A 133765-nucleotide genomic window follows, 5' to 3' on the forward strand; every position below is an offset into this window, starting at 1 on the left:
TACTGACTGGAAATTGTCAACCCCATAGTCTAAAAGTAAAAGGAACTCTACAACAAGCCTGAATTGCAGTGTTAAAATTGTTGCTCAGGGGTACCAGCTGACAATGCTGGAATGGCTTTACCTGGTATTAGAGTTAACAAATACATAAAAAAGAGTTGGTCAGACAAATAAGAGGGAAGGCTGAAACAAAATGGGTTATATCAGAGACTTCAGTATCAAGTTATATTTAGTGTGTGCTCTCTGGTTTTCTTGCTTTTGAAAATTATCATGTGACCATACTTTTTCAACCAAATGACTAACTGAAGGCAGAAATATGAACTCCTTTACAGTGCTGTACTAGCATAGCTCTGGAAAAATGCTAATCACTGTGCTGTACACCTGAAGTTAATAAAGTATGATATTGTAAATCAACTCTACTTAAGTTAAGAAAAAAACATGAGACAACAAAAAAGAGCCAAAATGTATACCTTTATTAAAAAAAAAAAATCCATGTCTCATGTTTTTCTTCATTTTAGAATTTCTCTAGCTTTTTAAGCTAGAGAAATGAAAAATGTTAAATTATATTCTGATAGCATAGTTATTTTTAACTTTTTAATTAAAAACTGGCCATAGTCCATTTGACTCCTTTAAAAAATTTCTCACCCCTGTAAGTGCACACACAAGACCCTTTCATGTGCTCCTATTGATGAGTTTTAGCCCTGTCTTATAAAAACACTTGCAGAGAATATGGTAAAGAAAATATGAACATAAGAATATATCAAGGATAATTAATAAAATTTATGACAAATGAGATCTAAAAAAATTCATAGTCTCCTTTGGCCATCCTCATTCAGATATTACTTATCTGGACATATTATTTTCTTTTTTCTAAGAGACAGGTTTTGGGAAGAAAGGTTATCTCAGTAATTTTAATGCAGTGTGAGCAGTAAAATATGATTTAATGCATGGAGATGCTCTGACAGAAAAGATGTAGGTTATTGTCAACTCTATATCTTTAAGAGATGAAACTTAGAGGTAATTTTGCCTTCTCAGTAGCTTTCTTGAAAGCACTCTTGACTTTATTTCTTAGGCTGTAGACCACAGGATTCAGCACGGGGATGACTTCTGAACACGGACGCCATTTTTCTGCGTGGATGGAACGACTGGAGCTGGGCTGGGAGTATATGAAGATGACGGTCCTGTGAAGATGGAGGCTGTGGTGAGGTGAGACGGGCAGGTGGATAAAGCCTTCAGGTATCCCTAAGCCGAGTGCATCTTCAGGATGGTGACACATATGAACAGGTAGGAAATCAAGATAACTAGGAGGGCAAAAAAGGATATTGAAACTTGCCACAACAATAAGAAGCAGTTCACTAATGTGTCTATCAGAACAGGAGAGAGTCATGACTGCTGGAGCATCACAGAAAAAGTGATGGATTAGTTTGGACGTACAGAAAGAGAGACTGAATGTGTCCCTGACACGGATGGAGGCATTCGGGAAACCATAAACGCAGGAGCCGACGGCAAGGCGTGCACACCGGCTTGTCGCCATTATGGTGGTGTAATGTAGGGGTCTACACACTGCTGTGAAGCGGTTGTAGGCCATGGAAGCCAAGAGTGCATTTTCCACAGTGGCAAAGGCTGAAAGAAAGAACATCTGAGCAGCACACACGTTGCAGGAGATGACCTTGTCTCCTACAAGGATTCAGCTATGACTTTGTGATTGACAGCTGCAGAGTAGCCGAAGCCCGCCAGAGACAGGTTACTGAGGGAAAAGTACATGGGAGTGTGGAGACGACAACCCAAGAGAATCAACTGGGTCGTTCCCAGGTTTCCAACCACACTGATGAGATAAATGAGAGTGAACGTTATAAAGAGGGGGCCCTGCAGCTCTGGGGCGTTGTTTAGTTCCGGCAGGATGAACTCAGTCACTTCTGTACTGTTTTCCAAGGATGCTATAAACTGAATTGATCTTAATTCACTTTGCAGCTCCACAGCCCTACCATTCACTACCTGGAAATCACTGAGCCTGACCCACAGATTCTTCATCTACAATATGAAAATACTAATGAGACAGAACTCAAGGTATTATTGTAAGAATTAAACAAGATAAAATGTATAAAAAAACTGTGAGTAAAATGCCAGATATTGAGCAGAGTCTGATTATCTTAGGTTTAATATTAGAATTAAAGTGAAATGATTGCCTCCATGTTTGCGTGGGGCTTCCCTGGTGGCTCAGTCAGTAAAAAATCTGCCTGCAATTTGGGAGACCTGGGTTTGATCCCTGGGTTGGGAAGATCCCCTGGAGGAGGGCATGGCAACCCACTCCAGTATTCCTGACTGGAGAATTCCACAGACAGAGAAGCCTGGACGGCTACAGTCCATGGGGTAGCAAACGGTCAGACACAACTGAATGACTAAGCATACAGCACATGTTTGTTTGAGAAACATGGGTGGTGAAAAACAAGACTCAACTATAAATGAGTTCTTTAGTCTCTTCATTCCAATCACAAAGAAAGACAATGCCAAAGAATGCTCAAACTACCACACAATTGCACTCATCTCACATGCTAGCAAGGTAATGCTCAAAATTCTCCAAACCAGGCTTCAACAGTATGTGAACTGATAACCTCCAGATGTTCAAGCTGGATTTAGAAAAGGCAGAGGAACCAGAGATCAAATTGCCAACATCCACTGGATCATTGAAAAAGCAAGAGAGTTCCAGAAAAACATCTATTTCTGTCTTATTGACTAAGACAAAGTCTTTGACTGTGGATCACCACAAACTGTGGAAAATTCTTTAAGAGATGGGAATACCAGACCACCTGACCTGCTTCCTGAGAAATCTGTATGCAAATCAAGAAGCAACAGTTAGAACTGGACATGGAACAACAGACTGGTTCCCAACAGGAAAAGGAGTACGCCATGGCTGGATATTGTCACCCTGCTTATTTAACTTATATGCAGAGTATTCATGTGAAATGCCAGGCTGGAAGAAGCACAAACTGGAATCAAGATTGCCAGGAGAAATATCAATAACCTCAGATATGCAGATGACACCACCCTTATGGCAGAAAGTGAAGAAGAACTAAAGAGCCTCTTGATGAAAGTGAAAGTGGAGAGTGAAAAAGCTGGCTTAAAACTCAGCATTCAAAAAATGAAGATCATGGCATCCAGTCCCATCACTTCATGGGAAATAGATGGGGAAACAGTGGAAACAGAGACTTTGTTTTCTTGGGCTCCAAAATCACTGCAAATGGTGACTGCAGCCATGAAATTAAGACATTTTCTCCTTGGAAGAAAAGCTATGACCAACTAGACAGTACATTAAAAAGGAGAGACATTACTTTTCCAACAGATGTCCATCTAGTCAAAGCTATGGCTTTTCCAGTGGTCATGTATGGATGTGAGAGCTGGACCATAAAGAGAGCTGAGTGCTGAAGAACTGATGCTTTTGAACTGTGGTGTTGGAGAAGACTCTTGAGAGTCCCTTGGACTGCAAGGAGATCCAACCAGTCCATCCTAAAGGAAATCAGTCCTGAATATTCATTGGAAGGACTGATGCTGAACCTGAAGCTCAATATTTTGGCCTCCTGATGCGAAGAACTGACTCCTTGGAAAAGACCCTGATGCTGGGAAAGATTGAAGGTGGGAGGAGAAGGGGACGGCAGAGGATGAGATGATTGGATGACATCACTGACTCAATGGACAGAGTTTGAGTAAACTCCGGGACTTGGTGATGGACAGGGAGGCCTGGTGTGCTGTGGTCCACGGGGTCGCAAAGAGTTGGACACGACTGAGTGACTGAACTGAACTGATCAGAGCATTACCTATCCACTTTTTCCCCACTAATCTCTTTGAGGAGAGCAGCATGATAATGTTTCAGAAGTATATTTTGAAATTTTGTTATGTCACTGATTTGGAAAATATCCAAAAAATCTATTTCTGTTCTTAAATAACTCATAGTAGGTATAGCTGTCCCATTGCTTTTGCATGAATTATCCTTGTTACTCAAAGTGTATATGGAATATAGAAACTTACGTTGTTGTTGGAAAAGAAGGGTCAGCCAATCCTGAACACTGAGTCTGAAATCAGAAATTCAGCTGTGGAATAATGCATACATACTCTTAGACATGTTCTCTATTGGTCAATGGTCAAAAGTTTCCAAGGCTCTAAGGCAAGTAAGCAGGAGGAGAAAACATGACTTGGAGCCAGGAACCTAAATCTGCCAGGCACTCCTTGAGTACCCTTGGAGGAGTCTCTTACCTTCTTATCTGCAAAACAGAATACAATGACCTCTCTCACATCATTCAAGGATTAGTGTCTGTAAATAGCAAACTTGGGAAGCTCTATAAAGCATGTCACTGAGGAGTGATCATTTAAAAGTCTACCAGTATATTTTCATTTTGAAATGTTTTCCTGGCCATGATTGGAGATGCATAGCAAATCTTAAGGTCAGGATTTGGGGGTAGGAGAAAAAGCGCTGTGTATACTAACAACTGCTGCTGCTGCTAAGTCGCTTCAGTCGTGTCCGACTCTGTGCGACCCCATAGATGGCAGCCCACCAGGCTTCCAGGTCCCTGGGATTCTCCAGGCAAGAACACTGGAGTGGGTTGCCATTTCCTTCTCCAATGCATGAAAATGAAAAGTGAAAGTGAAATTGCTCAGTCGTGTCTGACTCTTCTCGATCCCATGGACTGCAGCCCACCAGGCTCCTCCATCCATGGGATTTTCCAGGCAAAAGTACTGGAGTGGGGTGCCATTGCCTTCTCCGATACTAACAACTATTAACACTCAAATGAATGAATGATGACCAGAGAGTCTCAGCACATAGTCTAGTCCCTCTAAAATGATATCACATTGAGTCATGTTGGGGTTTTAGAGGCTAATTCCTAGGAATCGGGAGAAAGTTACAGAGACATGGAGCTGTTTGGGGATTGCCCCCCTCTCCCCCAGTGAGGATCTCTACAGCTCTCATCCGTCTTTCCTAGCCGAAAACCTAGCAGAAACATTGCCTGTGGGGATCTAGCTGGATAGGTTGAAGGTGCACACATGCTTTCGTATTACTTGCTGTTTATTTTCCTCCTACTTTTAGATTAAATTATAATTCACAAACAGCAATGTGCACAGATTCTCAGCTTGGTCAGTTTTATAAGATCATGCACCCACTGACATAACCATGATATAGAAGAGGCCCATCTTCTAAACAAACACTTGGACTGTCTTTGTACTCCACTGTTTCTGCCCAATGTCTGGGGTGACCTCTATTTTCTCTCCATATTGTTTTGCCTCTGCAAGAGTGTCATGTCATTTAAACAGAACCTTAGTGTAGGTTGACTTTGACTGTGGCTTTATTCAGTTAGCATGGTGTATTTGAGACTTATCCATATTGTATCCATATCCATGTGGTTACCTGTATGAATTTCCTCTCTCTTTCTCTTTTAGTTGCTACGTCGTGTCCAACTCTTTGCGACCTCATGGATTGTAGCCCACCAGGCTCTTCTTTCCATGGGATTCTCCAGGCAAGAATACTGGAGTGGGTTGCCATTTCTTTCTCCAGGGGATCTTCCTGACCCAGGAACGGAACCCTGGTCTCCTGCATTGCAGGCAGATGCTTTACCGAGTGAGCTATGAGGGAAGCCCATGAATTCTCTAAAGATGCCATTAAAAAACTACCAGAAACTGGATGGCACAAGTAACAGAAATTGCTTGTGTCACATTTCAGAAATCTGAAACTGAGGTGTCAGCAGAGTTGATTCTGCTGTTCCTTCTGAAGGCTGAAAGGGAAAAGATGCTTTATGTTTTTCTTAGTGACTGGGGAGTATTTGATGACAATCTTTGTTTGGTGTTCCTTGACTTTTGCTGCCTCATCCTGATCTCCATCTTCATTTTCACGTGTGTTCTCTTTCTGTGTGTATGAGTCTATGTGTGTGTGTGTGTCCAAATTTTCTCTTTTGGTAAGCATACCAGTCACATTGATCTAGGAGCACACTCTGCTTTGGTATGACCGTATCTTAACTAATTATATCTCTAATGACCCTATTTTCAACAAGATCAATTCCTGAGGTCCTGGGATTAGGTCTTCAACATATAAATTTTACGCACACAATTCAACCCACAATATATCAATTAAGAAATATTTCTTATTGCTAGATGGTATTCCATTATATGGAAACTGCAGATTGTTATTCCTTTCTCATTTGAAGTGCTTTTGGGTTGGTTCTAATGTCTGGAGATTAAAAAAGGAAAAGCATCTAAACTTGTATGAGCATAGGTGTTACTTTCATTGGGGTAAATATATGTGAGTTAGATTTGTTGGTTAGATAATGTGCTAAGTTGGTCAGTCATGTCTGACTCTTTATGGCCCCATGGACTGTAGCCCACCAGCATCCTCTGCCCATGGGACTTTCCAAGCAAGAATACTGGAGTGGATTGCCATTTCCTACTTCACAGGATCTTCCTGATGCAGGGATCAAACCTTGTGTCTCCTGCATTGGCAGGTGGATTTTTTACCACTAGTGCCCGGGTAGACGATAAGTATACATTTAATTGAGTGGAAACTGTCAAACTGTTTTCTAAGGTTGTACTAACATTTTGCACTTCTTCCCACCAGTGCATTACAATTGCTTAACTTCTTTGCCAGCACTTGATACTAAACTGGTTTTAAAATTTGTATTTTGGTTTTATTTCATGTCCATTTCTAGCTGTTTCTCAAGGGAGACTCAAGAGGACAACCACTGGGACGTCCCTGACAGGCCAGCGATTGCGGTATAACTTTCCAGTGCAAGGGGTGTGATTTCGATCTCTGGTCTGGGAGCTAGGATTCCACCTGCCTCTCAGCCAGAAAATCTAAACATAAAACAGAAGCAATATTGTAACAAATTCAATAAAAACTTTAAAAACTGTCCACATCAAAAAAATCTCAGAAAAGGGTGCAATCTTTTGATCCATAATAGTCACATACTGTATCATTTCATTGATATGATATAGCTGCTACTGCTACTGCTGCTGCTGCTGCTGCTAAGTCACTTCAGTCGTGTCCGACTCTGTGCGACCCCATAGATGGCAGCCCACCAGGCTCCCCCGTAAGTAAATCAGCTGAAAGCCAATTATTGGTTAAAGTCTGAGGGACGCAAAGGAAGGAGGAGTTACTGCCAAGTGGGTACAAAGTCTTCTTTGTGAGTGAAAAATACATTGGAACCAGACAGATGTGATGGTTGTACAACACTGTGAATGTACTAAATGCCACTAATCTGTACACTTCAAAGTAGTTAAATTTAATGTTACATTTCATATCAACTAAGAGATGGAAGCAGATGAAATTAGGCAGTAAGGGGAGATCCAACCAGTCCATTCTAAAGGAGATCAGCCCTGGGTGTTCTTTGGAAGGAATGATGCTAAAGCTGAAACTCCAGTACTTTGGCCACTTCATGCAAAGAGTTGACTCATTGGAAAAGACTCTGATGCTGGGAGGGATTGGGGGCAGGAGGAGAAGGGGACGACAGAGGATGAGGTGGCTGTGTGGCATCACCAACTCGATGGACGTGAGTCTGAGTGAACTCCGGGAGTTGGTGATGGACAGGGAGGCCTGGTGTGCTGCTATTCATGGGGTCGCAAAGAGTCAGACACGACTGAGCGACTGAACTGAACTGAACTGAACTGACGGGGAGAAACCTAATGTGACTACAAAGGCAGGGATGGCATAGATACAGATACATGCCAAGGCATGCTTGCAAGTACCTGGAGATGCAACATAGGAGGACAGGTTGTTCCCTGGAACCTCTGCAGACATACCATAATTCACCCCAATGAAGCCGACCTTTGACATTTGGCCTCCAGAACTGTCAGAAATAAATCCATGGGGTTTTTTGGCCGTGCCACACAACTTGTGGAGTAAAATGAATAAATACTGAGTCAGTGTATGAATACAAGCATTTTATTAAGATACGGTTTTTAGAAGTGGGAGAGATCTTCAGGTACATTGTCAGTGATTGGTTGGCTGCAAGTGAGCAAGCAATTTGAAGAATTTCAAAAGAACAAGGATTATTGAATGTTAGCGGGTGCAAGAAATTGGGGTCTTTGTCAAGTGGATATTGGTGAATTCTCCCCTTAAAGTTTTTGCAGCTTGCTTTTTTTTAGTATAATTTGGAATTTCTGGAGTTGTCATCATGCTCAATAAAATAATTTAAAAATCAAGTTTCAAAGCTTTATTTCCAGTGCAATAACCAGGTTAAGCTACTGCTCAAAGAGATTTTCCATTTAAGTTGAGAAAAAGAGATGAACAGGTGAGTAAATAAATATAAGAGCTACATGTTGATAATGACTATGGAGATGAGAGAGCAGGCTTAGGAAAAACAGTCCATGGGAGGGAAGTGACTATTTTATAAGTAACTCACGGCAAGCCTCTATGATCTCCAGGGTGGGTAAAATTTAACTAGAAATCTTAAATGAGTGGAAGTGTATTCCATGCAGTGGAAGCATCAGTGCAAAGAAGCTGAGACAAGGGCAAGTTTGGAGTGGTCCAGATTTGGTAGAAATCAGTGTGAATGAAGCAGAGTGAATGAGCTGAATATTGCTAAGATATGAGATAGCTGACTAGAACATAAATGACAGAGTGGCATTAACAATTTCAAAACATTTATTGCCCCCAAATGGGTAGCATTATTATTATTTTCAGTGAAATTTTCAAAAAAAAAAAAAAAGTGAAGAGTTAGTGCCCATAAGAGTAAAAATGAGTGAATCCTGTGCATCCTTGTATTCTAATAGGGCTATTTACCTTTGGTAAATTTCACATGAATGTGCTTTTTCTTTCCAAATCACTCGGTAATGACTGAAGCATTGGTTTATTAAGCTGCTAGAATTATTTAGCTCTAGATAAAATACATCAACAAAAGCACATACTTCATTAAAAGCTATTATTACATTTTGTCTGCATTTTAAATGGTTGGAACTATTCCTCAACTAAAGAGAGAAAAAATATGAGACAAAATCTGTATCCTACCATCCCAAATGGCCATTGTCATTTGAGTCATTGCATGGAGCAGATTCAAAGGGGTAAAATAGCTTTTGTAGACTCTACCTACATGAAGAGAAAATCTAGAGAAACTTTCACCTTCTCAGCAGCTTTGTTAAATGCACCCTTGACTTCTCTGTTCCTCAGGCTGTAGACCACGGGGTTCAGCATGGGGATGAGCATTGTATAGAACACGGATGTGATTTTGTCTGTGTCCATGGAGTGGCTGGAGCTGGGCTGTACATACATGACGATGACAGTCCCATAAAATATGGAAACAGTAGTGAGGTGAGAAGTGCAGGTAGACAGAGCCTTCTGGTACCCCTCTTGTGAGTGCACCTTCAAAATTGTCATAAATATGAACAGGTAGGAAATCAAGATTACAAAAAGCGCAAAGAAGACATTGAAGCTTGAGACAAGGACAAGAATCATTTCACTGATGCGTTTCTCAGAGCAAGAGAGAGTCATGACTGCTGGGACATCACAGAAAAAGTGATGGATCACGTTGGACCCACAGAAAGAGAGACTGAACATGTCTCCAGTGTTGACAGAAGCATTCAGAACACCACATGCATAAGAGCCTAAGACAAGACAAGCACACCTATTTTTCGTCATGGAGGTGGTGTAATGTAGGGGCTTGCACACTGCTGCGTAGCGGTCATAAGCCATTGAGGCCAAGAGATAACTTTCCACAGTGGCAAAGACTATAAAAAAGAACATCTGAGCAGCACATGCATGGTAGGAGATGACTTTGTCTGCTTTTAGGAGCCCAGCCATTGCTTTTGGAGTGACAGTGGAGGAGTAACAAAAGTCCACCAGAGACAGGTTACAGAGGAAAAAATACATAGGAGTGTGGAGACGAGAGTCCAGCAGGATCAACGTGGTCATCCCCAGGTTCCCAATCAGAGTGAGGAGGTAAATGAAGGTGAGGATTATAAAGAGAGGAATCTGCAGCTGTGGGTCATCTGTGAGTCCGAGCAGGATGAAATCGGTTACCTCTGTGCTATTCTTCATGGATTTGAGAATCACAAGATGCTCTTGTAATGAAAATTAGGGAGAGAGTGATGCAGAAAGAAGAGTTGCACAGAAATTGAAACGCACAAGCATTATTTATTACAATAGGATTCACAGAGAAGATTCTTCACGGACACCTTTCCAACATGTAAATTTTCTATATGAATAATCTGAGTTACAGGAAGGGATAATGAGCTTGGAAGGTTATATGCCTGGAATGCATTGATCTCTAAATCAGATTTTTGAGTCTCCCAAGAGGTGGAGCTACTGGTAAAGAACCTGCCTGCCAATGCATAAGAGGTAAGAGATGCCGCTTGGATCTCTGGGGGCAGAAGATCCCCTGGAGAAGGGCATGGCAACCCACTCCAGTATTCTTGCCTGGAGAATTCCATGGACATGTAGCCTGACAGGCTACAGTTGATGGGGTTGCAAAGAGTCAGACACGACTGAAGTGAATTAGCAGCCCACGAGCTTATGCTTTTATAGTGCTCACGTGTATTTATTTAATACTCTCATTGCTGCTAAGTCACTTTCATTGCATGAAAGTGAAAAGTGAAAGTGAAGTCGTTCAGTCATGTCCAACTCTTAGCAACTCCATGGACTGCAGCCTACTAGGCTTCTCCATCCATGGGATTTTTCCAGGCAAGAGTACTGGAGTAGGGTGCCATTGCCTTCCCCAATACTCTCATTATTCTTATTAAATTGATAGTTGTTATGACTATTTATATATAAGTAACATGGCAACAGAGAGATTGAGTAATTGATTCAAGTTTACATGGCTATTAAGAGACAGCAATGCTTTAGAGCCATCAGAATGGTTTCCAAAGTAAACAACATTAATGAATTTGAGTTGGTTTTACTGTCATTCAATTTACATTTGATTATGGTATCCATTCCACCAAGTTTTATGCTTGGGATGACACACTAGAGTAAGTCACAAATATGTGCATAGATGCAGTAAGATACATGCAGCATTAGAGACAAATACAACCTGCAAAATAAGGGCTAAAGAGAAGGTAAGATATTGGGTTCTGAGGAGACAGGCACATGTATTCCCATATAAACCCTACCATTGACTACCTGGGAGACCTTTGTCCTAAACTAAGTTTCCTGAAGCTCTTTTTATCTATCAATAAAATGAAAGTGATATTGGAATCTACTTCAGAATTCTTGTGAGAGTTAAATGGAATAATCATGACAAACAATTCATATAATGTGGGTGTTCAGTGCAATCTTGATGAGTGCTATCTATAATCTTATAATTAAGATAGAATGATGGAGCCTATTGATTTAGAAAAGGTTGGTGACAACATGCAGGGCTTTAAGGCATGGATGGGTTTTTAAGTATTGTAGTTTTATTTTTGATTTCTACTTTTTTCATACACTATGTCCACTTGGACCTTTCTTTCTTTCTTTTCTTTTCTTTTCTTTTTTTACACTGTTTCCCAGTCTGTCTTCCTGTCTTATATTATTGGCTTTGTCAACTACTCTATGCAGGAACCCAGGGATCTGCAAGACTTCTTTTAAGTACTTTTTTTAGTTTGATACCCACTTTAGCTTGTGTTGAATGACTCCTTTCTTAGACTCATTCTTAGAGTCATTACTGTCAACTTTTAGCTGGATTGCAGATGCTGAGGGCTGAAAATTCATGTCTGTGGCATTGACTTTAACCTTGCAGATTGGTCAAGAGCAAGACAAATGCTTTAAGTCAATTAATTTGTACACTAAGTCTTTCGAGGGCATGCATTTTCTGGTAACTACTGCTTGTTATTGTTTTCTTCCTGGTCCTTCCACACAATCCTTCATGTGTCTGAATTGATTGTATTTGTGTATAAACACATCACTCAAATCATAGTATAAGCTGTAATTTTTTGTTTAGCATTTGCTATGTTTTATGATGACAGGTCAATTCTTATTGGGCCCAAAAGGACAATCCAGTAAAGTAATGGCTTCTTAAAATTCACAATTTAGTCACATGCACATAATACTTGTCACCACATTAGAGAACATAAACACACTTTCTAGTGTTAGAATATGGGCATATTTGGGAGCCATTATTTAGACTGCTACAATGGGAATGAAAAAGTATGCAATAGATAAATTATCTATAGAATTAGAGATTATTGAATCTGAGGTGTCTTCATAGATCATGTGGCCAAATTCCTAGTTGTGTCTATTAATCAACAGACATGCAAAAAGAAGTATTAACTTGTCCAAAGTCATATATGTAGAATGAATCCATTCCCAAATCACATTTATGGGGATTAGTGACAGCTCTGACATAATGCTTATGTGCTAGTTTATCTATCAGCTAGACAGAAATCAGACAAGTGGGCAGGCAGATAGATAGAAATATAGAGGATAGTGGATGGATGACTGGGTGATGAATGGATGGATGGAGAGATAGGAGATTAGACAGGAGAAGGAGAGTTTGTGCATACATATTCATATCCATGTCCATATAAGCTCCTAAGATCCCCTGGAGGAGGGTATGGCATGGAAAAACAACATGTGTTTATGACCCATTCAATCAGAGCATCATTTAATCTAGGTTTTTGCTCAGTCTCTGAAGGAAAGCAGCTTGACATATCCTAAATATTACTGTACTACCTCCTGATTGAAATATTTTTACATTTAAATACTAGATCCATATGATGATTTCAGAAAAGTATTCAAAGAGCCAGATATGAGCTCAGAAACTCATAAAATGTGTGACTGCTTCTGCATGAATTGCATTTTTCGCTAAAAATGAATATTGAATATAGGAGCTTACCATGTTCTTTGAGAAAAGGAAAAGGCAATCTTGAAATATGAATCTGAAGTCAGAAGTCATCCTCAAAATTATTTGGGGAGATTGTCTCTCACTATCTGCTTCAAAAGTTCCAATGTCCCTGAATCATAAAGAAATGAAGAAAAGATAATTAATATGGAGCTAGGAAGCTTGAGTTCAAGTCTCACATCTAGTGGGTTTTTCTGAGTATTTGTAAGAGTTCTTTATCTTCTGCCAAGATCAGCCTTTTTATTTACGGTATTTAAAAAAGAAATAATAAAATTGTCACTCCCACATACTTTGCAATATTTCACCTATAAAGAGCAAATGAATGCATTGAAACATGTAAATATCATATAAGAAACGGATCACCAGTCCAGGTTCGATGCAGGATACAGGATGCTTGGGGCTGGTGCACTGGGATGACCCAGAGGGATGGTACGGGGAGGGAGGTGGTAGGGGGGTTCAGGATGGGGAGCACGTGTACACCCGTGGCAGATTCATGTTGATGTATGGCAAAACAATACAATATTATAAAGTAATTAGCCTCCAATTCAGAGAAGGCAATGGCACCCCACTCCAGTACTTTTGCCTGGAAAATCCCATGGATGGAGAAGCCTGATAGGGTGCAGTCCATGGGGTCACTAACAGTCAGACATGACTGAGCGACTTCACTTTCACTTTTCACTTTCATGCATTGGAGAAGGAAATGGCAACCCACTCCAGTGTTCTTGCCTGGAGAATCCCAGGGACGGGGGAGCCTGGTGGGGTGCCGTCTATGGGGTCGCATAGAGTTGGACACGACTGAAGCGACTTAGCAGCAGCAGCCTCCAATTAAAATAAATAAATTTAAATTTAAAAAAAAAGAGTAAATGAGAGTTGGTCTATAAAAGACCTTAGACCTCTTCCTTTAAACAAGAATTAATAGAATTTTTACCATAGGGCATTTCCCCTGCTATCTTTAAAGACTCTCTATAAATAGCTTAAGGAAAGGCCAATGTGTTGACTAAAATGTATTAGCATTCACCTAAATAAATAGTGAACAAATGGCCTCTGCTCAGTCTAGCCTTTAAAAACTAATGCCATGTGGAGTCATCATAAGATTTTAGAGACTAATAAATGGGAGCCAGGAGAAAATTATAAAGGTACATTGCTCTTGGGGGAGCAGGTGTCCTATGAGAGCAGTCAATTTTTCTTTCCTCACTTATCTGGGGAAGAAACAATTCAACTGCCCACAGGGACATAGCTTGGTATGTCGAGGAGCACACGGATGCATTTTTCAGAAACTCATGTCATCCCCCCCCATATTTTATTAAGATGTAATTTATGTACATGAACAGCAGATTTAATCCATTTAATTTACTGTGACTGTTGAGACTTGAACTTTCAGTTCAGTTCACTTCAGTCGCTCAGTTGTGTCCAGCTCTTTGTGACCCCATGGACTGCTGCACACCAGGCTTCCCTGTCCATCACCAACTCCGGGAGCTTGCTCAAACTCATGTCTATTGAGTCAGTTATACTATCCAACCATCTCATCCTCTGTCATCTCCTTCTCCTCCTGCCTTTAATCTTTCCTAGAATCAGAGTCTCTACTAAAATTTTATTTTGTTTTTATGGACAAAACATTTTCCTTTTTCACCTTTCCTTCTTTTAAATATTCTAGCCAAAGATCAGGCTACTGCAAGTGTTAGGAGGCTGACAATAAATTGATTTCTTTTATGGGTTTGCAGTGAACACACAGATATGGCACAGGGAGAAGAAAGATGGGAATTAAATCAACTTTAATACTGATAATTTAAAATTTTGGTTTAGATCTCTAGGAAGATAGGCTTCTTTCGATCTGGAGTTACCCTCTTGTATAGGCTAGTGGTACCCTATCTACAAACCCATGGCAATCATTTTGTCTGTGTAGAGTACCAGCTCTTACAATGAGGGCTTATTTTTGCTGCTAGAATATGTTCAGTCTATGTATGAGCCATATAATTTCTCTGGTGGCAGGCATCAGTCGTTGGCAGGTAGAAGCAGAGTGATAAATCCCTCAGATTCTTCATCTTTCAGGTAGTAAAACTCTGAGGCAGGTCTATACTGTCTTCAAGAGACCCGGGTGTAACCGAGCCCTAGTTGTCCACAGGTAACACACTCGACAGGTCTATACTGTCTTCAAGTGACCCGGGTGTAACTGAGCCCTAGTTGTCCACAGGTAACACACTCGCTCATGACGCCTGTGTTGGCCAAGTTTCTGGTCCTGGTTCACTTGCTTGCTACTCACTCAGTGCTTTCTTCTGTTAACTCTAAAATACAACTATTTGAAATGAAATCCCCCCTCTCCTTTTTTTAGCCACATCAGTCAGTTTGTGGTATCTTAGTTTCCCCAACCAGGGATTGAACCTGGGACCCCAGCAGTGAAAGTGCAGAGTCCTAACCACTGGACCCTCAGGGAATTTTCTGAAATACAGTCCTTGACTCTGGGTCTGCTTAGGGAAAATCTAACCTAATATTTATCCTAGGACTAGTGGTCTCTCCTTTGATGGGTGGGCAGTACCTATCCCATTACTTTTTCTACATAAATAAAGCAGGATAGAAGATCAAAGACACCTTTGCTGGAGGTAAGAGTGAAGAAAAAGAAGGAACAAAGTATGCTCTACTCCTCTTCCAAATGCCCCAATCTGATGAATTACTCTCTTACCTCCTGCTGAAGCAATTTCACTGAATTTCTGCACCTGTGGATACTATACTAACTTTTGATTTTTGTATCTCTGATAATGTTTGATTTTGCCATCACATTCAAATAGCAGTCTATCTGGCTATAGAAATCTAGATTGATATTGATATTGATATTTATTTTGTCTATTTTTTTAAGCTATCAAGCTGCTGAATAATCACTTCAATTTTTTTCAAATAAGAAAACTGATTTAGGACAATTACTATTGTTTCTCTGTTATGTTTCCCTCTGCAGCAGATTGAATTTCTTGTGTGTCCTCCTCCCAGTTCATAATTTGAAGTCCTAAGACACAGTGCCATGGCATCTGGAGCTGCGGCATTGGCAGGCACTTAGAGTCAGATTTCATCCTGAAGGTGGGGGGTTCATAAGGGGGGACTAAATGCCCTTACTTAGACAGCATATTAAAAAGCAGAGACGTTACTTTGCCAACAAAGGTCCGTGTAGTCAAGGCTATGCTTTCTCCAGTAGTCATGTATGGATGTGAGAGTTAGACTATAAAGAAAGCTGAGCGCTGAAGAATTGATGCTTTTGAACTGTGGTGTTGGAGAAGACTCTTGAGAGTCCCTTGGACTGCAAGGAGATCCAACCAGTCCATCCTAAAGGAGATCAGTCCTGAATGTTCATTGGAAGGACTGATATTGAAGCTGAAACTCCATTACTCTGGCCACCAGATGCGAAGAGCTGACTCACTGGAAAAGACCCTGATGCTGGGCAAGATTGAAGGTGGGAGGAGAAGGGGACAACAGAGGATGAGATGGTTGGATGGCATCACCGACTCAATGGACATGAGTTTGAGTAAACTCTGGGAGTTGGTAATAGACCGGGAGGCCTGGTGTGTTTCAGTTCATGGGGTCACAAAGAGTCGGACATGACTGAGCGACTGAACTGAACTGAACTGAAATGCCCTTAAAAAGAAAGGAAGAGACATTAAGAGCTCTCTTTCTTCACCATGTGAGGATGTAGCAAGTTGGTCATCTGTAAGACTAAAAGAATGCTCTTTTCAGATATAAATTGACCAGCTACTTGATCTTGGACTTCTCAGCTTTTGGAAGTGCAAGAGATAAATGTTTATTGTATAATCTATAGTATTTTATTATTTCAGTCTTAACTAGATATTTTCTCTAGCATCTAAAAAGTTTGATCTTTGTATTTATTTTTAATTTAATTTGAAAATAAAATTATATAAATGTAAGGTATAAACGCAAAGATTTATTCTACATATAGTGAAATGATTATAGCAATAAAGATTACTAACACATCCCTATCCTATATTTATTGTATGACTACATTTAACTGTCATTTATTATATTTTCAACTCCAAATCTATTGGTTCCATTTATAATATCTTGTTGATATTCTCTATTTGTTGAAAAAGGATTCTCAATGTTCCTTTAAACCTTTATTCTATATTTAATTAAATTCTTTCTTTTTAAATTTTATTTTATTTTTAAGCTTTACAATATTGTATTAGTTTTGCCAAATATCGAAATGAATCAGCCACAGGTATACCCGTGTTCCCCATCCTGAACCCTCCTCCCTCCTCCCTCCCCTACCCTCCCTCTGGGTCGTCCCAGTGCACCAACCCCAAGCATCCAGTACCGTGCATCGAACCTGGACTGGCGACTTGTTTCATACATGATATTATACAGGTTTCAATGCTATTCTCCCAAATTTCCCCACCCTCTCCCTCTCCCACAGAGTCCATAAGACTGATCTATACATCGGTGTCTCTTTTGCTGTCTCGTACACAGGGTTATTGTTACCATCTTTCTAAATTCCATATATATGCGTTAGTATACTGTACTGGTGTTTTTCTTTCTGGCTTACTTCACTCTGTATAATAGGTTCCAGTTTCATCCATCTCATTAGAACTGATTCAAATGTATTCTTTTTAATGGCTGAGTAATACTCCATTGTGTATATGTACCACTTCTTTCTTATCCATTCATCTGCTGATGGGCATCTAGGTTGCTTCCATGTCCTGGCTATTATAAACAGTGCTGCGATGAACATTGGGGTACACGTGTCTTTTTCCCTTCTGGTTTCCTCAGTGTGTATGCCCAGCAGTGGGATTGCTGGATCATAAGGCAGTTCTATTTCCAGTTTTTTAAGGAATCTCCACACTGTTCTCCATAGTGGCTGTACTAGTTTGCATTCCCACCAACAGTGTAAGAGGGTTCCCTTTTCTGCACACCCTCTCTAGCATTTATTGCTTGTAGACTTATGGATTGCAGCTATTCTGATTGGCGTGAAATGGTACCTCATAGTGGTTTTGATTTGCATTTCTCTGATAATGAGTGATGTTGAGCATCTTTTCATGTGTTTGTTAGCCATCTGTATGTAATTAAATTCTTTAAGGATATTTAAGACAATTGATTTAAAATCTTTCACTAGTAAGTTCAATGTCTGTGCTTCTGTTAATTTCTATTTTTATGTAGATGCAACATACTTTCATGTTTTTTAAATGTCTTTTATTTTTTGGTTGAAAACTGGACTTTTAGAATATTATAGTGGGATAACTCTAGAGACCAGAATCTTTCTCCTCCCAAAGTTGTTCTGTTGTTGTTGCTGCTTGCTGTGGGTTGTAATCCTTTCACAGAGAGTTTTCTACACTATTTTTTAAGAGGTTATAGTTTGTTATGTGAAGTTTCAGAAGCCTCTGTTCCTTTGGCCTGAGGTCAGTTATGGGTTTGACATATACAAATTTTATTTTTGGGAGATCCAAAATCACTGCAGATGGTGACTGCGGTCATGAAATTAAAAGATGCTTCCTTCTTGGAAGAAAAGCTATGACCAACCTAGATAGCATATTAAAAACCAGAGACATTACTTTGCCAACAAAGGTCCATCTAGTCAAAGCTATGGTTTTCCCAGTGGTCATATATGGGTGTGAGAGTTAGACTATAAAGAAAGCTGAGCACCAAAGAATTGATGTTTTTGAACTGTGGTGTTGGAGAAGACTCGTGAGAGTCCCTTGGACTGCAAGGAGATCCAACCAGTCCATTCTAAAGGAGATCAGTCCTGGGTGCTCTTTGGAAGGACTGATGCTGAAGCTAAAACTCCATTACTTTGGCCACCTGATATGAAAAGCTGACACATTGGAAAAGACCCTTATGCTGGGCAAGACTGAAGGTGGGAGGAGAAGGGGATGACAGAGGATGGGATGCTTGGAGGGCATCACCAGGTAGATGGACATGCATTTGAGCAAGCTCTGGGAGTTGGTGACGGACAGGGAAGCCTGGCGTGCTGCAGTCCACGGGGTAACAAAGACTTGGAAATGACTGACTGAGTGAACTGACTGAAACTCCATGATTAAGTCATGATTTTTATGATTTCAGTTCAGTTCAGTTCAGCCCCTCAGTCGTGTCCGACTCTTTGCGACCCCATGAATTGCAGCATGCCAGGCCTCCCTGTCCATCACCAATTCCTAGAATTCACTCAAATTCATGTCCATTGAGTCGGTGATGCCATCCAGCCATCTCATCCTCTGTCGTCCCCTTCTCCTCCTGCCCCCAATCCCTCCCAGCATCAGGGTCTTTTCCAATGAGTCAACTCTTCGCATGAGATGGCCAAAGTATTGGAGCTTCAGCTTTAGCATCAGTCCCTCCAATGAACACCCAAGACTGATCTCCTTTAGGATGGACTGGTTGGACCTCCTTGCAGTCCAAGGGACTCTCAAGAGTCTTCTCCAACACCACAGTTCAAAAGCATCAATTCTTTGGTGCTCAGCTTTCTTCACAGTCCAACTCTCACATCCATACATGACCACTGAAAAAACCACAGTGTTTGTTAATTGCTATAAACCTTTGAACACTTTTCAGAGTTATGACAAAAATTTGATTCTGAAGATTTCTGCTTGCTCTTTTGGTGTTTCTGTGGAATTCCTTAATTTGCCATTTTTCCTGCCTTATCTCTTTTAAGAACACTGGCTATTGCATTTAGGACCCACTGAATAATCTGGGTTAATTTCCCATGTAAATACTGTTAACTTAATCACAGCTGCAAAGTGTTTGTCACAGAAGATAACTGCATTAGTCAGCGTGGACTTCCATAACTTCATGCCACAGGCTGGGTGACTTAACAACAGACACTACTTTTCTTACATTACTGGAGGCTGGAATTGCAAGGTCTAAGTGCTGGGCAGTTCAATTCCTGGTGAGGAATCACTTCGTGGCTTGCAGATGCCAGTCTTTTCACTGTGCCCTCACGTGGTAGAGAAAGAGAGCTCTGATACTTTTTCCTCTACTTATAAGGCAGAAGTTCTATTGGATTAAGGCCCAACTGTTGTGACCTTACATAATTTCATTACCTCTTTGTCATCCCTGTCTCTGAAACAGTCACATTAAGGGCTATATCTTCACTATGTTAAATTTGGGGAGGACGGACATGATTCAGTCCATAACAGTAGCCATATAAAGGTCCAAGATATTAGGGGCTCATTTCTTTGGAGACATTATTCAGCCTCTCACAGATTTGCTTCTCAATATGCTACTATGTCCATTACAGTTTGCTTTGTGAAAAAGAGCACTTCTGAATGTGGTCACTAAAAGATGTCGGTTAATGAAGGTGTCATCATCCACAGCAGCAAATTGAGCTACAAAATTGAGCCTCCTCAGTCTGTCAGGAGAAGAGACAACTAGTGTATTAGGTATATGCTTTCACCCACCCTGACATGACGCGTTTTTCCAAAGTCCATCGTCTACAATTAGTAAATATCTCTGCTGAGTTGCAACGGAGCAGTCACATGTGAGGGAAAGCTAATTGAATGTTTGAGCACCAGTATATTTGTGAAACTTCCTATACCAAATGTTGAGAATAAGAAAAGAGTAATATTTAACCTTAAGGGACACCTGATATTCCTGGAAATTGTACTCCCCTTGGTATAGATGTCATCTCATGATCCTCCTAAAAATCTTTTGATGATTATGTGCTATCATCTCCCTCTTTACAGATGAGAAACTAGAGTTTGGAGGAGTTAAATAAATTACTTAAATTTAGGGTGACGCCATCTCCATGCATAGAACAAATGCGTGACCACTAGATTTGCTGCACTAAAAAATGTGTGATGTCTTTTGGTGGAGTGTGAGTGAGTGAAGCTGCTCAGTTGTGTCCAACTCTTTGTGATCCCATGGACTGTAGCCTACCAGGCTCCTCCCTCCATGGGATTCTCCAGGCAAGAGTACTGGAGTGGGTTGTGAGATCAGAGGCAAAAGGTCAGACGAAATCATGGATCTAATTCCTTTGTTGAAAGAAAGTTCCTAGGACAGAGCTGTGGTGGTAAGGCAAATGTGGATTTTAAAGAGGATTTTATGAGATTTCTTTGAGACATCTTTGTGAAAGAGCAAGAAAAGATATGAGACAAGAATTAAATTTTAAAACACAATAAAACACTGAGCCCTGAGAAAGATATAACACAAGTGGAATGCATTGCAGGTGGGAACCAGCTAGTTGAACAAATTCAGAAAACCGTTTGACGTTCTTTTTCAATTAAGTGTGTATTTACTGTATGGCCAAGCTATCTTTCTCACAGATACTTACTTAAATGAAATAAAAACCTATATTTGCAGAAAAACTCTTTAGGGTATATGTTTAGATCAGCTTTATTCATAATCACCAAACACTAAACCAACATAATGCTCCTCAGCTGAGTAACAAACAATCTGTAATGTCCAAAAAATGGAGTACTGCTAAAAAATTATATACAGAAAACAATTAAGTAGTTTCCAGGGGCAGTGGCTAGGAGAAAGAGTGGACCACAAAGAACCGTGGGTTTCATTTACATGGTAGAAGTGTTCTGTAAATGGTTAGATAGCTATACATATTTAAATTATTGGAATAATACACACAAATTTGTGGATTTTGCAGTTTTGCAATTATGCATTTAAAGAAAAAAAAAAAAAAGAATGGCAAGTAATACCAAAATATGCATGCACACTCATATGCAGTCAGGTCTCCACAGGGTGTTACTTCTTCCCTGGGAAGGTGGGGTGAGGAGCTGCAGATGGTCCCATTGGGGCACCCCCGGAGAGCTCCATGTCTCTGTAACTCACTCCTGGTTCCCTTACACCAGCCTCTGAAATACCAACAACACTCCAAGCAACATCAATTTAGAGGGACTTGACTGCATGCCAAGCTCCTTGGTCATCATACACTCACCTGAATGTTAATCATTGTCCTTGCACACAGGTCTCCCTCCTACCTGAGGAATTGCTATGAGCCTACATTATTGCCAAGGAAATCACCTCAAGATAAAAATTATGTTGAATAACTCTAAAATGGTAACCCTCTCTACTGAGTTTTTCAGTAGACCTTCCCTTATTTGCTATTTACAAACACAATTCTGTAAGCTACACGGGAGGAGTAATTTCACATGTTTATTTTACAAACTAGGAGAAGGTGACGCCTCCAAGAGCACAGCAAGGATTAATGGTGGATTTGGGACCTGAACCTGGGCTCTTGGGTCCCTGTTGGTCCTGGTTCCTGGGTCGTTGTTAGTGTTTCCTCCTGATCTTTCACTGTCTTAAGGTCCTTGGAGTCTTTTGACCACTACCCACAGTTCAGCTTCTTTATCATTACTTAGGCATTATTTCATGGCTGAACTTCTGATTTCACACTCACTATTCAGGATTGACTGTCCCTTCTCTTCAAGGAATGAGATAATTATTCCATAAACACTATTAGTGAAAAGTGTAATTCATGCAAAAACAATGGGAAACCTATACATACTATGAGTTTTTTGAGCATAGAAATGATGTTTTGAAACTTTTTTCCAAAATAGTGATTTGAGATTGGAGTCTTAATATCCAAATTTCCATTGGTGAGAAATTTAATGGTACTTATAAACCCTCCTGTTGCTTCCCTAAAGAAGAAGAATAAAAAATAAGACAGATGGTGCTCTGATTGAGCAGGTAGCGATATTTTTTTCTTGTTCATTAACAGTTGGTCTCTCATTAAAGTTAAAGAAAAGATAAGTGTGAAGGGACTATTCTTTAAAGTACACAGAGAACAAAAGGAAATAAATAAATCAGCAAGATCTAGCAGCAATTTAACCTTTTACCAGCCTTATATTTATTGGTACCTTTATATGTGTTGACAGTGAGGTGACTAAAAGCCCCTGGATTTTGATTAGATGAAAATTAGGCTTCAGTCTTGAATTTTTAGACTAGCAATAGAATTGTAGAATATCATATAATCTCTCAAGTCTCTAACTCTTTTAATAGCAAAATAAAAATAATAGTACTACACATTGTACACATAAACACACACAGAAGCACACACACACTCACACACACAGTTACGTGTGAAGCTCTTAATATTAGACCAGGATACTTTTGAAGTAGAAATCGCTAATGCTAATGCACTTAAATTTCATTGCAATGTCTTTTTTGCTTGTCACTTTCCCCCTTTATTCCTCACTACTGCAGTACCTCTCCTAATTCCCAAATAGCACTGGTGGAGACCAAGAGAGAGGTGACACAGGCCATCCTCCTTTGACTAGAGTGCCCCAGGACTGTAGGTCCTCCTGTTTATCATGTTTGCTATCCTTTACCTCACCCATGAGGTTGGAAACCTGGGAATGATCACACTGCTTCTCTTGGACTCTTGTCTGCACAATCCTACGCACGTTTCTTCAGTAACCTGTTTCTGGAGAACTCTGGTTACTCCTCAGCTGTCATCCTGTAGTAATGGCTGGATTACTCACAGGAGATAAGATCATCTCCTACAATGCCCGAGCTGCTCAAATCTTCTTTTTTGTAGCCTTTGCAAGTGTGGAACCTTGCCTTTTGGCCTCAGTGGTTTATGACTGCCACACAGCAGTACACAAGCCCTTGCATAACACCACCACCACGACAACACATGTGTGCGCACCTCTGACCATGGGATCCTATGTCTGTAGTTTTCTGAATGCTTCTTTCCATGTTGGGGACATATTCGGTCCTTCTTTATGCAAGTCCAACATAGCCCATCACTTTGTGAGGTTCCAGCTGTCCTGGCTCTCTCTAGTTCTCATAAGCACATTAGTGAAGTGGTTCTTGTTTTCATCATGAACTTTAATGTCTCTTTTGCTCTTCTGATTATATTGATTTCCCTATCTATTCAGTTCAGTTCAGTTCAGTCACTCAGTCGTGTCCGACTCTTTGCAACCCCATGAATCGCAGCACGCCAGGCCTCCCTGTCCATCACCAACTCCCGGAGTTCACCCAGACTCACGTCCATTGAGTCAGTGATGCCATCTAGCCACCTCATCCTCTGTTGTCCCCTTTTCCTCCTGTCCCCAATCCTTCCCAGCATCAGAATCTTTTCCAATGAGGTGGCCAAAGTACTGGAGTTTCAGCTTTAGCATCATTCCTTCCAAAGAAATCCCAGGGCTGATCTCCTTCAGAATGGACTGGTTGGATCTCCTTGCAGTCCAAGGGACTCTCAAGAGTCTTCTCCAACACCACAGTTCAAAGGCATCAATTAACGTTTGTAACCTTGAAGATGCACTCAGCTCAGGGCACCAAAAGGCTTTGTCCACCTGCGCTTCCCACCTCACTGCCGTCTCCATCTTCTACGGGACCGTCATCTTCATGGACTTACAGCCCAGCTCCAGGCACTCCACAGACCCAGACAAAGTGGCATCTGTGTTCTACTCTGTGCTCATCCCCATGCTGACCTCTGTGGGGTATAGTCTGGGGAACATGGAGGTTAAGGGTGCATTCAAGAAAGTCATTGAGAAGGCAACATTTTCTACAGATTCTGGCATTGCAGTATGCCCAGTGTGTGTGCTCAGTGGCTCAGTTATGTCCACGGATTGCAGCCCACCAGGCTCCTCTGCCCACAGAATTTTCCAGGCAATAATACCGGAGTGGGTTGCCATTTCCTAAGATGGGATCTTCCTGACCCAGAGATTGAACTCACATCTCTGTTTCTTGCATTGGCAGGTGGATTCTTTATCACTAGCGCCACCTGGGAAGCCCAGTAAGTACTGCTGCTGCTGCTGCTGCTGCTGCTAAGTCGCCTCTGTCGTGTCCGACTCTGTGTGACCCCATAGACCGCAGCCCACCAGGCCCCGCTGTCCCTGGGACTCTCCAGGCAAGAACACTGGAGTGGGTTGCCATTTCCTCCTCCAATGCAGGAAAGTGAAAAGTGAAAGTGAAGTCGCTCAGTCGTGTCCAACTCTTAGCGACCCCAGGGCCTGCAGCCTACCAGGCTCCTCCATCCATGGGATTTTCCAGGCAAGAGTACTGGAGTGGGGTGTAAGTACAGGAACCTTTATTAATTCCTCTCAGATTTTCCCCATGCAATAAGTTATTTTTTTAATCCCCACACTGCATTTAAATTCCTGAGATGGCATCCTTATCTTTTCAAAAGTCTGATTTTGGTAAAAAGAAAACATATTCAGAAATTCAATATCTGAATGATGATAGCTAAGGAAAAGCATTAGAAAATTTGGGACCTGTTTGTCAAAACTTACTTCTGATATTTGATTCATCGTGTGGTAATGTACTAATTAGGTACTGACGTATTTGATTTGTCATTATTATGGGCATGTACACACTGGAATGGGAAATTTGTCAGGGGTAAATGGAGCATGGCTAGTTTTTGATAAAAATAATTTAAATTGTTAGTTGAGATATTCAGTATAAAATTGTGTCTAATAGCAATTATTCCTTTTGTGAAATAACTTTTAATATTCTGAATAGAAGGAAAAATTATAGTCTTTTAAATGAAAGTGTCTACTCTTTTGGAGCATTTTGTTGAGAGATACATAAATATCATATTTTAAATGAATCAGTGTTTCTGTCTTGACTGAGTCATTTTTGTTAAATCAACATGTTGCCATCAGAATTTTTAAAAAGATACAATAATCATCCAAACTCTATAGCTTGGCTTTCTCTGTGTGTTCTACACGCTATGGGTTTGGACATGCTGTTTGCTGTTTATTCGCTCAGTCGTGTCCGACTCCTTGCTACCCCATGGACTATAACCCGCCAGTTCTCCTCTGCCCATAGGATTCCCCAGGCGAGAATACTGGAGTGGGCTGCCATTTCTTTCTCTAGTGGATTTGGACATATGCCTGGTCCAAATGAGAGCTTTCCAGGTGGCTCTAGTTCTAAAGAACCTGGCTGCCAATGCAGGAGATATAAGAGACATGGGTTCCATCCCTGGATCAGGAAGATTCTCTGGAGAGGGCATGGCAACCCACTCCACTGTTCTTGCCTGGAGAATCCCATGGATGGAGGAGCCTGGTAGGCTACAGTCCATGGGGTCACCAAGAGTTGGGCATGACTGAGCGACTTCAATTTCACTTTCACTTTCACAATGCCTTAAGGGAGATAATGGAAGCCTGGTGTGTACCTCACCCCAGAGCCTGTCCTCCATGCACAACACTACGCCTTCCTCTCAGAGTTGCCTCTGTTGATGAACAGGCCCCTGTTGATCCAGTTCTTCTACACATGGTCTATGCATGTATCTTTTACTTCAATGTGAACCCTTGATGAGGTGAAGTTGAAAATTTTGTTAAATTAAATATGATCTAAATATACTTAAAGCCAACCCACCCTGAATATTCATTGGAAGGACTGATGCTGAAGCTCCAATACATTGGCCACCTGATGAGGAGAGCTGACTCATTTGAAAAGACCCTGATGCTGGGAAAGATTATGGGCAGGGGGAGAAGGGGACGACAGAGGATGAGATGGTGGGATGGCATCACGGACTCAACGGACATGAGTTTGAGTAAGCTCTGGGAGACGGTGAAGGACAAGGAAGCCTGGTGTGTTGCAGTTGGACATGACCGAGAGGCTGAACAACAATGCAGATCATAGTCTTAGGAACCACTCAGTGTAGATTCAAGGGTTGTCTTGGGTCCAAGGCATGGCTTGGCTACTAATACTCTTTATTTTATTCATTTTATTATTTTGCATTGAAGTACAGTTGATTTGCAATATTATATTAGTTTTGGGTATACAACAGTGATTCAATAGATTTCCAGATTATACTCATTTTAAGCTTATAAAATATTGGCTCTATTCCATGTGCTCTGTATTATATCCTAGTTCATACTTAACCTCCTTCCTCTATCTTGCCCCTTTTCCTTGGCCTTTCCACACTAGTGACCAATAGTTTGGTCTCTGCATTTGTGAGTCTGTTTCAATTTTGTTACATTCATTTATTTGTTTTATTGTTTTATTCCACTTGTAATTGAAAATATGCAGTATTTGTCTTTCTTTCTCTGACTTATTTTACTTAGCATAATACCCTCTGGGTCCATGCATGTTACGGTAAATGGCAAATTTTAATTCTCTTTATGGCTGAATAAACCAAACCAAATAAAAGCAAATACACAAATAGAGACAACAGAATAGTGGTTTTTAGAGGTGAAGAGGACTAGGGGCAGGGTGAAATGGTTAAAGGAAGTAAACTGTATGGTGATGAGTAGAAACTAAACTGTCAGTGATGAATGCACTGTACTGTATACAGAAGTGGAAATATAACATTGTACACACGAGACTTGGATTTCCCTGGTGGTTCCAGTGGTAAAGAATCCATCTGCCAATGCTGGAGATATGGGTGCTATCCCTGGGTCAGGAAGAGCCCCTGGAGAAGGAAGTGGCAACCAACTCTAATGTTCTTGCCTGGGAAATCCAATGGACAGAGGAGCCTGGTGGGCCATATAGTCCACGGGGTTGCAAGAGTTGGACATGACCTAGTGACTAAACAGTAACAATGATATGAAACTTATATAAGACTATAAACCATTTAAAGGGAATTAATAAGCAGCATTGGCTTATTTTAAAGCAACTGCAAACAGAAAAATATACAATGTTATTGCTAGCTCAGTGCATTTTTTAAAAAAGGTGAATGTCGGTAGTCATGGATGAAAAATTTAAAAATTATTATATTATTTTCCCTCCATTTTCCTTGTACTATGGCTATTGTATCCTTTTGAAAACTGTGATGTGAAAATTCAGCTTAATAAAATGACTCAATCAAGACAATTATTAATTCACTTAAGATGGTATGTTTATACATCTGTCAGTAAACTATGCCAACAAAATAAGCACATAGTTTCATCAAAAGTTTATTATTTTTTTCTCAGACGAAGACTTTTAGAACAGATATTCAGCTAAAGAAAGTCATATTAGATATAAATTTATATTTTAATCCACTAATTCACTATTCTCATTATTTTTAATAAAAACAAACCCTCTCCGTCTACCTCTTGCTACTTTTCTTCCCCTATGCGCGTGTGTCTACAGGCCACAGGTGCCCTCCTGTCCACGGGCTTGCTTCTTTTCCTGCTTTGCCTGTGTGCTCTAGCACATGCCGTAGGTAAATTGCATGTTGAACATGTTAATGTCCTTAACAAGCTTTTTGACAAGCAGAACCACAATATTTTATGCTTCTCTTTGGCCACCCTCATTTAGTTGTTAGATTTCTGAACACGTTTCCTTATTCTAGACAATCTACTTTAGAAAAAAATAAGGGTGTTATTCAGCACTTAATTTCTGCATGTGACTCAGTGAATGGGAAAAATGTGAGCAGAGTAAAACTGGATCATTATGTATTCTAAAATGTTAAAATGACAATCTTAGAGACAATCTTGCCTTCGCAATCATCTTCTTGAAAGCACTCTTAACCTCCTTGTTCCTCAGACTATAGACCAAAGGGTTCAGCATGGGGATGATCATGGTATAGAACACAGACGCAATTTTGTCAGTGTCCATGGAATGCCTGGAGCTGGGCTGTAAGTACATCGTGATAACCGTACTATAGAAGATGGAGACTGCTGTGAGGTGGGAGGCACAGGTGGATAAAGCCTTCTGGTATCCTGCAGAGGAGTGCATCTTCAGAATGGTAATAAATATGAATATGTATGATATTAAGATAACCAGGAGAGCAAAGAAGATGTTGAAACTGGCTACATAAACAAGAACCATCTCACCAACATACCTATCTGAGCAAGAGAGAACCATGACTGCTGGAACATCACAGAAAAAGTGGTGGATCACATTGGGCCCACAGAAAGAGAGACTGAAGGTGATTCCAACATGGATGGAGGCATTCAGGAAGCCACAGACACAGGGGCCTGTGGACAGACCAGCACACATGCTTGTCGTCATAGTTGCGGTGTAACGGAGGGGCGTGCACACTGCTGCATAGCGGTCATAGGCCATTGCTGCCAAGAGGAAATTTTCCGTAGTGGCAAAGGCTGCAAAGAAGAACATCTGAGCAGCACACACATTATAGGAGATGACCCCGTGGCCTTTCAGGAATCCAGCCAGGACTGTGGGAATGACAGCTGTGGAGTAACCAAAGTCCACCAGAGACAGGTTACTGAGGAAAAAGTACATGGGCGTGTGGAGATGCGAGTCCAGGAGCACCAGCAGGATGATGCCCATGTTTCCAACCACATTGACCAAGTAAATGAGAATGAATATTATAAAGAGGGGAACTTGCAGATTTTTGGTGCTGGTTAGTCCTAGGAGAATGAACTGTGTCACTTCGGTCGTGTTCTCCATCTGGGTTACTTAAGAATCAGATGTCTAGAGCAAAGAGAAACAAAGGAACAGAGTGTCAAATTTAGCTAAGATTGCAGTAACAGCGAAACTGAAATGTTTATATCTCATGAACATTTTTTCGTTACAGAAATGATACGTGCTTCAAGAGTCTCCACATCTAAAGCATGGACTTATGAGTGAAACTTAGTGTATTATTCATCTAGAATTCCAAACTATTGAATGAGGGATCGTAATGAATCATCTCTCCAGTTTTTAATTCTTTCAGATATGTCAAAACACGATCATTTTGGAGTTAATACCTCTGACAGTTCAGCTTTTCCTCGCCTATTAAATTCACACACTTCTCTGCTCTTTATATGCCAAGGCCCTTGTAGACACAAGAGGAGAGTAATTTGTGTTTCCACAAATACTCACTGGCAAGTCAAATTCTGTTCTCAGATAAAGCGTTTCTCAAGTTTGATGTGTCTACCAAATTTAAATTAAACTGAATTTAGCTCTGTTTAAATTATGTGTTGTCTTCATTGGTCCAAACTCAGTGTTAGAGGCTGCACAGAGAAGTAACTGAGACTTAGATGCATAGTGTATGTAGTGGGGTAACTGGAGGAGTGGGGCGTGTACAGCCAGCAGACACAGTTCTCAAAGGAAGACATGGCATTAGGTGGAGAGTTTGGACTCTGAGAAGAGCCCAAGTTAACGGCCTGAGTCTTTGGTCACCAACTGACATTGCTGAACCAGTTGTTCTCCAACTGAAAAACTAAGATAGTAAGGAGACCTAACTCAAGGTGTTATTTTGAGAATTAAGTTAGATAATACATGAAAAACAATGAGCAAAAAGCTGAGTGTTCAGCACAGTCTGAAGAAGATGCTATTACTATTAAACATGAATAGTGGTTTTCTATGCTGGTTTGAGAAAGGTGGATGATGGTGTGCAGGGCTCCAGGTGAGGATGAGTTTTGAGTCCTTGTAACCTCCTCTTCATTTTGCTTTTTGCTCACACACCACTTAGGTCCTTTCAATTTTTTGGTGCTTTCCAATATATCAACCTCTGTTCATGCTCTGCCTGTATAATTGTCTGCTCTGGTCTGTCCACGTGAGCCATTCTTTTGCTTAATTTTTTTTAAACTTGTATATCAGCTTAAGTTGAAATAGTCTCCTTTTCTTCTTTTTTCTTATTACTGTTTATCCAATAGTTGAATCACAGATGTAGAGGGTTGAAAGCTCACAGTTTGTGGGTTACCTTTAGTTTGTAGATCTATTTTGTTAGCAAGCTTTTTGTTTTAAATATTTTAAATTTAAATGTATATATTGACTATGGATACTTACCTTACTCCTTGACAAAATAGGACAGTTAATCCTGAATAGTAAGTTTGAAGTCAGAAATTTAGACATGAAATAATGCATAAATGCTGTTAGAGAAGTCATCTCTCAGGCAGTGGTAGAAATGTTCCAAGGTCTCGAAGGAAGGGAGGATGAGGGGAAGAACACTAGTATGTGGTCAGGTTCTGAATCTACCATGCATTCTTTCTGTGCCCTTGGAGGAGCCACGTATGTCCTCCCTGTTTGTAAAATAAATACAATTAAATTACTTCTCCCATATAATTCACAAAATTGCCTCTGTAAATGGCAAATAAAGGAAGGTCTATAAAGCACTAAGAGGTTATTATTTTAAGGTTGCTTAGTATAATTTTTCGGAGAAGGCAATGGCACCCCACTCCAGTACTCTTGCCTGGAAAATCCCATGGATGGAGGAGCCTGGTAGGCTGCAGTCCATGGGGTCGCTAAGAGTCGGACACGACTGAACAACTTCACTTTCACTTTTCACTTTCATGCATTGGAGAAGGAAATGGCAACCCACTCCAGTGCTCTTGCCTGGAGAATCCCAGGGACTGGGGAGCCTGGTGGGCTGCCGTCTATGGGGTCACACAGAGTTGGACATGACTGAAGTGACTTAGCAGCAGCAGCAACAGTATAATTTTTACCTTGGGGTATTTTCCCTGATGACTGAAGGCTCACAGCTAATCCTTAGGTCAGTTGAGGACCTGCCAGACTAACAACCCGCATTTATTAACGTGCAGATTAATAAACGGTGGTAACAGGGGCTCAGCGTGCAGTCTGCTCCCCTGAAATGATGTTGACTGGAACCAGGGTGGGATTTCAGAGACTAATGCATGAGAACCAGCAGGGAATTACGGAGACATCCATCTCTCCAGGGATGACCTCCCGGGAGAGCAAGAGGGCGTCTACAGCTCATCATCCAACTTGCCAAAGGAGGAAGCGATGTGACTTTCTGTGGGGCTAAGCTGGATATTTTGAGGGTCAATACATTTGTTGGTATTACTTGTTATATTTCTTGTTATAGCCCCCATTTAAAATTGATGTATAACTTACAAACAGTAATATGCATACTTTTTAGTTTATGGTTTTAAGACTTTGGTCAAATGTAGAGTCACGTAGCCACTACCACAATCGTTGTTGCTAATTTGTTGTTGTTGATTTGCTAAGTTGTGTCCACAATTACTCATTATAAATTTTCCTAAACTTCTCTGTGGGCAACCCTATCTCTGACCTAGTTCCCTCATAGCCTCTTCTTGTAAGTAGCTTCTAGTGTTGTGCCACTGTGGCTGTGAAAGAAACCAGAAAAAAACATTAACACATAGAAGATAAGCAATGAGCTTCTAAATAACCAGTGAACCAACAGGTAAACTAGACAGGACATAAAAAAATACCTTGAGAGAAATGGAAATGGAAACACAATGATCTAAAATCCACAGGCTGCAGCAAAAGCAGTTCTAAGAGGAGAATTTATAACAATACAGGCCTACCTCAGGAAACAAAGAGAAATCTCAGAAAGATAATCTTAGTTTATACCTAAAGAAACTAGAGAAAGAAGAACAAGTAAAGCCCAAATTATAGAAGGGAGGAAATAAGATCAGAGCAAGGTAAATAAAGACTAAAAAAATAACAGAAAATAGCAATGAAAATAAAAGCTGGTTCTTCAGAAAGATAAACAAAATTGATAAACCTTTAGCAGGACTCAGTAAGAAAAATAAAGGGCCCAAATAAATGAAATCAGAAATGAAAGAACGTTGCAACAGACAACACACAAATCCAAAGGATCCACAAAAGATTACTACCAACAATTATATGTCAAAATATTCATCAACCTGGAAGAAGTGAAAAATTCCAAGAAACATACAATATTCTGAGACTGAATCAGGAAGAAATAGAAAATCTGAAAAGACTGATCACTAGTAATGAAATTGAATGAATAATAAAAAAAATTCCCATCAGACAAAAGTCCAGGACCAGACAGCATTACAGATGAATTCTACCAAACATTTAAATAGAGTTAAATACCTATCTTTCTCTAACTACTCCAAAAAATTGAAGAGAAATAAATACTTCCAATCTCCTTAATCTCTGTCTCATTCCAGCATTACCCTGACACCAAAATTAGAAAATTTTGTATACATATTTTGTTCTGGAAAAAACAATGAAAAGAAACTGCCAAGGAACAGGTTAACCGTGCAGCAGTCACTCTGTCTTCCTTAGATCCTGCCAACTTCTTTGACAACTCGGGGCCTTACCATAACTTTTCTCTTTTCTTGGGCAATCTTTGCCATGCTGCTTTACCCTTCAGGCATTGGCTGAGGTGTTGATTCTCCTGAGAAAATATTCTGACCATTCAGTTCACAGTAGAATTTTACTGTTCACTGTCATATGGACACCTTTTCCATTTAAACTATATTCTTATTTGTGTGTTTGCTTCATGTTTGCCTTCTCCACTAAACTCAAGCACAGCTGACTGGTAAGACTAATATTGGAGTTTTGAATGAATATGTCTTCTTAGACTCCAAACTGTGGCTGATACTCACTTGGGATCAAGAAATAGTTGAATGAATGGATAATTCTTAACAGTGGTGTAAAGATTTAAGGAATGAGGGGTTGCAGTAAGTTTGGGATTCATTTTGCTTGTTTAATGTTAGAGCCTGTGTCTTTATACTCCCATGGTTATGTCAAATATGTGCCCTAGATATAATGATGTAACTTGATTTTTACCAATGTGTTGTTAAGTTGCTAAGCGGCGTCTGACTCTTGCAACCCCACGGACTGTAGCCTGCTAGGCTCCTCTATCCATGAAATTTCCCAGGCAAAAATACTGGAGTGGGTTACCATTTCCTTCTTGAGGGGATCTTCCTGACCCAGGGATTGAACCTGCTTCTCCTGCTTTGCAGTTGAATTCTTTACTGCTGAGCCAACAGGGAAGCCCTTTTAGCAATGTACCAATAGCTTAATTTTTTTATAGATGTTTTAAAGAACAGTTTTAGGTTCAGAGCTGTATTTAGCAGGAGGTATAGAGAGTTCCCATTCACCCCCAGCTCACACAGCAGAGTACTAATATTATCATGGGTTCTTAAAACTACTTGCTATAATTTTTGGACATGATGGATACTCTTTAAGGCATAGTGATGGCTTTTCTCCCAATGATAGAGATTCCCAAGTTAGTGAGAACAAATAGTTTCCAATTTCAAGCTAATTGTGAATCCCAAATTCATTGCTTCTGGCAGGATGATATTAGTGCTTTCCTTTTAAGCCATCCATTACAGTGCAGTGATGCAGACCAATAATCTTGATGACAGTTTTGACTTAGGGAATGGGATTAGGGTTTTATTCTGGGAGGATGTTGAAATGCAAAGTGCTGAGGAAGAGGCCTTGCTACCTATGCTGCAGCAACATTGCCTGCTTTTACATTCTGGCAATTTACTTGAAATTTGGAACTGTGATCCCATGCTTTTTTTTTTTTTTTTCCATGGAATGATTTTCCCCACACTGGTTCTTTGTCATTTTTAGGCCTGGCTGACATGTTAATATTCCCTTAGAAAGCATTCTGTCCAGTCAGATTTCTTCTTGTCTCTTTTATTTTTCCATGTACAATTACTTGCTTATCCTGTACATAACGTTACATATATATACATATACACACAATTATATATGCTATATAAATACATGTTTTTCTATATATATTCATAGGCTTAGGTTATTTCCTTGTTTGATGCCTATCTTCTTCACTAAGTTTAAGCATCGTATATGCAAAATGATTTAATTTTGCCTGGGTATATAGTCCCATGTCTCACAGTTATAGTTTATATCCATCTGGGATTAGTAAACAGTTTAATGAGCTGATATTTCTTCTCATTGTACAAACATTTAAGGTGAATTAAGTGAACTGTTAATTCCATGGGTCCACTATGTCTTATTTAATGACAGAGCCTGTGTCTCTGTCCCCCAATATTTATGTCAAATTGCAGCTCTGGAGGTTGAATTAGTGCAATATCAGAAAGAATTGAGGACAGGAGGAGAAGGGGGTGACAGAGGATGAGATGGTTGGATGGCATCACCAACTCAATGGACATGAGTTTGAGCAAACTCCGGAAAGCCATGGGGTCATAAAGTGTCAGACACGGCTTTGCAACTGATAAACAACAGCAAAGAGAATTACTGCAAATAGTGAACATACACTCACTATCTCCCTCAACAGACAGAGCTGGATCCCCTTAGACAGGTCAATCACGTGTTCCCTAGTTAGGTGAGATAACAAGATTTATAGCCCTCATAGGGTATTTGTCCTCTGAGAATTCCATGTCTACATAACTCCCTCCTGGTTCCCACGTGACTCTAATTGTCCTCATATTAGAATGTGCAGCCCAAGAATCTGAGTTACTTTGGCCATTTATTTTTCTTTTGATGTGTTAATAGTTGTCCAGTAGCAACAATGACGTAGCAACAATGACCTTCCCCCAAATTGTGATATTGCTAAGAGCAGTAACAATGTCCAGGGAAGAAAAGTCCTAAATAACACTGATAGTGACTATGATTGTGATGACCAGCCCTTACCAAGTATGAAGTATTGTAGGGATTTTCTTATCATAGCAGTAGTCCTCAGGCAAGATGTTGTTGGGACTGCCTTTTTATTATTTCTATTTTATAGATAAAGATACTGAAGCTCAAAGAGGTTAAGTGACTTATTTAGGAAGAGTGAGGACCAGACCCAGGAGTAGAACTCTTGTTCACTGCTTCCAAGGCTAAAACCACTTTTTTCCCTCCAGTTTCTTTCTGCAGCTAGGGAACTTTAAACCTTTTGGTCAAACACTAAAGAAAAGCATCACAACAGAATGTTTACTTGCTTTCATTAGCTGAGTTTCTGATTTGAGGTCAACTCACGTATGAAGGTACTGGATTTGCATGTTGCATTGTTCAGGCAGTCAGGTAAGCCTACAAATCAACTGGATGAAAGTGCATAAATTTGCATAAATAGACATAGTCAAGAAAATGTATTAAGGAAGCCATTTATCCCTTGATTTATTCAGAGCTGGGGCTTAAGTTCTCTGAATATTTCTTTTATCTGTTTTATACAATTGAAAGTTTTTTGCCTAAACACTATACAGGTCCTATTAGAACTTCTATATATTTATGTTGTATGTTTTATATATTTATATCTATATATTTACAAAGTATATTTATCATGGGACACTGAGAAAAGCACGGGAAGACCTTGAGTCTCTGCTTGGCTAAGTATAAGCTTGCTTGACTTTGAACAAGTTATTTAAACTATTCCAATCTCAGTTTTCCCTTTTAGGGAACGTGATCATAGTAGTCATCTTGACTAACAAGCTTTATCTTTATTTTTCCTCCAGGAGAATTGTACTAAAACCTAAGACTTCTCATGTGCAGGAGAAAGTGGGTGGGGAGTTTTATATTGATTCCTAGAACAAATTTTGTTTCCAGGATTTGAGAAATTTGTATCTACACTATTACTCAAGTGAGCAGTATTTAAGGAATCCACAGGATATCCTAGTCACCCTGCTCTGTATAAATGACTCTCATACCACTAACCTCAGGAGTGACCTTTGCCCAGAAATCTTCATGCTTCGGTCATGACCCTCGCCTGTTTAATTACCTTCCAACCGCTATTTTCACCTTGAGACCAGAGGACTCACTTTATTGTTACATTCATTGCTGTCACTCAGCACGAAGCTCAGGGTTGTCATATCAGCCCTCAACTCCTACGAAATCATGCCCATACATCTCTGTATCTCTCCTTTACTGATCCCAGCTCCACTCCTGCTCAACTTCTGATATCATTCCACTCTGGAATTTACAGTCAACTACCAGCATAACCCAATACACACTTAACTTTCCCTTCAAAGGTTCTCTACCTCCCTTGTGTAACCAAAAATCTCTCTGTGTCCTGGGACAGGTCAGCTATCTCAGGAGGCAGTAACCTCCTCTCCCATATTCCCTTTGCTACTAAATCTCTTTATTTTTTAGACCTTATGAGCAATCTAGTATTAGTCTGTCCAAACGCTTTCTTTGATACTTTTAAGAACTTTTATTTATTTATTTATCTTTGGCTGTGCTGGGTCTTCGTTGCTGTGTGGGCTTTCTCCAGCTGTGGTGAGCAGGGGCTACTCCAGTTGCAGTTCAAGGGCTTCTCATTGAGGTGGTGTCTCTTGCTACAGAGCATGTGCTCTAGGGGGCTCTGGCTTCAGTACTGTGGCATGCGGGCTCAGTATCGTGGCTCCTAGGTTCTAGAGCACAGGCTCAGCAGTTGGGGTACATGGGCTTAGTTGCTCAGCAACATGTGGGCTCTTTCTGGACCAGGGATTAAACTCATGTCTCCTGCATTGACAGGCAGGTTTTTTTTCTTTTTTTTACCACTGACTCACCAGGGAAGCGCCTTTGGTGTTTTAATGTGTTGGATTTAATATTACATATGTATGCTGAGCCATCAGAAATTTCCAAGAGATTTCATGGTGGTGGTTTAGCTGCTAAGTTGTGGCCAACTCTTGTGACACAATGGTTTGTAGCCCACCAGGTTCCTCTGTCCAGGGGATTTTCCAGGCAAGAATACAGGAGTTGGGTTGCCATTTCCTTCTCCAGGGGATTTTCCTAACCCAGAGATCAAACCCAAGTCTTTGGCATTGCAGGAGATCTCCTGTATTGCAGGTGGATTCTTTACCAATTGAGCCACTAGGGAAGCCTGCTGCTGCTAAGTTGCTTCAGTTGTGTCTGAGTCTGTGCGACCCCATAGTTGGCAGCCCACCAGGCTCTGCTGTCCCTGGGATTCTCCAGTCAAGAACACTGAAGTGGGTTGCCATTTCCTTCTCCAATGCATGAAAGTGAAAAGTGAAAGTGAAGTCACTCAGTCGTGTCTGACTCTTTGCGACCCCACAGATTGCAGCCTACCAGGCTCCTCCGTCCATGGGATTTTCCAGGCAAGAGTACTGGAGTGGGGTGCCATTGCCTTCTCCAGGGAAGCCTAAGAAAGTTAAAATTAATCTAATTTGAGACTTTTTCTCTCTAGGAGGAGAAGGGGATGACAGAGGATGAAATGGTTGGATGGCATCATCGACTCAATGGACACGAGCTTGAGCAAACTCTGGGAGTTGGTGGTGGACAGGGAAGCCTGGCATGCTGCAGACCATGGGGTCACAAAGAGTCAGACACAACTGAGTGACTGAACTGAACTAAACTGAGGTATCTGGCCATCTCTTCTGAGCTCCAGACTGCTGTATCAGAGCTGTTGATGCAATACTTTTACTTGGATGGCCAAAAGGAATCTCAGACTTAGTGATGATTTCTTTTTCTCTTTGTCCCAAGTATCTGCTCCTTTCCCACCATTCTTTGTATCACTATTCAAAAACAGGAGTCAGGGCTGACCCCTCTCTCTACCATCAATATGCAGTGTATCAGTAAATCCAGTCAGCTCTATTTTTGAAATATATCCAAAACTGAACAACTTTTTATTATCTCTCTCACTACGAGCTTGGTCTAAACAATCATCTTCTCTTACCTGGAATAATATAATAACCTATAATTTCTTTTGCAACTTTCATCTTTATCTTGCTAAATACAAGTACCTACAGACCTACCAGAGTGATTCTGTTCAAAGAATTCAGATGAGGTCCCTTTGGGTTCAAATCCTATGATGCTTTCCAATCTCTTTCAGAATAAAAGTTAACTTAACTTAAATTAACTTAAAGAAGTGTGTGAAGTCTTTTTTGCTTCACACTGCTGTACTTCTCTCACCTTCCAACTGCAGCCTTATTGGTTTTCTTGCTGTTCCTGGAACAATCTTGGCATGTTTAAATCCCAGTGCCATGCATTTGCTGTTTCCTCTGCCTGGGTTATGGGTTTCTTTTGTGGCTCAGAGGGTAAAGAATCTGCCTGCAATGCAGGAGACCCGGGTTTGATCCCTGGGTTGGGAAGATCCCTTGGAGAACGTCCCCACTCCAGGACTCTTGCCTGGAGAATTCCATGGACAGAGGATCCTGACAGACTGCAGTCCTTGGGGTTGCAAAGAGAGGGACGGAACTGAGTGACTAACATTTTCATTTTCATTGCCTGGGCTGTGCTCTTCCCCCATGTATACTCAAGGCCTGCTCCCCTACTCCGTTCAGGCATTTGCTAAAAACTCTCATTTTTGTGAATGAGTCTATCCCAGACCACCATATTTAAAATCATTTAGTAGAAGGAATTTGCAGGGAAAACGACATGAATGATGCTATCCGTCCCTTGATTTCACCCTTATTGGCAAGTCATATCTTAGGCCATCCACCTCTCCAGTACAGATAGATCAAACCCGCTGTTTGAATTATAATATCTAGCAACTGACAGAGTTTGAGTTTGCGTTACCAATCTCGTTGGCTGCTGGGAAAAATTGATGGGATAACTGACAGCCAAGTGATGTTGCATGCCACCAGAAAAGAAGTTCGTCAGTTCTGTACATGGTGATGCTGGAAGTTGCATCTTTTAATATGGCTATAACATGAATCCAGATCAGGAACATTTGAATGCAGAAGTTAAAAGCTGCATGGATTTAGTAAAAGTTAAAAACTGTTATTTTATAGATGTCTTTATTCCCTGGGCACGAATTTCTACTGTTTTCTACTATGGGGTAAATTATATACCCTATTTATTGTACAGTATAGTGAGAACATTTTAGGCTATATACAACACTGTTCTTGACACAATGGAAAGCCAAAAAAAGTAAGCTGAAGTAAAATTAATCCAATTTCATATGTATTTTACTAAGTTTAGTTTAGTTTAAAGAATAATTTTTGTTTTTGTTTTGGAAACTTTGAATTGGGAGCCAGAGCTGTTCTAGTTAGCAACCAATCTGATGAAATAGCATAAATTCTTTCTTTTCTTGCCTTTAACTTAATTCAGTCTTCTATAAAGTTAAGATGGAGAAGGAAATGGCAACCCACTCCAGTATTCTTGCCTGGAGAATCCCATGGACAGAGGAGCCTGGTCGGCTAATGTTCATGGGGTCACAGAGTTGGACACAGCTGAGTGACAAATGAAGTTAGGAGGTTGGGATGCATTACCTCCAAATCCTTTTAACTGGGATACTCTATGACCTTTAAATAACATAATTTAGCTGTTGTGGTCAGGCTTTAAATCTAAACACTCCTGGAAACAAGTTATTTTAATACTGAAATAAAGCACAGAGTGATCATGATAATTGACTTCAATGGAGCCTTCCTTTCATTTATTATTTTCATTCTATTTTCCCATTGCTACAGAGCAGGCACACAATTCCCAGTTGATCTCCATGGAAAACGCTACAGAGGTGACTGAGTTCCTCCTTGTGGGGTTATCCGATGACCCGCAAGTGCAGATCCTGCTCTTCATCACTTTCTCTCTCATCTACCTCCTCACCCTGGTTGGGAACCTGGGGATGACCGAGCTGATCCTGCTGGACTCTCGTCTCCACACGCCCATGTACTTCTTTCTCAGCCAACTCTCGCTGGTGGACTTTGGTTACTCCTCAGCTGTCACTCCCAAAGTGATGGCTGGATTCCTCACAGGAGACAAAACCATTTCCTACGAGGCTTGTGTCACCCAGTTCTTCTTCTTCGTAGCCTTTATCACCGTAGAAAGTTTCCTCTTGGCCGCAATGGCTTATGACCGCTATGCCGCCGTGTGCCAACCCCTGCACTACACCACGGCCGTGACGACCAAAGCGTGCGCACGTCTGCTCGTAGGCTGCTACTGCTGTGGCTTCCTGAATGCCTCCGTCCACACTGGGAACGTTTTCAGGCTCTCCTTCTGTAGGGCCAACGTGGTCAATCACTTCTTTTGTGACGCTCCTCCTCTGCTGGCTCTCTCATGCTCAGACAACTACGTCAGTGAGATGGTTATTTTCTTTGTGGTGGGTTTCAATGCTCTTTTTTCTGTCCTTGTCATCTTCATCTCCTACCTGTTTATATTTATCACCATTCTGAGGATGCGCTCTTCTGAAGGACGCCAGAAGGCCTTTTCCACCTGTGCTTCCCACCTCACTGCTGTCTCCATCTTCTACGGGACAGGCATCTTCATGTACTTACAGCCCAGCTCCAGCCACTCCATGAGCGCAGACAAAATGGTGTCCGTGTTCTATGCCATGGTCATCCCCATGCTGAATCCACTGGTCTACAGCCTGAGGAACAAGGAGGTCAAGAGTGCCTTTAAGACGGCTGTGGGGAAGGCAAAGTCTTCTATAGGATTCATACTTTAAAAACCTTGAATTTACAGTAAGGCACTGTCCATCCACTTTGGATTCATCTGAGAAAAATATGTAACTGTTTATTTCCAATTTTCTAATTTCTTATAGTAGTTTCTCCAACTGTTGATTAAGTCTACAAACCCAAAATCTTAAAAAAAATCAGACCTAGGAGTAATAGGTTAAGAAAAATCATTCATGAACATGGAGTTCATGTCACAAAAATTCTTCTTAATAAGCATGTTCACCCACACTCTCACAAGAACATACACATTTACATGCATATGTTAGCATATGCACACATGCATGTCATTCATGAGAAACTCATGAAACCCAAACAACTACAGATGGAAAAACTTAGGACAGACATGAGATAGATCTACTGTTATAGTATGTAGAACTATATTTTGGTGTCTGAGAATATAGTGTTAATATAAATATTTTGACTTATGAAAATAGACTATGTTAGTATATATAATGTATATAAATATTATCTATTTACTTTTTTAAAATTATATTTCACCTTGTCCTTTCACATATGAAAATGCAGCAGGTTTTATATTTGTTGTTGTTGTTTTTTTTTCCCCTAAATTCTATTTAATTAATTTATTTATTTTTCTTTCTTTCTTTTTTTTTACTTTACAATATTGTATTGGTTTTGCCATACATTGACATGAATCCGCCACAGGTGTACATGCATTCCCCATCCTGAATCCCCCTCCCACCTCCCTCCCTATACCATCCCTCTGGGTCATCCCAGTGCATCAGCCCTGAGCATCCTGTATCATGCATTGAACCTAGACTGGTGACATTTCACATGGGATAATACACATATTTCAATGCCATTCTCCCAAATCATCCCACCCTCGCCCTCTCCCATAGAGTCCAAAAGACGGTTCTATACATCTGTGTCTCTTTTGCTGTCTCGCATACAGGGTTATCATTACCATCTTTCTAAATTCCATATATATGTCTTAGTACACTGTATTGGTGTTTTTCTTTCTGGCTTACTTCACTCTGTATAATAGGCTCCAGTTTCATCCACCTCATTAGAATTGATTCAAATGTATTCTTTTTAATGGCTGAGTAATACTCCATTGTGTATATGTACCACAGCTTTCTTATCCATTCATCTGCTGATGGACATCTAGGTTGCCTCCATGTCCTGGCTATTATAAACAGTGCTGCGATGAACATTGGGGTACACGTGTCTCTTTCACTTCTGGTTTCCTCAGTGTGTATGCCCAGCAGTGGGATTGCTGGGTTTTATGGCAGTTCTATTTCCAATTTTTTAAGGAATCTCCACACTGTTCTCCATAGTGGCTGTACTGGTTTGCATTCCCACCAACAGTGTAAGAGGGTCGCCTTTTCTCCACACCCTCTCCAGCATTTATTGCTTATAGACTTTTGGATAGCAGCCATTCTGACTGGCATGAAATGGTACCTCATTGTGGTTTTATATTTTAAAAAATTAACCTTTATGAAAATAGTTCCAAAGATCTTAGTATTGCTTTCTTATTGCCTTTTTGTTTGTTCTTGTTTTTAATAAAATTTCTTTTCTTTTTAATTTATATATTTATTGAAGGATAATTGCTTTACAGAATTTTGTTGTTTTCTGTCAAACTCAACATTAATCAGCCATAGGTACACATATATCCCCTCCCTTTTGAACCTCCCTCCCATCTCCCTCCCCATTCCACCCCTCTAGGTTAATACAGAGCCCCTGTTTGAGTTTCCTGAGCCATACAGAAAATTCCCGTTGGCTATCTATTTTACATATGGTAATGTAAGTTTCCATGTTGCTCTTTCCATACATCTCACTCTCTCCTCCCCTCTCCCCATGTCCGTAAGTCTATTCTCTATGTCTGTTTCTCCATTGCTGCCCTGTAAATAAATTCCTCAGAACCATTTTCCTAGATTCCATATATGTGCATTGTAATGTGATGTTTACCTTTCTCTTTCTGACTCAATTCACTCTGTATAATAGGTTCTAGGTTCATCCACCTCATCAGAACTGACTCACATGTGTTCCTTTTTGTGGCTGAGTAATATTCCATTGTGTATATGTACCACAACATCTTTATCAATTCATGTATCGATGGACATCTAGGCTGCTTCCATATTCTAGCTGTTGTTAATAGTGCTGCAATGAACAATGGAATACATGTGTCGTTTTCAATCCTGGTTTCCTCAGGGTATATGCCTAGGAGTAGTATTGCTGGGTCATATGGTGGTGTTATTCCTAGTTTTTAAAGGAATCTCCATATCATCTTCCATAATGGCGGTATCAGTTTACATTCCCACTAACAGTGCAAGAGTGTTCCCTTTTCTCCACACTTTCTCCAGCATTTATTGTTTGTAGACTTTTTGATGATGGCCATTCTGACTGATGTGAGGTGATATCTCTTTGTGGTTTTGATTTGCATTTCTCTAATAATGAGCGATGTTGAGCATTTTTTTCAAGTGTTTGTGAATCATCTGTATGTCTTCTTTGGAGAATGTCTGTTTAGGTCTTCTCCCCACTTTTTGATTGGGTTGTTTGTTTTTCTGGTATTGAGTTATATGAGCTGCTTGTATATTTTGGAAATCAATGCTTTGTTAGTTGTTTCATTAGCTGTCATTTTCTCTCATTCTGAGGGTTGTCTTTTCACCTTGCTTGTAGTTTCCTTTGCTGTGCAAGAGTTTTTAAATTTAATCACGTCCCACTTGTTTACTTTTGTTTTTATTTCCATTACTCTAAGAGGTAGGTCATAGAGGATCTTGCTTTGATTTATGTCATTGAGAGTTCTGCTTATGGTTTCCTCTAAGGATTTTATAGTTTCTGGTCTTTCACTTAAGTCTTTAATCCATTTTGAGTTTATCTTTGTGTATGTTGTTAGGAAGTGTTCTAATTTCATTCTTTTACATGTAGCTGTCCAGTTTTTCCAGCACCATTTATTGAAGAGGCTATCTTTGCCCCATTGTATATTCCTGCCTCCTTTGTGAAAAATAAGGTACCCGTAGGTTGCATGGGTTTATTTCTGGACTTTCTATCTTGTTCCCTTGGTCTGTATTTCTGTTTTTGTGCCAGTACCATGTGGTCTTGATGACTGTAGCTTTGTAGTGTAATCTGAAGTCAGGAAGTTGATTCCTTCAGTTCCATTCTTCTTTCTCAAGACTGCTTTGGCTATTTGGTGTCTTTTATGTTTTCATATAGAATGTGATATTTTTTGTTCTAGTTCTGTGAAAGATGCCATTGGTAATTTGATAGGGATCACATTGAATTGGTAGGTTGCATTTGGTAGTGTAGTCATTTTCACAATATTGATTCTTCCTACCCAGGAACATGGAATATCTCTCCATCTGTTTATGTCATCTTTGATTTCTTTCATCAGTGTCTTATAATTTTCTGTGTACAGTTCTTTTGTCTCCTTAGGTGAGTTTATTCCAAGATATTTAATTCTTTTTGTTACAATGGTGAATGGGATTGATTCCTTAATTTCTTTTTCTGATTTTTCATTGTTAGTATATAGAAATGCAGGTGATTTCTGTGCATTGATTCTGTATCCTGCAAGTTTGCTAAATTCACTGATTAGCTCTAGTAGTTTTCTGATACTATCTTTAGGGATTTCTATGTACAGTATCATGTCATCTACAAACAGTGAAAGCTTTACTTCTTCTTTTCCGATCTGGATTCCTTTTATTTATTTTTCTTCTCTGATTGCTGTAGCTAGAACTTTCAGAACTATGTTGAATAATAGTAGTGAAAGTGGACGCTTTTGTCTTGTTCCTGATCTTAGAGGGAATGCTTTCAGTTTTTCACCATTAAGAATAATATTTGCTGTAGGCTTATCATATATGGCGTTTACTATGTTGAGGTAGGTTCCTTCTATGCCCATTTTTGGAAAAGTGTTAGTCATAAATGGGTGCTGAATTTTGTCAAAGTCTTTTTCTGCATCTATTGAGATGATCACATGGTTTTTGTCTTTCAATTTGTTGATATGGTGTATCACATTGATTGATTGATTTCTGTATATTGAAGAATCCTTGTATTCCTGGAATAAACCCAACTTGATCATGGTGTATGAGATTTTTGATGTGTTGCTGAATTCTGTTTGCTAAAATTTTGTTGAGGATTTTTGCATCTATGTTCATCAGTGATATTGGCCTGTAGTTTTCTTTTTTAGTGTTGTGTTTGTCTGGTTTTGATATCAGGGTGGCCTCGTAGAATGCGTTTGGAAGTGTTCCTTCCTCTGCAATTTTTTGAAAGAGTTTTAGAAGGATAGGCACTAGCTCTTCTATAAATGTTTGATAGAATTCTCCTGTGAAGCCATCTGGTTCTGGGCTTTTGTTTTTTGGGGAGATTTTTGATCACAGCTTCAATTTCAGTGCTTGTAATTGGGTTGTTCATAATTTCTATTTCTTCCTGGTTCAGTCTTGAAAGATTTAACTTTTCTAAAAATCTATCCATTTCTTCCAGGTTATCCATTTTATTGCCATAGAATTGCTCATAATAGTCTCACATAATCCTTTGTATTTCTGCATTGTCTGTTGTAACCACTCCTTTTTCATTTCTAATTTTGTTGATTTGATTCTTCTTTTTCTCTTGATGAGTCTAGCTAAAGGTTTGCCAATTTTGTTTACCTTCTCAAAGAACCAGCTTTTAATTTTATTAATCTTTACTATTATTTCTTTCATTTCTTTTTCACTTACTTCTGCTCTGACCTTTATGGTTTCTTTCCTTATATTAATTTTTTTTTTGTTCTTCTTTTTCCAGTTGTTTTAGGTGTAATATTAGGCTGTCTATTCAATGTTTTTCTTGTTTTTTGAGGTCGGATTGTTGGTATAAACTTCCCTCTTAGGACTGCTTTTGCTGCATCCCATAAATTTTGAGTTGTCATGTTTTCATTGTCATTTGTTTCTAGATATTTTTTTATTTCCCTTTTGATTTCTTCAGTAACCTGTTGGTTATTTAGAAGTGTGTTGCTTAATCTACATGTGTTTGTGTTTCTTACAGTTTTTTTTTTTTCCCTTGTAATTGATATCTAGTCTCATAGCATTGTGGTTGGAGAAGATGCTTGATATGATTTCAATTTTCTTAAATTTACTGAGGCTTGATTTGCAACCCAAAATGTGGTCTATCCTGGAGAATGTTCCATGTGCACTTGAGAAGAAGGTATATTCTTCTGCATTTGGATGGAATGTCCTGAAGATATCAATGAGATCCATCTCATCTAATGTATTATTTAGGACTTGGGTTTCCTTATTAATTTCCTGTTTTGATGATCTGTCCATGGTGTGAATGGGGTGTTAAAGTCTCCTACTATTATTGTGCTACTGTTAATTTCTCCTTTTATGTCTGTTAGTGTTTGTCTTATGTATTGAAGTACTTCTGTGTTGGGTGCATAGATATTTACAATTGTTATGTCTTCCTCTTGGATTGATCCCTTGATCATTATGCAATGTCCTTCCTTATCTCTAGTAGTCTTTATTTTAAGGTCTATTTTGTCTGATATGAGGATTGCTACTCCAGTTTTCTTTTGCTTCCCATTTGCATGGAGTATATTTTTCCATCCTCTCACTTTCAGTGTATATGTATCTTGAGGTCTGAAGTGGGTTTCTTGTAGACAGCATATATATGGGTCTTATTTTGTATCCATCAACCAGTCTGTGACTTTTGGTTGGAGCATTTAATCCATTTACATTTAAAGTAATTATTGATATATATGTTCTTATTGCCATTTTCTTAATTGTTTGGGATTAATTTTGTAGATCTTTTTTCTTCTCTTGTATTTCTTGACTATATAGGTCCTTTTAACATTTGTTGTGAAGCTGGTTTGGTGGTACTGAATTCTCTTAACTTTTGCTTGTCTGAAAATCTTTTTATTTCTCCATCAATTTTGAATGAGATCCTTGCCAGGTACAGTAATCTTGGTTGTAAATTTTTCCTTTTCAGTACTTTAAATATATCCTGCCATTCCCTTCTGGCCTGCAGAGCTTCTGCTGAAAGATCAGCTGTTAAGCATATGGGGCTTCCCTTGTATGTTACTTGTTGCTTCTCCCTTGCTGCTTTTAATATTCTTTCTTTGTGTTTAGTCTTTGTTAGTTTGATTATGTATGTGTCTTGGTGTGTTTCTCCTTGGATTTATCCTGCATGGGACTCTTTGTGCCTCTTGGACTTGATTGACTATTTCCTTTTCCATGTTGGGGAAATTTTCAACTATAATCTCTTCAAAAATTTTCTCATATCCTTTCTTTTTCTCTTCTACTTCTGGGACCCCTATAATTCAAATGTTGGTGTGTTTGATATTGTCCCAGATGTCCCTGAGACCATCCTCAGTTCTTTTCATTCTTTTTACTTTATTCTGCTCTTCAGCAGTTATTTCCACCATTTTGTCTTCCAGCTCACTGACTCACTCTGCTTCAGATATTTTACTGTTGATTCCTTCTAGAGGACTTTTTAATTTCAGTAATTGTGTTGTTTGTCTCTGAATGTTTATTCTTTAATTCTTCTAGGTCTTTGTGAGTTGATTGTTGCATTTTCTCCATTTTGCTTTCAAGGTTTTTGATCATCTTTACTATCATTATTCTGAATTATTTTTCAGGTAGTTTGCCTATTTCCTCTTCATTTATTTGGACTTCTATGTTTCTAGTTTGTTCCTTCATTTGTGTAGCATTTCTCTGCCTTCTCTTATTTTTTTAACTTATTGTATTTGAGGTCTCCTTTTCCCATGCTTCAAGGCTGAATTCTGTGTTCCTTTTGGTTTCTGCCCTCTAAGGTTGGTCCACTGGTTTGTGTAAGCTTCTTATAGGGTGAGATTTGTGCTGAGTCCACGGGGTGGCAAAGAGTCGGACTCGACTGAGTGACTTCACTTTCACTTTGTTTGTTTATTTGTTTGTTTTCCTCTGATGGGCAAGGCTCAGTGAGGTAGTACTCCTGCCTGCTGATGACTGGGTTTGTATTTTTGTTTTGTTTGTTGTTTAGATGAAGTGTCCTGCACAGGCTGTTATTGGTGGTTGGGTGATGCTGGGTCTTGTATTCCAGTGGTTTCCTTTGTGTGAGTTCTCACTATTTGATACACCCTAGGGTTAGTTCTCTGGTAGTCTAGGGTCTTGGAGTCAGCACTCCTACTCCGAAGGCTCAGGGCTTGATCTCGAGTTTTGCATGGGTCTATATATTCTTTTCTGCTGGTCAGTTACTCCTGTCTGCTCTCAGCTGGCGTTCTGCATGCACTTCTGTGTCTGAAGGTGTATTCCTGATGTGTCTGTAGAGAGAGATGTATTCCACATCCACCTACTCCTCTGCCATCTTGTTCCTCTTAGAGCAGTTTTATTTTTGATAGAAATAAAACCTAAGAAATAAACAAATAAAGAAATAAACAAATAAACAAAAGCCTAGTCCATGTCACTGCAGGTCTCCCTATCAGCCCAGGCCTGGCTGCTGCAGTACAGCCAGACTGTGTGTGCCTGCTCCCACAGCGCTGGGTGGGCAGGCCTAAAGTTATATTTCTTTCCATGCTTTACATGTTTCCTCAATTAAAATTATCATGTAAAATATATTACTTTTAGATAATTTATTAAGATGGAAATTTAGTTAGGAAAATAAATGCCTGTGTAAAGCAATGTAATCTTGTAAGAAGAAAAAAAAAGAATGATTAATATGATCAGATCAGATCAGATAGGAAGAGTTGAAGGCATACTTTAATGGACTTAAATATATAATGTTTGATTTAAAACTTTTAAGCACCAAGAATTACAAGGTGATGTGCTATGCGTAGTGGCTCAGTCAAGTCCAACTCTTTGCAACCCCCTGGACTGCAGCCTGCCAGGTCCCTCTGTCCATGGGGATTCTCCAAGCAAGAATACTGGAATGCATTGCCATACCCTCCTCCAGGGAATCTTCCCAACCCAGGGATCAAACCCAGGTCTCTCGAATTGCAGGTGGATTTTTAATCAACTGAGCCACCAGGGAAGCCCAAGAATACTGCAGTGGGTAGCCTATCCCTTCTCCAGGGGATCTTCCCAACCCAGAAAATGAACCGGGGTCTCCTGCATTGTAGGTGGATTCTTGAAGCAATAACAAATTATATGTAATGTTATAAATATGTTAATAATTTTGTCATTAATATTTTAAGTCTCACTTGGCTAAAATATCTGAATCTATATATATATTTCATTCTTTCCTCAGACTTGGGAACATTTTGGGCATCACTTCTTCAAATATTCTGTTTGCAGTTTCTCTCTTCTTTTAAGATCCCCCATTATACATATATTGGTACTCTTGATAGCATCCTGTTTGTCTCGGAGACTGTTTAATTTTCTTCATTACTTTTGAATTTTTGTTCCTCAGACTGGCTATCTTAAAACTCTTTAATTTTTTATTCTGTCAGCTTAAATTTGTTACTAATCAACTTTGGTAAATTTTATATTTCATTTATTTTCAACTTAAAATTTCTATTTGGTTTTTGAAATAATTTGTATATTTATATTGATGTTCTCTGTTTGGTGAGACATTGTTCTCACATTTTCCTTTGAATTTTCAGACTTGGTATCCTTTAGTTCTTTGACCAGATTTGTGTTATCTAATTTAAATTTTTTCTTGTTAGAGTAACATCTGGTTTTCCTCAGGGATAGCTTCTACTGTTAGGTTTTCTATCTCTTTATTGAGATTTCCATTTTGTTCACATGTTGTTTTCTTGACTTTTTGCACATCTTCCTTCAGTTCTTTGAGCATTTTAAAGACAGCTGTTTTAATGTTTTTGTTTAGTAATCTAAAATCAGGTCTTTTTCAGAGACAGTTTCTGTTTATTTTTTTCCCTTTGAATCAGACAGACTTTCTTGTTTGTTTGTTTGCCTAGTGATTTGTTGTTGTTACTGTTTAAAACTAAGCAATTTAATCTACAATTCTGGACATAAGATTCTCTTCTTTCCCTAGGGTTTGATGCTTTCTGTTATTGCTTTTGTTACTTGTTTTTGCTTTTTTATTGTTGTAGGATGCCAACAATCAGCCTGGAATGTAAACTTAAGGTCTTTTCAGATCTTTTCTGAACTTTTCCTGGGTAATTGTGGTCACTTTCCAATGTCTCCATATATGTAGTCATTTTTGAATGTCCTAGATTTTAATTTAGGGCTCGCAAAGAGGGGAAAAAGAGAAAAATAATGTGATCAAATGAAAAGAGCACTGTATTTTTAAATGCAGCTCCTTGGGCTCAGATGGTAAAGAGTCCACCTGCAATGCAGAAGACCCAAGTTCAATCCCTGGAGTGAGAAGATCCCCAAGAGAAGAGAATGGCAACTCACTCCAGTATTCTTGCCTGGAGAATCCCATGGACAGAGGATCCTGGTGGGCTACAGTCCATGGGGTCACATAGAGTCGAACATGACTGAGTGACTAACACACACACATCTTTTTTAAATTCCCTGGAAATCACTTAAGCTGAAGGGGGTTGTCACTCAGTCGTGTCTGACTTTTTGCAACCCCATGGACTACAGCATGCCAGTCTTCTCTGTTCTTCACCATCTTCTGGAGTTTACTCAAACTCATGTCCATCCAGTCAGTGATGTCATTCTACCATCTCATTTTCTGCCTTCCCTCTCCTCCTACTGTCAATCTTTCCCCATTGGCATCTTTTCCAATGAGTCAGTTCTTTGCATCAGGTGGCCAAAGTATTGGAGTTTCAGCTTCAGCATCAGTTCTTCCAATGAATATTCAGGGTTGATTTCCATTAAGATTGACTGGTTTGATCTCCTTGCAGTCCAAGGGACTCTCAAGAGTCTTCTCCAACACCACAGTTCAAAAGCATCAGTTCTTCAGTGCTCAGCCTTCTTTATGGTTCAATTCTCACATCCATACATGACTACTGGAAGAACCATGGCTTTGACTAGATAGCTCTGTGTTAGCAAAGTGATGTCTCCACTTTTTAATATAATTTCTAGGTTGGTCATAACTTTTCTTCCAAGCAAGCGTCTTTTAATTTCATGGCTGCAGTCACCATCTGCAGTGATTTTGGATCCCAAGAAAATAAAGTCTGTCATTGTTTCCATTGTTTCCCCACCTGTTTGCCTTGAAGTGATGGAACCTCATGCCATGATCTTAGTTTTTTGAATGTTGAGTTTTAAGCCAACTTTTTCACTCTTCTGTTTTAACTTCATCAAGAGGCTCTTTAGTTCCTCTTCTCTTTCTGCCATAAAGATGGTGTTATCTGCATATGTGAGGTTACTGATATTTCTCCCAGCGATCTTTATTCCAGCTTGTGCTTAATCCAGCCAAGCATTTCTCGTGATGTACTCTGCACATAAGTTAAATAAGCACGGTAACAATATACAGCCTTGACGTACTCCTTTCCCAATTTGGAACCAGTCCATTGTTCTAATTGTTGCTTCTTGACCTGCATATAGATTTCTCAGAAGGCTGGTATGGTGGTCTGGAATTCCCATCTCTTGAAAAATTTTCGTTAGTTTGTTAGGATTCACAGAGTCAAAAGCTTTAGCATAGTCAATGAAGAAGAAGTAGATCTTTTTCTGGAATCCTCTTGCTTTTTCTGTGATCCAGTGGATGTTGGCAATTTGATCTCTGGTTTGTCTGCTTTTTCTAAATCCATCTTGAACATCTGGGAGTTATCGGATCATGTACTGTTGAAGCCTAGCTTGGAGAATTTTGAGAATTGCTTTGCTAGTGTGTGAAATGAGTGCAATTGTGTGGTAGTTTGAACATTCTTTGGCATTGCCTTTCTTTGGGACTGAAATGAAAACTGACCTTTTCCAGTTCTGTGGCCACTGCTAAGTTTTCCAGATTTGCTGGCATACTGAGTGTAGCACTTTCACAGCATCATCTTTTAGGATTTTTAATAGCCCAGCTGGAATTCCATCACCTCCACTAGCCTTGTTCATAGTGATGCTTCCTAAGGCACACTTGGCTTTGCACTCGAAGATGTCTGGCTCTAGGTTACTGATCACACCATCATGGTTATCTGGGTCATTGAAATCTTTTCTGTATAGTTCTGTGTATTCTGGGCTTCACTGGTAGCTCAACTGGTAAAGAATCCACCTGCAATGCAGGAATCCCTGGTTCAATTCCTAGGTCGGGAAGAGCTGCTGGAGAAGGGATAGGCTACCCACTCCAGTATTCTTGGATTTCCCTTGTGGCTCAGACAGTAAAGAATCTGCCTGCAATGAGGGAGACGTGGGTCCTATCCCTAGGTTGGGAAGATCCCCTGGGGAAGGGAACAGCTACTCACTCCAGTATTCTGACCTGGAGAGTTCCATGGACTGTATAGTCATGGAGTCACAAAGAGTTGGACATGACTGAGGGACTTTCATTTCATTTCAGTTCCGTGTATTCTTGCTACCTCTTAATCTCTTTTGCTTCTGTTAGAGCCATACTATTTCTGTCCTTTATAGTGCCATCTTTGCATGAAATGTTCCCTTGGTATCTCTAATTTTCTTGAGGAGATCTCTATTGCAGCAAAAATGGCTGCCTATCTCTTTGCAACTTTGTGATTAGAAGCAACGATCAGAAAGCAGGGCACAAGTTCCCAATATTGGGAAGATGAGAGTCCTTTTTGCCACTCTGGCTGCTGAAAGCTGCTCTAGGAACACAAACACAGCTGTCTATAACACCAAGAGGGGTGGGGAATGGGTTTCTAAGAGCTGAAATCAAGCAAAATTTATCATCGAAATCTTCCTCTGAAGGTTGCAAGTCTTCTGAGTCCAGAGTTCCCAAATGTTTACATTAGACAGATTCTGCCTGTGCAGTTGTTATTTAGATAAGCACCCATATTCCTGGTCTTTCTGCATTCTCTTCCTGCATTTTCCCAGAATCCTATCCTCTCTAACTCCTTCCTATAATAATACATGGGATTTCCTTAGGGTTTAGGATACAAAGAGATAATTCAGAATAACCTCTCAAATTAAAATTCTTAATAGTCATTCTACATAGTCATTTTTCTTGCCATATAAATTAGTATTCACAGATTCCAGTAATTAAGCCTTGGATCTTTAGGCAGGCTATTTTCAGCCTGCCACAATATTACATAGAAGCATTTGGTTCTATTTTTGATAATTTTATGTAATCTAAAATAGTTCTTAAATTAAAGAACCATTTAAAATAATAATTAGAAATGGTTCCAAGATGAGAAACATGCTGACAGATATGTCATGTTTATATTTATATGAACATTCAGAATAATTTCAGTCAATTATAACTTATATGCAGTGATTTTCTAATTAAAAAAATTTTTTTCCCTCCATTCTTATTGGACTCTGGCTCTTCTATTCTTTTGGAAAATTTAATGTGAACATGTTGATTGTATAAAATGACTCAGTAAACTCATAAAAATTAAGTTAATGTGATATACTTACAAATCTACACGTAAAATGTGCTGGTGAAAAAGCAAATACTTTTATTTAAAATTTATCATCTTATTTTCAATTTTAGGACACATAACATTTATAAGTGCTATAACATTTATGAAATTCAACAAAAAAATAAGTAGCATTAAACTTGAATTGATGTTTTAATACTCCAATTAATTACTTGAATTATTTAAAGAAACCAGACACATTCCATCATATATGGCAAATTTCACACTCCCATATACATGCATCCATGTGAGGCACATACATGGACCTCGGTTCACGGGCTCACCTGTGCCTCTGTTCCACACATATCTTTAGAGTGGCGTGTGGTAGAGGACATGCATATAGAATGAGTTATTCAGTAAAAAATCTCCTTGACAAAGATTTTGACAAGTGGGACACAGATATGTTGTGCTTCATCTTAGCCATTTGCATTCAGGTTTTATTATTCTGGACATAAGTTTTCCTTGAGAAGGATATCCCTTCAGGAATTTAATTCAGTGTGGCCTTTAAATGTGATTGTGTACATGGAGAAGACCTGAGAAAAATAAAACAAAGTTGACATGAATCCTATGACATCAAAAATCACAAACCTAGAGACAGTTTTGCCTCTAAAGAACCTTCTTGAAGGCACTCTTGACTTCCTTGTTCCTCAGGCTAGAGACCACAGAATTGATCTTGGGGATGACCCTACTGTAGAACACAGATGCCATTTGTCAGTGTCCATCGAATGGCTGGAGCTGGGCTCTAAGTACATGAAAATGAATGCCCCATAGAAGATGGAGACTGTAGTGAGGTGGGAGGCACAGGTGGATAAAGCCTTCTGGTACCTTGCAGAGGAGTGCATCTTTAGGACGGTGATAAATATGAATATGTAGGCTATGAAGATAACCAAGAGAACAAAAAAGATGTTGAAGCTGGCTACATAAACAGGATCCCTCTCCCTTACATGCCTGTCAGAACAAGACAGAGCCATGATGGCTGGAATAGCCCAGAAAGTGATGGACCACATTGGGTCTACAGATAGACAGACAGAATGTATTCCCAATATGGATGGAGGCTTTCAGGAAGCCACAAACATAGCCCATGATCAGATGTGCACACACACGTGGTGTCATGGTGGTGGTATAATTTAGGGGCTTACACACTGCTGCATAGTGAACACAGGCTACTGATGTCAAAAAGTAATTCACCAGAGTGGCAAAGGCTGCAAAAAAGAATATCTGAGCAGCACAAGCATTATAGGAGATGACCTTGTAAACTGCAAAGAGGGCTTCCTTGATGGCTCAGACAGTAAAGAATCTGCCTGCAATGCAGGAGACCTGGGTTCAAAACCTGGACTGGAAAGATCCTCTGGAGAAGGGAATGGCGACCCACTCCAGTATTCTTGCCTGGAGACTCCCATGGACAGAGGAGCCTGGTGGGTGACAGTCCCTGGGGTTGCAGAGCTGGACATGAAGACACATTGGGTCACTTCCATCCTGTTGTCCATTGATGTTCTTTGGGAATTATGAGATGTCCTGTAGCAAGTGAAAGTAAGGACAAGAGTGTTAAGTGGAATAAAAATTGCAGTGAAACTGAAATGTTTATATCAATTCAGCTCAGTTCAGTCACTCAGTCATGTACGAACGACTCTTTGCAACCCCATGGACTGCAGCACGCCAGGCCTCCCTGTCCATCACCAACTCCCGGAGTTTACTCAAACTCATGTCCATTGAGTCAGTGATGCCATCCAGCCATCTCATCCTCTGTCATATATACCACATGCTTATTTCATTATAGCCAATACATATTTCATGCAGATGACACCACTCTTATGGCAGAAAGTGAAGAGGAACTAAAAAGCCTCTTGATGAAAGTGAAAGAGGAAAGTGAAAAAGTTGGGTTAAAGCTCAACATTCAGAAAACGAAGATCATGGCATCTGGTCCCATCACTTCATGGCAAATAGATGGGGAAACAGTGGAAATAGTGTCAGACTTTATTTTTGGGGGCTCCAAAATCACTGCAGATGGTGACTGCAGCCATGAAATTAAAAGACGCTTACTCCTTGGAAGGAAAGTTATGACCAACCTAGATAGCATATTCAAAAGCAGAGATATTACTTTGCCAACAAAGGTCTGTCTAGTCAAGGCTATGGTTTTTCCAGTGATCATGTATGGATGTGAGAGTTGGACTGTGAAGAAAGCTGAGCGCCGAAGAATTGATGCTTTTGAACTGTGGTGCTGGTGAAGACTCTTGCAAGTCTCTTGGACTGCAAAGAGATCCAATTAGTCCATCCTAAAGGAGACCAGTCCTGGGTGTTCATTGCAAGGACTGATGCTGAAGCTGAAACTCCAATACTTTGGCCACCTCATGCGAAGAGTTGACTCATTGGAAAAGACTCTGATGCTGGAAGGGATTGGGGGCAGGAGGAGAAGGGGACGGCAGAGGATGAGATGGCTGGATGGCATTATCGACCCGATGAACATGAGTTTGGGTGAACTCTGGGAGTTAGTGATGGACAGGGAGGCCTGGTATCCTGCAATTCATGGGGTTGAAAAGAATTAGACACGACTGAGTGACTGAACTGAACTGAATACATATTTCAAGATTGTTGATATCTAACTACAAAATTTAATACATTAATTATCTAGATTTAAAAATTATTAAATTGTAAACTTTCCCAAACCAACAGAGACCCTATCTCTCTAGTTTTAAAATTTTGTATATTTGCAAACTGAGATTTGGAAAATTTAATGATTTGTCCAAGATGACATATCTGGGATACTCTGTCTCTGCTAATTCAGTTTTTTCTATCCTAGTAAAAGCTTACACTATTACATTACTCAACTGCCATAATAGCTCTAGACACTTTGCATATATATCCATTCATGATTCATCTCAGCAATTTCTAGACGTTGGTTAGTTTTTATTTTCATTTAAATAGTGAGGAACAAGATGGTGAGTAATTTATTCATATTTTGTTGTTGTCATTGTTGTTCAATTTTGCTAAGTTGTGTCCAACTCCTTGTGACCCCATAGACCACAGCATGCCAGGCTCCCCTGTCCTTCACTATCTCCCGGAATTTGTTCAGATTCATGCCCATTGAATCTGTGATATTATCTAACATTCTCATCCTTTCCCACCCCCTTTTCCTTTTGCCTTCAATGTTTCCCAGAGTTAGTCTTTTCCAGTTAGTCAAATCTTCACACGAGGTAGTCAAAGTATTGGAGCTTCAACTTCAGCATCAGTCCTTCCAGTGAATATTCGGGGTTGATTTCCTTTAGGACTGACTGATTTGATTCATATTTATGTAAGTATGGATGGCAAGCCAAGTTTCTGGTCCAAATAGAGTGATTGCTAAGCAAAATGGTCTTAATTGAATTTAAATCAAGTTGTTGTTCAGTCGTGTCTGACTGTTTGCAACCCCATGGACCACAGCTCACCCGGTTTCCCTGCCCTTCATCATCTTTCTGAGTTCACTCAAACTCATGTCCGTCGACTCAGTGATGTCATCCAACCATCTCATCCTCTGTCGTCCCCTTCTCCTCCTGCCTTCTGTCTTTCCCAGCGTCAAGGTCCTTTCCAATGAGTCAGCTCTTCACATCAGGTGGCCAAAGTATTAACTGTAAATAAGTAAATTTAACTGTAATTAAATTGAATTTAAATCAAATTAAATTTAACTTAGTTTAAAATTGCTCATTCGTTCCATTGGTTCAAATCCTGTGTTTGGAGTTCCCCAGTGTAGTTACTGAGACTTATATACATAGTGTAAGTGGTGGGATAACCCGAGCAGTAGGGACTTATACAGCTAGTGATTCTGTAGGGAAAGCATAACATCACATATAGAGCTTGGACTCTGGGATGAGGTGCAGATCAGCCCTACTGTTTGCTGTCCAGAAATCATGAATCCTAACATAAGTCCCCTGAACCTAAAGTTTTCCATTTACAAAATAAAAATAGTAATGAGATCTAACTCAAGATGTTATCGAATAATTAAATGAGATATTGCGTTAAAAACCAATGAGTAAGCCTGTTATCATGGCCTGCTTAGTGTCAGCTATAATATTGTTAGGAGAGAATGATGGTTTCTGCATTGATTTGGCAGGGTGGGTGCAATATGTGGTGCTTTATGTGTGAGCTGTGAAATCTTGAAGCTTCTTCTTCAATTTGCCTTTTGTCGCACCATAAAGTCACTGTAAGTTTCACTCTGTTCCTGCTCCACTCATACAATTGCTTGGTTTGGCACTTTAATGTGGCTAGTTTTCTTAAAAAAAAAATTTCTTGAAATACATATTTTAACTTGTGTTTAAAGAGTCTCCTTTTGCTGCTGCTGCTGCTGCTAAGTCGCTTCAGTTGTGTCCGACTCTGTGCAACCCCAGAGACAGCAGCCCACCAGGCTCCCCTGTCCCTGGGATTCTCCAGGCAAGAACCCTGGAGTGGGTTGCCATTTCCTCCTCCAATGCAGGAAAGTGAAGTCGATTAGTCGTGTCTGACTCTTAGTGACCTTATGGACTGCAGCCTACCAGGCTCCTCCATCCATGGGATTTTCCAGGCAAGAGTACTGGAGTGGGGTGCCATTGCGTTCTCTGCTCCTTTCCTTAAACTCATTCTTTTTTCAGTACAATAATCCCATATTTGCACCACAGGTGGAAGGTGAATAATTATTTGTGGCTTGCCTTTACCCTGCAGGTCTGTTTTAGCGGCAAACCCCAAGTTGTTAAATATTTTATGTGAATCTGTTCTTGTGTAGGAACAATATTTTAATTCATTTGAATCAGAACCCTCTGGACAGACAGCCATCCGATGCTGTCTCCTATTCTCTATCAGTTTCCACCTAAACCTTTGGCAACTGCACTTTACAAGCCTAGCCTGTGAAGGCTTTATGCTTGCCAAACTTAACGTACACATCATGTTATTATGTACTATGTTCTGAAACAAATGCTAAGAGCGTAAGACATAAAAGTGTGTTTGTGTGCAAGGTAGGTAGCATTCTTATTCTTATTTTACTGTTGGAGAATTGAGGATTTCTGAAGGAATGTGGTGCTCTACAAGTACACAGCTGATACGAGGATGATTCAAGATTTAAACCCATTTAAAACCTAATCAAAAGCCTATACTTTTATCCACATCACTGCCAACATGGATAGCTATGCTAGAAATATTAAAAATAAAATTCTGGGAAAATATTAAAACGAAATTTGGATCTTACTAACTTGCTTTGGTCTCTTCTGTAATTTAAAGAAGGGTCATATAACTCTCCTTTTTTTTTTCTTTGCCTCTAATAAGAGGCTCACATATAGTGAACAAGATGAAATTAGTACCTAATCAGAGCATCACCTAGACTACTTTTTTCAATAATGTTTTTAGAGGAACATCATGATAATGTTTCTAAGTATCACCTAACTTCCTACCGATATTTAATATTTGATATTTAATATGCAGCTTCTTAAAAGAAAACTCCTCCGTGTTTAAAAATTTTTTTGAAATATCTGTTAACGTATCTGTGCTTAGTAAATCACTGGGTGTAGCTGCCACACTGCTTTTGCATGAATTACGGTTTTCCCTGAAAGTGTGTAATGCAGTAAAGAATCTGCCTGACAGTGCAGGAGATATGAGTTCAATTCCTGGGTTGGGAAGGTTCCCTGGAGAAGGGAATGGCAGCCCACTCCAGTATTCTTGCCTGGAAAATCCCAGGGACAGAGGAGCCTGGTGGGCTACAGTCTGTGAGGTTGCAAAGAATTGGATGTAACTTAGTTACTAAACAATAGCAATTGAGTATAGAAGCTTATTTGGCTGCTTAAAAACAAGCAGCAGCCAATCCTGAAGAGTTGTTTGGAATAAATAATTCAGCCATGGAATAATGCATAAGTACTGTTCGAGAAGCTCTCTCAAGTGCTGTTCAAAGATTTCAAGGTCTCTAAGTCAGGGAATAATAGTGGAAACTATGTTAATATGGGTTCAAGTTCAGATTTCTCCATGCATTCTTTATGTGCTCTTGGAGAAATCATTTACCTCTTTATTTGTAAAATAAATGTAATAGAATTACTTTTCCCCCCAAATCCACAGAATTGTGTTTATAAACAGCAAATAAAGGAATGTCTATAAAATAACTTGAGAGGAGGGTTTATAGTTTTAATATAATTAAATTGTACAAAATATAAGTAAAGCTTATTATATTTACTCGATGTCATTTTTACCTTGGAGTATTTTCTCGGCTATGGCTGCAGAGTCATAGGAAATCCTAACAGCCAGAAGAGGACCTGCAGGTACAAACAACTATTGACATTTAGATGAACACAGAGTGATCACAGAGCCTAGGACCACAGTCTGGTTCCTCTAAAGGGAGGCCATCAAGAGTCGTGTTGGATTTCAGAAGCTAGTGCCTGGGAACCAGGAGTGACTTACAGAGACATGATGCCCGCAAGGGCTGTCTCCATGAGAACATCCACAGTATTTCTTCCTACTTTTCTAGGAAGAAGTAATTAGACTATCTGTGGGGACCACATTGGATATTTTGAGTGTGTACATGTATTTTTTGTTACTTTATATTATTTTCATTTTTAATTGGCACATAATTTTCAAACAGTAAGATGCATACTTTTTACTGTATAACTCTAAGAATCTGATCAAATGCAGAGTCAGGTAACCACTACCACAGTCACCCACTGTAAATTTCCCTGAGTTTCTTTGCAGTTAACCCAGTCACCAACCCATTGCCCCTCGTAGCCCATAATTTTTCCATATAATTTTGCCTTTGCGAATGTGTCCTTAACTAGAATCATGGAATAGGCAGTCCTTGTGATGTCTTCCGCTTAGAATAATTCAGTTTGAGGTCCACCTGTATTGTTACTTGGTATCTATAGTAGAATATTTAAATTGCAGAGTAGCATTCTGTAACGTACATTTTATGCAGTGGTTTTCTCGTCGTTGCTGTGGTTGTTGTTCCTTTCCTCATGTGAGGACCTTTGTGCTGTTTCTGATGTTTGGTGATTATAAAGAAAGCTGACCTAAAGATTGGCTAAATTTTTGTATGTGTGAACAAAGGCTTTGTTTTGGTGAATTCCCTCACTCATGGCTCACACTGTGGCGGAGCTAGGGGAAAGTTCTGGGTTCCCCAGGAAACCATCTAGACCTGCCACAGGATGAGCCCTGAGCGAGGGCATCTACTGAGTGATGGTGGAGGGAGGGAGACCATTGGTGGAGGGAGGGAGTGCCAGCTACAGACAGGAGGACAGCAGTATTTTCTGATGACATTTTTGACTTAATTTTGCAGGAGATCAAGACTTGCCACTGCCCTGGGAGGGTCTCAACAAGGATGATATTCACCCTCAAGAGGGTAAAAGTCCTTCGGGGGTGAAAACATCAGACATTTTCATTGTTTGTGCCTTTCCAAACCTCAACCCTGTCTGACAAAATCTTATGTCATCGTGTTTGATTTCATGGGAGATTGTGAGAAGTGAGACTAAAGGATCTATAAAGGCTCCTTAAGGACGTGCCTGGGCAACAATGGGTAAAAGAGCGAGAAGCCTTGCTCTAGACTAGATGGGCTTGAGCTTCCCTTCTCAGAGTATGTTCATTGTTTGGCAAAAATTATACCAGAGAGCTAGAGATAATGAGAGGATGTGAATAGATATGAGTAGCACAAGAGATGGATGGTCTTGGACACAAGGCTTATATTGCCTTCGTCTTTCTTGGCATAGTTCCCCTGTGGAACTCTGCCATCTTTTTCCAAGCTCTCTCACTGGCTGACACCCACATGAAGCCTATATGCTCATGCAGAGCTTCCCTCAGCTTCTGGACTCCAATAGCCTTCTCGTGGAATTTGATTCCTGACTTCCTGTGTGGCCACCAGGGGGACAGGTGATGCAACTTGCAAGTTCGAGATTGTCAGGCCCCCATGGGATGGACGTTGGCTGATGGGAAGCAAGAGACGAAAAGGAACAGGGCACATAAGTATCCATTTCCTCTCTCCCTGGACTGATCCCAGCTAGGATTTCTCCTTCCAAGGAGTATGTTGATTGAATATATCTAAGGAGACCACACTCCTGGTGAACAATCACCCTCGCAACAGTGTCTTTCTTTGCACTGTGTTGCATTTAGCCTAGCCTCTGCATCCTCTACTGGCCTCCTCCTTAAACCCCTGGGATTTCATCTGCCCAATAAAATATCAAGACTTAAATTCTTCCTTCAGGCTCTAGAAATGAGAAGACCTGTGATGAGATAGAAGTTATCATAGTCCCTCTGGGCTGCTATAACAAAATAAATTGGGTGGCTTATAAACAACAGAAATTTATTGCTTACAGTCCTGGAGGCTAGAAGTCCAAGACCAAGACTCTAGCAATTCAGTGTCTGGTGAGAGTCTGCCTCCTGGTTTATGGACTGCCATATTCTGATTATATCATCACAAAGTGGAAGGGCAAAGGGAGCTTTTTCAGACCTCATTTATAAGGATGCTAATCCCATTCCTGAGGGCTCTGTACCCATGACCTAATCAACTTCCAAGACTATACCTCCTAATGCCATCAGCTGGGGTCATGTTTCAGCATATTAATTTTCAGATCAGATCAGATCAGTCGCTCAGTCGTGTCTGACTCTTTTCGACCCCATGAATCGCAGCACGCCAGGCCTCCCTGTCTATCACCAACTCCCGGAGTTCACTCAGACTCACGTCCATTGAGTCAGTGATGCCATCCAGCCATCTCATCCTCTGTCGTCCCTTCTCCTCTTGCCCCCAATCCCTCCCAGCATCAGAGTCTTTTCCAATGAGTCAACTCTTCGCATGAGGTGGCCAAAGTACTGGAGTTTCAGCTTTAGCATCAGTCCTTCCAAAGAAATCCCAGGGCTGATCTCCTTTAGAATGGACTGATTGGATCTCCTTGCAGTTCAAGGGACTCTCAAGAGTCTTCTCCAACACCACACTTCAAAAGCATCAATTCTTCGGCACTCAGCCTTCTTCACAGTCCAACTCTCACATCCATACATGACCACAGAAAAAACCATAGCCTTGACTAGATGAACCTTTGTTGGCAAAGTAATGTCTCTGCTTTTGAATATGCTATCTAGGTTGGTCATAACTTTCCTTCCAAGGAGTAAGCGTCTTTTAATTTCATGGCTGCAGTCACCATCTGTAGTGATTTTGGAGCCCCCCAAAATAAAGTCAGACACTGTTTCCACTGTTTCCCCATCTACTTCCCATGAAGTGATGGGACCAGATGCCATGATCTTCGTTTTCTGAATGTTGAGCTTTAAGTCAACTTTTTCACTCTCCACTTTCACCTTCATCTAGAGGCTTTTTAGTTCCTCTTCACTTTCTGCCATAAGGGTGGTGTCATCTGCATATCTGAGGTTATTGATATTTCTCCCGGCAATCTTGATTCCAGCTTGTGTTTCTTCCAGTCCAGCGTTTCTCATGATGTACTCTGCATATAAGTTAAATAAACAGGGTGACAGTATACAGCCTTGACGCACTCATTTTCCTGTTTGGAACCAGTATGTTGTTCCATGTCCAAGGGGACACAAATATTCAGACCATAGCAGTAGTAGGAGAAGGAACTCAAAAATATGCCTCGTGGTCAAGTTATAGAAATAAGGATTCTGGCTCCACACACATTTTTTTCCTAGTCATGACCAGACAGATAGAATAATTTGCCTTTTTTTCTCCATTACTCAGTTATTTTAAATATTAGTCACAAATATCTATACAGTTAGTCCATAGGTTACACTGATTCCTGTTGAGGAGGAGATGACTGTTCTTGGTTTGGGTGAGAAGTAACCAAACTAGATTATGAAGCACGTGCAGTGATTAGAAGTAGGAGTCTATTAATTTTGGTTGTCTTTCTAGCGATATGAGCCCCCCTGGTGGCTCAGACGGTAAAGAATCTGCCTGCAATGCAGGAGACCCAGGTTCAATCCCTAGGTCAGGAAGATGTCCTGGAGAAGGGAATGGTAGTTCCCTACTCCAGTATTCTTGCCTGGAGAATTCCATGGATGGAGTAGCCTGGTGGGCTACAGTCCATGGGGTTGCAAAAAGTCGGACACAACTGAGCAATTTTCACTTTCACTGTATATGCAGCCTTCCGTTTTCCTGTCTATTTCAGGGTCTTATCTTTCCAGCCTTCCCAGTGTATCTGTGAACAACCGAATATCATTGCAATATGTTTCCTTTCAACATTAAAAACCCAGAGTTTATTTCTTTAGTTTGCAACTACGAGCCCCAAGGGCCAAATCACTGGGTCCCTAGATTCCCTTCCAACACTGACATTCATTCAAGTGGGAAGGAGACTGTAGCCTACCCGCTTCCACGAGACATGGCGTCTCTTTGGAGTCATAATCCCTAGTGCAGGAATTACAGTTGGCTCTTGAGGTGTTTACTGTTTTCCCTCTAGTTGGCACTAGTGAGAAAGCAGAGAAGGAACTCTCAAAATTCTTACCATCTATCTCACTAGGAACATAAGACACACAGCAAACAATTCACTTGCTACCAAAGGTAATAAGCGGCTAAGTTACAAACCTGGAATCACAGGTGGGAAGAGGCATCTGAAGACAAACAAACAAAAAAGCTGAGCAGCCCATCTATTCCCTGTATACCTCACTGAGCTGGGGTGTGAAAACAACCATCTGTCCTGAGGAAAGCCTTCAGGGACACTGTCCCCAGGGATTTACAAGTAGCTGACTGTCCCATGTGAGCCTGGCACCGTGACTTTATCAGTTCTGTGCTTGGGGAAAGAGCCTGGTTCTGAGAAGTACATGAGACCTGCTCTCTGTCTCCCTGCTGCAGCCCTGTCATCAGCAAGCTATGCTGCTGGGTCTAGAGCCCAGTGACATCCTGAGGTCCTAGCGTCTTTCAGAGGTGAGCCCATTTAGACTAGCACTGCGGCTCTCAGCTAGTTAGGCAGGGGCCCCAGGGACTCGGGCGAGTTTTGCAGGACTTCTGGTGGCAGGACCGGAAAGGCAGGAAGGTGAGACTGTCACTCAAAATACACACTTGCTCATGCTAGTCGATCCCGAACCAGTCCAGGGCTTAACCCTCACAGGACCCTCGAAGGCTGCTCCGTGTCTGGCCCTGAGGTTAGATGTCTGGTCTGTGTCTGGCCTGCTTGTTTCTTTGTCTCTCTTTATTTTTGCCTTGGCACCTCCACTCTAAGCTTCTCTCTCTGCCTCTCTCTGAGTCTGTAAGCCACGCTTCATGGGGGCTAAGAGACCCCAGACCTCCTACTCCAGTCTTCACTGCCTTCAGTTTTCCAGAATCCTGGGGTTCTTCTGACTCCATCATGGAAAGAAAACCTACATGAAGACTTGGCTCTCTCTCTAATCTTTGAGGGATGAAGATTTTGGAGATAATAGAAGAGAGAGAAAAACTGAGAGGGAGACAATACTATGAGAGCAGAGGGTGAGACCCGAACCTCTTGGCTCTCAAGCCAGTGTTCTTCCCAAGGAAATCCATACTCAGTCCAATACCCCTGCCCCGGGTAACACCTTGGGAGGTTCTCGTCATTTTCTGATCACTTTTACTATTTAAAAATAAGTTTTACCTTAGAACTAAAGGCTCACTTCCAGGTGGCCGAAAGCCTGGCCCAATTAGAAACTTCAGTTTCACATCCTTCGCAGTCTGTGTCCTCCCTTCTGAGCTGAGTCTGCTCTGCAGTGTGGGGGTGTATCGCAGGGAGCCGCAAGGAGAAGGCTGGCAGTGGAAAGGGACATCCTCTGTCTGCTGCCATGGGATACTAGGGGGCGGTGAGTTGCAGGTGGCAGGACTGCTCCACCGTGAGAACACTTGGGATTCTTCAGAGGCCTTTCAGGGACTGGTCCGTGAAGCATTTCCTTGACAAAGGCGATGAGCTTTCTCCCTGATCTCTCTATGACTGCCCGTTTCCTAAGACAGCCCCTCCCTGATCCCTTATTCTATAACTTCCTCTTCCCCAAAAGGCTTCTTCCTGGTTGGAGTCCCAACAAGGAAGCTTGAGCTCAACGACCTCCTGCAGCCACCACTTGGCCTGTGGGCAACTCGCGCTGTGTCCCCTGTGAGGATGCAGGACGGTCCTGCCGTATCAGTAGTGAGCTGATGCGCTGTGCCTCCCATCTTCCGACAGAGAGGAAAACACAAGACTTTAGGCTCTTACGTGTCCCCTAAACTTTCTCCATTCACCTAACATCTAACCATAAATGAAGTAATTGTCTGGTCTCCCTTTCTTGTACACCTTCTCCGAGAACAGTTCTTTTGGGATTGTCCCTTGAATTTGAGTGGGAAGAAGAACCCACATATAGTGTATTCTCACGAGCACACCTAACACTCAGTTGGCTACTCCCAAACTCTTCACTTTAATGACTCTTCAAAAGGATGCAGGTGAGTGGTGGGGAAGGTCTTGGGACCGGTTAGTTCATTTTTAAGTAATTCCTTCAGAGCTATCTCACATCTTTAGAGAATGGAACATACCTCATATATTGTCCTCAGTTCAGGGCTTGTCACTAATTTGGAGCCAACTGTAAAAATCACATTCAGAACCATGTTAGAGCTTAAAACATATTCATCGAGAAGTATCTATCATGTCCCTGTCTTTTCTTTCTAAGGCATTTCCTGAGTCTCTGCACAGCTGAAATAGTTCCCTTATTAAGTAACATTTTTCCACCCTTCATTCCCCTTCAGGCTTCCCTGTGACCCCAGTTGAATAGTACCACATTGGGTTTCCTTGTGGGGGTGAAGACTTTGTGGTCCTTTCTCCAGATCAGCAGAAATATGCATCTAGGAAACCAAACGAGCGTCTCTGAATTCCTCCTCCTGGGACTCTCCACCCAACCTGAGCAGCAGGAGCTCCTCTTTGCGCTTTTCCTGGCTATGTACCTGGCCACTGTGGTGGGGAACGGGCTCATCATTCTGGCCATCGGCTTGGACTCTTACCTTCACACCCCCATGTACCTCTTCCTCGCCAACCTAGCCTTTGCTGATATTTCCTCCATTTCCACCTCAGTCCCCAAAATGCTGATGAATATTCAGACCAAGAGTCCATCCATCTCCTATGAGAGCTGCGTCACACAGATGTATTTTTCTATTGTCTTTGTTGTCATTGACAACTTCCTCTTGGGGGTCATGGCCTGTGACCGCTTTGTGGCTATCTGCCACCCTCTGAACTACACGGCCATCATGGGACCCAGGCTCTGCCTTTGGCTGACCGCCATCCCCTGGGTCCTCAGTAATGCTGTCGCCCTGACACACACCCTTCTGCTCCTTCGACTGGTCTTCTGTGATGGCAATGCTCTCCCGCACTTCTTCTGTGACCTGGCCCCGCTGCTCAGGCTGTCCTGCTCAGACACGACGGCCAATGAGCTCGTGCTCTTTGTCGTGGGCTCGTGGGTTGTCACCCTGCCCTTCGCCCTCACCCTCATCTCCTATGTCTGCGTCGTCAGGGCTGTCCTGAGACTCTCACCCACAGAGGGGCGGTGGAAAGCCTTCTCCACCTGTGGCTCTCACCTGACAGTCGTGTTCCTCTTCTACGGGACCATCGCAGGGGTCTACTTCTTCCCTTCATCCTCTGACCCTGACAACAGAGACAAGATTGGGGCGGTGCTGTTCACTGTGGTGATCCCCATGATGAACCCCTTCATCTACAGCCTGAGGAACAAGGACATGAAAGGGGCCCTGAGGAGACTCCTCCATGGGAGAAGGGCTCTCCCTGTGATGCCCTGAGCATCTGAATTCCTTTGTCCCCATTGCAGAATGGATGATTCTGCTCAGAGTTCATGGCATAGATGCGATGGTTTAACTTTTAGTGGACTTTCAGAAATCTGCTTCCTATTCCAGTCACTGCGGGGCTGGGGCTTTTCCACACAGCACTGGTCTTGGAAACAAAGTGCCTGATGCCCATGGTGACTCACAACAGTAACATACATACTGATTATAATCTATGCAACTAGAGAATTCTGTGAAAATTGTTCATGACTTAGACAGTAAGACGTGCATGTAGTACCTATAGTTTAGCTAGTGCATCTTTGAGGACAGTTGTTACCAATTCCTTCAAACTACATTACTAAAAAGCAGGTGTGAAATCCACCTGCTTTTCTATAGGTTACCAAACATCCTCTTAACATCCTTCCTCGAGTACCTCAATATCCACCTTATCCCATAGCTCCAACAGGAACTGTCACTTGACCTCTGCTTTCTTTATTCCACGTGGATCAACATGAGACCTAGATTTTTCCTCAAGGGGCTTCGGATCTGGCCCAGGTCTGCTGCTAACTCTGTGTGACAAGACATATTACTAACCTGCAATGTGACTGCTGCTGCTGCCAAGTCGCTTCAGTCGTGTCCAACTCTGTGCGACCCCATAGATGGCAGCCCACCAGGCTCCCCCGTCCCTGGGATTCTCCGGGCAAGAACACTGGAGTGGGTTGCCATTTCCTTCTCCAGTGCCTGAAAGTGAAAAGTGAAAGTGAAAGTGAAGTAACTCAGTTGTGTCCGACTCTTAGCCCACCAGGCACCTCCATCCATGGGATTTTCCAGGCAAGAGTACTGGAGTTGCAATGTAACAAGGGATCTAATATCAGCAAATAAGGTTTTATAATGGTGTGCATCATTAAAATCCACTTATGTAAAACAGAATATGCAGAAGGAGATGCTTGGGAGGAGTCAGCAAAATATTAACAGTGGCCATGGCAGGTTATGTTTTCCAAGAATGGACGCAGCAACATTTCCGTCCCACATGCTTTTGAAGGACTTGCCACTTCCTCATCAAGAGGTGGAGTCTGAGGCCCTTCCCCTGAACCTGGAGGACTGTGGGGGTGGCTTTGACCAACAGAGGATCCCAGAGTGGTGCTGCATGATCCCTGAGGCTCTTAGAAAACCCTGTACACTTTCCTGTAGCACTGTCTCAAGAATGCACTCTGGGGCCTGAATTAGCATGGAAGTAGTCCCTCTACTCTGAGGTCGCCCTGCTGGAGAGACCACAGAGAGTCAGAGAGAGACGCACAAGGTATCCCGGGTGTTTCAGCCAACAAGCCTCTGAGTCTCCTGCCAGGCACCCGCCACAGGAGGGAGTGAGACTCTGGCTGATATCCTAGCCTCAACACTGATGGCAAAAATGTCACGTTTCACAGCTCTAAGTGAAAATTGCCTGGTTGTCTTCAGTCAATTCCTAGAACTCTGAGACACAACAATCAAATGCCTACTATTATTTTAAGCCCCTTACATTTGGGGTTTGTTATACAGCAGCATGTAACCAAAATGGTGGTTTTGTTTCATGGGTAAAGTGATTAATACTATATCTATTAATACTATGGTATTAATAATATCATTTTAACATTTTACAGTGACTATCACTCTAGGAAGAAATAGAGCACTTTTTAAATTTAATTTTAAGGAATAAAGGCTGTCTTGTGTACTAAACCATCATGCCAGAATCTTCTAGGTTGCATAAACATCAGTTAGGCAGAGATATAAGTTTCTCTCTTTATTGTGATTCCATTAAGCCCATATTTGATGGAATAAGAACCGTGATGATCAGATCTTGCTCATTTGGTTTGAATTGTGCCTCATCCCTGTGGACCTGTCCTGGACCTCTGTTACTTCTGTCTTATAGATCCTACAGAAGGTGTATTCATTCTAAGATATCGCTCCATCTGCAGTGAGTAATGGGGAAGTTGGCTGGTTAGAAATAGATTTAAGTGCAGGTTGGGAGTTTTTTGAGAAATTAAATTAAGATCAAGTTTAGGACACAAAAGACAACTAATTAAGAAGATAAGGAATCACAAACTTTTATGAAAACCTTGACAATTTTTACAGAAGAAAGACATAAATCTGTACTTAAATTCTTATATTTCCCTGAATCATTCCTCTGTCATTTTCAGGGAACATCTATTATAAACCTTCTATTCACCAGGCTCTAAGTCTGGCCCTGGGACTAAAAGAATGAATAATTCACAGTCTCTGCCTTTAATGCACTCACAAACTAAAGAGAGAAACTGAAAAAAAAATTAAGGATTTTTAAGACTTGAGAAGCAAAGATGGCATTTAATCAATAATTCATCTCATTAGATTTAGAAAGCATAAATATTTTGTGCAAGAGACAGACAACCAAATTTTATAACATTCTTGTTCTTTTGTGTTCACTATCCCTGAGAAAAGCAAATTTAATCTTTCTGAATAAATTAATAGAAAACCTTGCCATCTAAGTGTAAGTAACACAATTGCAAGAGAAATATCTGGGGAAAAAAAATCAATACATTGAGTAGAAATGATTTGTAAAACTTAATGCATAAAGTGTCAGGAAATATTTGTTATTTCTTAACCAAACAAATGTTTTTTGAGTACATAGTGAGTCAAGGGAAACGGCAGCAGCGTTGCTTTCCTGGCTGTTGCTTCGTTGTACATGAGCTAGATGATGGGCTCACAGTGCTGGCTTTCATAGGCGGGGACAGGACGGCCTGTGACAGGAAAAGTGAGGTCAGGCGACAGACAGTGTCGCAGGCTGAAACAGCTATTTTAGGTAAGGAAGTTCAGGGGTTGAGGAAGGCTTGTTTCAGGTATTTGAGCTGAGAAATGAATAAAATTAGGGAGTGGCCATGACAAGATCTGGAAAAACACATTCCAAGAAAAGGGAAGAGCAGATCCTTTAATAAATAAATAAAGATCCTGATATGAGAACATGTCTGATATATTGAAGGGATTGTAAATGCGTAGGACTAGGGGGAAGGGGAGGTAAGTATAGTCCTGGAGGCAGTTGGTGCCCAACCTGGTTGAATTTTGGAGGTCATGACAAAGAGTCTGAATTTTATTCAAATACCTCAAGCACTTAAAGCCATGAGATGAGATGAAACTACCCAAGGAGTGGCCTCAGAGGGAGAGTAGGGCCTATGACTAAGTCCTGGATGCCTCTGATATTCAGAAATAAGGAGCCAGCAAAGGAGGCTGAGGACAGCAGCCCAGGAGGCAGGAGACAGAACAGAGTCGGGAAGATGGAGGAAGGAAGTGAGAGCTCTTCCAAAGAAAGGGGGGATCAACTGTTTCAAATACCACAGGGGCCGCCATCACTCCCAAAACCACACATCCTCATCTGCCCTTTTCAGTCCATGCTGCCCTCATCCTTAGCCATCTCCCCACCACATCTACATCCTCAGGGTTGAATTCAGATTGGGAATGCCCCCTTCAGAACATATTTCTCAGAAGATGGAAACATCTCAGATTTCTCATTTGCCTCTGTCTTCCTTCCATGGCTTATGTCTCTCTCTGTAGTCTCTTTTTAACAGAGGAATTTAGATGACTCAGAACGACAAATCCCATTTAAAACTGGCCTATGGCTTCAGGCAATACCCTTGGTGACCATTTTTAACCAGCCAAGAATACTCAGGAACATCCTCTGCTTTCTTTGACAATAAAAGTATTAGTACACTGCAATAAGTATGGTTTCTCTCAGAGAAAATTAACACTATTTACATTTCAAAAGCAATCCGTTTAATTTACCACAGTAATAAGCAAAAAATTAAACTGTTTGATCATTCTAGTGGATGCAGAAATTGATTTTGGACAAAACCTAGTATTCATCCCTGATTTCAGGGGGAAAAAAACAACAACTCTTAACGAACTAAGAATCAGAAGGAACTCCCTTAACCTGGTAAAAAGTCATCTGTGCATAATGAAAGCCGAGAGACTGAAGATTTCCCTAAGGTCAAGAACAGGAAAGGGATTTTCATTCTCATCACTTCTCTTCGATACTTTATTAGAAGTGAATAAGTCAGCCAGAGAAAGACAAATATTATCTGATCTCACTTATAAGTAGAATCTAAAAAACTCAAACTCATGGAAATAGATATTTGTGGCTTCCAGAGGCAAGGGATAGAGGGTGGGGGCACTGGAGGTGAGGATGAAGGGTGGGGAACTGGGGTGGGGGTGGTCAAAAGGCACAGGCTTCCAGTTGTAAGACAAATAAGTCCTGGGATGTAATGCGCAACATGTTGACTACAGTTAGCGATACTGTTCTGTATATTTGAAAGTTGCTAGTAGACTACATCTTACACATTCTCATCACAAGGAAAAAATTTTGTAACTATGTCAGGTGATGGATGTTAAGTAATTGTAGCAATCATTTCACTATATACACATATATCTAATCATTTTGTACACTTTAAATTTTTGTCATGTGTCAATTATATCTCGATAAAACTATAAACATTAAGTAAATAAATAAAAATATTAACTAAGACATGTAAGACAAAATAATATCCCAGAGGCTCAGAAAGAAGTACCCAAGGAGAACTCATGGTAGCAAACTTGGATTAAGTTCAGTTCAGGCACTGAGTCATTTATGACTCTTTGCGACCCCCATGGACTGCAGCATGTGAGGCTTCCCTGTCCATCACCAACTCCTGGAGCTTGCTCAAACTCATGTCCATCGAGTCTGTGATGCCATCCAATCATCTCATCCTCTGTCATCCCCTTCTCCTCCTTCTTTCATTCTTTCCCAGCATCAGGGTCTTTTCCAAGGAGTCAATTCTTCACATCAGGTGGGCAAATTTGGAATAAAAAACAAATAAACCTGGTATTGATGGTTCAAGCCAGTACAATAAGGCAAGAAAAAGAAAACAAAGGCTGATTTGTGAATCCCAATCTCTTGGCCACCTGTGATTTTTCTCAACATTTTTTCTTAGACACATCCAAGCAACACTTTTCTAAAATTTTTATGTCCTCAAAATGAAAGTTTCTAGAGTTCAAAAGATACTATCCATTTAATCTAGGAGCTTCATTTTCTCACATACAACTACGAGTATGTGAGTTGCATGTGCTGCACACGTTACAAAGTGCCAGCACATCAGGGCTGCAAAATACATGGTGTTGACGGCTTCCTGTCTCTACAGATTGAACTTTTATCTTTTCTTTACTACGTAAAAGGAAAAAGAAAAATGGAATAGCAGTAAATGTCAGATTGAGTGTTTATATAGGTCAGGTAGGAGATCATAGCAAGAGATTGTGTTTATGACAATGAAGCACTCAGGCATGGAGCCCCACTCTAGCATGTCCTTGCCAACCTTGGGACAATCACTCAACTACTGTTTACAGGTAGATGAGGCACTCAAGTCCCAGGTGCCTCATCTGCCTGTAAACAGGGATAATAGTAGAACATGCCTCACAGAGTTCTGGAGAGTGTCAAATGAGATAAGTCCTATAGCAAATACCAAGCATGGGCTTCCGTGGTGGCTCAGTGGTGAAGAATCTGCCTGTGAGTGCAGGAGATGTGGGTTCAATCCCTGGGTCAGGAGGACCCCTTGGAGAAGAAAGCAGCAACCCACTCTAGTATTCTTGCCTGGAAAGCCCCATAGACAGAGGAACCTGGGGGCTAAACAGTCCCTGGGGAGCAAAAGGTCAGACGTGACCTAGCGACCAAACAGCAACAATGAGAAACGGCAAATGTCACAATTCCTGGAAGGCAAAGACTGCCTAACGAATACGCTGTCTATCTAAATCTATCCATCTATCTGCCTGTGTCTCTACCTAATCCTCATCATCATTAATATTATTCTTATTATTCAAAATCCACAGACACATGGCAAAACCAATACAATATTGTAAAGTTAAAAAATAAAATAAAATTAAAAGAAAATCCACAGACACAATAAGAAAAACGATGACAACATAAATAATAAACTTTGGAAAATTCCTTTGGATCAAGACAGTAGTTGTATCTGTAGATAGATGTTTGGTTTTCCAGATATTTTTGCTTCATGTGTCAAATATTTGTTGTGACAGGCAATGCCAATTTATTACAAAATTTGAAGTCATTATCAAGTGGTTGTTAGGGTGCCTTCTCTCTCTTGAAGTTTATAGAGTTTTTATGGCTTACTTCCACCAACACAACTTGAAATTTAATGAGTTGTTAATGCTAAACAAAATGACTTTTAATTTAAGATTCAAAGTTTTATTTCCAGTTACATTACTAGATTAAGCTAGAGCTCACAGGGAGCTTCCGTTCAAGTTGAGGGATATAGATGAACAGGTGAACAAATAAAAAAACTGAGTGTTGATGGCAATTATGAAGAATGAAGCAGGCTGAGGAAGAAGCCTCGGAGTGAAGCGACTATTTTATAAAGTAGTCCAGGGAAGGCCTACATGACTTCCCCAAACAGATACCATCTAACACGCGATCTGAAATGACTTGAGAAGTATTCCAGGCAGAGAAAAGGGCAAATACAAAGCTTCTGAGCCAGGGGCATGCATGGCACTGTCCAGGAAAGCAAGAAATCAGTGTGAGTAAAGAGGGTGAGTGGGTAGGAGGGTGATAAGACAAGGTAACAGCTCAACTTAGGTACTATGGTGAAATCAGCCACTTCAAAGCATTTCTGAAAAAAAGAAAAGATGGAAGAAAATAGCCTTAATAATATCACTGCACTATTTTTAACATAATGTAGAGAGATGGTAGTCTTAAAATTAATGTAAAAAAAAGTCTTAATATTTTTGCACTTTTAGTCTAACGTGACTATTTATGCTTTGGAAATTGTCATGTGAACATGCTTTCTCTTACCAAAACCCTCAGTAACAACTCAAACTTTAACTTCTAAGATGATGTTATTATTTAATCTTATTAAAATGTGTCAAAACCCACATTTACTTCATTAAAATATTTTATTCAAAATGATTATCATATTTCTGCATTCTGAACACTTTGACCTGTTCCAAAACTAAAGAAATAAACAAAATTTGACAAAATTTTATGTTCAAGTCCCTACATGGCTGTGAACATTGAGTTATGACATAGAGTAGGTCTAAGAGAGATGAAATAACTTCTGTGCATTTCACACCATTAAAAGGTTAAACCTAGAGAACACTTTGCCTTCTCAATAACCTTCTTGAAAGCATTCTTGACTTCTCTGTTCCTTAGGCTGTAGACCACAGGGTTCAGCATGGGGATGAGTATTGTATAGAACACAGATGCAATTTTGTCTCTGTCCATGGAGTGGCTGGAGCTGGGCTGTAAGTACATGAAGATGACGGTCCCATAAAATATGGAGACTGCAACAAGGTGGGAAGCAGGGTGGATAAAGCCTTCTGGTATCCTTCCCCTGACTGCAACTTCAAAATGGTGATAAATATGAGCAAGTAGGAAATCAGAATAACAAGAAGTGTGAAAAAGATATTAAAGCTTGAAATAAGAAAAAGAATCAGCTCATTAATGCCTTTATCTGAACAAGTCAGGGACATGACTGCTGGAATATCACAGAAAAAGTGATGGATGACATTGGACGTACAAAAAGAGAGACAGAATGTGTCCCCAGCATCGATAGCAGCAGTCAGAAGACCAAAGATATGAGAGCCTATGGCCAGACGTGCACACACACTTGTGGTCATGGTGGTGGTATAATGCAGGGGTTTGCACACTGCTGCGTAGCGGTCATAAGCCATTGAGGCCAACAGGTAATTTTCCACAGTGGCAAAGGCTACAAAAAAGAACATCTGAGCAGCACATGCACGGTAGGACATGGTCTTGTCTCCTATAAGGAGCCCAGCCATCACCTTTGGGGTGATGGTGGAGGAGTAACAAAAGTCCACCAGAGACAGGTTACTGAGGAAAAAGTACATAGGGATGTGGAGACGAGAGTCGAGCAGGATCAACGTGGTCATCCCCAGGTTCCCAATCAGAGTGAGGAGGTAAATGAAGGTGAAGGCTATGAAGAGAGGGACCTGCAGCTGCGGGTCATCTGTGAGTCCGAGCAGGATGAAATCAGCTCTCTCTGTATTATTTTCCATGAACGTGATTTGAGAGTCACAAGATGCTCTGTGGCAAAGAGAAATAATGGGACACATGGATGAACAAATAGCAGTTGCATGGAAGCTGAAATGCACAGTATTATTTTATTAGAACAATCAGTTTTTCATCAGTATTAACCATTTTTGTAACATGGGCATGACAGCGCAGTGTAGTGATATCTTATTTATACAGTAGCAGACATTTGAAGAGGAAGGGTCTTTATGGATCGCCTTCTCAAGTTCTTGTTTTTGTATGTGAGTAAACTGGGTTGCAGCTAGAACTAAAGTTTTATAATTTCATATGCCGACAGTGAATCCATCTTCTAAATCAGTTATTTTGAGTCTTCTAATAGTCTACACTTCTCTAGTGCTCACTTATTCAATGCTTTATGTGTACCTATTCATTTAATTCTCTTATCAGTTCTATGGTTGATTATTTATTTTTCTCATTGGTGCATGTGACAAGTTGACAACAAAGAGATGGAATAATTTACTCAAGGTTATGCAGATATTATGCTATTAATGAATGAAGCCAAGCTTTAGACCCTGAGTGGTTCTCAACATAAATGCCATTAAAAAACTTGAATTGCCATTTTTGTCTTTGAAATTTTTGTTGCCAAGAAAGGCAAGACTACATTTTTTTCCCTTCCAGATTGAGTTGTTGTAGTGTATTCTTGGTTATCAAAATACACATAGCTTTGGGACTTTGAAATAGTAAATATTCATGATGTGTGAAACAGCATGATACATAACTGTACGGTCTTAATTACATAAAAATGGGTGCTTAGTTGTGAAGATACACAAACGAGGCCTAGAAGGACACATCACAGTAACCTGCTTGTGATTATGAATGACTTCGTTTTTTGCCTCTTGTGCTTTTTGGTTTCCTATTATGCACATGTTAACTTTTAAGAAATAAATGTTATTTTAAAAACCTTAAAAAAAATTTGAATTGATTTTCCCTGCATTCAGTTTACATTTAGTTATTTTTATTGTCCTGAATTTAATGCATAGAGTCGTACGGTTGATTTACACACAAATAAATGCACAGTAGATAAGCCCATTTAGATGTGGGCTAAATGCAGCATTAGAGGTATCTGCAACAAACAAAGCCAGGTCTGAAGAGAAGATACAGCATTGGGCAGGGAAGCTTTACTCTGAGAAAACATGTGTTAGACAGAGCAGACCTACCATTTACTGCCTAGGAGACACTGGTCCTAACTTATCCCTGCATCTCATTTTATCTGTCAGAAAATGAAGGTGGTGTTGAGACATACCTTAATGGATTATTGTAAAAGTGAAAAGAACTCATGCATGAAAACAGCACCATGTGGGTCTGAAACACTTCTGATGAGTGCTAGCTATAATATTATGGATTAGCGTAGATCAGTGGGTCTCTAGGTTGGTTTAGGAAATTCAGGTGACAGACGCAGATGGGTGAGCTTTGAACTCCGAGAACCTTCATCTCAGAGAAGGCAATGGCACCCACTCCAGTACTCTTGCCTGGAAAATCCCATGGACGGAGCCTGGTAGGCTGCAGTCCATGGGGTCACTAAGAGTCGGACAGGACTGAGGGACTTCACTTTCACTTTTCCCTTTCATGCATTGGAGAAGGAAATGGCAACCCACTCCAGTGTTCTTGCCTGGAGACTCCCAGGGACTGGGGAGCCTGGTGGGCAGTCGTCTACGGGGTCACACAAAGTCGGACACGACTGAAGTGACTTAGCAGCAGCAGCAGCAGCAGCAACCTTAATCTTTAATATGCCTTTTCCTACATACTGTCCACTCGGATACTTTGCTTCACCCTGTATTTCTCAGTCTGTCCTCTTGGCTGGGTCAATCATTTTGGGTGAGAACTCAGGCATCTTCAGAGCCTCTTTTTGTTCATGTCTTTCTTGAGATCCACAGTTTGGCTTGTGTTGAAAGTGCCCTCCTAGCTTAGACTCAGTCTTGCTGTCATTCCTAACAACAGTTAGCTGGAAAACAGGTACTGAGGTGTGGAGGGTTGAAAAGTCATAGTGTGGAGGGTGATACTAACCTGCGTATCTATTTGTGAGCAAGCATAAATCTTTGCATTCTAAAAGGAGATTGGAGAAAGGAACACATTCTTGGTAACCACCATTCTCTACCATTTTCCTTTCAGCCCTGAAAAACATTACTTTACTTGTCTGCCCCTTAAATTATTTGTGTTTGTCAAAACCTCACCCACACAGTAAGATAAGATGTATAGATATAGACGTAGATCTCCATATCTACACACATATATAAACCGCTGTGTTCTGTGATGGTGAACAGGTCTCCTGAAGTTAGTGAACAGCTTAAATTTACTACTTACTTGTAGTTTGTCTCATAGATGGAGAGATAGATATACAGATAACAGATGATACTGATAATAGATGATAGATAAATAAATAGAAATTAGCAGAGAGATGCAGACTACATGCACACACACACACACTCACACACACACACAATCTAATTGCAGTTAAAATGTGGCTTCTTGTAACTTTACAAATAGTATGAGGTATCCAAGATACAAACTCAAGTCTAACTGATCCCAATGCCTGTACACTTAATCACTGCATTGACAGATTTTTTTCTACATAAGCAAGTAGTGAAAGGATGAGATTGTGGGGAAATGATACTGAAAATGCAGTAAGAATCTTGGTACTTTCATGACGTACCAAAAACTTTCTGGTTTTTAAAGAAGTGCCATCGCACCCTGTTTGGCTATCTGTCCCTTCAGTGACAAGTTAACATGTGATAAACAAAAAGAATTTGCAACCCACTCAGTCAGCTGATCATCTACTGTAGGTCTTTGCATGAGTGCTTGCTCAGTGGCTTCAGTTGTGTCTGACTCTTTGAGAGCCTATGGACTGTAGCCCGTCAGGCTCCTCTGTCCATGGGATTTTCCAGGCAAGTATACTGGAGTGGGTTGTCATGACCTTCTCCAGGGGATCTTCCCCAGTCAGGGGTGGAAACCACATCTCCTGAGTCTCCTGTATAGCAGGAGGCTTCTTTATGGCACAGCCACTCGTAGGTCTTTCCACTTAAGGAAAGCAGCCTGGAGGAGGGCATGGCAACCTCTGCCAATATTCTTGCCTGGAGAATCCCCACGGACAGAGGTACCTGGTGGGCTACAATCCATGAGGTCGCAAAGAGTCGGATACAACTGAGTGACTAAGCCCAGCACAGCACAAGGAAAGCAGCATGGAATTTAATAAATATTAATATTCTCTGCTGGTTAAAATGCTATGCATTTAACTTCTACACTTTTACCAGTGTTTCAGAAAAGGTGCTCAAACAACGAGATACGAGGTCAAAGACTCAGAACATGTAGGTTTTCCACTGCTTCTGCATCAGTTGCATTTTTCATTAGAAGCATATATTGAATATAGACCCTTACCTTGCTGTTGAAAAGAAGGAAAAGACAATACTGAAATGTAGATCTGAAATCAGAAATTCAACCTTAGAAGAATGTATAAATAATACAGGAGAAAGTCTTTTTTATGTAATGGTAAAAAATTCCAAGTTCCTTGAAGCTGAAGAGATGAAGGAAAGATCATTATCCCTGAGCTAGAAGCCTGGATTTAAGGATTACATCTACTGCGGATTTTTCTGGGTACTCAGAAAAGTATTTACTGTCTGTGGATCTTAATTTTATTTGTGATATAGAGATAATAAAATTCTCTCCCCTATACACTTTGGAACTTTTTTTTCCTGTAACAGATGAAAGTAAATTTTATAAAATATCTTAAGAAGGGTTTAACTTTTTCAATATGAATAAATTTAACTTTTATCTTACAGTGTTTTCCTTGCCTGTGGTTTCAGACTCACTGCAAATATTCAGTTTGGGAAGAAGCTGGTATATACTAAAAGTATAAACATTCATTTCAATCAGTGATGACCAAGTGGGATCTGCCTACAGTCTGGTCCTTTTAAGACAATGTCAAGTGGAGTCAAGATGGGATTTCAGAGACTAATGAATGAGAAAAAGAAGAAAACTGTACAGGCACACGTCTCTCAGGAGAATAGGGCACCTGTGAGGGCCCAGCTGTGTGCAATCCCTTCTCCTCACCCCACTTGATATAAAGAAGAAACAATTAAACTTTGTGCAGGGACATAATTTGATATGTTGAATAGCACATGCATGTATTTGCAATCTTGGTATCTTTTCTTTTCCCACTTAAAAAATTAAGATCAAGAGTACAAAAATTGCATTTAGTTTGATTTTTGATACTTGAAATATATTTCTAAAAATTAATTTCTTTCTTATCTGTCACATTTTTATTATGTTTGTGTCCTTTCCATTCTTTTATGTGCTACAACTAAATGTTAGGCTACTAGAAATGTTAAGAAGTTGATAAATATTATCTGTGTTTTCCCAAGTTTACCAAGGGCAGACAAATAGGATGCGTGTCAGAGAGAGAATATATTGTGCCTTAATTCTGATAAGTCAATGGGAAAGTTAGATCTGTAGTCAGAGGGACTTCTTTTCTCCTCCAAATCACCGTCCTGGAGGTTCTCTGATGGTACTCCTCTTGGCTCCCATTGTCTCTGTACAGACCAGTGCACTGGATTGAAAATGTTTCACAGGAAATTCTAGAAGTTTCCAAACAGCTAAATGAATTTGTCAGATGACAGCAACTATTTACATTGCATTTGCATTGTATTAGGTATTTTAAATAATCTAAATATGATTTAAAGTAAATGAAGGAATGTACACATGCGAATGCTACACTGTTTCACATAAGGGACTTGAGTCTCTGTGTATTTTGGTATCTGAGTGATCCTTAGAACCAATCCCCTGTTGAGATGTAGGGATGATTGTGTTTCATTTTTGGGGTGCTAATATAAAAAATCTTGCACTTTAAATTTAAAATTCCACTTGCTCATTGCCAGTACGTAGAAAAGTGATAACATTTTGCATCTCAACCTTGCATCTTATAGCCTTGCTAATCATTTATTAGTCCCGAGAGCTTTTTGTCTATTCTTTCTGATTTTCTACATAAATGATCACATTATCTGTGAGCAAAGACAGTTTCTATTTCTTCCTTCCCAATCTCTCTCCCTTTTATATCACTTTCTTACCATATCACATTAGCTAGGACTTCCAGTACAGTGTTAAAAGAAATGGTATAAAAGGGCATTCCTGATCCTAGTGAGAAATCTATTTTCTCACCATTAGGTACAATGCTAGCTACAGACATTTTGTAGGTAGTCTTTATCAAGTTGAGTTGGCTAAACTTTTTTATTTTGTTGTTGTTAAGTTGCTCTGTCATGTCCGACTTTATGTGCGTGGACTGCAGTACACCAGGCCTCCCTGTTCTTCACTGTCTCCTGGAGTTTGCTCAAACTCAAGTCTATTAGGTCGATGATGCCATCCAACCATCTCATCCTCTGTCACCCCCTTCTCCTCCTGCCTTTAATCTTTCCCAGCATCAGGGGCTTCTCCAATGAGTCGACTCTTCCTATCAGGTGGCCAAAGTATTCTGTTCTTATTTACTGAGACTTTTTCATCATGAGCGGATATTGGATTTTGTCAAAAGCTTTTTATCTATTGATATGACAATGCACTTTAAGCTTCTTTATTTGATGGATTACATTAATTGATTTTCAAATGATAGACAATCTTGCATGCCTGTGATAAATCCCAGGTGGCTATGATGTAGAACTCTTTTTACCTATTGACTTTGATCTGTTAATATCTTTTGAGGATTTTTACATCTATGTTTATGAAAGATATTGGTCTTTTTTGGTTGTAATACTTTTGTTTGGTTTTGTTATTAGGTTATTGTTGGATTCATAGAATGAGTTAAGAAACATTCCCTCTGCTTCTACCCTCTGAAAAAGATTGCAAAGGATTGGTATAATTTTTTTTTAAATCTTTGGTAGAATTCAATAAACTGGACTGAAAATTTATGTTCTGAAAAATTGTTAATTGCTAGTTCAACTTCTTTAATACATATAGGCCTATTGAGATTGTCTATGTCTTCTTGTGTGATTTTGGCAAACTGTGGCTTTCAAGGAATTAATCAGTTTCATCTAGGTAACTAAATCTGTATGCACAGAGTTCTTCCTACTATTCTTTTATTATCATTCTAATGCCCATAGGATCTGAAGTGATATCCCAGCTTTCATTTCTGATGTGAATAATTTGTGTCCTCTTTCTTTGTGTTTTAGTAAGTCTGGTTTGATGCTTATTGATTTTATCAATCTTTTCTAAGAAATAGCTTTTAGTTTCTCTTATTGACTTCTCTTCTCTTGATTTTCTCTTACTGACTTCCTGTTTTCACTTTCATTGATTTCTGCTCTGAAAGTGTTAGTCACTCGGTCATGTCTGACTCTTTGTGGCCCCACAGACTGTAGCACACCAGGATCCTCTGCCCGTGGGATTCTCCAGGCAAGAATATTGGAGTGTGTTGCCAATTCTTTCTCCAGGGGATCTTCCTGACCCAGGGGTTGAAGCTGGGTCTCCTGCATTGCAGGCAGATTCTTTACCATCTGAGCCACCAGATTTCTGCTCTAATTCTTATTATTTATTTTTGTCTAATTACTTTGGATTTAGTTTGTTCTTCTTTTCTTGTTTCCTAAGGTGGAAGCTTAGATTATGCATTTTAAATCTTTCTTTTATTTCCCAGTATATACACTCAATGCTGTATATCTCCTTCTAAATACTATTTCTTCTGTATCCCACAAATTCTGATAAGTTGTGTTATCAGTTTCATTTAGCCCAAAATATCTTAAAGTCTCTCTTGAGATTTATTCTTTGATCCATTTTTTAAAAGTATTTCTTTAATCTCTGCATATTTTATTAATGTGTATTTTATTTTGAAGATTTCTTGGTTTCCTTTTCATATTGTGTGTTGCTAAATGATAACCACTTATTTTTCTTTCATTTATTTCCAGCTCTCAAATGATGTTAGAATACATGCAGAATTGTCTAAATTGTCTAAAATCCATAATCTTAATTGTCCTTTTAAATATGCAGTTCAAATTAAATAACTTTTCTGAGAGTCACTTTTCTCATCCAAACAATCAGAATAATAACATGTTCCCCACTTAAATTAGATGAGTGGAGTAAATTAAGCCATAGTAGTATAGAAATCTACTATTCCTCATAGTACTGCTGTTATTATTAGTACTATTAATGCTCTTAGAACTAACATAGCAGACAATGGATTGCCGGGAGCCAGCGTGAGGAGCTCCGCCCGTGGTAAAGGTCATGAGGAAGGAGGCTTGGCATACGCAAAGGCGGGATCGAGCCTCAGGAGTCCCCCTGGAAATTCTCGAGCATCTACCCCCAAAACCAGAGTCTGCCTACTTTCTGCTTTGTGCTTTCACCTACACCTCTGACTTTACGGGGGGCTGTCCCCCACCACCTCTCTCTGAAAAAAGAGTTAACTTACAGCTCCAGTTAATAATTCCTGGGTGTGACAGTGTTTCAACCTACAAACTCCTTTGGAAGTCCTCTAGCCTGCCTGAATAGGTTCTTCCAGCCACATGTGATTGCTCAGAGCCTCCAAACTGTGAGAGGCATGAGATGTTCTAAACTGTCTGAATACAGATTCCTTTGATCAGTTAAAAGATTGATTAGAAATTGTATTGGTGAAGGGTTTTTCACTTGTTAGGCCGATGTTTGCTGCTAAGTTTCCGTATCCCTTACCTCCTATGTCCCTGGCAGTGTATTGATTAATATAATTGGTGTAAGTAGTAGCTTTAATGTTTGTAACCTTGGACCCTTGAGTTAATTCTTTTTCTTGTTATAGCCCACCACACCTTTGCCCTATAGGAATGCAACTTTATCTAATGCTTTTGGAGGGTGGCGCCTGACTAATCCTTTAGAGAAAAATAAGTTTTCTGAAGAAAGGGTCTTAAAATGTTAACAGGCCTCTGGGCCAGAAGATGATGCAAATCACCTAAGCTTTTGCATATGATAAGTTTGCAGGAAGAAAGCCTGGCTTACTGCATGACTCTACCCCTTCCCCCATTATCTTCTATGCATAACTTAAGGTATAAAAACTACTTTGGAAAATAAAGTGCGGGCCTTGTTCACCGAAACTTGGTCTCCCCATGTCGTTCTTTCTCTCACCTTCTGGCTGAATTATTCAGCCTCTTTTCTCCACTAAGTTTTCTCACTGAGCTATCCTTATTCTATTACTCTTTATATCTTTAATTAATGTTTAATTAAGCAGTTGTTTCCTGATCTTCGCCGACGCCGTCCCTGCTTTGAATTCCCTGGATCCACCGGGGCTGGACCCTGGCAATGGATTGTATTGACAAAAGTATAAAGTAATAAAAATGCTATAAATATAAAATTTGATAATATTATAGTACTAACAAAGTATAAGTCACAATCAAAAACTCATTTAAAGATTGAATGAGGGAATGAGAGAGAGAAGAGGGAGCGAGACAAAAGAGAGATAAAGTGAGAAAATATGGTAACTTAGAAGAATTAGAAGGAACAATTTGTCTGATTATAAGTGTAGTATAATCATTTAGGAGAAGATACCCAGAGACTATTTACCCAAGGGTACTGCATGGACTTTAGTAATTTTCCTGGATTATACAGATAAGTGTGACCAATTAGCAACTTAGATGGAGTTGGTTTTGGGAATATTATTTGCCAGTCCTTGAATCCTAGTTTCATTCCTGTTAAAAGTCCTGTGCATATAATATCCAGTATACTTATTTACCAAAGCTATAAATATTAAATTTAAGCTTACATAGAAACCTTCTAATACAATGACAGATAACAAGAAAAATTGTCATCATGAGTTTCCTTCCTTTGCCTTTCATTCTCCTCCAGCTATCTCTGCACATATGTCAAAATTTAGAACAATTGTTCACTTTATAGTAAAAATGTATATGTATAGAGCTTCTCCATCTTTGGCTGCACAGAATATAATCTATCTGATTTTGGTATTGACCATCTGGTGATGTCCATGTGTAGAGTCTTCTCTTGTGTTGTTGGAAGAGGTTGTTTGGTATGACCAGTACGTTCTCTTGGCAAAACTCTATTAAGCCTTTGCCATGCTTCATTCTATATTCCAAGGCAAAATTTGCCTGTTACTCCAGGTATTTCTTGACTTCCTACTTTTGCATTCCAGGAACTATTTCAAATTCTAAAAGATAATGCTGTGAAAGTGCTGCACTCAATATGCGAGCAAATTTGGAAAACTCAACAGTGGCCACAGGACTGGAAAAGGTCAGTTTTCATTCCAATTCCAAAAAAAGGTAATGCCAAAGAATGCTCAAACTATGGCACAATTGCACTCATCTCATATGCTAGCAAAGTAATGCTCAAAATTCTCCAAGCCAGGCATTAATAGTATGTGAACTGTGAACTTCCAGATGTCCAAACTGGATTTGGAAAAGGCAGAGGAACCAGAGATCAAATTGCCAAAATCTGCTGGATCATTGAAAAAGCGAGAGAGTTCCAGAAAAACATCTACTTCTGCTTTATTGACTATGCCAAAGTTTTTGACTGTGTGGATCACCACAAACTGTGGAAAATTCTTAAAGAGATGGGAATACCAGACCACCTGACCTGCCTCCTGAGAAATCTGTATGAAGGTCAGGATGCAACAGTTAGAACCGGACATGGAGCAATGGACTCATTCTATGGGTTTGTTAAAACCCATAGAACTATGCTTAGCATAGACTGAAATTTAATCTATACAAATTTAAAAGCATTGGCCAGGAGCACAGGAGAATCACAGGAGTGAACACAGATTGTTAAAAAAATTAATTGTACTACAAGTGACTTAGCCTCATTGAAGAGAAGGGAAAAAATAAGCTAACGTTGGAAAACAGTGTGCTCATAGGGAGTTGTAAGGGAAAAAATGAAAAAAAGATCTATAAAATACTGTTCTTTAATTACTCAAATTGTTCTTCAGGAGAGTATAGATCAGCAATTTTTGAACTGCGTTTCTTTTAAACTGAAGTCACACAAGTAAATTAATGAATGAAAATTGTTGGGAGTCAAATTTCTCACTGTCAGAGATGGAAGTTACAGATAAGAAAGGGGATGAAATAGATTAGAGTCAGAGATATCAGTAAGCACTCATGTTTAATTGATATGGGTATGATGGATAGGTAGAGAAATAAGTATGAGTATGTACTTTGGCCTCTTGATGCAAAGAAATGACTCATTGAAAAAGACCCTGATGCTGGGAAAGATTGAAGGCAGGAGGAGAAGGGGATGTGAGAGGATGAGATGGTTGGGTGGCATCACCAACTCAATAGACATGAGTTTGAGCAAGCCCCAGGAGTTGGCGATGAGCAGGGAAGTGTGGCCTGATGCAGTCCATGGGGTTGCAAGGCATCAGACACAGCTGAGCGACTGAACTGAACTGATGAATACATACAAGCCATGTGTGTGTATACTTCCTACCTCTGCAGAAAGAGGGTCTAGAATTGAAACTCTAATATAAGAAGCATATTCAGCATCAAAATCTTGTGTTTAAGGGACTTCTCTGGTGGTCCAGTGGTTAAGAATCTGCCTTACAATGCAGGGGATGTGGGTTTGATCCATGGTCAAGGAACTAAATCCCAAATGCCACAGGACAACTAAACCCACATGCCACAACTACCGATCCCGTGCACCACAACCAAAGATCCAGAGCGCTGCAACTAAGACCCACAACTAAGCCAAATAAGTAAGTAAATATTTCAAAAAAAATCTCGGGTTTAAAATACTTTTCATTTTCTCCATTTTTCTTACACTCTGGCTACATTATCCTTTGAAGATTGTAAAAATGAGCATGTTGGTTCTATCAAATGACTCAGTCAAGATGGAAATATTAATGTATTTAAGATGCTCTATTTATCTCTTGATAATATGTGCTCCCCCAAATGGTATACTTGTATTTAATAGTACAACATTTTATTTTCAAATTTAACATTTAAATTAAATGGTAAGTTAAGAGTTTAGCATTTAACCAAAGAAATAGAAATCTATTATACATGTATGTATATTCTAATACATGAATTAAATATTTTAGTTAAAAACGCATGCAGGATAAATGAATAAACCAATGTCCTTAATAAGGTTTTAAATTAGTCAGAGACAAGACATCTTAGCCATTCTTATTAGGTATTATATTTCTGGACATAGTGTTTCTTTTTTTTTTTCAGGACAAGAGACCTTTTATTGGTCAGGATATCATTTTACATTGTTGAAATCATAATCCTAGAGACAATTTTGCCTCTACAACAAGCTTCATAAATGCACTCTTGACCTCCCTGTTTCTCAGGCTGTAGACCACAGGGTTCAGCAATGGAATGATCATAGCATAGAACACAGAGGCCGTTTTGTCCGTGTCCATGGAGTGACTGGAGCTGGGCTGTGAGTACATGAAGATAATCGTTCCACAGTAGATGGATACGGCAGTGAAGTGGGAAGCACAGGTGGACAAAGCCTTCTGGTGCCCTGCAGATGACGGCATCTTTAGGATGGTGATAAACATGAATATATAGGATATCAAGGTAACCAGGAGAGCAAAAAAGACATTGATGCTCACTACATAAACTAGAACCGGTTCACTAACATGTCTATCAGAACGAGAGAGAACCATGACGGCTGGAACGTCACAGAAAAAGTGACGGGCCACACTGAACATACAGAAGGAGAGACTGAAGGTGTCTCCAGTGGGTGTCTCCAGAAGGTGTCTCCAGAGCCTCCAGTAGGCTCCAGAGTCTACAGGCTCCAGGAGCCTGTAGCCAGACATAGGAGCCTGTAGCAGAACAGCGCACACACTTCTTGTCGTGATGGTGGTGCAATGTAGGGGTTTGCACACAGCTGCATAGCGATCATAGGCCATTGAGGCCAAAAGGTAACTTTCCACAGTGGCAAAGGCTGCATAAAAGAACATCTGAGCAGCACGCGTGTCATAGGAGATGACCTTGTCTCCTGGAATGAATCCAGCCGGGACTGTGGGAGTGACAGCTGAAGGGTAACAAACGTCCACCAGAGACAGGTTATGAGGAAAAAGTACACGGGCGTGTGGAGACGAGAGTCCAGGAGAATCAACGTGACGGTGCCCAAGTTCCCAATCAGAGTGCTGAGGTAGATGAGGGTGAACGTTACAAAGAGCGGAACTTGTAGCTCTGGGTCCCTGGTTAGTCCCAGGAGAAGAAACTGTCACTCCTGTCGTATTCTTCATCATGAAGAGGACTGCAAAGCGCTCTGTGGCTATGAGAAAACGGAAGCAGTGACAGACAAAGAAACTTCAGTTGAAAAGTGTACATGCAATATTTCATTACAGTATTACTTTATTACAGTGATAGCCTGTATTTCAATATACTCCAGATAAAGATGCTCTTGTCAACAAGACTTAGTCCATTCATTCCATAGAGATTTACATGCTGTTGAATCTGACGGGTCTTCACAGATAATCTCCTCAATTTTTAAAGTGTATGAGTTTGTAAGCTGAGATACAGAAAATTAACTTGCTAGGGGCTTCCCTGGTGGCTCCATGGTAAAGAGTCCACCTGCCAACACAGGAGACATGGCTTCTATTCCTGGTGCAGGCGGATCCCACATGCTGCGGGCAGCTAAGCCCATGCACCACAACTACTCAGCCTGTGCTCTACGGCCCAGGAGCCAAACTACTGGGCCCAGGCGCTGCAGCTATGAGCCTGTGCACGCTATGGCCTGAGCTCACAAGAGAAGCCATCACAGCAAGAAGCTCGTGGACCCCAGCTAGAGGGTAACCCCTGCTCTCCACAACCAGGGAAAGCCCCTGCAGCAACGAAGACCCAGCACAGCCCAAAGTATAAATATCAAATAAAAACTTTAAAAAAGAAAACTAACTTGATCAACAACTAGTCCAGAATAAATACATCTGCCAACTCACTCTTTCCCAAGCCCAGTAAAAGCCTACCTTGCACGTTGTTCCTCTGTCAGGAACTTCTGTAGACACCTTTTTTGTTGTGGTCATGCAGTCACCAAGTTGTGTCTGACTCTAAATATATATTAATTATATCCCTTCAAGAACATCATATCTTGATATGATATTGCCTTCATTTAATTTATAATGCATAAGAGGTTGAGTAATCTTGTCTATTTTTAAATGAGTGTTAATTAACAAGGCATGCTTTGGACCGAAGGCAATCTCTGAACCCACACGGAGTGGTTCCGGAAATAATGGTCTTTATTGTGTTTAAATCAAACTGAGTTTAACTCCGTTCCTGGTTACTCACTGCCTTCATCGGTCTGAACTCAGTGTTTGATGTTTCAGAGAAGTAACCGAGAAGTACTGCACAGTGCGTGTGATGAGATAACCGGAGAAGCAGGGGCTGTACAATCAGCAGGCAGCTCTGAGGGGAAGACAGAGCATTATGCGTGGAGCTGAGGGTCGGAGATGAGGTAGGTGTTAGCCCTGCCTTTTACTACCTGGGAGTAACTCTAACCTAACTCACCTGAAGCTCGTATTTCCATCTGCAAAATTAGGGCCATTATGACCCTACTTTATAGTATTGTTGTGAAAATTACATAAAGTAATACATTTAAAAAATAAAATTCTGGATGGTTAGCACAGTCTAAGAGTAATAGTCATTATACTGTTATGAGGATTGGATGCTCATCGATATGTTGGTTTGTGAAAATTGGGTGGTGACCTCGAGGGCTTCAGGAATGCACAAGTCCTAGCCTTACAGCCTTCCCCCTCAATTTGCCTGTTTTCACACACAAGGGCTGCTGAGATTGTTCTGTTTTCGCCAGTGTTTCTCTGCTATTCTTGCTTTGCATATATGATTGACTGTTTCAGTAATCACATGTGACCCATTCTTTTGCTTAATTTCTTCCTCGAGATACATACCTTATTTGAAACAGTCCCTTTTTAAAACCTCATTCTTTCTCTTATTACTGTCGTCTCAAAGCAGAACCACAGGGATCTAGCATGGAAATCCCTTGTTTGCGGGTCGTCTTCATTCTCTGGAGCTGCTGTTACTGACTCCAAGCTCGCTCTGCTCATCAGACGACAGGGGGATGAATCTGAGAGAAGAGGTGTTGAGGCAAGGAATATGACTTTATTCGGAAAGCCAGCTGACTGAGAAGACAGCAAACAAATGTCTCAAAATAATCATCTTACTGGGGCTTGGATGCCAAGTTCTTTCATAGATCAGAGATGGTGGAGAGGTGAGGAAGCAAACTAAGGAGGCCGTTAATCTAGGCCGTTAATCTTGTAAATACCTCCTAGAATGGCAAGCCCTGGGCAGGGGATGTGTTAATTTCTTCCTTCTTGCCATCCACAGGTGGACAGGGTTCTCAACAAAGGCACCTCAGTCTGAGTCTGGCAGAGGGGCAGGGTTCTCTGAGGCAGGCCTTGATGTGCGATTATACTAACAAAAGCAACACAGACAAGTCGAAGAAACAGTTTCATCAGGGAGTCAGAATCGGTTCTTCCCCTCAACACTATTCTGGTGGCAAGCACCATGTTGTAAAATACTTCATCAGAATCTCTTCTGCTGCAGGGACAGTATTTTAAATACTTTACTTTGAATTGGACGCCTTTGAAAGGACATCTATCTTATGCTAACTATTAACAAAGGTATGACCTAAATCAAATCCCTTATGATTGTACGTGGAAGTGACAAATAGACTCAAGGGATTAGATTTGATAGAGTGCCTGAAGAACTATGGACAGAGGTTTGTGACATTGTACAGGAGACAGGGATCAAGACCATCCCCACAGAAAAGAAATGCAAAAAAGCCAAATGGCTGTCTGAGGAGGCCTTACAAATAGTTGAGAAAAGAGAAGCAAAAGGCAAAAAAGAAAAGGAAAGATATACCCACTTGAATGCAGAGTTTCAAAGAACAACAAGGAGAGATAAGAAAGCTGTCCTCAGTGATCAGTGCAAAGAAATACAATAGAATGGGAAAGGTTAGAGATCTCTTCAAGAAAATTAGAGATACCAAGGGAACATTTCATGCAAAGATGGGCTCAATAAAGGACAGAAATGGTATGGACCTAACAGAAGCAGAAGATAATACGAAAAGGTATTATACAGAATATACAAGAATATACAGAAGAACTATACAAAAAACATCTTCATGACCCAGATAATCATGATGGTGTGATCACTCACCTAGAGCCAGACATCCCAGAATGTGAAGTCAAGTGGGCCTTAGGAATAATCACTATGAACAAAGCAAGTGGAGATAATGGAATTCCAGTCGAGCCACTTCAAATCCTACAAGATGATGCTGTGAAAGTGCTGCACTCAATATACCAGCAAATCTGGAAAACTCAGCAGTGACCACAGGACTGGAAAAGGTCAGTTTTCATTTCAACCCCAAAGAAAGGCAATGCCAAAGAATGTTCAAACTACCACACAATTGCACTCATCTCACATGTTAGTAATGCTCAAAATTCTCAAAACCAGGCTTCAACAGTACATGAACTGTGAATTTCCAGATGTTCAAGCTGGATTTAGAAAAGGCAGAGGAACCAGAGATCAAATTGCCAACATTCGTTGGATCATGGAAAAAGCAAGAGAGTTCCAGAAAAGCATCTATTTCTGCTTTATTGACTATGCCAAAGCCTTTGACTGTGTGGATCACCACTAACTGTGGAAAATTCTGAAAGAGATGGGAATACCAGACCACCTTACCTAACTCCTGAGAAATCTGTATGCAGGTCAAGAAGCAACAGTTAGAACTAGACATGGAACAACAGACTGTTTTCAAATAGGGAAATAAGTACATCAAGGCTGTATATTGTCACCCTGCTTATTTAACATACACGCAGAGTACATCATGAGAAACGCTGGGCTGGATGAAGCACAAACTGGAATCAAGATTGCCGGGAGAAACATCAATAGCCTCAGATATTCAGATGACACCACCCTTACAGCAGAAAGCAAAGGAGAACTAAAAAGCCTCCTGTTGAAAGTAAAAGAGGAGAGTGAAAAAGTTGGCTTAAAGCTCAGCATTCAGAAAACTAAGATCATGGCATCTGGTCCCATCACTTCATGGCAAATAGACGGGGAAACAATGGAAACAGTGAGTGACTTTATTTTTGGGGCCTCCAAAATCACTGCAGATGGTGACTGTAGCCATGAAGTTAAAAGACGTTTGCTCCTTGGAAGTAAAGCTATGACCAACCTAGATAGCATATTAAAAAGCAGACACATTACTTTGCCAACAAGGTCCATCTAGTCAAAGCTATGGGTTTTCCAGTAGTCATGCGAGAGTTGGATGTGAGAGTTGCACTATAAAGAAAGCTGAGCGCCGAAGAATTGATGCTTTTGAACTGTGGTGTTGGAGAAGACTCTTGAGAGTCCCTTGGACAGCAAGGAGATCCAACCAGTCCATCCTAAAGAAATCAATCCTGAATATTCACTGGAAGGACTGATGCTGAAGCTGAAACTCCAATACTTTGGCCACCTGACGCAAAGAACTGACTCATTGGAAAAGACCCTGATGCTGGGCAAGATTGAAGGTGGGAGGAGAAGGGGACAACAGAGGATGAGATGGCTGGATGGCATCACTGACTCAATGGACATGAGTCTGAGTAAGCTCCGGGAGTTGGTGATGGACAAGGACGTGTAGCGTGCTGCAGTCCATGGGGTCATAAGAGTCAGACAGGACTGAGCAACTGAACTGAATTGAACATTTTCGTCCTAAAACTTTTGCAACTTCATTTTACGAGCCTGTACCTTGAAGATATTATGTTTACCAGCCCAAACACACATGACCACTTTTAGCATATACTATGTTCTGCTACCAACCAGTTCTTTATAGATAAACGAGTGGTGTGTGTGTGTGTGTGTGTGTGTGTGTGGTGTGTGTGTGTAAGGTAAGTAGCATTATGATTTCTACTTTACCATTAGGAAATTAAAGACTTAAGAAGTTATGTGTTGCTCTAAAATTGCACAGCTAGTATGAGAGTCAAGATTCAAGAGTTAAATCCACTTTTGGTCAAATTAAAAGTCTATGCTTTTAGCCATTCACTGCTTACATGTGTACACATTCTAGTAATAATAAGCATGAAATTATGAAGAAAAGGTCAAAATGCAGTTTGGATTTTGTTAATTCCTATTAGACACTTTCATGTTGCTATTGTCTCAGTGAACTCCGGGAGTTGGTGATGGACAGGGAGGCCTGGCGTGCTGTGATTCATGGGGTCGCAAAGAGTCGGACACGACTGAGTGACTGATCTGATCTGATTGTTGTTTAGTCGCTAAGATGTGTTCAAGTCTTTATGCCCTCCAGGCTCCTCTGTCCATGGGATTTCAGGCAAGAACACTGAAGTGGGTTGCCATTTCCTTCAGGGATCTTCCTGACCCAGAGATTGAACCCACTTCTCCTGCATTGGCAGGTAGCTTCTTTTTTAAAAAATTAAAATTAAAATTATTTTTTATTGAAGGATAATTGCTTTACAGAATTTTGTTGTTTTCTGTCAAACCTCAACGTGAATCAGCCATAGGTATACATGTATCCCCTCCCTTTTGAACCTCCCTCCCATCTCCCTCCCCACCCCACCCCTCTAGGTTGACACCGAGCCCCTGTTAGAGTTTCCTGAGCCATACAGCAAATTCCCGTTGGCTATCTGTTTTACATATGGTAATGTAAGTTTCCATGTTACTCTCTCCATGCATCTCACCCTCTCCTCCCTCTCCCCACATCCATACATCTGTTCTCTATGTCTCCTTCTCCCATTTCTCCCACTGTTCATTGCAGCACTATTTACAATAGCTAGAGCATGAAAGCAACCTAGATGCTCATTGACAGATGAATGGATAAAGAAGTTGTGGATATATACACAATGGAATATTACTCAGCCATAAGAGGAACACATCTGAGTTAGCTCTAATGAGGTGGATGAGCCTAGGACCTATTATACACGGTGAAGTGAGTCAGAAAGAGAAAGATAAATAACGCGTTCTAACACATATATAAGGAATCTAGAAAAGCGGTACTGAAGAATTCATTTGGCAGGGGGCCTGTTTACAATGACCCACCAGGGAAGCCCAGGTACTGTTACAGTTCAAGTGTAACCAGGAAGGGTTAATTTTGATTTTACACTGGATCTGCTTCTGTGACTTTAACCCCTATTTTGCTGCTTTTGTTGTTATAGACATGCACAATGGCCTGCCCCAGAGAGAAAACCTGATCCGGCCGCCCGTGAAGGATGCCACACTCTTGAGGCCTTCGTGTCCCAAGGTGCGGTGACGGTGCCCCTCACGTGCTGCTAACTGTCTTGGCCCCAGAATTCCCTTTGGGAGGCCAGAATCACAGATAGGTGTGGCATCCTTGTTAGCCGATATGGCAGGAGATGTTCCATTTCACGCCAGCGATGAAATGACTTAAGGAAGTGAAGTGAACACTTCCCCTACCTGAGGCTTGCCAGTCTAGGAGATATTTGCAGGAATTAAACGGTCTTTTTATTTTGTTTCCTCACCTCCCCTTGGCCCCCCAAATCTCTGATCCGTAAAAGAACCTGGCCACCAAGCCCCCGACAAGATGATTACTTTGAGACACTAGCTTGCGGTCTTCTCCACCAGCCAGCTTCCAAATAAGGTCCCTTCCTGGTCCCAGCACCTCATCTCAGATTCACTGACTTTTCTCGCGGCAAGCCAAGCAAGCTTGGACTCAGTAACATGGGGATTTTTTTACCTCTGCTTTTTTTGTTCATTTGTTAGTATTGATTTGTTTCTTACCTCTATTGAGCAGCCAATATTTGATGAACAAGATGAAATTACCATTAAATCAATCAGAGAATCTATCTAGGTTTTTTTTTCTGTTCATGTCTTTTGGAAAGCAGGATGGGGTTTCCTGGGTATCAGTAAACTCTACTGATGGAAGTTTGACATTTGCATCCCAGTCTTACCTCGATATCAGCTGTAGAATGATGCAGAAATACTGTCAGAGGAGCTCTCCTTCCAATAATGGTCTTATGATTCCAAAGTCTCTAAGGCAGGAAAATGGAAGAAAGAATATTAACATAGTTTAATTCCTGAACTTCCTATGCATTCTTTCTGTCTCCTTATCTCCTGGTCCTTTGAACAATAAACTTCGTAAGATTACCTCTGTCATATAATTCACAGAATTGTTTCTGTAAATAACAAATCCCAATAAGAGACTATCCTTTAAGCGCCAGTCAATTTCATTTTTATCTTGGGGTGTTTCCCTGACTATGGGTACAGGTACATATAAAATTCTGGGGTAAAGCTTCTGTGTACTGACAAGTATGAATAGTCAGATGAATAAATGATGGCTGTATGGGTTCAGCATGCAGAGCCGTCCCTCTAAAGTGAGGTCACATTGATACCGGGATTTCAAAGGCTGATGCTGGGGGACATGGAGGGTGTTATAGAGACGCAGAGCTCTCCAGGAATTTCCCTTGTGGGCACATCTACAGTTTCTCACCCTACTTTCCCAGGAAAGGCGCAATTAAACTGTCTGTGGGGACCATTCTGATTATTTCCTTTGTACACACATATTTTTTACTACTCATTTTTTTCTTGTTATTTTGGTCAATTTATTATGAACATATAACTTACATACAGTAATATCCAAAATTTTAGTGTACAGTTCCAAGACTTTTGTCAAATTTACTGTCAAAGAACCACTATCACCTGAATAAATTCCTATAAACTTCTTTGGATAAACACATTTTCCTATCCAGTGCCCCTGACAATCAGAGAATTTTGCCTTTGCAACAATGTCCTTCACTGCAATCCCGGAATACATACTCTGAGTTGGTAATCTTTCACTTAGCATTTGAGAGTCACTGTTGTTATTACATGTGTCATAACGGAAGCTTTATTGCAGAATCATACTCTGCACAATGGACATTACAGGTTCATCCTGCTTCGTAGCTGAGGAACATTTGTGTTGGTTCAAGGGTCTGGTGATTACAAATAAAACTGATATAAACATTTGCCTAAGATATTTGAACACAAGCATTCACATCATTTGGATAAATATCTAGGAGATGGGTTGCTTGATGATAGGGTGACTATGTGTTTATTTAAATGAAACATTGCCAAGATATTTTCTGAAGTGTTCTACTATTTCAATTTCTTACCAGCAATGCATTAAAATTATTTTACATTTTTACCATCATTTGCTATTTGTTTTTAGATTTAAATTTATGTCATGTCATTTTTCCAAGGTATTATAATATCATTTACCATATTCACTCTGCTGTATATCACGTTCTCATGGCTCCTGCGTTTCATCACGGAAGTTTGTGCCTCTCATTCCCTTCACCTCTTTTGCAGCCTTACCCCACCCCACGGGCAGCCATCAGTTATTTCTCTATGAGTTTGTTTTCATTTTGTGCTGTTTGTGTTTTAGATTCTCATAATGGTCAGAATGACCACCTTCAAAAAATCTGGAGAGGATGGGGAGAAAATGGGATCCTCCTGCACTGTCAGTGGGAATGTAAATTCGTACACCACAGAGAGCAGTATGGAGGTTCCTCAGAAAGCTAAACGTAGAACCAGCACATGATCCAGCAATCCCACTCCCGGGCACATTTCAGAGAAAACAATAGTTCAAAAAGATACATGCACTCCAGTGTTCACTGTGATAGTATTTACAGCAGCCAGGACATGGCGACAACCTAAATGTCCATTGACAGATGAATGGATAAAGAAGATGTGGTAGGTATATACAGAGGAATATTTCTCAGTCATTAAAGAAGAGTGAAATGATGTCATCTGCAGAAACATGGCTGGACCTAGAGATTGTCGCACAAAGTGAAGTAAGTCAAACAGAGAAAGATATGTGTGGAATCTTATTCCACTCACGTGTGGAATCTTAAGAAATGATGATACCAGTGAACTTATTTACAACACAGACTCACAAACTCTGAAAACAAAGTTACGTTATCAGAATGTAAAGGTGAAGTGGTGTAACAAATTAGGGGCTTGGGATTAACACCCACACACTACTATGCATGGGACTTCCCAGGCGGTGCTGGAAGTAAGGAACCTGCCCGCCAGTGCAGGAGACGCAGGTTCCATCCCTGGGTGGGGAAGGGCCCCTGGAGGGCATGGCAACCACTCCAGTATTCTCGCCTGGAGAATCACGTGGACAGAGGAACCTGGAGGGTTACAGTCCACGGGGCCGCAGAGAGTCAGACACGACTGAAACAGCTTAGTATGAACGCACTAATATATGCGAAGCAGATAATCAACCAGGACCTACTGTGTAGCCCTGCAATTCTACTCAATATTCTGTAATAAATTATACAGGAAAACAACCTGAAAAAGAATGTGTATACACTGAATCACTTTTCTGTACACCAAAAGCTAACGCAATATTGTTAAATCAACTATGTGTGTGTTCAGTCACTCAGTCGTATTCAACTCTTTGCACATCCATGGACTGTAGCCTGCCAGGCTTCTCTGTCCATAGAATTTTCCAGGCAAGAATACTGGAGTGGAAATGCTTTCAATTTTTCACCATTGAGGATAATGTTTGCTGTGGGTTTGTCATATATAGCTTTTATTATGTTGAGGTATGTTCCTTCTATTCCTGCTTTCTGGAGAGTTTTTATCATAAATGGATGTTGAATTTTGTCAAAGGCTTTCTCTGCATCTATTGAGATAATCATATGGTTTTTATTTTTCAATTTGTTAATGTGGTGTATTACATTGATTGATTTGCGGATATTGAAGAATCCTTGCATCCCTGGGATAAAGCCCACTTGATCATGGTGTATGATCTTTTTAATGTGTTGTTGGATTCTGATTGCTAGAATTTTGTTAAGGATTTTTGCATCTATGTTCATCAGTGATATTGGCCTGTAGTTTTCTTTTTTTGTGGGATCTTTGTCAGGTTTTGGTATTAGGGTGATGGTGGCCTCATAGAATGAGTTTGGAAGTTTACCTTCCTCTGCAATTTTCTGGAAGAGTTTGAGCAGGATAGGTGTTAGCTCTTCTCTAAATTTTTGGTAGAATTCAGCTGTGAAGCCGTCTGGACCGGGGCTTTTGTTTGCTGGAAGATTTTTGATTACAGTTTCAATTTCCATGCTTGTGATGGGTCTGTTAAGATTTTCTATTTCTTCCTGGTCCAGTTTTGGAAAGTTGTACTTTTCTAAGAATTTGTCCATTTCTTCCATGTTGTCCATTTTATTGGCATATAATTGTTGATAGTAGTCTCTTATGATCCTTTGTATTTCTGTGTTGTCTGTTGTGATCTCTCCATTTTCGTTTCTAATTTTGTTGATTTGATTTTTCTCCCTTTGTTTCTTGATGAGTCTGGCTAATGGTTTGTCAATTTTATTTATCCTTTCAAAGAACCAGCTTTTGGTTTTGTTGATTTTTGCTATGGTCTCTTTTGTTTCTTTTGCATTTATTTCTGCTCTAATTTTTAAGATTTCTTTCCTTCTACTAACCCTGGGGTTCTTCATTTCTTCCTTTTCTAGTTGCTTTAGGTGTAGAGTTAGGTTATTTATTTGACTTTTTTCTTGTTTCTTGAGGTGTGCCTGTATTGCTATGAACTTTCCCCTTAAGACTGCTTTTACCGTGTCCCACAGGTTTTGGGTTGTTGTGTTTTCATTTTCATTCGTTTCTATGCAAATTTTGATTTCTTTTTTGATTTCTTCTGTGATTTGTTGGTTATTCAGCAGCGTGTTGTTCAGCCTCCATATGTTGGAATTTTTAATAGTTTTTCTCCTGTAATTGAGATCTAATCTTACTGCATTGTGGTCAGTGGTGGTGAAAAATTGAAAGCATTTCCTCTAAAATCAGGAACAAGACAAGGGTGCCCACTTTCACCATTACTATTCAACATAGTTTTGGAAGTTTTGGCCACAGCAATCAGAGCAGAAAAAGAAATCAAAGGAATCCAAATTGGAAAAGAAGAAGTAAAACTCTCACTATTTGCAGATGACATGATCCTCTACATAGAAAACCCTAAAGAGTCCACCAGAAAATTACTAGAAATAATCAATGACTACAGTAAAGTTGCAGGATATAAAATCAACACACAGAAATCCCTTGCATTCCTATACACTAATAATGAGAAAACAGAAAGAGAAATTAAGGAAACAATTCCATTCACCATTGCAACGCAAAGAATAAAATACTTAGGAATATATCTACCTAAAGAAACTAAAGACCTATATATAGAAAACTATAAAACTCTGGTGAAAGAAATCAAAGAGGACACTAATAGATGGAGAAATATACCATGTTCATGGATTGGAAGAATCAATATAGTGAAAATGAGTATACTACCCAAAGCAATTTATAGATTCAACGCAATCCCTATCAAGCTACCAACAGTATTCTTCACAGAGCTAGAACAAATAATTTCACAATTTGTATGGAAATACAAAAAACCTCGAATAGCCAAAGCGATCTTGAGAAAGAAGAATGGAACTGGAGGAATCAACCTACCTGACTTCAGGCTCTACTACAAAGCCACAGTTATCAAGACAGTATGGTACTGGCACAAAGACAGAAATATTGATCAATGGAATAAAATAGAAAGCCCAGAGATAAATCCACGCACATATGGACACCTTATCTTCGACAAAGGAGGCAAGAATATACAATGGATTAAAGACAATCTCTTTAACAAGTGGTGCTGGGAAATCTGGTCAACCACTTGTAAAAGAATGAAACTGGACCACTTTCTAACACCATACACAAAAATAAACTCAAAATGGATTAAAGATCTAAACGTAAGACCAGAAACTATAAAACTCCTAGAGGAGAACATAGGCAAAACACTCTCCGACATACATCACAGCAGGATCCTCTATGACCCACCTCCCAGAATATTGGAAATAAAAGCAAAAATAAACAAATGGGACCTAATTAACCTTAAAAGCTTCTGCACATCAAAGGAAACTATTAGCAAGGTGAAAAGACAGCCTTCAGAATGGGAGAAAATAATAGCAAATGAAGCAACCGACATACAACTAATCTCAAAAATATACAAGCAACTCCTACAGCTCAACTCCAGAAAAATAAATGACCCAATCAAAAAATGGGCCAAAGAACTAAATAGACATTTCTCCAAAAAAGACATACAGATGGCTAACAAACACATGAAAAGATGCTCAACATCACTCATTATCAGAGAAATGCAAATCAAAACCACTATGAGGTACCATTTCACACCAGTCAGAATGGCTGCGATCCAAAAGTCTACAAATAATAAATGCTGGAGAGGATGTGGAGAAAAGGGAACCCTCTTACACTGTTGGTGGGAATGCAAACTAGTACAGCCACTATGGAGAACAGTGTGGAGATTCCTTAAAAAACTGGAAATAGAACTGCCTTATGATCCAGCAACCCCACTGCTGGGCATACACACTGAGAAAACCAGAAGGGAAAGAGACACGTGTACCCCAATGTTCATCGCAGCACTGTTTATAATAGCCAAGACATGGAAGCAACCTAGATGTCCATCAGCAGATGAATGGATAAGAAAGCTGTGGTACATATACACAATGGAGTATTACTCAGCCATTAAAAAGAATACATTTGAATCAGTTCTAATGAGGTGGATGAAACTGGAGCCTATTATACAGAGTGAAGTAAGCCAGAAGGAAAAACATAAATACAGTATACTAATGCATATATATGGAATTTAGAAAGATGGTAACAATAACCCTGTGTACGAGACAGCAAAAGAGACACTGATGTATAGAACGGTCTTATGGATTCTGTGGGAGAGGGAGAGGGTGGGAAGATTTGGGAGAATGGCAATGAAACATGTAAAGTATCATGTGGGAAACGAGTTGCCAGTCCAGGTTCGATGCATGATGCTGGATGCTTGGGGCTGGTGCACTGGGACGGCCCAGAGGGATGGTATGGGGAGGGAGGAGGGAGGAGGGTTCGGGATGGGGAACACATGTATACCTGTGGCGGATTCATTTTGATATTTGGCAAAACTAATACAATTATGTAAAGTTTAAAAATAAAATAAAATTGGAGAAAAAAAAAAAAAAAAGAATACTGGAGTGGGTTGTCATTTCCTCCTCCAGGGGATCTTCCTTGGATCGAACCCATGTCTCCTGAACCTCCTGCATTGGCAGGCAGATTCTTTATCACGAGCTTCACATTCCAATATAAAATAAAAATTTAAAAAGAGCAGTTTTAGGAAAATGAAAATACTCTTCATGGTATTATAATGATGCATTCAGTTCATTATACATTTGTCCAAACCATTAGCATGTAGAATACCATTAGGGTGAACTATGGATTTGGGTTGATTATTTTATCTTGTTGAAAATTGTAGTGTGAATGTGTTGTGATTCAGTCAGGAAGAAATATTAATTCAAGATGTTTTATATCTTTTAATAAAATGTGCCAAAAGAGTACATAGTTTCATTTAAAATAATGATTTTTCTCCTATTCAGAATCACAGAACAGTTATTCAACAAAAGAAATAACTACAAATAGACATAATTCTATATTTAATGTCAAATAACTGCTAAAAGTACTTTTATTAAAAACTAGCCACAGTCCATTTTTTCATTTAAGAGAAGTTTTACTGGAGTATGGTTGATACAATATTTTGTTAGTTTCTGTTATACAGAAAAGTGGATCAGTTATGCATATGCATATGTCCACTTTTTATAGATTCTTTTCCTATGTAGGTCATTACAGAATGTTAAGTGGAGCTCCTGTGCTGCACAGTAAGCTCTTATTAGCTCTCTATTTTACATATAGTAGTGTGCATATGTCAGTTCCAATTGACAAGTTTATCCCTTTCTTCCCCATTCCCTCCTAGTAACCATGAGTTTGCTTTTAAAGTCTGAGAACCTGTTTCTTCTTCGTAAATAAGTCCATTTTACCATTTTTTTTCCGATTCCACATACAAGGGATATCACATACCTGTCTTTCTCTGCCTGACTTACTTCGCTCAGCATGACAGTCTCTAGGCCCATCTGTGTTGCTGCAAAGGGCATTATTTTGTTCTTCTCGTGCCAGTCACGTTTCATTTACCTGTGACAAATTTCTCTTTCCAGTGTGTCTGTGCCCACATGAGACACATACCTGCACCTTTGTTTATGGGCTTGACTGTACCCTGTTTTAGCATTTATGTTTGCACTGACAGGTAGTCAACCAAATGTAAGTGAAACAGTGAATAAATCAAATAGCATCAATACGTTTTGACAAGTGGGTCTTAACATTTCTAAAGCTTGCCATTAGCCATTCTCATTCAGGTTTTAGATTTTAAATGCTTTTTTTTTTTACTGGATGACAGATTTTTAAAGATAAAGATGTCACCTCAAATGTGTAAACTTTTTCAAGTCCACAGACTTGAAAAGCAACAAGTTACATGGGGAAAGTCTGAGAGGAGTTAAGTGAGGTTACTGTGCATACTACAATGTTAAAAGTCCCAACCCTATAGATATATCTGTCTTCTCCACTACCTTCTTGAATGCACTCTTGACCTCCTTGTTCCTCAGGCTGTAGACCACAGGATTCAGCATGGGGATGACCATGGCATAAAACACAGATGCCACTTTGTCTGTGTCCATGGAGTGCCTGGAGCTGGGCTGTAAGTACATGAAGATAACGGTCCCATAGAAGATGGAGACGGCAGTGAAGTGGGAAGCGCAAGTGGACAGCGCATTTTGGTGACCCTGAGCTGAGTGCATCTTCAAGATGTTTACAAATATGAACAGGTAGGAAATCAGTATAACCAGAAGAGCAAAAGAGACATTAAAGCTTGACATAAAAACAAGAACTACTTCACTAACGTGTTTTTCAGAGCAAGAGAGAGCCAGGACAGCTGGAACATCACAGAAGAAATGATGGACCGTGTTGGACTTACAGAAAGTAAGACTGAATATGTCTCCAACATGGAAGCAGGCATTTAGAAACCCACAGATGTAGGAGCCTATGGCAAGATGTGCACACACACTTGTCGTCATAGTTGTGGTATAATGCAGAGGTCTGCACACAGCTGCATAGCGATCATAGGCCATTGAAGCCAAAAGGTAATTTTCCACAGTAGCAAAGGCGACGAAGAAGAACATCTGAGCAGCACATGCATTGTAGGAGATGAACTTGTCTCCTATAAGTAACCCAGCCACGGCTTTCGGAGTGACAGCCGAGGAGTAGCCAAAGTCCACCAGAGACAGGTTACTGAGGAAAAAGTACATAGGTGTGTGCAGATGAGAGCCCAGGAGAATCAGTGTGATCATTCCCAGGTTTCCGACCAGAGTGACGAGGTAAATGAGAGTGAGCATGATACAGAGGAGGCTCCGCAGCTCGGGGGCACTGGATAGTCCGAGGAGGATGAACCCAGTCACTTCCGCGCTGTTTTCCATTAGTGCTATTTGGGAACCATGAGATGTCCTGGAGCAACGAGAAATAAAGGGAAAAGTGACCCCCAAAATAATAAATTGTAATGAAATGGAAGTGCCCAATTAGCTTGTACATTATGTCATTAATAACTTGTACTTCAAAATTATCTTGATTTCATGCTAAGAGCTTTACATTTAAGTTTGTGCATGTGGCCGCTAGTGGTAAAGAACCCGCCTACCCATGCAGGAGACATAAGAGGTGTGGGTTTGATCCCTAGGTCGGGAAGATCCCCTGGAGTAGGAAATGGCAACCCATTCCAGTGTTCTTGCCTGGAGGGCAAGAAGCCTGGCGGGCTACAGTCTGTAGGCTTGCAAAGAGTCGAACACAACTGAAGCAATTTAGCATGCACACAAGTGTGTGTATGTGTGTGTATATGTATGTGTGTGTGTATATATACGTGTGTGTACGGTGGGTAGTGTTATCATGTTTATTTTACCGTTGCAAGAATTAGAGATTTGAGAAGTTATGTGATATTCTACAATTTCATTGTACGAAGAAATTTCGGGGTTCAAGATTGAAATCCAGTTTCAATATAATAAAAAATATGTGTGCGTTTATATACTCCATTGTCAGCATATTTAAAGGTGCCTGTAATAATAAGGATGAGGTTATGGGGAAAAGGTTACACTGCAGTTTGATCTTGCTAGGGATGCTTTTGTTTTAAACCTCCAATGGGAGACCAGCTGAAATTAACGCCTACACAATCAAAGTATCATTTATCTTATTTTTTTAACTTCTCTTTATTCAGGGCTTCCATGGTAGCTCAGTTGGTAAAGAATACACCTGCAATGCAGGAGACCCCTGTTTGATTCCTGGGTTGGGAAAATCCCCTGGAGAAGGGACAGGCTACCCACTCCAGTATTCTGGCCTGGAGAATAGTCCATGGGGTCACAAAGAGTTGGACACAACTGAGTGACTTTCAATTTCACTTATTCAGGAAGCAGCAGGATTCATAATTATCACCAAATCCCTTACTAACCAAAGTTTTGACATTTATACTCCAGGTTCTACTTACTATTATAAAAATAATCAAAGCATCTTCTCCTGTACTCTAATAATTCATCATATGCATAGTCTCCTCAAGGCTTTTACATGGATTGTACTTTTTACTAAAAATCCCTGGGTTAGGAACATCCCTTGGAAAAGGAGATGGCAACCACTTGAAAAATTCCTTGGACAGAGGAGCCTGGCAGGTTATAGTCCATGGCGTTGCAAAGCGTCAAACATGACTGAGAGACTGAGCACACACACGTTGATATACACGGAATACAGTAGGTTACCTTGATCCTTGACAAGAAGAGACAATCAATTTTGAATAGTGAGTGTGAAGTGAGAAATTCAGCCATAAAATAGTTCATCAGTAATGAAAGAGGGTAGTGGTCAAAAGGTTCCGAATTCTCTAAAGCAGAGAAATACGGAGGAAAAAGACTAACAAAGACAGAGGAGCCTGGGTTCAAATTTCAAATCCATGATCGATTCTTATTGTGCCTTGGAAGGAGTCATTTAGCCTCTCCTTATTTGTAGGATAAACATAATAAAATAACTTCTCTTACATAATTTACAGATCTAGTCACTGTAAATAGCAAATAAGAGAAGGTTGTCATAATTTTTACATAGAGGTAGTTTTCTTGGCCATGGTTGTAGGCTCATAGCAAATCCTCAGGTAGTAGGGAGACCTGTGTGCAACGACGATGATTAACATTCGGGTGAGTATACGATGACCAAGGAGCTTGGCATGCAGTCAGGCCCCTCTAAAACGATGTCGCGTGGAGTGTTGGTATTTCAGATGTGGGTGCAAGGGAACCAGGAGTGAATTATAGAGACATGGAGCTCTCGGGGATGCCCCCATGGGACCATCTACAGCTCCTCACCCCACCTTCCCAGGGAAGAAGCAATTGAACACCCTGTGGGGACCTTATTGCATATGAGTGTGCATGCATGTTTTGTATTACTTGTTCTTTCCTCTTGAGTTTTTCTAAATACATAATTCACAAATATTAAAATATACTGTTTTTGTATGTAGTTTTTAAAATTTGGCCTAATGTATATGGTTATGTGTTACTGCAATCAAGATATAAAACCGTTCTATCATGTAGACAAACCTGTGGTTCTTTCTGATCCACTCCTTCTCCTACCTGTGACCCCTAGAAACCTCACAAATGCCTTGTGTACAAACTTTGCCTTTGCAAGGATATCCTTAATTAGAATTCTAGCATATCTGGTCTTTGAGTCTTGTTTCTTTCACTTACTATAATGCAATTAACATCCATCCTTGCTGTTAACTTGACTATCAGTGGAATTTTTTGAACAGTATTCCATTTTCATCAGCTCCTTGTTGGTGCGTGTATGCATGCTAAGTTGCTTCACTCATGTCTGACTTTTTGCAACCCTACAGATTGTAGCTTGCCAGGCTCCTCTGTCCATGGAATTTTCCAGGCAAGAATACTGAAAGGGATTACTATTTCCTATTCCAGGGGATGTTTCCAACCCCGGGGTCAAATTCTTGCAACTCTTGCGTTGGCAGTCGGGTTCTTTACCAGTAGTGCCAGAGACATTACATTGGTTCTAGTGTTTAGGGATTACAAATAAAGAGAAATAAAAAATAGATTAAGACAAATAAAAATGAAAACGCTACATATCAAATATTGAATAGTTAACAAAAACAGTGTTCATAGAGATCCTTACAGCTGTGAGTGTTTATTTCAGGAATGAGTAAAGATCTCAAGGGAAAAGAAGTGCTCACTAAAACCAAAATTTAAAGAAAGCAGGAAATAGTACAGATTCGAGTAGAGATAAGGAAAACAGACAATAAAAATATGTAATCTGCAATAGAAGCCATATGAAACTAATAAACCCGTACCCAGTTTTCTCCATATCCTGTATTACTTATTTACTAAAATGTAAAAAATAACTGTTGCGTGTATTTGAGTGCAACATGATGTTTCGATGTACATGTACACAGTGAAATGATTGTTGCTGTCAATGTAATCGACATAAACATTTTTTCACACAGTTACTTGGTTTTCTATGTGTGTATTTCAGAGCATTATTCACAATAGCCAAGCTAAGGAAACAATCTAAGTGTCTCTGAAGGATACATGGATAAAGAAATTGTGGGACGACCCAGAGGGATGGTACGGGGAGGGAGGAGGGAGGAGGGTTCAGGATAGGGAACACATGTATACCTGTGGCGGATTCATGTTGATATATGGCAAAACCAATACAATATTGTAAAGTTAAAAAATAAAAAATAAAGCAAAAAATGTATATATATATAAAAAGAAATTGTGGCATATATACATGCAATGGAGTAATATCCAGCCTTAAAAAAGGAGATACTGCCTTTTGCAGCAGCATAAATAACCCTGGAGGACATTATACCAGGTGAAATAAGTCAGAACTAGAAAGAACACGGCTGCCTGATCTCACTTATGTGTGGATCTAAGAAAACTAAATACAAACAAACAGGTAGTAGAATGGTGGCTCTTTCTGTTGCAATGTTAGCCTTTTCACTTTTTATGGTGAAATGAAAATATCTCCTGCCATATCAATAAGCAAGAAATGTCACAGCCATCAGCGATTTCTGGCCTCCAAATATGAATGAGGGCTCCCCAAGCTGGGATCCCCCAGATGCCTCCACCCCTCAGGGTGATTGCTGAGGACCTGGGGAAGGCAAGAAGCAGCCATCTGCACATCCACCACCCCTTAGGGGGAGCCAGGAAACAGGAGTGGCCCCAGAGAGCAGAGGTGCATATGAAAGGAAAGAATTCACAGAGCCGGGAGGCTTGCATCTTTCTGTGCATAGAATGCTAAATTCCTTAACTTGATACCTGATCTTTGATGTTCAGGCTGCCTGCTCCCTTTGTTGCAAACTTGTATACAGCCTGACTTCCTCTCCTGCCTCCTTGGAGCGGTTTTCTCAGAGCTACTGAGATGCTGTCTCCCTGGCTCGGAGGCCTAAACATTCCCACCAAATAAAATAGCTCTTTACTTTCAGGTTGTGACTATATTATATTCTTTGAAATAAGTCACTAAGTCGAGCTTACTGAACTGCAGGTGTTGTGGAACTAAGCTCCACCTCCTAGAGGGGGCAATGTTCTAACAAGAGTTCTGTTAGTGAGATTTGTCTCTTCTTCCTGATTTATTAATTACTTAGTCATGTATTTTTTTAGTGTGTTCTCATACATTTATGCCTTGGGTTGTAATCCAATCCCAGGTTATTTTTTTGCTCTAATTATTCCCGTTTTCACCATGTGAAACTTTTTCAGTTGGATCCTTTGTCTCCCTGACATAGCACGAGCCTTCTGTTCTTTGAGGATTTCTCTACTTGGTGGCACTACAGAATGCTCTAGGCATAATGCTCTTGTTTTTCCTCTTCCCCCAAACCAGAATCAATACTTAAAAACTTGGCGGCTTAAAAGAACAGAAAGTTATTCTCTCACAGTTCCAAATGCTGGGCATCCAAAGTCAGTTTCACTGTGCCAAATTAGTGGTGATCCCTTTGGAGGCTGTAGGATCGGATCCATTATTGCTTGTTCCACTTCTGCTAATTGCACCACTCCGATCTCTGTCTCCATAGCTACACCGCCTTCCCCTCCTCTGTGAGCCAATCTCTCTCTGACTTCTTACAGGGATACAGGTGATTTCCTTTAGGGCCCACATGTATAATCCAGGACAGTTGCTCAGTCTGAAACCCTTAACATAACCACAGCTGCACGGTTCCCAGCCTATACAAGTTCACATGGGAACATTCTACATGATCTTCAAAAACTGGCTATAACTCAAAAATAGCTCAACATTAAATAAGTTTCAACAGAGAAACATCATAATAAAGACAGATGTGAACCTTATGATATACTTCACTGCCTACACGTAGCAGCATGATCGTCTTCCTACGTTCCAGTAGGATCTTACCAATGCTGAGATGGTGAAGTCTACAATCAGATAGAGACAGAAAAAGGAGCCACTGGTGCATGTTCCCTTTGAAGTTTTAGTATAGAACCGAGTTCCCTGAGGATCAAATTAAATGCATAATGATATAGAATGTATGTTATGTTTATTACTGACAGGTATTTTTATATGAATATTATGAAGCATTTCAGTTAGAAGTATAATCAGTATGTATGAAGTCGTTTTCCAAATTAACTGAGTAAACGTTTATACGATCTTATTAATGTATTTTTATGATTTTCCAAATAGAATTCATTTGCTGCTTACTTGCCACTGTACAAGGCATTGTTGTAGCCACGCGTTCTCGGAAACAAACTCACTCAGAAGGACAATGCAGATAGTGGAGTGCAGTGTATTACACAGGCGGGCCCAAGGCAGTCTCCTCTTAGCCAAGGACTCCGACCAGTTTTTGTGAAAACCTTATACACCCTAAGTGTACGGTGCCCAAACTCACCTCCCCAAATTCCCTGACAATCAAAGTTAACCCGTGATTCATATGCCTTAAGCCTAGGTAGTTAACCGTGGACAATTATCAATAGGCCTGTGGTCATACCCTAATGAGCTTAATAGAATGTATGATTCTATTTGGTTACACAAATAATTAGGATATTCTTTTAGGCCAGGGAGAGTCTAGGTACAAGCCCTGGGGCTCTTCCTTCAGGGGCCTGGTTTTCCAGTTGGTTTGTCATTTCCAGAGATACTTGGCATAGAGCTCAAAGTCCACAGTCCAACCCAAGATGGAGTCCTACTTTCAAGATACAGCCTGTTCTGTTTCCTCCTTCAACAGGATGAGGAGTATGTGTGCATAGGGAGGAGAGAGTGACTACTTTTAACAATGATCAGGGAAGCTCTCCATGTTAGGATAACACTTAAAGACACTTAAAGCAGAGATTCCATTCAGAAGGAACCTCAGGCACAAAAGCAATGAAACAGAAGCATGTGTAGACTTGTCAGGAAACAGCAAGAGGATCACAGAATGAATGGAGTGGGGAAGCAGACATTGGGAGTGACAAACGATGACCTAATTCAGCCAAAGTATGAACATTAACCATTTCACAGCATTTGTAGGCAGAAAAATGTACTGACTGGGCTTCACTGGTGGCTCAATGGTAAAGAATCCACCTGCCAATGCAGGAGACGTGGGCTTGATCCCTGGGTTGGAAAGATCCCCTGTAGAAGGAAGTGACAACCCACTCCAGTATTTTTGCCTGGGAAATCCTGTGGGCAGAGGAGCCTAGTAGGCTACCTGGCATGCTACAGTCCATGGGATCACAAAGAGTCAGACACGTCTTTGCTACTGAACAACAACTCTCAGGACATTTTTAAACATTGTGAAAATGTGTGGTGAATATCACAGATGAAAAATTCTTCATCTGTGAAGAACTGAACATGCTTTTATTTTCCTCCATTTTTCTTCTAGGGTTTTCATCCTTTCATAAAACCAAATGTTTGGTTTTTGGTTCTTCAAAATGACTCAGTCAAGACAGAAATATAGCCCCATTTAAATGTGATATTTATGTGTCTTTCAATAATGTGTTGGAGAAGGAAATGGCAACCCACACCAGTATTCTTGCTTAGAGAATCCTGTTGACAGAGGAGCCTGGTGGGCTGCTGTCCATAGGGTCACACAGAGTTGGACACGACTGAAGCAACTTAGCATGCATGCATGCCTTGGAGAAGGAAATGGCAACCCACTCCAGTGTTCTTGCCTGGAGAATCCCAGGGACAGAGGAGCCTGGTGGGCTGCTGTCTATGGGGTCGCACAGAGTCGGACATGACTGAAGGGACTTAGCAGCAGCAGCAGCAGCAGCAGCAATAATGTATGCCAATAAGGCACATACTTTCATTTAGAGTTACAAAATATTTCTCTAATTAAGACACGTAGAAGAGATATTCAGCTAAATAAATAAATTAAACATAAGGTTACAGTCATCCTAACATTTTATTAAAAGCTACCTATGCTGTATCACTGACGTCTAAACCACTGCCATGTATGTGACCACATGTCTCATGCCCACATAGAGCACACGTATGTGTTTCTCATCATAGCCTTGCTTGTATCACTGATTTACATGTACATTTGCACTGACATGTGGTAGAGAAAAAGCCTGTGTAACAAGTGAATAAATCAAATCCATAACTAAGGTTTGTGAGAAGCAAGACCCAAAACATCTTATTCTTTCCCCGAGCTATACTATTTCAAGTATTACATTTCCAGACATATTTTATTATCCCTAAACAACATATTTTTGAAGTGGTAAGGCTATAACTTTAGGAATTAAATGCATTGTATGGCTAAAAAGAGAGAATAGAATGACCTGAGACAAATGAAACTACATTATTTTGTATAATACATTAAAATGCAAATCCTAGAGAGAATTTTGCCTTCCCCCAAACCTTCTTGAATGCACTTTTCACCTCTTTGTTCCTCAGGCTGTAGACTATAGGGTTCAGCATGGGGATGACCATAGCATAGAACACGGAGGCCACTTTGTCTGTGTCCATGGAGTGATTGGAGCTGGGTTGCAAGTACATGAAGATGATTGTTCCATAGAAGATGCTGACGGCTGAAAGGTGACTAGCGCAGGTGGACAAAGCTTTTTGGTATCCCTTAGCTGAGTGCATCTTCAAGACAGTGATAAATATGAGAAGGTAGGAAATAAATATTACCAGAAGAGCAAAAAAGACATTAAAGCTTGAAATTAAAACGAGAACCACCTCTCTAACATGTTTATCAGAGCAAGAGAGAGCCATGACAGCTGGAATATCACAGAAAAAGTGATGGACCAGCTTGGACTCACACAGAGAAAGGCTGAACGTGCCCCCAACGTGGATGGAGGCATTCACGAATCCACAGATGGAGGAGCCTATGGCCAGACGGGCACACACACTCATCTTCATGGTGATGGTGTAATGTAGGTGTTCACACACTGCAGCGTGGCGATCATAGGCCATTGCAGCTAAGAGGAAATTTTCCACACTGGCAAAGGCTGCGAAAAAGAATATCTGAGTAGCACAGGCATTGTATGAGATGACCTTGTCTGCTCTAAGAAACCCAGCCATCACTTTCGGTGTGACAGCTGAGGAGTAGCCAAAGTCCACCAAAGACAGATTAATGATGAGAAAGTACATTGGGGTGTGGAGACAGGAGTCCAACAGGATCAGTGTGATCATCCCCAGGTTTCCCAAAACACTGATGAGGTAAATGAGGGTGAACACAATAAAGAGGGGGATCTGAAGTTCTGGAGCATTGGTTAGACCCACCAGGTGAAATCCATCACCTCTATACCATTCTTCATGGGAATTTTCTAAATTCTCTGTAGTAATGAGAAAGCAAAGAGCATCTGGTAAACAGCAAAGAGTTTGCACTGGAATTATATAAACACCCTGTTATTTTATCACTTTATGATGGCAATAAATTATTCTTCACAATTCTCTGATCTAGAGCATAGGTTTGAAGCAAAAAACCTAGCAAATATGTTATAGTTACATACTGATTTATCTTACAGCTACATACTTTGCGTTTTTGGGCTCCAAAGTCACTGTAGATGGTGACTGTGGCCGTGAAATTAAAAGACACTTGCTCTTTGGAAGAAAAGTTATGACCAACATAGACAGCATATTAAAAAGTAGAGACATTACTTTGCCAACTAAGGTTTGTCTAGTCAAAGCTATGGTTCCAGCAGTCATGTATGGATGTGAGAGTTGGATTATAAAGAAAGCTGAGTGCTGAAGAATTGATGCTTTTGAACCATGGTGTTGGAGAAGACTCTTGAGAGTCCCTTGGACAGCAAGTAGATCCAACAAGTCAATCCTAAAGGAAATCAGTCCTGAATATTCGTTGGAAAGACTGATGCTGAAGCTGAAACTCCAATACTTTGCCCACCTGATGCAAAGAACTGACTCATCTGAAAAAACCCTGATGTTGGGCAAGATTGAAGGCTGGGTGGAGAAGGAGATGACAGAGAATGAAATGATTGGCTGACATCACTGACTCCATGGAGATGAGTTTGAGTAAGCTCCGGGAGTTGGTGATGGACAGAGAGGCCTGGGGTCCTGCAGTCCGTGGTCGCAAAGAATCAGACATGACTAAGTGACTGAAATGAACTGAACTGAACTGATAGTTACATCCTGTTGAAGCTGCAAGATCCATACAGAGTACATGCATTGCACAACTTCCCACTTGTGCAGATGAGCAAACTAAGGGCAGAAAGAGGTTATAATCTGTCTAATCACATATTTACATAAACTCATCTCCCAAGTCCGATAACTTGAATCTGTTAACAATTTACATTTATATAGTGCTCATTCTCAGTACACATTTACATTTAACATGTTGGGTTTCCCTAGTGGCTCAGATGGAAAAGTATCTGCTTATAATGCAGGAGACCTGGGTTCAATCCCTAGGTCAGGAAGATAACCTGGAGACAGAAATGGCAACTCACTCCAATATTCTTGCCTGAAGAATCCTGTGGGCAGAGGATCCTGGAGGGCTACAGTCCATGGGGTTGATGTTAAAAACTACTTAATCCTCTTAACAGTCATACAAACAGTTAAGTGTTTTGTGGACCTTTACACATGACAGAGTGAAGCTTTGAATCAAAGGCAGAGCTTGGACTCTGGAAAAAAGTACATATATATTAAAAAAGTAGCCCCACCGTTTACTATTTGGGAGACATTATCCATAAAATAACTTCTTAGAGCCTTTCTTTCTCTATATACAAAATGAAAAGTCTAATAGGACATTTAAAGTTGGATTATTATAATAGTTAAATGAGAGAATACATTTTTAAAAAACCACAAACGGATGTGCACCGCAATCCTAGTGATTTACTGTGTGTTCTCATTATGATAAAACGGCAGTCTCCATCTTGGTTTAGGAAATGTGGGTGGTGGCATGTAGGGTGTCAACATGTGGGTGAAGTTGACCTATGAGATTTGATCTATGAAATTCTAATTTGAACAATTAGAATCACACACTAAAAGCTATGAGTTTTGGGCTTCCCTGGTGGCTCAGATGGTAAAGAATCCGCCTGCAACGCAGGAGACCTGGGTTCTATCCCTGGGTTTCGAAGATCCCCTGGAAAAGGGAATGGTTACCCACTCCAGGATTCTTGCCTGGAGAATCCCACAGACAGAGGAGCCTGTAGGCTGCAGTTAATGGAGTGGCCAAGAGTTGGGCATGACTGAAGTGACTTAGCACACCACAAAAACTGTGGCTATTAAGTGTTTGTTGTTGCTAGTGGTAAAGAATTCGCCTGCCAGTGCAGGAGACACAAGAGAAAGGGTTCAATCCCTGGGTCGGGAAGGTCCCCTGGAGAAGGGACTGGCAACTCTCCCCAGTATTCTTGCCTGGGAAATCCCATGGACAGAGGAGCCTGTGGGGCTACATTGAATGGGGTCGCAAAGAGCTGGACATGACTGAGCAACTGAGTGCACATATATTTTAATTAGAAAATGGAGAAAGAAAAAGAAATAACAAGCGATATGATAATGTGTGAACCATCAACATATCCAGCTAGATCACACAGGTAATTCAATTTTTTCTTCCCTAAGAAAGAGATGAGAGCTATAGATGCCCTCATGGGGAATATCCCCGAAGAGCTCCATGTATCTATAACTCCTTCATGATTCCTACGAGCTAGTCTCTGAAATCCCCATCTGACTCAGTATGACATCATTTTAGCTGAGATCCCTTGGCTGTCATCTATTCCTCTGATTGTTAGCAGTTGTAAGTACATGCAGGCGTTCTCCTCCCGAACCCCCAACCTGAGGATTTGCTGTGATGCTGCAATCATGTCCAGAGAAAACATCCTGGTGCTCTGTGTTAACCTAGCGGGGTGGGATGGGGTGGGAGGTGGGAGGTGGGAGGTTTAAGGGGGAGGGGACGTATGTATGCCCGTGGCTGGTTCATGCTGATTACGGCAGAAACTAACACAACATTGTAAGGCAATTATCCTCCAATTAAAAAAAATAATTTTTAAAATATATATTGATTGACTTTAAAATGATAGCACTTCAGCAAGGCACTTTATAGAACTTCCTTCATTTGCTAATCATAGGCCCAATTCTGTGAAATATATGGAAGAGGTCATTTTATTATTTCTTTTTCAAATAAGCAGAAGACAGTGACTCTGCCAAGAGCAAAGAATTAGTGAAGTGTTCAGGACTTTCTCCCAAGTTTCTAACTGCTGGGTTCTTTCCTCCATCTTTACTTGTCTTAGAGGTCTTAGAATCTTTTGACCAGTGCCTGACAGAGAACATCCATCTCTCGCTATATACATGCATTATTCCATGGTTAAATGCTGACTCTAGACTCACTATTTGGGACTGACTGTTTTTTCCAGCAGTAAGGTAAGACTTTATGTTTCATATAAATTTTTGGTGAGTGTAATTCATGCAAAAATCTGTGGGGCAACTTTAGCTACTATGAACTATTTGAGCATAGAAATAGATATTTTGACAATTTTCTTCCCTAAAACAGTAAGTTGAGACTGCAGTTTAAATGTCAAAACTTCCATCAATAGGAAATTTAGTGACACAAGGAATATCCATTATACTGCCTTCCTAAAAAAAAAAAAATTAGCAAAAAATGTAAGTGCTGCTGTAAGTCTTACTTCATTTTATTTACTATTTCTTGTCCTTTTATTGGAAGCTAAAAAAGAAACTTAAATAAAAAACACTAAAACACCAGAACAGAGTGAAATAATTCTTCTTTAGACCACAGAAATGTTATAATTGAATTAGCAAGATCAATATTCCATTGTAATCTTTCCCCAATAACCTCATCCTCATGATTATTACTAGCACATTTATAAAGGCCAATAGAGAGGGGGCTAAAAAATAAGGCTTTTGATATGATCACAGCTGAGTTTGAATTTTGAATCTTTAACTTTCCTCCTACTAACTATGTAATTGTAGAGCTTCATGTAATTCTCAAATCCTCAGTTCTCTTAATGGTAGAATAGGAATAATAATACCTACCTTACAACATGACTGAGGACTAAATGAAAAGAGGTATGTATTTGTATATATACATATAAACACATGAATAAATAAATTAAATATATATCTGACAATTAGAAGTACAATGGTAGAGAAGAATAATAGATGGGCCTGTTAAAGGACTAAATTCAAGTAAGAAATATTTAAGGCACTCTTCCTACACCAGAACATGTTGATATAAAAATTTCAAACATGGGGCTCACCACCAAACCAGACCTGTTGGCAGGCTGAAGACTGCCAACAAACTAGGAAATTTTCAACCCTTGACCTCTGTGGTTCAACTATGAGAAGACAGTAATAAGAGAAAGGATGAGTTTCTAAAAAGAGGCTCTGGGAATTCCCTGGCAGTCCAGTGGTTAGGACTCCAGGCTGTCACTGCCGAGGGCCTGGTTAATCCCTGGTTGGAGAACTAAGATCCCACAAGCCACATGCAATGGCGGAAATAAAAATAAAAAAGAGACCCTTTCAACCCAAGCTAAAACATGGATTTTAAAGGAGCAACCTGAGCAAAAGAATCACTCGCATGGAATGACCAGAAGAGCCTCTCTGTACAGCGGGACAGCCTGGGAAAGCCTGGAGGACACAGGAAAATGTCAGTGGGCCAAAGGCGAGAGGAAGCCACAGCACTACAGCGCTCACCCCCGCCTGGACCTCGCACCTCACCACCCACGCTTCTCAAGCAATCATGGAGGTGACCAGTTCATCTTAATACTAACACTACATCTGATGTGATCAGACTGTACTCAATACCCAGCATTCTACTCATCATTTTTAATATGTTTATCTCCTTTAATTCTCATAATAATACCTTGTTAAGTCTCATTACACAGGGACTTCCCCGGTGGCTCAGCTGGTAAAGAATCCGCCTGCAATACAGGAGACCCAGGTTCAATCCCTGGGTTGGGAAGATCCCCTGGAGAAGGGAATGGCAACCCACTCTAGTATTCTTACCTGGAGAATTCCATGGGCAGAGGAGCCTGGCGGGCTGCAGTCCATGGGTTGCAGAGTCGGATGACTGAGCAACTAACACTTTTTTAGTTTCATTACGATTGTCACTTTGTAAATGAAAAAGATCACTTCAGGGGAGTTAGGTCAGGCTCAGTGATTCCCAGGTAGTGGGAGGCAAGCTGTGTGCACCGCATCTCAGAGCCCAGGCTTCTTGCTGGATGCTGCACCCCACCTCGCTGAACTGTCTCTGCAGGTCGTACAGCCCCTCCCGCCCCAGTTATCCCACCACGGGCACTGGGCATGTGTCTCTCAGTTACTTCACTGTAAAACTGCAAAGGCTGGGTTAGAACACTGGAGACAGAGTAATTGTAAACTGAATTAAGTTCAACTTGATTTTAAACTCAGTTAAGACAGTGGACTTACACTGGCAGTGGAATCTCTTACAATTCCAGTGAATCACTCACACTTCCAGTGGAATCACGCACACTTCCAGTGAATCACTCACACTTCCAGTGGAATCACGCACACTTCCAGTGAATCACTCACACTTCCAGTGGAATCACTCTGAAAGTGAAAGTCGCTCAGTCGTGTCCTACTCTCTGCGACCCCATGGACTGTAGCCCTCCAGGCTCCTCGGTCCATGGGATTCTCCCAGTAAGAATACTGGAGTGGGTAGTCATTCTCTTCTCCAGGGGATCTTCCTGACAGAGGTATCGAACCCAGGTCTCCTGCATTGCAGGCAGATTCCTTACCATCTGAGCCACGCCGGAAGCTGGGTACAGACATTGTTCTGGCAGTCATAATTTTATAAACTTAAATACAATACTCAGCCTCTGTGCTTCATGAATTAAATGGGGATAACAATCAATCTCATGGGGTTGTTGAGAGAAATAAAAGAAAATACGTGTCAAGTGTTCAGAGCAGTTTGGGGAAATTGAGCAATTTAGACCTAAGTATTTACTAGGCTGAGAAAAACTTAATTAACAGATATATTTATTCAAGATGGCTCATCTTAGTCAGGACATAATATTTTCTACATCTCAGTTCACGAACTTACAAAATTTAAAAGTTGGAAAATGGTCCATGAAGACCCCTCAGCTTCAACAGTGTGAAACTCTACAGATACTTTGTGGCTTAAATTTTGTTTAGTCTGTACTTCAGATGTGGAGAAGTTCAAATTATCCCATTAACGAAATATTTGTATATGTGTATATATGCACATATGCACAATGCTGAATTAATTTCACTTTCAATCTCCCATTTGTTTATCACTGTGCTCCTTTCTTTTTCTTTGCCATAGGACCTCCTGTGATTCAAAAACTGCATCCATGAGGAATAATACAGGAGTGCCTGAATTCATCCTGCTGGGACTCACCAGTGCCCCCGGACTGCAGGTCCCCCTCTTTATAATATTCCTGCTCATTTATCTTGTCAATGTGGTTGGGACTGATCCTGCTGATTCTCTTGGAGTCTCGTCTCCACATTCCCATGTACTTTTCCCCTACACATCTGTCTCTGGTGGACTTTTGCTACTCCACAGCTGTCACTCCCAAGGTGATGGCTGGGCTCCTTGTAGGAGACCAGGTCATCTCCTACAATGTATGCACTGCTCAGAGGTTCTTTTTTGCAGCATTTGCCACTGTGGAAAGTTACCTGTTGGCCTCAATGGCCTATGACTGCTACGCAGCAGTGTGCAACCCCCTATGTTATAACACCACCATGACAGCAAGTGTGTGTACTTGTATGGCTATGGGTCCCTACTTCTGTGGTTTCCTGAATGCCTCCGTCCACAGGGGAGACATTTTCCGGCTCTACTTCTGTAGGGCCAATGTGCTCCACCACTTTTTCTGCAATATTCCAGCAGTCATGGCTCTCTCTTGCTCTGATAAACATATCAGTGAGCTGATTCTCCACGTGGTGGCAAGTTTCGGTATTGAGTTTGCCCTCCTGGTTATCTTGATTTCCTATTTGTTCATATTTACCACCATCTTGAAGATGCACTCGGCTGAGGGATATCAGAAGGCTTTATCCACCTGCGTGTCTCACCTCACCACAGTCTCCATCTTCTATGGGACAGGCATCTTTATGTACTCTCAGCCCAGCTCCAGTCATCCCATGGACACAGACAAAATTGCGTCTGTGTGCTATACCATGGTCATCCCCCTGCTCAGCCCCTTGGTCTATAAACAAGGAGGTCAAAAACGCTTTCAAGAAGGTGGGTAAGAAGGCATAATTTTCGAAGCTACACCTTTGAAAGTTGTAGGATCCAAATGACTTAGTTTCTTTCCCCTCAGACCGTCATCATGCAGTAATTCACATTTTAAGGCTTGTACTGCACCTAAATTACTACAGTAACACCATTCCTTTTTTGAAAACCTATCGCCTAGAAAAACAAAAAAATTAAGTTCAAATATGTGATAGTTGATTGAGGATGGCCAGAGGGGACCTTAAGAATATTAAAATCCTGCTTGTAGTGAATTTTGTTAATTATATTTGATTTATTCGCATGTTGATATTATCTTTATCATGTGGCAATGGTGCTGCTGCTGAGTCGCTTCAGTCGTGTCCGACTCTGTGCGACCCCAGAGATGACAGCCCACCAGGCTCCCCCGTCCCTGGGACTCTCCAGGCAAGGACACTGGAGTGGGTTGCCATTTCCTTCTCCGATGCGTGAAAGTGAAAAGTGAAGGTGAAGTCGCTCAGTCGCGTCTGACTCTGTGCGACCCCATGGACTGCAGGCCACCAGGCTCCTCCGTCCATGGGATTTTCCAGGCAAGAGTACTGCAGTGGCAACGCTAGCATATATGAAAACACGGCACGCAGAAACCCACTACCAGAAGCATATGTAAGAATCTCGTAAGTGCGCATACACACAGGAGTGAGAAATTTGTTAAAGAAGTTGGAGTATCGCCAGCTTTTAAATAAAAATTTAAAATAATCAATATATGTTCATGTCTGACATTGTTTATCTAGCTGAGAAACTGTTTCCAGAGTCCAGACTGAGGAAAATTGTGACATGGATTTTTAATAAAAATATATGATTTTATTGGATGATTTATTCAGCACCACATATGTGTAACATTTTACAGAAATCAAAATCTCTGTCTTTAGTGTGTCATCTGGTACAAAGAGTAAGGTCACAGGATAATCTTGAGAAGCAAGAAGCCCACAGTACAAGAAAAGGTGATCAGTCAATAATAATGGAACTTTCCAGTTGTCCCGTACATGACTACAGTCTCTAACATTTTGAAAAAAAAAAATGCACTGATAATCATGTCATCCATTTTCCTCCCTGGAAAGACTATACAATGGCTGAAGCCGCTCACTCATAAACCCTCCTGTTTTAGATGAGCCACGTGGTGCCCTCCCTGTTCCGGGCACTCACCCGCTTCTTTCACGCCGCGTTCCTCGCTGTTCCTGGACAATCTCATCGTGCTTCTTCCCCGGGGTCTTTGTACTCGCTGTTTGTAATGACCAAAGGCTCCCGCTCTTCCTTCAGGCTTGCTTCATTGTTACCGTGTCATAGTTAGCCCGGCCCGTGGACACTGTTCCCTTCTTACGTTCCTTGCTTTATTTTTCTTTGCTCTGGTCACTGCCCAAACCCTATTTATTTCTTTTCTTAAGGCTTTTTACAATTAATGATTTGACTGTGCCAGGTCTTAGCTGAGGCATGTGAGATCCTCACGGTGGCATGTAGGATCTGTTAAGAGTTCGGACCCAGGCCCCCTGCAATGGGAGCATGGAGTTTTAGCCACTGCACCACCAGGAAAGAACTTTATTTCCTTCTTGATTCAGTTATTTACCTTTCTCCTCAAAACACACAGTACACAAGAGGAGTGACCTTGTCTTCTTTACGAACAACTTCATGCACAGTACGTGAATAATGACCGGATTCATACTAATACTTCAATAAACGTTTGTTTAAAGAATTCAATTTGGTGTCCAGAAGTCAATATATCTGAATCACTGATAATTATAGTTCACTACTCTTTAGAGAATTCTTCAGATAATAATCTTAGAGCATTTCAGGAGATACAGCTTTTTTATCTATATTCTCACTCACTGTTTGTACTTTTGGACAAATTAATTTTTTTGGAAACCAACAGTATTAAATGATTAATATCAAATCATCTAAATTTTTCATTAGTGATTTTTCATTAAGGGGAAAATAACACATGAAATGAATTTTATTTAGTAAATCAAAAAGGCAAACTATGAGACTATAAGTTTCCTACCTGATACAATTTGCAAAATTTCTTCATAAATAATTATTCATTTAACTCGAATGATTCTAAGACTTACATAATTCTCACCCAGTTTCCTCTATTTTTAACATTTTATCATATTTGTCAAAACTAAGAAACGAATATTGACATGTTACTATTATCTAAAACTTCAATAATTTATTCAGATTATTACTGATATTTTCAATTATGTCATTTTGCTCTCACAAATCTAATCAAGGACACAACACTGCATATATTAGTTATCTCTCTTTATTCTCCTCTGATTTGTGACAGTTTCTCAGTCTTTCCTTATTTTTCTTTAACTTAATATCCTTAAGGAGTACTGGACCAGTGTTTTGTTGAAAGTCTTTCAACATATGTTTGCTGATTTTTTGGTCCCAGTTATACAGAATGTATAAGTTTGAGAAAGGATAAGTGGCCTTTGTATCACATCCTATCAGATAATGCATTTTACCAACAAGACTTGTCACTGGGGGATGTTAACCTCGACCACCTGCTCAAGATACTTTTGCAGGTTCTTCAATGTAGTGCTAACTCTTCTCCTTTCAATCTGTACTCCAGAGAGAAGTCATTAAGTTCAGCCCACCTTTAAGGTAGAAGGGAATATACTCTACCTTCTAATGGAAGTCTAAATATATAGCTTAGAATTTTTCTATATAAGGAAGAATTATTTATTTGTTTGTTATTTATATCAGCATGGAGTCATGTATATTTGTTTTATACTTTGGGTTACACTTTGGTACCATGGTTATTGCATTGTTCAAATTGCTCCATCTTTGGCTACTGGGAGCACTTTCAGTTTTACTCCTGTTTCCTTCTAATATGCCCCAACCCTTTTGTCTTTTGGGTTCCTCCTTATTTTCTGGAACTACAAGGTATTCCAGGTTCATTCTGTATTATCCTTGTCCCAATCCTATCATCAGCTAGTTCTCCAAAGAGCCATGCTGCTGAGTCGCTTCAGTCGTGTCCGACTCTATGCAACCCCAGAGACGGCAGCCCACCAGGCTCCCCCGTCCCTGGGATTCTCCAGGCAAGAACACTGGAGTGGGTTGCCATTTCCTTCTCCAATGCATGAAAGTGAAAAGTGAAAGTGAAGTCGCTCAGTCGTGTCCGACTCCAGCGACCCCATTGACTGCAGCCCACCAGGCTCCTCCATCCATGGGACTTCCTTTTATTCAGTTCAGTTCAGTTGCTCAGTCATGTCTGACTCTTTGAGACCCCATGGACTGCAGCACGCCAGGCCTCCCTGTCCATCACCAACTCCTGGAGTTTACTCAAACTCGTGTCCATCAAGTTAGTGATGCTATCCAACCATCTCATCCTCTGTCCCCTTCTCCTCCTCTTTCTCCTTCCTTTTATTAGATAATGATATTTAGTATTGAGTGGTGTGTTGGGTATAGTTATTGCTACTGGGCATCACTTATTACTGGCCCTCTAAGCAGAGAAACCTGGAGTATAGATATATAGATATAGATATAGATATATAGAGACAAATAGATATCTATATTTATATAGATATAGATAGTTCCATGAAAGGAAAAGTGAAAGTGAAAGTGTTAGTTGTTCAGTCGTGTCTGACTCTTTGAAACGCCATGGACTGTAGCCCACCAGGTTCCTCTGTCCATGGAATTCTCCAGGCAAGAATACTGGAGCCAGGTAGCCATTCCCTTCTCCAGGGGATCTTTCTGACCCAGGAATTGACCCCAGGTCTCCTGCATTGCAGGTAGTTTCTTTTACCGTCTGAACCATCAGGAAGATAGTCTCATTGTTTTGACAAATGCATAGTCAAGTATCTATCATCCCAGTACTATATAGACTAGTTCTATCACTCTAAATATTTCCTTATGTGTCTCTTTTGCAGAAAACAGCTCTTCCTTTTCCCAACCCACCAACAATGAACAATTTGGAAAGGAAATTAATAGCTGTACAGTTGAGCTTTGAGCAACATGGGTTTAAACTGAATGGGTCCACTCATATGTTGATTATTTTTCACTAAGTATGTATAAGAGTAGTACACAATCTATGGTTGTTTGAATCTGCAGATGTAGAATCACAATTTGTTTTAAACTTATATATGATTTTTTAACTGTGCAGAGGGCCTATGCCTCTAATGTTGAGGAGTGTTTGAGGCTCAACTGATTTACAATAGCATCAAAAGGAATTAAATACTTAAGGATAAGCTTAATCAAAGAATTGAAAGACTTGGATGTACACTGAAAATTACAAAGCATTGTTTAAAAAAACCAAAGATGATACAAAAAAACGAAAGATAGTCTATATTCATTGATCAGAAGACTTAATATTGTTAAAACAGCCATACTACCTGAATTGAAAGAGACACACGTACCCCAATGTTCATCACAGCACTGTTTATAATAGCCAGGACATGGAAGCAACCTAGATGTCCATCAGCAGATGAATGGATAAGAAAGCTGTGGTACATATACACAATGGAGTATTACTCAGCCATTAAAAAGAATACATTTGAATCAGTTCTAATGAGGTGGGTGAAACTGGAACCTATTATACAGAGTGATCAGATCAGATCAGATGAGTCGCTCAGTTGTGTCCGACTCTTTGCGACCCCATGAATCGCAGCACGCCAGGCCTAGCCAGAAATAAAAGCACCAATACAGTATACTAACGCATATATATGGAATTTAGAAAGATGGTAACGATAACCCTGTATGCGAGACAGCAAAAGAGACACAGATGTATAGAACGGTCTTTTGGAGTCTGTGGGAGAGGGCGAGGGTGGGATGATTTGGGAGAATGGCATTGAAACATGTATATCATATATGAAATGAATCGCCAGTCCAGGTTCGATGCATGATACAGGATGCTTGGGGCTGGTGAACTGGGATGACCCAGAGGGATGATATGGGGAGGGAGGTGGGAGGTGGGTTCAGGATGGGGAACACATGTACACCCATGGTGGATTCATGTTGATGTATGGCAAAAGCAATACAATATTGTAAAGTAATTAGCCTCCAATTAAAATAAATTTATATTAAAAAAATAAAAAATAAACAGCCATACTACCTCAAGCAGTCTACAAATTCAATGCAATCCCTACCACTGAGCCGAAACTACCCAAATACATTCATGTTGCTATAGCTTATGGTAAATTCTTGCCAGTGGAATGTATTCAGTAATAATGTGTACAGCATCTACATCACTTTCTTGAAAAGAAATTATTTTTCCTCTAGTTTACCTATTTCTCCTTTCCTCTAGATATAATAATTATAATGAAGACAGACTTTCAAGACTCTAGGCAATGGTGGAAAGAGACAATGTGGAATGAACTTGGTCCCAGGATATCCGAGACACACAAGTTGTCTAGATAATTCATTTTCACCATGCTGCATTAGCTACCACTATTTGAGAAATAAATAGTTCTAGTTTAAAATCCACTGTATTTTGTCTCTCTTTGTTACAGAAGTTTAACCTAATTGTGATAAATAAATTATGGGTAGAAATTCTTTGCAGTTCTTTTCCTCAAGAGACAGAGTCTTTTTCTTCATGTTTGGATCTTGACCATCCTTTTGACATGCATTGATTAGTATAACATGGTCAAAAAAAAATGTCATGAGTTGGGAGTCTGGACTTTAAGAAGATTTTTAGTTTTGCTATCACACTGTGAGAATGTTAGCCTGAAAATATTATGAGAGAAAGCTTTTCCAGCCTCTGGAGGATCAAAGACCATGTGTAGAAGAGATAGAGAGTAGCCAGAGTCAGCATCCAGATATATAAGGACATCTTTAAACTTTCAGCCCAGCTAACCATGCAGAAAATAGGCATCCTCATGAGTCCATGTGAAAGCAGAAAAACAAACATCCTGCCAACCATAGAACTAAGAGAAATAATAAACAGTTGTTTTAAGCTTCCCTGGTGGCTTAAGTGGTAAAGAATCTGTCTGCAATACAGGAGACTTGGATTCAATCTCTGGGTCAGGATGATCCCCTGGAGAAGGGAATGGCAACCCACTGCACTACTCTTGCCTGGAGAATCCCATGGACAGAGGAGCCTGGCAGGATACAGTCTTTGTGGTCACAAAGAGTTGGACACGTCTGAACAATGAACACTTTCACTTTAACTACTACTTTAGCCACTAAGTTTCTTGGGAGTTTATCACAAAATAATAGATAATGGATTAGCAATACATATTGTATAATCTCTTTAATTAAATCTGTGTACTGAACAGAAGCTTCATCTTCTCAATGGCTCTCCTGAAAGCATTACTAACCTCTTTATTCCTTAGACTATAGACGAGAGGGTTCAACATGGGTACGATTATTGTATAGAACACAGATGCCATCTGGTCGGTGTCCATAGAATGATTAGAACTTGGTTGTAAGTACATGAAGATCACAGTTCCATAGAAGATGGTGACAGCAGTGAGGTGAGAAGAACAGGTGGAAAAGGCTTTCTTCCGTCCCTCTGCTGAGCGCATTCTCAGGATGGCAAAGAATATAAACAGATAGGAGCTCACAATTACCATCAGGGCAAAAAAGACATTGAAAGCTGCTAGAATAAAGAGAACCATCTCATTTACGTAGATATCAGAGCAGGAAAGAGCCAGGATTGGAGGAATATCACAGAAGAAGTGATGGACCACATTGGAATGACAGAAGGAGAGGCAGAAAGTGAATCCAGTGTGGATGGCAGACTCAGCAAAGCCCCAGACGTAGCAGGCCGTGACCGTCTGAGCGCACACACAGGGGGTCACAGTGCTGGCGTAATGTAGAGGCTTACACACGGCAGCATGCCGGTCATAGGCCATGACAGCCAGGAGCAGACAGTCTACACTGGCAAAGGCCACAAAGAAGAACATCTGAGCAACACACCCCCCGTAGGAGATGACCTTATCTCCAGTGAGAAGCCCAGCCATCACCTTGGGAGTCACAGCTGAGGAGTAAACACAATCCACCAGAGAGAGGTTGCTGAGGAGAAAATACATGGGGGTGTGGAGACGAGAGTCCAGCAGGATCAACGTGATCATCCCAAGATTTCCAGTGAGAGTGATGAGATATATGAACGTGAATATTATAAACAGGGGGACTTGCAACTCTGGGGCATCCGTCAGTCCCAAGAGTCTGAACTCATTCACCTCAGTGCTGTTCTCCATGAAGGGCATTTTGAAATGATGTTTCACCTTCAGAACAAGGGAAGCAAAATGGATGAATTATTGATGCATGGAAAATGACTCATGCACATTCCGTCACCTGAATGACTCGAGCACGCCTTGACACCACTGTCAGTATAGCTCAGTCCAGTTCATTTGCTCAGTCCAGTTCATTTGCTCAGTCGTGTCCAACTCTTTGTGACCCCACGGATTTCAGCACACAAGGTCTCCCCGTCCATCACCAACTCCCGGAGCTTACTCAAACTCATGTCCATTGACTTGGTGATGCCATCCAACCATCTCATCCTGTCATCCCCTTCTCCTCCTGCCTTCAATCTTTCCCAGCATCAGGGTCTTTTCCAATGAGTCAGTTCTTTGCATCAGGTGGCCAAAGTACTGGAGTTTCAGCTTCAGCATCAGTCCTTCCAATGAATATTCAGGACTGATTTCCTTTAGGATGGATTGGTTGGATCTCCTTGCAGTCCAAGGGACTCTCAAGAGTCTTCTCCAACACCACAGCTCAAAAGCATCAATTCTTCATCACTCAGCTTTCTTTATAGTACAACTCTCACATCCACACATGACCACTGGAGAAACCATAGCCTTGACTAGACGGACCTTTGTTGGCAAAGTAATGTCTCTGCTTTTGAATATGCTGCCTAGGCTGGTCATAGCTTTTCTTCCAAGGAGCAAGCATCTTTTAATTTCATGGCTGCAGTCACCATCTACAGTGATTTTGGAGCCCCCAAAAATAAAGTCTGTGACTATTTCCATTGCTTCTCCATCTATTTGTCATGAAGTGATGGGACCAGATGCCATGATCTTCGTTTTCTGAATGTTGAGTTTTAAGCCAACTTTTTTCACTCTCCGCTTTCACTTTCATCAAGAGGCTCTTTAGTTCTTTGCTTTTGGCCATAAGAGTGGCATCATATGCATATCTGAGGTTGTTGATATTTCTCCCAGCACTCTTGATTCCAGCTTATGCTTCATCCAGCCCAGCATTTCGTATGATGTACTGTGCATATAAGTTAAATAAGCAGGGTGACAATATACAGTCTGACGTATTCCTTTCCTGATTTGAAACCAGTCTGTTGTTCCATGTCCAGTTCTAACAATACTGCATAGGATCCCGGAATGTCAGGTCCATGAATCAAGGCGAATTGGCAGCAGTCAAGCAGGAGACGGCAAGACTTAACATTGACATTTTAGGAATCAGTGAACTAAAATGGGCTGGGATGGGTGCATTTAACCTAGATGACCATTGTATCTATCAATATAAGGTTCCCAATAACCCTGAGACTGGCAGCTTCTCACCTGCATCTTGCCATCTGTAAAGGCATGCACTGTATTCATTAGTTCCTGACCCCACTCAGCTATTCCAAACAACCACTTCATTATGTACAAAATACCTATTGCTTGGGCTTCCCTGATGTCTCAGCAGGTAAAGAACCTGCCTGCAGTGCAGAAGATGCAGGTTCGATCCCTGGGAAGGAAAGATGACTTGGAGGAGGAAATGGCAGCCCAGTCCCACGTTTTTGCCTGGAGAATCCCATGGACAGAGGAGCCTGATGGGCTACAGTCCCTGGGGTCACAAAGAGTTGGACGTGACTGAGCACATACATACTGCTAATGTCTATTGCTTATTTTTATACTGGTTGAAAGTTGTGCTTCCTCTGCAGATTACTTTTTCTGAAGACTTTTTTTGATGTGGACCAGTTTTGAAATCTTTATTGAATTTGTTACAATATTGCTTCTGTTTCACATATAGGTTATTTTGGCCCTGAGGCATGTGGGGTCTTAGCTTCCTGACCAGGGATCAAACCAACACCCCCTGCACTGGAAGGCAAAATCTGAACCCCTGGACTGCCAGGGAAGTCCCCATTTATACTTTTATCACTGTCGTTCCTAAGCAAGACATCACTCCTATTCATTGAGCACTTACCATATATGCCAAGTAGTCTGAGAAGAATAAATATTTCATTTGATCTTCTCAGCTCTCCTATTAGATTATCACCTGAGAAAAAAGTGATATATCACTGTCTTTCTGGAGGTGAACAGTGCGAAGAATGAGATTATCAACCAAGGAACTATGATTTATCTGAGGTCTAAGAAATAGAGAGTCAATCGCATGTTAAATGCAGATTTTTGACTGTGCTGAGGGTCACTGCCCCTAAATCTCATGTTGTTCAAGAGTCAGTCTTACTTAGTGAAATATGTTTAGATCACAAGATGAATCCAGGATGGTTCATCCTGATGGCTGTCAGAGACGGGGGAGTGGAGGGTGGGTGACTGGGGTTAAAGAGTCAGATGAGACAAACTTCAGTTACAAAATAAATCATGGGAATATAATGTACATTACAGGCAATAATGCTACACTGCATATTTGAAAAAGTTGTATCTATACATGGTGACAGCTGTTATCAAGACTTACTCTGATGATCATTTTACTATATATACAAATATCAAACCACTGTGTTGTGTGCCTGAAACTAATAGAGAAGATAGAAAAGCACAGGAAGTAAAGGTATGTTTCAGATAAAAATACGCTAGGGCTCCATGAAAGTTTTATTTCTACTGTACGCATTAGGTGGGTAGATGTGCTGAACGACAATGTAAATCATATTTTTTTTCATGTAGATTTCTTATTCAAAAAGCCTAAATCTTTTGATCTCGGGCTTCCTAAAATCCCGTGCAAAGTTACACCGGAGACTGCTCTAGTAACACAGGACCATGTACTTCATAGTGGTTCCATGGAGTTCATTTAGTGACTTATTCATGTCTTCATTTGTCCACTCAGTGCTTTGGTAAACATTTACTGAGTACCCACCATTTTCTGAGTGCCGCCCTAAATACAGGGATTGTGCTCAGAAAAATATCATCTTCTATTACTTGAGAAAAGTCATTTATTAGTTAATGAAAGTTGTTGAAACATCTGGACTCTAGCTTGGGAACATGAGAGCATTAAAACTCAGGATTTTAAACTCCAAAGAAATTCACGGGGACACACTGCCTTTGTAACTTTACACAGCACATCTTGTAAGACCACAGTCTAAACTAGGCCATAGAACTGATCTAGAAATTTACCTTACTTTTCAAGGAAAGTGGCACAACTTCCCTTGTGACCTTCAAATTGTTAGTCCCACTCAAAGAGAAAGTATCCTATTGAAGCTTTTTCTACATGTCTCATCAGAAAGACTGAAGTTCTCCAGAGGCAGGGAGATATAAGGAAAATGTAATTTTTAAGTGAGGATGATAAAATACTTTCAAATGTGTCACACAGGGTTGTTGCTGTGAGGACAAATAGGAGAACATCCTTGCATGCACTCTCTAAAGGGCTGAGCAATGTCAAGAAAGGATTATCGTACTCACCATGGACATTTTAGCTTGGGGTTTTATCCCTGATTGTTGTTACAGGCTCAGAGTAATATGCCTGGGACATAAGTCCACTTAGTAAAATGGACAAACTATTACCTTAAGATTTATAGAAGAATGCCAAAGGGCCTCTGACAAACAGACTGGTCCATCTAAAACAATGTCACAGTCATTGCGATGTTACAGGCCAGTGAATGGAAACCAGATGGATTTATGCGTACATGAAGTTATCAGGGGATCACGTACCCAGGAGGGAAGCCACCATCTCTCATTCCACCTGGAGAAGAAGCAATTAAACTGTCCGTAGAGACCTACCTTAGTTTGTGAAGGCACAACATGATATATCTACATCACTTGACGTTATTTCTTTTGATACTGCAGATATCTTTAGAAGAGATTTGTCACTAACTTTCCTGATAGAATCAGACAGAATCATGAGAGGAGTAATGAAAACTATGCTAGGGCATTAATTCCATTATCTCACAGTGATATGACTTCCTAAATTCACAACAAAACTGTTACAGGCGACATAATCCTTCTGCACGTCAGCCCCTCATTTATAAAAAGGAGGTGATGATAGTGCTTACTTCTTATGGATGTTATGAGGAACGTATTCGTTGATGCTCATAAAGTTCTTCGAACAGCCTGGTACATGGTAAACTCATCAAATACTATAAAACACAAAGTCTTAATTTTCTTTGTAAAAGAGCCTCCATTTCTGAAAGTGTGGTTTTCTCTGAAATAAATCATTTATCCCTTGTGGTGGTGGTGTTCAGCCACTAAGTCACGTCCGACTCTGATCCCGTGGATGGCAGCACGACCATCTTCTCTGCTCTTCACTATGTCTCAGTGTTTGCTCAAGTTCATGTCCATCGAGTCACTGATGCCATCCAACCATCTCATCCTCTGTCGTCCCCTTCTCCTCCTGCCCTCAATCTTTCACAGCATCAGGGTCTTTTCCAATGAGATGGCTCTTCACATCAGGTGGCCAAAGTACTGGAGCTTCAGCTTTGGCATCAGTCCTTTCAATAAATATTCAGGGTTGATTTCCTTCAGGATTGACTGGTTTGATCTCCTTGCAGTCCAAGGAGACTTAAAAGTCACCATGAGTTAATTTCAAAGACCTTAACATATAGTTGTGGGATTGGGGATGCATGTGAATAAGTAACAAACCAAGAAATAAGACAGAGGAGGGTCAAAACATGAACTTTCTTAAGGTGTCAAAAATCGCAAAGCAAGGATTCATCAGTAGCATGTTTGCTGTTTTTCCTCCAGTTATGGACAAGACTGAACAATTCTGGGACTCCACCAAAACAAAAATTCAAATATATTTCTATGTGGAAACTGTAACATGACCACTAGGAGCTTCCATTTTTCTGGAAGTTCTTTACCCTCACTTCACGTCAGTCCCTCAGTCGTGTCTGACTCTTTGCAACTGCATGGATTGCAGCACGCCAGGCCTCCCTGTCCATCACCAACTCACAGAGTTTACCCAAACTCATGTCCAGTGAGTCAGTGATACCATCCAGCCATCTCATCCTCTGTTGTCCCCTTCTCCTCCTGCTCCCAATCCCTCCCAGCATCAGGGTCTTTTCCAATGAGTCCACTCTTCGCATCAAGTGGCCAAACTATTAGAGTTTCAGCTTCAGCATCAGTCCTTCCAATGAATATTCAGGACTGATCTCCTTTAGGATGGACTGGTTGGATCTCCTTCCAGTCCAAGGGACTCTCAAGAGTCTTCTCCAACACGACAGTTCAAAAGCATCAATTCTTCAGTGCTCAGCTTTCTTTATAGTCAAACTCTCACTTCCACACATGACTACTGGAAAAACCATAGCTTTGACTAGATACACCTTTGTTGGTAAAGTAATGTCTCTGCTTTTTAATATGCCATCTAGGAGGTGATGGAATTCCAGTTGAGCTATTTCAAATCTTGAAAGATGATGCTGTGAAAGTGCTGCACTCAATATGCCAGCAAATTTGGAAAACTCAGCAGTGGCCACAGGACTGGAAAAGGTCAGTTTTCATTCCAATCCCAATGAAAGGCAATGCCAAACAATGCTCAAACTACCGCACAATTGCACTCATCTCACATGCTAGTAAAGTAATGCTCAAAATTCTCCAAGCCAGGCTTCAGCAATATGTGAACCGTGAACTTCCAGATGTTCAAGCTGTATTAGAAAAGACAGAGGAACCAGAGATCAAATTGCCAACATTTGCTGGATCATGGAAAAAGCAAGAGAGTTCCAGAAAAGCATCTATTTCTGCTTTATTGACTATGCCAAAGCCTTTGACTGTGTGGATCACAGTAAACTGTGGAAAATTCTGAAAGAGATGGAAATACCAGACCACCTGATCTGCCTCTTGAGAAACCTATATTCAGGTCAGGAAGCAACAGTTAGAACCAGACATAGAAAAACAGACTGGTTCCAAACAGGAAAAGGAATACGTTAAGGCTATATATTGTCACCCTGCTTATTTAACTTATATGCAGAGTACATCATGAGAAACACTGGGCTGGACAAAGAACAAGCTGGAATCAAGATTGTGGGGAGAAATATCAATAACCTCAGATATGCAGATGACATCACCCTTGTGGCAGAAAGTGAAGAGGAACTAAAAAGCCTCTTGATGAAAGTGAAAGAGGAGAGTGAAAAAGTTGGCTTAAAGCTCAACATTCAGAAAACTATGATCATGGCATCTGGTCCCATCACTTCATGGGAAATAGATGGGGAAACAGTGGAAACAGTGTCAGATTTTATTTTTGGGGGCTCCAGAATCACTGCAGATGGTGATTGCAGCCATGAAATTAAAAGACGCTTACTCCTTGGAAGGAAAGTTATGACCAACCTAGATAGCATGTTGAGAAGCAGAGATATTACTTTGCCAACAAAGGTCCATCTAGTCAAGGCTATGGTTTTTCCAGTAGTCATGTATGAATGTGAGAGTTGGACTGTGAAGAAAGCTGAGCACTGAAGAATTGATGCTTTTGAACTGTGGTGTTGGAGAAGACTCTTGAGAGTCCCTTGGACTGCAAGGAGATCCAACCAGTCCATCCTAAAGGAGATCAGTCCTGGGTGTTCATTGGAAGGACTGATGTTGAAGCTGAAACTCCAATACTTTGGCCACCTAATGAGAAGAGTTGACTCATTGGAAAAGACCCTGATGCTGGGAGGGATTGGGGGCAGGAGGAGAAGGGGACGACAGAGGATGAGATGGCTGGATGGCATCACTGACTCGATGGACATGAGTTTGAGTGAACTCCGGGAGTTGACGATAGACAGGGAGGCCTGGCGTGCTGCGATTCATGGGGTTGCAAAGAGTCGGACATGACTGAGCGACTGAACTGAACTGAGGTTTGTCATAACTTTTCTTGCAAGGAGCAAGCATCTTTTAATTTCACGGCTGCAGCCAGTATCTGCAGTGATTTTGGAGCCCAAAAGAAATAAAATCTGTCACTGTTTTCACTGTTTCCCCATCTATTTCCCATGAAGTGATGGGACCAGATGCCATGATCTTAGTTTTCTGAATGTTGAGCTTTAAGCCAACTTTTTCACTCTCTTCTTTCACTTTCATCAAGAGGCTCTTTAGTTCTTTGCTTTCTGCCATAAGGGTGGTATCATCTGCATATCCGAGGTTATTGATATTTCTCCCAACAGTCTTGATTCCAGCTTGTGCTTCCTCCAGCCCAGTGTTTCTCATGATATACTCTGCATATAAGTTAAATAAACAGGATGACAATATACAGGCTTGACGTACTCCTTTTCCTGTTTGGAACCAGTCTGTTGTTCCATGTCCAGTTCTAACTGTTGCTTCCTGACCTGTATACAAATTTCTCTGGACACAGGTCAAGTGCTCTGGTTTTACCACCTCCTGAAGAATTTTTCAGTTTGTTATGATCCACACAGTCAAAGATTTTGGCATAGTCAATAAAGCAGAAATAGATGTTTTTCTGGAACTTTCTTGCTTTTGCTATGATCCAACAGATGTTAACAATTTTATCTCTGGTTCCTCTGCCTTTTCTAAAACCAGCTTGTATATCTGGAAATTCACAGTTCACGTGCTGTTGAAGCCTGGCTTGGAGAATTTTGAGCATTACTTTACTAGTGTGTGAGATGAGTACAATTGTGTGGTAGTTTGAGCATTGTTTAGCATTGCCTTTCATTGGGATTGGAATGAAAACTGACCTTTTCCAGTCCTGTGGCCACTGCTGAGTTTTCCAAATTTGCTGGCATATTGAGTGCAGCACTTTCACAGCATCATCCTTTAGGAATTGAAATAGCTCAACTGGAATTCCATCACCTCCACTAGTTTTTTTCTTAGTGATGCTTCCTAAGGCCTGCTTTACTTTGCATTCCAGGATGTTGGCTCTAAGTGAGTGATCACACCATCATGGTTATCTGGGTCATGAAGATCATTTTTGTATAGTTCTTCTGTGTGTTCTTGCCACCTCTTCTTAATATCTTCTGCTTCTGTTAGGTCCATACCATTTTTGTTCTTCCAGAAATGGACATTCTTTACCCTAACTTTTCCTATTTTTGATAATTCCCCAGTATGTGAAACTTGGTGGAAATCTATACAACAGCATGTTCAAGGGTCTCCAAGAGAACCTCTAGAGAGGCATGGTTTCAAGCCCTGATTCTGTCCAAACTGCCCTGGACCTCAGGCAAATTATTTAGTGTCTGTAAGCATCCATTTCCTACATAAAATGGGAATAATAGTACCTATTCATGGAGTTGTTGTGAGGATTAAATAAGTTAAGACATGTAAAGCACAGAGAACAGCATCAATGTTCTAAGAAACTATATAAATGAGAGCTATTATTATTGTCATTGGGCTTCCCTGGTGGCTCAGAGGGTAAAGCGTCTGCCTGTGATGTGGAAGACCCAGGTTTGATCCCTGGGTCTGGAAGATCCCCTGGAGAAGGAAATGGCAACCCACTCCAGTATTCTTGCCTGGAGAATCCCATGGATGGAGAAGCCTGATAGGCTACAGTGCATAGGGTCACAAAGAGTCGGACACGACTGGGCGACTACACTTACACTTATTATTGTCATTATACTTACCGTGCTTACTGCTCAGCCAGCAACGGAAGTACTCATCTCAGTCAAGGGGATGCCACAGGTAACATACGGAGGTTGGGAGAGTCAGAATTTGTTGATATCAGGTGCTGTGGCATTTGACATTAGCAAAGGGCCTTCAGCTGGGATTATGACAGCCTAAGGTAGAAGTGATGGGTGTGTCAGAGGAACTGTCTTAAGAAAACTATGTCAGGGGTTTAATCTTGCCTGTGTTAGAAAACACTGCCTTCTGGTTTCCTTTCTTTAACACTGATTTCCTGAACTTAATTAGCCATCATTCTTCTTGGTTTTGTGAGTACTTCATTATTCTTCCAATAAACTCCTTTCTGTTACGTTGGCCAGAGTTGACTTCTGCTCTGTCCATCCACGATCGTGTGTCAGCAACCACATCTACGTGATGGGTGGGGCTGGTGACGCCGGAGGAAACTCCATCAGAAGGGGCAGGGCGCCGCCACCGCGGTCGCTCAGTTTCCCAAGGGGTTGGGGGTCAGGTTCCCAAGCTGTCCTGGGGTCACAACCAGGCTTCTTAACACAACGCCAAATATGGAGAAGTTTGTGGACTTTAGGTCTTAAATACAGGAGGAAAAGACATGCTTCTTTGTCTCTACTTACTCACATTACCTTGGCCGAGTCACACATTACCCTTGGTGTTGGGTCAACTTTGTCCCAGCAAAAGCATTCCAACTCAGCTGGGGAAGAAAATAAAGATAAAAGCCATGAGTTAAAAGCACGTGGAGATCTAGTCTCAGGTTTCCTAATTCAACAATATTTAAATACAAGTTTTAATAAGTTTTTTAATTGCAAGTGACCAAAAAAAAAAAAAAAGTATAGAAAGTACCCTAATGCTAACACCAGAAAAATACATTAAAATCAAAGAAAGTTACAGACCACTATTTCTCATGAACATAAATGCAGAAGTCCTCAACAAAATATTACCAAACCAAATCCAGCCAAGTATAAAAAGAATTATACACAACAACTAAATGGGATTTGTTCCATGTATGCCAGGCTGATGCAACATTTAAATATCAGTCACTGTAATCTGGCAAATTAATATGCTTATAAAGAAAATAACATGATCATATCAACTGCTGCAGAAAAAATTATTTGATAAAATCCAATTTCATGATAAAAACCCTTAG

The 133765-nt window shown here is 40.5% G+C and overlaps 7 protein-coding genes, 1 non-coding gene and 6 pseudogenes across 8 annotated transcripts; 4 read left to right on the forward strand and 10 right to left on the reverse strand.

Moving 5' to 3' along the window:
- Positions 1 to 994: 994 nt before the first annotated feature.
- Positions 995 to 2028, reverse strand: LOC109569154 (olfactory receptor 5B17-like; annotated as a pseudogene).
- Positions 2029 to 9058: 7030 nt separating this feature from the next.
- LOC109569155 (olfactory receptor 5B2-like) lies at positions 9059 to 10009 on the reverse strand. The gene has a single exon (XM_019974457.2). It carries the CDS (start codon positions 10004 to 10006, stop codon positions 9059 to 9061), a length of 948 nt encoding a protein of 315 aa, XP_019830016.2. The 5' UTR covers positions 10007 to 10009.
- A 5134-nt stretch (positions 10010 to 15143) lies between these two features.
- Positions 15144 to 15216, reverse strand: TRNAE-UUC (transfer RNA glutamic acid (anticodon UUC)). Its single transcript has one exon. It is a non-coding gene; the product is annotated as a tRNA-Glu (tRNA).
- A 7720-nt stretch (positions 15217 to 22936) lies between these two features.
- LOC109569156 (olfactory receptor 5B2-like) lies at positions 22937 to 25979 on the forward strand (annotated as a pseudogene).
- Positions 25980 to 28061: 2082 nt separating this feature from the next.
- Positions 28062 to 29009, reverse strand: LOC109569157 (olfactory receptor 5B3-like). The gene has a single exon (XM_019974459.2). The coding sequence runs from the start codon at positions 29004 to 29006 to the stop codon at positions 28062 to 28064; it is 945 nt and encodes a 314-aa protein (XP_019830018.2). The 5' UTR covers positions 29007 to 29009.
- A 10615-nt stretch (positions 29010 to 39624) lies between these two features.
- Positions 39625 to 40569, forward strand: LOC109569158 (olfactory receptor 5B12-like). Its single transcript, XM_019974460.2, has one exon. The coding sequence runs from the start codon at positions 39625 to 39627 to the stop codon at positions 40567 to 40569; it is 945 nt and encodes a 314-aa protein (XP_019830019.2).
- A 12932-nt stretch (positions 40570 to 53501) lies between these two features.
- On the reverse strand, positions 53502 to 64368 carry LOC109569159 (olfactory receptor 5B3-like; annotated as a pseudogene).
- Positions 64369 to 65607: 1239 nt separating this feature from the next.
- On the forward strand, positions 65608 to 66555 carry LOC109569160 (olfactory receptor 1S1-like). The gene has a single exon (XM_019974461.2). The coding sequence runs from the start codon at positions 65608 to 65610 to the stop codon at positions 66553 to 66555; it is 948 nt and encodes a 315-aa protein (XP_019830020.2).
- Positions 66556 to 73654: 7099 nt separating this feature from the next.
- LOC109569161 (olfactory receptor 5B3-like) lies at positions 73655 to 74601 on the reverse strand (annotated as a pseudogene).
- Positions 74602 to 85784: 11183 nt separating this feature from the next.
- Positions 85785 to 92187, reverse strand: LOC109569162 (olfactory receptor 5B3-like; annotated as a pseudogene).
- Positions 92188 to 100904: 8717 nt separating this feature from the next.
- LOC109569163 (olfactory receptor 5B2-like) lies at positions 100905 to 101861 on the reverse strand. The gene has a single exon (XM_019974464.2). It carries the CDS (start codon positions 101856 to 101858, stop codon positions 100905 to 100907), a length of 954 nt encoding a protein of 317 aa, XP_019830023.2. The 5' UTR covers positions 101859 to 101861.
- Positions 101862 to 109200: 7339 nt separating this feature from the next.
- On the reverse strand, positions 109201 to 110144 carry LOC109569164 (olfactory receptor 5B2-like; annotated as a pseudogene).
- Positions 110145 to 116232: 6088 nt separating this feature from the next.
- Positions 116233 to 117021, forward strand: LOC109569311 (olfactory receptor 5B2-like). Its single transcript, XM_019974649.2, has one exon. The coding sequence runs from the start codon at positions 116233 to 116235 to the stop codon at positions 117019 to 117021; it is 789 nt and encodes a 262-aa protein (XP_019830208.2).
- A 6207-nt stretch (positions 117022 to 123228) lies between these two features.
- Positions 123229 to 124182, reverse strand: LOC109569165 (olfactory receptor 5B2-like). The gene has a single exon (XM_019974466.2). The coding sequence runs from the start codon at positions 124180 to 124182 to the stop codon at positions 123229 to 123231; it is 954 nt and encodes a 317-aa protein (XP_019830025.2).
- Positions 124183 to 133765: the final 9583 nt, after the last annotated feature.

This window comes from Bos indicus, chromosome 15, assembly GCF_029378745.1.
Source record: "Bos indicus isolate NIAB-ARS_2022 breed Sahiwal x Tharparkar chromosome 15, NIAB-ARS_B.indTharparkar_mat_pri_1.0, whole genome shotgun sequence".
NCBI classification, from domain to species: Eukaryota; Metazoa; Chordata; class Mammalia; order Artiodactyla; family Bovidae; genus Bos; species Bos indicus.

What these genes read in the sequence shown, in the direction of transcription:
- LOC109569311 (XM_019974649.2), top strand. Translation starts at nt 116,233, where the DNA reads ATGTGGTTGGGACTGATCCTGCTGATTCTCTTGGAGTCTCGTCTCCAC.
- LOC109569155 (XM_019974457.2), bottom strand. Translation starts at nt 10,006, where the DNA reads ATGAAGAATAGCACAGAGGTAACCGATTTCATCCTGCTCGGACTCACA.
- LOC109569163 (XM_019974464.2), bottom strand. Translation starts at nt 101,858, where the DNA reads ATGGAAAACAGCGCGGAAGTGACTGGGTTCATCCTCCTCGGACTATCC.
- LOC109569158 (XM_019974460.2), top strand. Translation starts at nt 39,625, where the DNA reads ATGGAAAACGCTACAGAGGTGACTGAGTTCCTCCTTGTGGGGTTATCC.
- LOC109569165 (XM_019974466.2), bottom strand. Translation starts at nt 124,182, where the DNA reads ATGCCCTTCATGGAGAACAGCACTGAGGTGAATGAGTTCAGACTCTTG.
- LOC109569157 (XM_019974459.2), bottom strand. Translation starts at nt 29,006, where the DNA reads ATGGAGAACACGACCGAAGTGACACAGTTCATTCTCCTAGGACTAACC.
- LOC109569160 (XM_019974461.2), top strand. Translation starts at nt 65,608, where the DNA reads ATGCATCTAGGAAACCAAACGAGCGTCTCTGAATTCCTCCTCCTGGGA.